General features: G+C 38.8%; 1 protein-coding gene and 1 pseudogene across 3 annotated transcripts; one reads left to right on the top strand and one right to left on the bottom strand.

Moving 5' to 3' along the window:
- Positions 1–1,161: 1,161 nt before the first annotated feature.
- Pik3c2a (phosphatidylinositol-4-phosphate 3-kinase catalytic subunit type 2 alpha) lies at positions 1,162–94,162 on the bottom strand. Of its 3 annotated transcripts, XM_090348062.1 has the most exons (35): positions 94,002–94,162; positions 79,402–79,626; positions 75,910–77,037; positions 62,311–62,414; positions 57,129–57,286; positions 54,438–54,558; positions 53,029–53,140; positions 49,418–49,497; positions 49,231–49,294; positions 43,352–43,495; positions 41,486–41,534; positions 41,194–41,404; positions 39,643–39,765; positions 37,866–38,033; positions 36,350–36,461; positions 35,292–35,437; positions 30,804–30,992; positions 30,288–30,381; positions 29,576–29,670; positions 29,079–29,259; positions 26,440–26,544; positions 24,940–25,032; positions 22,612–22,741; positions 20,883–21,019; positions 17,373–17,542; positions 16,431–16,587; positions 14,019–14,128; positions 10,456–10,663; positions 8,679–8,803; positions 7,354–7,471; positions 7,195–7,267; positions 6,890–6,999; positions 6,679–6,804; positions 4,668–4,893; positions 1,162–1,465 (listed from the first exon to the last, which is right to left on the bottom strand). In XM_090348062.1, the coding sequence occupies exons 3-34, from the start codon at positions 76,984–76,986 to the stop codon at positions 4,711–4,713; spliced, it is 5,073 nt and encodes a 1,690-aa protein (XP_090204188.1). In that variant the 5' UTR covers positions 76,987–77,037; positions 79,402–79,626; positions 94,002–94,162; the 3' UTR covers positions 1,162–1,465; positions 4,668–4,710. The 3 variants fall into 3 exon arrangements, with proteins under 3 accessions (XP_090204188.1, XP_090204189.1, XP_090204190.1); XM_090348063.1 differs by lacking the exon at positions 1,162–1,465 and having other exon boundaries at positions 2,708–4,893; positions 93,988–94,162; XM_090348064.1 differs by lacking the exons at positions 1,162–1,465; positions 79,402–79,626 and having other exon boundaries at positions 2,708–4,893.
- Positions 70,738–71,445, top strand: LOC150053130 (glucose-induced degradation protein 8 homolog pseudogene; annotated as a pseudogene).
- Positions 94,163–119,109: the final 24,947 nt, after the last annotated feature.

Here is a 119,109-nt window from a genome sequence, read left to right as displayed (position 1 = left end):
AAAAAAGTTTTGAAGGTAACTGAAATAGCCCTCCAGATCGTGGTTCAAAGCCAGCATGGGCACTGAAGTTGATGAGACTCACCTCCAATTAACCACTAGAAAACTGAAAATGGCACTGTGGCTGGCTTAAGGGTAGGGTGGTAGTCTTGAGCTGAAGAGCTCAGGGACAAGGCCCAGGCACAGAGTTCAAGTCCCAAAAAAACCCACTTTTTGTTTTGCTAGTCCTGGGGCTTGAACTCAGGACCTGAACACTGCCCTTGTGCTTTTTCAAGGCTCTACCACCTTAGCCATAGCACCATTTCCAGCTTTTTTTCTATATATGTGGTACTGAGGAATTGAACCAGGGTCTTGGTGCATGTTAGGCAATCACATCTAAAGTGAAAACAATTCTTATGATTATATTATAGGATGATGCTTTGATATAGGTAGAATTCACAGTGTTTTTTCAGTTCTATTGAGTCTACAAAATGGCTATGACTGATAAAGTAAAACGAGTTAAGGCCAAAAACCATTCTCACAGAGGCATTTCACATCTAATAAACGCTGACTGGACTGTTAACAGTGGTAGCAGAGACTCTCTTCCTTAGACTTTTTTTTTTTTTTTTTTTTTTTTTTAAAAAAAGAAGAAACTGGGGCCAGGAGTTTGGCCTAGTGGTTAAAGTGTTTGCCCAGCATGCACGAAGACCCGGATTCGATTCCTTGGTACCACATACATAGAAAAAAGCCGGAAGTGGTGCTAAGGCTCAAGTGGTAGAGCTCTAGCCTTGAGAAAGTCCAAGGACAGTGCTCAGGCCTTGAGCTCAAGTCCAGGACTGGCAAACAACAACAACAACAACAACAAAACTGGGCTAGGAGTTTGGCCTAGTGGTAGAGTGCTTGCCTAGTATGCATGAAGACCCAGGTTCGATTCCTCAGTACCACATACATAGAAAAAAGTGGTAATTGTTGCTGAGGCTCAAGTGGTAGAGCTCTAGCCTTGAGAAAGTCCAAGGACAGTGCTCAGGCCCTGAGCTCAAGCCCAAAACTGGCAAAAAAAAAAAAAAAGAAGAAGAAACTGATAGGGCAATTCTGAAATGCAGATTTGTGAAGTTAGTAACCTGAGTGAGTTGCAAAGAATAGCAACAGTGAGCTCACAGCAAGATTTAAAATATATCAACAAAGTGAAAAAAATGACGAGGTTCTTTATTCCAGAAATATTTTAATACAATCGTAGTACAGTTACAGTTATGAAGTCACATTCAATCCACTGAATATATTCAAATTTTAATAAAATATACATCTTTATTCAGTATCCTAGTATAATTAAAGCATTTGGTTCTTACAGATGAGACTAATCCTCACGTTCATATATGCACTGTCATTTAACAGTATGGAAGTGAAATCTATGGATTATATAGGTGGGCTTCAGTCTTTTGATGTGAAGTTTATCAAAAGTGAATTTTTTAAATGCCACAATACTTGAGTCCTAGAAAGAACAGTTAAACAATTTAAGGCAAGATTTTAGAGTTTTAATACATTAATTTGAAAAAATGGGTAATTTATCAAAGATAATATACATGTTTTATCATTTAGGTAACTACAGATTTACATAAAGGCAGCAATAGAAACATCAGTGCCATTTCAAATTGAGTTCCTCAAAAGAGAAAACAACATTACCTTCAAATTCCAATCGGAAATAATCCTGGTATACAACTGTAGCAGAATTACTTTACTCAAAAAGGTAATACATTGGCTATACATAAAAAAAAAATTAGTGGCTTAGTCAGTTCTATCAGACTTTTCTCAAATTACTTTTAGGTAGAGTTCACTTCCTTTAGAATTGCTGGACAGTAAAAAAAAAAAAAAGAATTGCTGGACAGTGGTGGCAGTAGCAGTAGTGGTACAAAGAGGCAGACCTCTTCTGTTGCTGTTTTTGTTGGTTTTGGTATGGGCTGGAAACTATTATTTCACAAAGAAATGTATTTTAATGGCCAAAAAAGGCACAAAATTAGTTAAATTAAAACATGACTTCTAGCCCTGAACTTGTTAACTATATAGTAGTAAGCATAAAATACACATCTAGGTATGAATCCAGATTTCTTATAATTGAAAAAATGATGTATTTTCTAGCTTTATACTATTTATACTAAAAGCAGACTATAAGAAACTAGTCCAGATTGAAGAGACAGTGGTGGGTGACAATTCACAGAATGGAATAGATTTCTTTAAGTGAGAATTATAGAGCTTTGTTATATTTACAAACCTAAGCACATACTTGTAGAGAAAAAGTATAAGTAAAGAAAAAGCAAAAAAGCTGACAGTGGTGCTTTGATCTGCATTTTAATTAACTTATTAAATAGAAAACATTTTAACATTATCAAAAACATTCATATACCATACTCATAAGTTTTCTTACAAATGGACCATTAGTGTTAGGCACCAAAATTTTCAAGTTTTTTTTTTTTTTTTTTTTGCGGGTCCTGGTCTTGAACTTGGCCTGGGCACTGTCCCTGAGCTCTGCAGCTCAAGGCTACCGCCCTGTCCCTAGGCTTGGGCATTGTCCCTGAGCTCTTCAGCTCACTTCCCATTTTCTAGAGGTTAACTTTTGTGCCTGGGCTGGCTTTGAACCTTGATCCTCAGATCTCAGCCTCCTGAGTAGCTAGGATTACAGGCATGAATCACCATACCAGGCTGTTATTTCTTCTTTGCAAGTATCATTTCTGTTAACTTTTTGCAGTCTTTTGTTTTGTTTTGCTTTTCTTTTTGTTTTTTGTCAGTCATGGGGCTTGAACTTAGGCCTGGGCACTGCCCCTGAGCTCCTCAGCTCAAGGCTACCTCCCTTCTCCTTGAGCCACAGTGTCACTTCTGGTTTTCTAGTGGTTAACTGGAGATAAGAGTCTTATTGACTTTTAGTGCCTTTAGTGCCCGGGCTGGCTTTGAACCTGGATCTTCAGATCTCAGCATCCTGAGTAGCTAGGATTATAGGCATGAGCCACTGTGCCTGGCTGCAGTTTATATTCTATTCTGGGCAACTGAACTGGAGAATGTCCTTTCTCTTGCTTCTCTTCATTAAGTATTCATTAAACAGGCTACTACATCTCTATTATCATTTAAAATATTTGAATTTCTATTCTGGCAATGACATTATACATGTTTACCTAAGCTGAACAAATTTTATGTCTGAAGGTGAATGAACAACTAATAAAAAAGGAATCTTATTTTTAATGGTTATTGCATAATAATTTTAAACATCTCTCTTGTCAAATGGAAGACAGTTTGCGAGACAACTTCCATAGAAGTCTATCAGAATCAGGCATTAGTTGCTCATGCCTGTAATCCACAAGAGTCTTAGCTTTAACAAACTACTCAGAAACACAGGAAGTGACACTGTGGCTCAAGTGGGAGAGCACTAGTCTTGAGCCAAAGAAGCCTATGGACAGCGCCCAGACCCTGAGTTTAAGTTCCAAGATTGGCATACACACACAAAAAAACCCAGCCTGTACCTTTGTCTTGGGCATCCTGTTACAGGTTTGGTTTTCTCATGGAGTTTGTACCACAAACAGGAATGGGCACAGTGGTGAACAATTTTCACTTGCTTTAGGGAGGGAATAAGCTGGGTACTGATGGCTCACACCTTTAATCCTAGCTACTCAGGAACTGAAATCTGAGGATCATAGTTCAAAGCCAGGCAGGCAGGAAAGTCCATGAGACTCTTTAATCACCAGAAAACAGGAAGTGGCCTTGTGGCTCAAAGTAGTAGAGTGCTAGCTTTGAGTAGAAAAGCTCAGGGACAGCACCCAGGCCCTGAGTTTAAGCCCCACAACTTAAAAAGGGGGGGAGGGGATAAAATAAAATATACAACCATAAAATTACTTAATTCCAATTTATATCCCCCGGAATTAATGTAGGATTATGATGGAATGATAAATTTAGAGTACAACTTTAGCAATGAATCTCAGTTACTGGGCAACAAAAACCTTAAGAAGCATAACAGTTACGGTAACTATAAGTCACATAACAGAAGCACAGAAAATGTTTTTTGTGGGAAAAATATTATATACATAACTTTTTGTCCTAGCTGAATGTAAGTAAAAACTACTTGTTTATCAAATCAAGAAAAGAAAACAATCAGAAAAGTGCCAAGGAAGCATATAAAGTTAAGTAAGGCACCATTATTTACAACTTCAGTAATTGGCACTTATTCTGATAAAGGCTTTAATAATAAGTGAAAAACAGTATTGTTTTTTCCTTATCTTTATAAAACTATTTAGTAGTTCTTTACATAGCTATCTACTATTTGTGCTTTGCTTTTCAGCCCTGTGAATAGCAGCTGTATTTTATGGAAACATTCTGCATCTTTCCTTTACTTTGGTGCTTGTGAACATACACAGTGGTAAAGGCTGTAAAGGTGCATAACAAGAAACGAAAATGCTGTTCTGTAGAGCAAACAATGCAAAATAGGTGGCCAAACTGATGGTACTATTTCAAAGTCATTTCTTAGGACCTGTTTAGGATTTGTAGCATTCCATATAATGACTTTAAAATAGCCAAGAGCATCCCAAAATTTAAAGTAGTTATGTGACTGTTGGTCCAACAGATGTGCTCAAATGCAGCAAATACATTTACCTTTGTAATTTCTACCCAAGTATAAAAATATACAAGTTCAGTATGTGTGCTCATGTACACACCCATTTATAACTTCTTGCTTCCAAATCTTGGAAATTCACTAGTTTACAGGTATGTAGCTGCAGTCAGGTGATACCACTTAACTGTCTCTTTGCTCAAGTTGAAATCTTTCAAAGGTAGAGTTATTCCACCCAAGAAAAAATTCTCCCGTAGAGATTCTGCGCTGAGTACACTTAGTTGAAGTTCTCTCTGTCTCAGGGTTTCTTTGCTATATCCGTTGTACACAAGCTATAGCAAGAGAGAAAAAACAACACTAATAATCTACAAATTCAAGTTTGTTTAGTTTCTTGGAATATTTTCAGTGCAACTTAAGTAAGAATATCAGTCAGAGTGATATACTAAGTGCCTGTGATTATAAAGCCAGGGCTTTATGTAAGTACATTTTGTATTCCAGGAGTCTTGGATTATTAACGTTTGACACAGAGATGTACAAAATGTAACTAATAATATGCTAATAAAACTGAGATGTTTTTTCTGAGATGAAGTGATAAGAAAGTAAAGTAATATGGCAATTACTTTAAGATGATCTAGTAACTAGGAAAAGAGGAGAAAAAGAAGCACCGGGTACAGTGGCTCATTCCAATAACCTTAGCTACTCAGGAGACTGACATCTGAGGATCACAGTTGAAAGCAAGCCTGGGCACTAAAGTCCATGAAACTCTTATCTCCAGTTAACCACTAGAAAACCAGAAGTGGCACTGTGGCTCCAGGGATAGGGTGGTAGCTTTGAGCTGAGGAGCTCAGGGACAGTGCCCAGCCCCAGAGTTAAAGCCCCATGAGGGGTGGGGGGGTGGGGGGAAGGAGATGAAATTAGATGGGCTATAAGTATTTAAACGCAAACTATACAACTTCTTCATGAGAATACTGTGTGGGGCAGGATGACTCACACTGGAATAGCAAATGAATAGTGTTCATAAAACAGCACAGTTGAATTCAGGGCCTTCAACTCTTGGCTGTTTCTGCTCAAGGCTGGTGCTCTACCATCTGAACCACACATCCATTTCTGACTTTTTGCTGGTTAACTGGATGTAAAAGTTTCATAGGTTTTTCTGCCCAGGCTGGTTCTCAACTGTGATCGCAACTTCTTGAGAATCTATGGTTACAGGTATGTCACTGTTTGCCTGCCTTAAATCATGGCTTTTAGTATCTTTTTTCTTTTATCCACACCTAATTGATTTAGTAGCACGTGAGTGTTAACATACTTCTTGGCAGATCCCAGATCCCAACTTCACTTGATACTATCCTGCTCTTAGTGTCTTTTCAAAACTTCTTTGTTAGCTAGTCAGGAGGATGAATCTGAGGATAGCAGTTCAAAGCCAGCCGAGGCAGGAAAGTTCCTCCAATTACCCACCAGAAAACTGGAAGTGGCTTTATGGCTCAAAGTGGTAGAGCCTTGAGCAAAAGAGCTCAGAAACAGTACCCAGGCCCTGAGTTCAAGCCCCACAAATGACAAAAATAAACTTAAAAAGATAAAGGTCTATTATTGAAGGCTCTATCCTATGTCTTTTTTTTTTTTTTAATACCATGGGACTGCTATTGAGTGGCTTTCAGGAATAAATAAGCCAGGGCTGGGAAGGTGGCTTAGTGGTAGAGTGTTTGCCTAGCATGCATCAAGCCCTAGGTTCCTCAGTACTACATACACAGAAAAAGCCAGAAGTGGGTGCAGTGGATCATGTGGTAGATTGCTAGCCTTAAGCAAGAGAAGTTCAGGGATACTGCCCAGCCCTGAATTCAAAGTCCCAGGCCAGCAGAAAAAAGAAAAAAGAAACTTTATATTTAGGGCCAGTTTGGTAGAGTGCTTGCCCAGCATGCACAAAAACCTGGGTTCAATTCCTCAGCACCACATACACAGAAAAAGCTGGAAGTGATGCTGTGCTCAAGTGGTAGAGCTCTAGCCTTGAGTTCAGGACTGGCAAAAAACAAAACAACAACAAAAAAACCCTTACATTTAAAATATTTTTAAAATCTCAAATTATCCAATCTAGGAAAATGTTAGGGATGATTATAACTTACCATTTCATTGAATGTTGGATTCCTAGTTTTTCGTGAAATTTTGGTTTTACGTTTAGATGTTTTATGAGTATCTGGGAGTAGGTACGTTTTGACATAGGGGTTTGGGTCAGCTCCATCTTCAGTAACCTATAAGGAAAAGTATTTACTTAATAATAATGCTTCCTACCAAGGTCTAGGTTCCCTCTACAGTCATTATTTTATAATCACTCACAAGATCTTTGATGTGCATCACCATAATGAAGAGAGTTCCATTTCGGTAAGAAACAGATAACTTCACTGCTCCTCCTATTTGGCCTGGTGTAGGACTGAAGGGACCTGTTCCTGAAAATACAAATACTTTTCTCTTTATTTCATTCTGTCTATAGTGATTCAAGCTGCAACAGAAGAACTTTTGTTATGTGGGTAAGACAGTTTACCGACTCTAGTTAGTAAACCAATTGCCACTACCACATTTAATTAAAAGTTTAAGATTTGTAGGTCATGAACTATTAATAAAGAGAAAAAAATTAACCTCACCTGAAGACCTAGCTATCCCTTCAGCTTTCTCATCACGAAGTAAAGGGTGGAAAAAAGTATAAACAAGATCACACTAAAGTGGAAAAGAGGAAAAAAAACGATTAGTTTAAACATTATGTGGCATAAAAGGTATTATAAGTTATTATATAAGAAGGTCACCTCTGCTACATCTGTTGAGGCATTCATCAAACTCTGTAAGTAACTGTTTAACTCAATTTTCCTTTTGGCTGCAACATCTTTTATGTGTGTTCTTCCTAGAACCATCCTATTAGGAAAGCTACAAAACAAAAAGTGGGATTTAAATTATTTTATCTAAAAGTATGAAATAATACATGGTATTTGCTTAGAAACATACTTCATTAGCCAGGCGCAGTGGCTCACGCCTATAATCCTAGCTACTCAGGAGGCTGAGATCTGAGGATCAAGGTTCAAAGCCAGCCCGGCACAAAAGGACCTGAGACTTATCTCCAATTAACCTCTAGAAAATGGGAAGTGGGGCTTGGCTCAAGGGTAGGGTGGTAGTCTTGAGCTGAAGAACTCAGGGACAGTGCCCAGGCCCAGAGTTCAAGCCCCATGACCCAAAAAAAAAGCAAAACCCCAAAAACATACTTCACACTTAAAGACAAAGTAAGACAAAGTAGAGTCTTAGTATAAGAAACTAGATACAAGGGCCGGGAGTTTGGCCTAGTGGTAGAGTGCTTGCCTAGCATGCACGAAGACCCGGTTCAATTCCTCGGTACCCCACATACATAGCAAAAAGCCGGAAGTGGTGCTGAGGCTCAAGTGGTAGAGTGCTAGCCTTGAGAAAGTCCAAGGACAGTGCTCAAGCCCTGAGCCCAAGCCCAGGACTGGCAAAAAAAAAAAAAAAAAGAAACTAGATACAATATCTACTTTGTCTCCTTACTTTTGACATCATCTGGAAAGTATTTCAATTACATTATGCAAGAAATTAGCTTATCATTAAGCTATAGTTAAAGCAAGGGTTTCCAAAGATGTTATCAGATAAAAAGCAAAGCACTGAGATTTTAATTAACAGTCTGTGATATCTGCTCCAATGTATTTATCAGAAGCACTTAATATGACCTATAAAGGTTACTTTTGTTGGGGCTTGAACTGAAGACCTTACACATGCTAAGCAGCCACTCTACTACTAAGCCATGCCTTTAGCCCTAGCGATTTGACTTTCAAACTAATATTTCAAATTTTCTGTCTTGTTTACTAATAGAGACAACAAAGCCAAAGCTTCAACTAAAATTTGGAATCTGGAGAATTCTTCTACAATTTAAGATCTTAATCACATAATCCTTTTTGACTCATTCAATAAAAACTCAGTTCTTTTATCTCTAATTCTAAATTGCATCCTTATGTAATTTAGTAATGTCCTTATGTAATTATTACTTAGGACAAATAGAAAAACTTCTACATCTGAAGGCTGTTTTCCTATATATACAAAAAAATTAATTTACACAAGGATAGGAACATACCCAGGTAGCTTCCAAAGTGGAAACAAAATGCCAAGCTTATTGTGAAGTTCCTGAAACTCATCAAATGTCCGGAATACAAATGACGGTTCAAGCTGCCCTTCTCTCAAAATTCGGACTACATAAATCTGAAAATAAACCACAGAAGAAGTACATTAGATTTATAATAGTATTTTTAACAATTATTTTTTGCCAGTCCTAGGGCTTGAACTCAGGGTCTGAGCACTGTCCTTGGGCTTTCTCAAGGCTGGTGCTCTCCCACTTGAGCTACAGCACCATTGCCAGCTTTTTTATATATGTGGCACCGAGGAATCAAACCCAGGTCTTCTTCATGCATGCTAGGCAAGCACTCTACCCCTAGGCCAAACTCCCGGCTCCTACATTTATAACAGTCTTAACCCAAGTGCTTTTACTTGGTAATATATGTTATCAATAGTAAACAACAAATACGTCATGTCTGAGCTTGGGCATTGTTCTTGCGCTCCTTTTTGCTCAAAGCTAGTACTCTACCACTTGAGCCACGGCACTATTTCTAGCTTTTCTGTGATTAACTGAAGAGTCTTAAAGACTTTCCTGCCAGAAGAAAGATTTCAGCCTCTAGAGTTGCTAGCCATACAGGCATGAGTGACCAGCACCAGGGCCTTAGTTTATGTAAAGGTATAATTGTAAAGCATTGGATATAGATTAAACTACTAATAAAATGAAAGTGAAATTGCGTCTTAGAACTCATCAAAAGTTAAAAAAAAATCTTAACAATACTAAACAAAAATGACCAACAAAAATACTGGCATATATAGCCCAGTGAGATTCATGGCATGCACAAGACCATGGATTTGAGCCCCAACATTAAATAAATGGGAAAAACAGCACAGGATGAAAAATAACAGCAAGTAAGATGATAATGTTATGGTGTCAAGTAGAGAAATAAAACAGTAAAAATCCTATTTTTAGTTTTATACCTTTTTCTTTGGTGCTGGTTCTGGGCACAGTGGGCCTGGGCACACTGTCCCTGAGCTTTTGTGCTCAAGGCTAGTTCAATTGAACCAAAGCTCCATTTCCGGCTTTTTGGTGATTACCTGGAGATAAGAGGTTTATAGGCTTTCCTACCTGAGCTGACTTTGAATCTCAATCCTCAGAACTCAGCCTCCTAAGTAGCTAGAATACAGGTGTAAGCTACTAGCACCCAGCCTATTTTTCTTTATAAATAAAGTGTGTGTGTGTGTGTGTGTGTGTGTGTGTGTGTGTGTGTGTGTGTGTGTACATTATAATACTTCACTGAAGAGTAGGATGGGAATTAAAGACTTTGGGGTGGGGACAATGCAGAACCTTATGTTTACACTCAAGCTCAGTTGTTAGGCTTTTAATTCTTCAAAGTCTTCCACTAACTGCTCAGGCAGGCCTCAGACTACAATCTTTCTATCACTGTGTCTCCTGAGTAGCTAGGACCACAGGCTTGTACACCATCACACCAGGTCCAGAAGTTTAAAGACACTTTGAATTGCATTGTTTGGATCTGTTACAGTGAGCAGACTTTACCTTGTAACTAAGAAAAATATTGAAGGAATGGGAAAACAAAATAGTATTTCTTGACAGTTTTAAAACAAATTTAATAAATACAGATACAAACAGAGATACTTCATTTGCTTATATTTGAGATCATCCATAGAAATAGCAAGCACAAATACAACAAATGCCTGGAATTTAAGAAGTCAGCAAAGGACATCCAAAGGACAACAATAAAGCATGCATCATTGTTGACAAATATTTAAACCAGACTTACATAATGTTTATCGGGGTTGTATTTCTTATGGTATGTGAAAACAGAGACTTCCTTGATTCGACCATCTTGTCTAAAGGAGTATGTTTTGGGTGAAAATGAAAGAATGGCTTCATCATTAGAAGGGAGACCAGAAAAACGCAGCTGAGCAAGGTTGTGAATGAAAAAGTTAAACTTCGTGGCAATACTTCCCAAACTTGACTCAATCAGCCTGCAAAACAATCAGGAAACTTGTTATCAGTATATCTCATGGGGACACTTGCTAAATTTCAAGATGGTAAAAGACAGAAAACATTGTCAATGTCTTTTAAAATATTAATCAAATTCTTACTCTGCCAAGGAGTCTTTTTTTTTTCCAGTCTTGGGGCTTTAACTCAGGGCCTGGACACTTTTTGCTCAAGACTAGCACTTTGCCATTCGAGCTACAGTGCCATTTCCAGATTTTTCTTATGTGGTTTCAGGGAATCAAACCCAGGGCTTTGTGCATACTAGGCAGACACTTTACAACTAGGTGATATTCCTAGTTCTATTCTTTGTTCTTTAAGCCCAAGCCCTCTCAAAATAATTTCACCACAGCACCAAACACTTTCACACAGAAAAAAAAAATGCATAGTTTTCTAGAGCCATAAAGAATCTAAGATATTAAAGAACTATTAGAAATAAAGTGATTAATACAATAAATAGACATTTTTGGGTGCTAGGCTCTTTCAGATAATCATTTTTTCACTAAGGGAAAAAAAGTTTTGAGCCAGGTGAGGTGGCTCATGCCTGTAATCCTAGCTACTCAGGAGGCTGAGATCCGAGGATTGAGGTTCAAAGCCAGACCGAGCACAAAAGGACCTGAGTCTCTTATCTCCAATTAACCTCCAGAAAAAGGGAAATGGGGCTTAGCTCAAGGGTAGGGTGGTAGCCTTGAGCTGAAGAGCTCAGGGACAGTGCCCAGGCTGAGTTCAAACTTCATGACCCACCAAAAAAAAAAAAGTTTTGATAGGATGTAAAGTTCAGCAGAGAAATAAAGGTAGACCTAGATAAAATATTTTAGGTAAGCAAAGTAAACAAGAAATCTAAAAAACAGAGTTAAGGATAGGCTATAATTGAGAGAACACTAACCTAGCAAGGACAAGGCCCTGGGTTAAGTTCCCAGCACTATTAGGGAGAGGATGGAAGGAAGGTACTCAGGGGGCTAAAATCTGAGGATCAAGCTTCAAAGCGAGCCTGGACACAAAAGTGGGGCGAGGAATGTGGCTTAGTGGTAGAGTGCTTGCCTAGCATGCATGAGGCCCTGGGTTTAATTCCTCAGTATCAAATAAATTTAAAAAAAAATTACAATTATTTAAAAAAAATTTTAAATGGGCCTGGCACAGTGGCTTATGCCTGTAATCTTAGCTACTCAGGAGGCTGAGATGTGAGGATCAAGGTTCAGATCCAGCCTGGGCACAAAAGGACCTGAGACTCTTATCTCCAATTAACCTCTATTTTGGCTCAAGGGTAGGGTGGTAGTCTTGAGCTGAAGAGCTCAGGGACAGTGCCCAGGTTGAGCTCAAGTCCCATGACCCAGGAAAAAAAAAAATTAAAAATTGGGGGAAAAAAAAAAGGGCCGGGAGTTTGGCCTAACAGTAGAGTGCTTGCCTAGCATGCACAATGACCAGGGTTTGATTCCTCGGTACCACATACATAGAAAAAAGCAAAAAATGGCACCAAAACTGGTTAAAAAAAAAGGGCGGGGGGAGCAGGGAGAAAAAGTCCATGAGATCCATAAGCTAGAAGTAGGTGTGGTAGATTGCCAGCTATGAGTGAAAATGAGAGTGCAATGTCCTGAGTTCAAACCTGAGTCTTGAGGTACACACCAGTCACTTCAATCCTCTCTTCAAAAAAGCTCATGTGCTTCACCCTATGATATGGCAGTAATAAGTCCAAGAGTGAAGATGTGTTATGGGGTATGTGTGTCTGTGTGTGTGTGTGTGTGTGTGTGTGTGTGTGTGTGCCAGTCCTGGGGCTTGAACTCAGGGACTGGGCACTCTGTAAACTTTTCCCCTCAAAGCTAGCACCCCAATACTTGAGCCATAGCTCTACTTCACATGTTTTGGTGGTTAATGGGAAATAAGAGTCTTAGGGACTTTCCTGATAAGGTTAGCTGCAAAAGCACAATCTTAAAATCTCAGCCTTCCTTAGAAGCTAGGTTACAGGTGTGAACCAGGCTGAAGATCTGTTTTCCAAACAATAATAGTAGCTGGCCACTTACTGGCTCGTGCCTATAATTCTAGCTACTCAGTAGACTGAGATCTGACGATTGTGGTTTGAAGCCAAGACTGGGCAGGAAAGTTAATGAGACTTCTGTTTTTGTTTTTGGTCAGCCACAGGCTTGAACTCTGGGCCTGGGCACTGTCACTGAGTTCTTCAGCTCAAGGCTACCAATCTACCACATTGAGTGACAGTGCCACTTCTGATTTTCTGGTGGTTAATTGAAGATCAGTCTCACAGACTTTTGTGCCAGGCTGGCTTTGAACATCTCAGCCTCCTGAGTAGCTAAGTTTACAGGCATGAGCTACCATAGGCTCATGAGATTCTTATCTCCAATAAACTACTCAAAAAAGCTGGAAGTATACTCAGGAGGCTGAGAACAGAGGATCAGTTTCAAAGCCCATTTGAGCTAGAAAGTTTGAGACTTATCTCTAACAAACTACTTAGAAAATCCTGAAGTGGTGATATGGCTCAAGTGGTAGAGTGCTAGTCTTGAACACAAAGAGGCGCAAGCACAGTGCTCAGGCCCAGAGTTGAAGCCTTAAATATGGCAAGAACAAAAAGCAACCAAAAAACAGTAATAGCAAACTCAAAATGTAAATACCAAGTATGATTTCAAGTAATAACAGTTCACTACACTAGTATCTCCGAGTCTGCTGTATAAACACTATGGTAGAACTTTGAAAAAAGAAATTTTAAGAGTTCATGGCACTGTAGAAAACATGTTTCTTAGAAATATATATATATATATGTATTTATTTATTTATTTTTGCCAGTCCTGAGTTTGAGCTCAGGGCCTGAGCACTGTCCTTGGACTTTCTCAAGGCTAGAGCTATACCACTTGAGCCTCAGCACCACTTCCAGCTTTTTTCTATGTATGTGGTACCGAGGAATCGAACCCGGGTCTTCATGCATGCCAGGCAAGCACTTTAACCACTAGGCCAAACTCCCAGACCTAGAAATATATTTAAAATAGGACTTTTTTTTTTTTGGTCGGTTGCGGGGTTCGAATTTTGGGCCTGGACACTGTCCCTAAGCTCTTCAGTTCAAGGTTAGGGCTCTGCACCTTGAGCCCCAGCGCCACTTCCAGTTTTCTGGTGGCTAATTGGAAATAAGAGTCTCCTGGACTTTCCTGCCCAGGCTGGCTTTGAGCTACAATCCTCAGACCTCAGCCTCCTGAGTAGCTAGAATTACGGGGGTAAGCCACCAGTGCCCAGCTGTAAATATTATTTCGCTATTTATTTGATAAATAAAATTACTTTTTTGGTGGTACTGGTAGAATTGAATTTGGTACATGACTTCTCAACAGTGTATTTATGACATACCTAGTGAAGAAAATTGTAGCTTCAGCATCTGTAGTTTGGGGTTGAAGTGCATCTCTAACGTATTTCAAATCCTGAATACTTGTTAGCTCTGGTAAACCTGAAGGAATCATCTATAGAAGGAGGGCAAAAAAAGCTTCTGTGAGTTTAATTTTCTGCTGATCAAGTAATCCGACATAGAGAGAAAATATAATCACAATTTTGAGGAGTTTGCTAGGTTTGTTTGTTTTTGCCAGTCTGGGGTTTGAACTCAGGGCCTAGGCACTGTCCTCGAGCACTTCTGGCTTAACACTAGCACTCTACCACTTGGGACACAGCACCCCTTCTGGCTTTTTCTCTGTTTGTGGTATCGAGGAATCCAACCCAGGGCTTGATGTATGCTACCCCTAGGCCACATTCTCGGCTCCAAGTTTGTTAGGTTTTGAGGATCCTAAGTGACTCTCTTTAGAAGTGACAAAATTTGGGGCCAGGAGTTTGGCCTAGTGGTAGAATGCTTGCGTAGCATGCAGGAAGAGCTGGGTTCGACCCAGGTTTGATTCCTCAGTACCACATACATAGAAAAATGTCAGAAGTGGTGCTGTGGCTCAAGTGGTAGAGCTCTCGTCTTGAGAAAGTCCAAGAGGTAGTGTTCAGGTCCTGAGCTCAAGCTCAAGATTGACCAAAAAAAAAAAAGGGCTGGGAGTTTGGCCTAGTGGTAGAGTGTTTGCCCAGCATGCACAAAGACCTGGGTTCAATTCCTCGATACCACATACAAAAAAAAAAAAAACCCAGAAGTGGGAAGGCTCAAGTGGAACAGCTCTAGCCTTGAGAAACTTCAAGGACAGTGCTCAGGCCCTGAGTTCAAGCCCAGGACTGGCAAAAAAAAAGAAAAAGTGACAAAATTGGTCTGGTGCAGTGGCTCATGCCTGTAATCCTAGCTACTCAGTAAGCTGAGATCTGAGGATCTCGGTTCAAAGCCAGCTCAGGCACTGTGAGACCCTTATCTCCCATTAACCACTAGAAAAACCAAAGTGACGCTGTGGCTCCAGGAGTAGGCACCGGCCTTGTGCTGAAGAGCTCAGGGACAAGGCCCAGGCCCAGGCCCAGAGTTCAAGCCCTATGACACACCAAAAAAAAAAGAAGTGACAAAACTGAAGCCAAAGAAGGTAAATGACTTGAAATACAGATCTCCTTGCTTAGGCTTGTTTTATTACATCAATATCAGCCACAATAATCTTTTTTTTTTTGGTTGTTTGTGGGGCTTGAACTCTGAGCCTAAGTGCTATTCCTGAGCTCTTCAGCCCAAGGTTACTGCCTTATTCCTTGAACCATAGTACCACTTCCAGTTTTCTAATGGTTAATTGGAAATAAGAGTCTCACAGACTTTTTTGTGCCTGGGTTGGCTTTGAACTGAGATCCTCAGGTCTCAGCCTCCTGATTAGCTAGGATTACAAGCATGAGCCACTCGCACCTGGCTTTCCTCCCTCTTCTCTATCATTTGAGCCTCCGTGACATTTCCGGCCTTTTCTATTTATGTGGTACTGCATGCTAAGCAAGCACTCTACCACAATGCCACATTCCCAGACTCCACAATAATCATACACACACACACACACACACACACACACACACACACACACACACACACACACACGTATATTTTGCCAGTCCTGGGCTTGAGCTCAGGGTCTGAGCACTGTCCTTGGGCTTTTTCAAGGCTAGAGCTCTATCAGTTTTCTATGTATGTGGTACCGAGTAATCGAACCTGGGTCTTCGTGCATGCTAGGCAAGCACTCTAACACTAGGCCAAACTCCCAGCCCCAATAATCATATATTTTTACTTTGATTTATTGTTCTGATTTTCCTCTTTTTACTTAAATATAACAGGTATCTCACAAAGTATAAAAAACTTAAGTGCACTGTTTAGTGAATGTTCACAATCTGAAGATAACCAAATTAGGCCACAAATGTTCAGTAGCATTTCAGATACTTCCCTCAAGCTTTAGTTACTATTCTCTTCCCCCAGGATCATTACTCTTGATTTTTATTGCTTGTATTTTATATACATGGATCTAATAGCACATACTTTATATATATATTTTTTGGTCGGTTGTGGAACTTGAACTCTTGGCCTGGGAATTGGCCCTGAGCTCTTCAGCTCAAGACTACTGTCCTACCCCTTGAGCCAGAGTACCACTTCCCATTTTCTGGTGGTTAATTGTAGATAAGCGTCTCACGGACTTTTTAGTGCTTTGAACTGTGATCCTCAGATATCAGCATCCTGAGTAACTAAGATTACAGGTGTGAGTCACCTGCTTGGTGATAGTACATACTTTTAATATCCTTTTACAGTATTGAAATACATATGCACTAATATAAAATTATATAAAATTACATAACTAAGATTAAGTAATTAAGTAATTGGGAAAGAGTTACCAGTGAAAGGAGGTTAAGAAAGAGGTTCGTTTGTTTTCTTATCAAGTTGTAGGCCTGACAGCAGAGATCCACAAACAACTGGAAACGGATGGTGGGCTTTTCACCACCATTAATGACATATGCCATATCAGAGGTAAGCACAAAAGGAGCTCTATCCCTATTTAAAAAGAAAACACACGCAGAGCATTATTTACGGACTATATCCAACTATCATGATCATTGGTATATATTTATTAAAGCAAATTATATGGCTACAGTAATTTCCAAATAGAAAACAGTATCAAATAGTTTGGAAGTTCACTACTGTAAATTCATATTTTCAGGAAAACCATCATATAAGAACCTTATTATTCAGATTCTATTTTTTTGTAATAGAGATACAAAGAGATGAAAAAGCAGTTACGAACATATGGTGAAATTTTATGCTACTTTACAAATGGAATCTTTTTTTGGGGGGTGGGGGTGTCCAGCTCTTCAGCTCAAAGCTACCACCCTACCCCTGGGCCTGGGGTGTTGTCCCCAAGCTCTACAGTCCAGGCTACCTATTGAGCCAAGCCCTACTTCCCATTTTTTAGGGGTTGGAGATAAGAGTCTCATGTCCTTTTCTGCCTGGGCTGGCTTTGAATCTTGATCCTCAGATCTCTGCCTCCTGAGTAGCTAGGATTACAGGCATGAGCCACCTTGCCTGGCTGCAAATGGAACCATTTCTAATGGATATTAAAACCTAGATAAAATACACATCTTGTCAATTTATTTCAAGGTTCACGCCCAATCACTTGTTTACTATGTAGGAAAGTCTTCTCAAGACCTAGTTCATTCCTATCTATGTCCAAAGGCAAACAGTAAGAAGGGCAAGGTTTGAAGCATTAAGTTGGTAAATAACAGCTTATATTATTTGGTAATAGTAACAGTAACTCTTCAACAGTAATAGTATATATATACCTTTTAAAGCTGCCAAACATTTGTGCATGACCCAAAAACTTTCCAAAGTCAATGTGAAACATGTGTCCTGTGCTTCGAAGCATTATATTATCATTGTGTCGATCACAGATGCCTAAAACATAGGTGGCTACACAGCATCCAGCACAAGAATAAATAAAATTCTCAGAAGCCTAAAATGAAGACACAAAATTGTTTTAGAGAAAATATTTTTTATTTTTCGCTGGTCATAAGGTTTGAACTCAGGACCTGGATACTGTCCCTGAGTCTCTTTGTATTCAAGGCTAGCACACTACTGCTTGAGTCACAAAAAAACACCACTTCCAGACTTTTCTGATTAGTTTATTGGAGATAAGAGTCTCACATGAACTTTCTTGCTGGGGTTGGTTTCAAACTATGATCCTCAGATCTCAGCCACCTGAATAGCAAGGATTACAGGTATAAGCCACTGGTGCCCAGCTGAGAAAAAAATATTTCTAAAGAGGATGGATCTGCAAAGTTCAAAATAATTCATCACTTAAAAAAAAAGCTACTGTAGCTTATTAACAGTATAAAAACTGAGTTAAGGTAACAAAAGCTAGACTTTCATAGTTTAAAAACAAAAACACATGCCTAAATGTGGTTACTGTCCCCATCACTTTAATTTTTGTCTTCTACCAGACAGGAATTCTTGAAATCTCTATTCAGAGTAGGGGCTGTCTTTGACCAGCTTTTCATTTTTTTTTTTTTTTTTTTTGGCCAGTCCTGTGCTTAGGCTCAGGGCCTGAGCACTGTCCCTGGATTTTCTCAAGGCTAGAGCTCTACCACTTGAGCCTCAGCACCACTTCTGGCTTTTTTCTATGTATGTGGTACCGAGGAATCGAACCCAGGTCTTCGTGCATGCTAGGCAAGCACTCTACCACTAGGCCAAACTCCCGGCCCCTTTGACCAGCTTTTAACTTTTTTTTTATTAAAGAATTTATTAATATTGATTTTTACATCATATTTCAAATGACGTATTTAACAAACAAGTATTCAAGGAGGGACTCTCTATATATTAATCATTGGCTCTTAGATTTAGAACATAATTAAAATTAGGCTGAGGGTTTATATGTCATAGATACATATTAATCTATGTAATAAAACACTGTCTATAGAGTCATAGATTTTTATGTCTATGTGGTTGTGTTTATATTTCCAATACCATGCCCATAGCATTGGGGACATAAATATTGAGTCCTCACTCTTGTACAGTTTGGATCTAATAGCCACATATTAAGGATACCATGTAGCTTTTAACTTTTAAGCACCAGGTTTGTGGAACTCTGCTCCTCACATGTTCTCCTGTTCACAAGGGCTATCTTTTGAATAAAAATTAGTCTGTCATTGGGTGCAATTCCCAGCATTGATATAAATGGTTTTATAACTAGATAGACAGCTTAGGGACTGGAGGTATAGCTCAGTGGTAGAGCACATGTTTAAGCTTGTGTTAAGACCTGAAAAACAAAAAATGAAGACACCTACCTTATATTTTAAAACTTCTAACAACAATGGGCCATACTAAGACTCTCCAAAAAGCTAGTGGATAAAAAAGCCCATTTCTATAAAACGTACTCAATGAATATTCTTTGACAATCACTAACATCCAACATTCCACTAGGAATTACAAGAGCCCATTACTAGAAAGAAATATCATCTTCCACTGCAATGCTTAACTTAGTCCACAAAAAATTAAGGGAGTGATCTAATATTTTAAAGACCTTCCTCCCTACACTACCTTCATATGTCAAAGGAAGGCATTTGTATGTCTATAAAAGTGACACATTAGGGCCAGAAGTTTGGCCTAGTGGTGGAGTGCTTGCCTAGTGTGTACAAAGACCTGGGTTCCATTCCTTGGTACCACATACTTAGAAAAAAGCCAGAAGCGGTGCTGAGGCTCAAGTGGTAGAGCTCTAGTCTTGAGAAAGTCCAAGGACAGTGCTCAGGCCCTGAGCTCAAGCCCAGGACTGGCAAAAAAAAAAAAAAAAAAAGAAAGAAAAGAAAAAAGTGACACATTAATGATAAATTAACTAGCTGATTAAATGACATTCAAAGAGTTTAAGAGTCTTCCTTAAGTCAAGATCATGATATATCTTACGTTCTAAGAGATTTGCCCTTCTCTTATATGTAACTCAATATTAACAAGTTAAATAATTTGCTTGTAGCTGGTTAGTGACTTTGGGTGCTGAATTCAAGCCCAGATTTTGTCCCAGAACTTGTTCTATTAACATACAATGCTGATTATTTTAAGTACATGTCTGGAATATTTTGGGGTAATATAGCATAGGTTTTACCCATATTCCTGCCATGAAATGAATTCTGTTTATCTTATCTACACTTAGGGAAAGAGTAATTCTTTTTTGTTATTGTTGGTTGTGGTGCTTGGAGTCTGGGCCTGGGCATTGTCTCTGAGCTCTTCGGCTCAAGGCTAACTTGCCTACCCCTGGAGCCACAGAGCCACTTTCTAGTTTCCCAGTGGTTAAGTGGAGATAAGAGTCTAAGGTCCTTTTGTGCCAGGGCTGGCTTTGAACTTTGATCCTCAGATTTCAGCCTACTGAGTAGCTAGGATTACAGGCGTGAGCCATCACCCCAGCTTGGGAAAGATTAATTTTAACTAAATGACTATTTAGTCACCAGATCTAGACAATGAAAACATTTATAATACATTGAAGTTTGCTGGACAGGTATACTACCACTTGAGACATGGCCCTATACTTATATTATGTTTTTGGTTGTTTTATGTTTTTTTTTTGTTTTTTTTTTTTTGCTGCCAGTACTAGGACTTGAATTTAGGGCCAGGGAACTATCCCAAGTTTTTCACTCAAGAACTCACTACCATTTGAGTCCCATAGCTTCCTTTCTAGCCCTTTTGTGGTTAACTGTAGATAAGAGTCTCCTGGACTTTCCAAGCTGGATTCAAACTGGAATCCACAGATCTCAGACTCCTGAGTAACTAAGATTACAGTGAAACACTGGTGCCTAGATTGTAATACGTTTCTGACAAATTTATTTAAAATAACGAAATACCTGGGTGTGGTGGCTAACGCCTATCATCCTAGCTACTCAGAGGCTAAGACCTAAGGATTAGGGTTCAAAGCCAACCAGGCACAAAAGGACCTGAGACTCTTTTTTTTTTTTTTTTTGTGGGTCATGGGGCTTGATCTGGCCTGAGCACTGTCCCTAAGCCCTTAGCTCAAGGCTACCACCCTACCCTTGAACCAAGCCCCACTTCCGTTTTCTAGAGATCAGTTGGAAATAAGAGTCTTAGGTCCTTTTGTGCCCAGGCTGGCTTTGAACCTTGATCCTCAGATCTCTAACTCCTGAGTAGCTAGGATTACAGACATAAACTACTAGCTTGGCTCAAGGGTAGGGCAGTAGCCTTGAGCTGGAGAGCTCAGGGACAGTGCCCAGGCTGAGTTCAAGCCTCATGACCCACCAAAAATAAATAAATAAATAAATTAGTTAATTAATTAATTAAAGAGATATACTTATCACCTTTTCATACTCTTCTTCAGAAGGGTTATATTTCCTTAGCCAGTCTGCAAGTGGCTTATCTTTGAAGGATCCTGTCACACCATATTCCACTTGAATTTTCCTAAGGGTGTCTGAAGCAGGAACTAACTCCACCATGCCTTTAACAAAATACATAAGTAAATAATTTATATGAAAATGTCTTCCAAAAAACAATTCTTTTATGAACATTGTATATCCATGTGTTAATTTCTGGTAGGCAAAGTATATTTTCTTTCTTTCTTTCTTTCTTTTTTTTGCCAGTCATGGGGTTTGAACTCAGGGCCTGAGCCCTGTACTTGGACTTTTTCTCAAGGCTAGAGCTCTAGCTCTACCACTACCACTTGAGCCAGAGCACCACTTCCAGCTTTTTTCTATGTATGTGGCACCAAGGAATTGAACACAGGTCTTCATGCATGCTAAGCAAGCACTCTACCATTAGGCCAAATTCCCAACCAATTTTCTTTTCTTTTCTTTTCTTTTTTTTTTTTTTGCTAGTCCTGGGCTTGAGCTCAGGGCCTGAGCCCTGTCCTCAGACTTTCTCAAGGCTAGAGCTCTACCACTTGAACCTCAGCACCACTTCCAGCTTTTTTCTATGCATATGGTACCGAGGAATCGAACCCGGGTCTTCGTGCATGCTAGGCAAGCACTCTACCACTAGGCCAAATTCCCGGCCCCCCGACCAATTTTCTTAACTGGCTTTAAAACTAGCACCCAATGTATTAATTACGGGATATGTACACAAAATGGACTTCAGTAATGCAAGTTTTTTGTTTTTGGGTTTTTTTTTTTTGCCAGTCTTGGGGCTTGAACTTAGGGCATGATCACTGTCCTTGGGCTTTTCCCTCAAGGCCAGCATTCTGCTACTTGAGCCACAGCACCACTTCCAGCTTTTCTATGTATGTGGTACCAAGGAATCGAATTTAGGTCTTTGTGTATGCTAGGCAAGCACTCTACCACTAGGCCAAACTCCCAGCCCCTAAGTATGTATGTATGTATTTATTTTTCTGTGGCTTAAACTTGGCCTGAGCACTGTCCCTGAGCTCTTCAGCTCAAGGCTGCCATCCTACCCCTTGAGCCAAGCCCCATTTAATTGGAGATAAGAGTCCTTTTGTACCCAGGCTGGCTTCGAACCTTGATCTTCAGATCTCAGCCTCCTGAGTAGCTAGGATTACATGTGTGAGCCACCACCCGGCCTAAGTCTTTATTTTTAAAGAATTAATCCTAAGCTACTGCACCAATAAAGTAATACTAGATTAAAATAAGAAACACACCAGGCACTGATGGCTCAAGCCATCTGAGGATCTTGGTTTGAAACCAGCCCATACAGAAATGTCCATGAGATTCTTATTTCCAATTAATTACAAGGGCTGGATGCTGGTGGCTCAGGACTGTAAAGTAATCCTAGCTAATCAGGAAGCTGAGATCTGAGGTTAAAAGCCACCACAGGCACCAAAGTCCCAGAGACTCAGCTCCAATTAACCACCAGAAAATGGGAAGTGGCACTGTGGCTCAAAATGGAAAAGTGATGCTTTGAGTGAAAAAACTAAGCAATAGCAGCCAGGATCTCAGTTCAAGCCCCACCACTGACACCCCCCAAAACAAAACAAAACACCCTGAGACTACAATATATTTTCATCAGGACTTGTAGGTTAGAAATACTCTCCTAAGTTCACAGAAAAATAAAGGTCCAAGACAAAAGTAACAGACTTACCTCGATCTCTGCCAGTTGAGAGACATTTGAAAATTACCATTCTCAGATCCAGTCCTTCTTTAAGCCAGATCTTATCCATAATCTTTATCATTTGTAAAGCTAACATATCTTGTCGAAGATCTTCACCAACCTTGAAACAGGGAAATAAAATAAAATTTGCACTTTTCTAAAAACTTAATAGATATAGCCTTATACATACCAGGCAAGTGCTCTAGCACTGAGCTAAACTACTTTGAATAGCATTATATTAAAAGATGAGTTTTAGAGCATATAAATTATCTTTAATTTAAAAAGGGAAACATGTGGCTCAATCTTTGTAATAATTTGGATCTTGACTAAGCAAAGCTATTATCCTAATTGTGATACTGCACTACAGTTGCACAACTTGAGAAAAATTGAGGAAAATGCCCAAAGGCTCTGTTTAATGTCCTCCCTGCTTGCCTGCCTGCCTGCCTGCCTGCCTACCTAACCTCCCTCCCTCCTCTTCCTTTCTCTTTTCTTTTTTCTCCTCTTTCTTTCCTTCCCTTTCCCTCTCTTGATCGCTTTTTTTTTTTTTTTTGGCCAGTCCGGAAGCTTGAACTTAGGGCCTGAGCGCTGTCCTTTGGCTTTCCCAAGGCTAATGTTCTACCACTTGAGCCACAGCACCACTTCCAGTTTTCTGGTGGTTAATTGGAGGTAAGAGTCTCACGGACTTTAGTGCTGGCTTGGAACTGTGATCTTCAGATCTCAGCCTCCTGAAGAGCTAGGATTACAGACCTGAGCCACCGCACCCAGCTAAAAATAATTTAAATGTAATGAAGAGCACACTATAGAGTATACTTAAGAACATTAACGGAGAATTAGGGGGATTTGTCTTAGTTGGTATTAAAACTTCCCATACAAAATTTCTGTAATTCAACTACTTTATACTACTTTAGAAACAGGCACTTAAAGCAGGGAACTGGTGGATTACACCTATAATCCTTGCTACTCAGGAAGCTGATATCCAAGGCAGCTCAGGCAAAAGAGTCCATGAAACTTTTATCTCCAATTAACCACCAAAATACTAGAAATGGAGAATTGGTTCAAGTGGTACCACACTAGCTTTGAGAGAAAAGTTTAGGGACAATGCCTATGCCTTGAGTACCAGCACCTAGGAAGAAATGAAGGGAGGGACAAAGGGTGAAAAGATCACTTACATCTCCTAAAAAGAAATAATGAAGCCCCAAATATAACCTGAGTGTATGGGAACTTATTTTATATATAAATGATTCAGTAGAAGTTATCTTTATAAATAACTCATTGAATTAACTAAAGCTTCATTCTTCAAAATATACAAATTATGATCAGCATACATAGAAATTTGACAAGTACTAGATTCCTCTGTGCAACTCCAGTACTGCTATTCTTCATAGATAATAGGTATATTTCTAAATGCTGTTTCTTTTTGGTTGTTGGTGGTGGTGGTTGTAGGGCCTGAACTCTGAGCCTGGGCTTTACCCCTGAGCTCTTCAGCTCAAGGTTTCTACCCTACTCCTGGAGCCTCAGCACCACTTCCAGTTTGAAGATAAGAGTCTCATGGAATTTAGTGCCCAGGCTGGCTTTGAACTATGATCCTCAGATCTCAGCCCTCTGAGTAGCTAGGATTACAGGTGTGAGCCACCACTCACGGCATAAATACTGTTTCTTATAGTTCAGCAGTTTGCACAGCATGAATCTAAGTGGTACCATTCACAACAGTCTGCATAACAGTATAGCCTGGCCATGAGCAGTGGCTCATGCCTGTAATCCTAGCTTCTCAGGTGGCTGAGATCCAAGGAGGTTCAAAGCCAGCCCTGGCACTAGGGCAATAAAATCTGTGAGACTCCTATCTCCAACTAACTGCCAGAAAACTGGAGGTGGTGCTGTGGCTCTAGAGGTCAGGTGGTAGCCTTGAGCTGAAGAACTCAGGGCCAATGCCCAGGCCCAGAGTTCAAATCCCATGACAGACAGACACACACAAAGTATTGCCTGAAGTTGTGATGTGCCCAACCAGTGTGACCTAATGTGGCAAGCAGCTTCCCAGAGATGGATATATTCCCAAATCTATTTGGGAAAAGCCTATGTTAATGACAATTTTCACATTATTATTCAAACTAAATGCTAAGTAAAATTACCTGTGATTTTGGGAAAAAGGATTTTAAAAATTACCTTTAAACTTATTGTCCTTTAAACTAATGCTAGCTTGGTACAGTGGTATATACCTGATATACATCTCCCAACTATTTGGGAGACCAGGACAGCAACCAAAGCAAGACCACTAGTGAAATCTTGTCTCCAAAAAAGAAAAAGTAATCTTATTTTGCTCACCTTAAACATGATATTAATTTCTTCTCCCATAGGATCTGCATTCACCATTGTGACTTTTAGAGGTACAGCATTAGAACTGAAGAAAGAACATGACTACAAATACAACATTCAAGCATTAGAGAGATAATACTGGAATAAAAACAAATTGAGGGGAATAGGAGTTTGGCCTAGTGGTAGAGTGCTTGCCTACCATGCATGAAGACCCGGGTTCAATGCCTTGGTACCACATACATAGAAAAACCCAGAAGTGGTGCTCTGGTTCAAGTGGTAGAGCTCTGGCCTTTAGAAGGCCCAAGGACAGTGCTAAAGCCCTGAATTCAATCTCTAGGACTGGCAAAAAAAAAAAATTGAGGATTTATTATCCTAGGTATTACTCTTTTTATGTGATTTGAATGAGAACAAAATAACAGGAAAACTAATTTTAGATTATCTAGTAAAGTGTAAACATATCATGTGAACAAATTATCTCTAAAGCCAGAGAGGCAAAAATTTTAAAATCTGAGACAAAAATTTCTAAGTGTCTCAATCATTCAACAGAAGAAAATTTAGTGATGAGATCTCTATTTCTTCTACTTATGGTACTATTACAATGAGTTATGCATGAATCAAGCATTGACAAAAACATTACTAAGCTAGTAGCAAAAAAGAAAAGAAATTTGTTTGACAAAACGGAACCAAGGGCCTTGGGCATGCAAGGCAATCACTCAACCACAACCAAGATGTACACTCATCCAAAGTTCATATAAAACTAGTTCAAATTGGGCTGGGAGTTTGGCCTAGTGGTAGAGTGCTTGCCTAGCATGCACAAAGACCTGGGTTCAATTCCTTGGTACCACATTCATAGAAAAAAGCTGGAAGGGGTGTTGTGGCTCAAGTGGTAGAGCACTAGCCTTGAGAAAGCTCAAGGACAGTGTTTAGGCCCTGAGTTCAAGCCCCAGGACTGACCAAAACAAAACAAAACAATGGTAGAGTGCTTGCCTGGCATGCACGAAGACCCAGGTTCAATTCCTTGGCACCACATACACATAGAAAAAGCCAGAAATGGTGCTGTGGCTCAAGTGGTAGAGCTCTAGCCTTGAGAAAGCCCAAGGACAATGCTCAGGCCGTGAGTTCAAGCCCCAGGACTGGCAAAAAAAAAAAAAAAACCCAAACAAAAAAAAAACCCTAGTTCTAAAAAGCTGATTAAAGACTTTAAGACCAACTTAAGAAAAATAAAATCTAAGGTACTAAATACTTCTATATATTTTCTCTCTGTTTTTTTTTGCCAGTCATATGCTAGGCAACCACGCTACAACTAGGCCAAACTCCTGGCCCATATCTTTTCTCCTTTAGCCATAGGTGAAGAGATATAGACCCTAATGACAAAAAAAAAAAAAAATTATAAGTAACATAGCCAAGCAACTTAAGGTTTTCTTCATTTGCTGTGAGAATAGCTGCTCATTTGCCTTCTTCCTATGTGTTATTTTGGAATTTAGTATCAATTCGTAAGTATTGGATTACCTTAATATTTAACTCTTTTGCCACTAGACTTGGTTTCAGAGGGAGCCGACATTTATTTCTCTGAAAAAATGACTGTACTCGTTCCATACTCCTCTGAAGGACAACCTATAGAAGAGATTGTTATATACATAAAGAAGTTGTACTAAGGAAGCTAATTTTTATTATAAAAAAGAATGTGCCAAGAACATGAACATAAGGAGGGAAAGTATATGTGGCCAACTAGAATGCAAGTGAATGTTAAAGCCTGTTAATAGTGAAAGAAAAATTAGTGCAATTTTTCATTTCTCAAGTGAAAAAAATTCAGAAGTTATTATATATAACTAAAAATGTGCATAGCTCTTCACTTGTAAATAACTATTTTGCCTATAGAACTAGCCTAGAAAGAAATACTAGCAAGTCAGTCCAGTTGTGTACATCTATAGTCCCAGTTACTTGGTAGGCTGAGGCAGTGGATTACTTGAGAACAGCCTGGGTGATAGGAGATCCTGTCTCTAAAAACATTAAAAAAGAAATATAGCTAGGTGTGGTGGCTCACACCTGTAATCCTAGCTACTCAGATCAGAGGACTGGTTCAAAGTTAGCCCAGGCACAAAAGACCATGAGACTTTTATCTCCAGATAATTGCTAGAAAATGGGAAGTAGGGCTGTGGCTCCAGGGGTAGGGCAGTAGGCTTCAGCTCAGGGACAGCGCCCAGGCGGCACAGAGTTCAAGCCCCATGACCTCCCACCCCACCCCCCCAAAAAAGCAAGAAAAAGGAAATATAATGAACTGGCAAAAAGTTCACTATAAGAATGTTTGGGAAATGAAAAAATGTATAAACACCTACATAAAGGTAAAATGTCAAGCTCACTCTTGCACTCCTAGCTTCTTAGATGTTGAGTTTTTATTTTATTTTTATTTTTAAATTATTATTATTACTTTTTTGTAGATCATGGGGCTTAAACTCTGGGCCTGGGTGCTGTCCCTGAGCTCTTCATCTTTTTTTTTTTTCTTTGCCAGTCCTGGGGTTGAGCTCAGGGCCTGAGCACTGTCCTTGGACTTTCTCAAGGCTAGAGCTCTACCACTTGAGCCTCAGCACCACTTCCGGCTTTTTTCTATGTATGTGGTACCGAGGAATCGAACCTGGGTCTTCATGCATGCTAGGCAAGCACTTCAACCACTAGGCCAAACTCCCAGCCCCTGAGCTCTTCATCTTAAGGCTACCTCCCTACCCCTAGAGCCACAGCCCCACTTCCTGTTTTTTTAGTGATTAATTGGAGATAAGAGTCTCTGGTTCTTTAGTGCCCAGCTGGCTTTGAACTGTGATCCTCAGATCTCAGCCTCCTAAGTGGCTAGAATTACAGGCATGAGCCACCTCACCTGGCCCAGTTTTTTTTTTTTTTAATTTTTATTTTTATTTTACTTTTGCTAGTCTCTGGGCCTGAATTCCAGGCCTGGGTACTGTCCTTGGGCTTTCTCAAGGCCAGAGCTCTTCTACTTGAGCCACAGTACCACTTCCACCATTTTCTGTGCATGTGGTACCAAGGAATTGAACCCAGGTCTTTATGCATGCTAGGCAAACACAGTATCATTAGGCCAAACTCCTGGCCCAGTCGAGTATTTTTTTTTTCAGGTGGTCATAGGGCTTAAACTATCCCTGACCTCTTTCACTCAAGGCAAGTGCTGTACCACTCTAAGCCACAGTACCACTTACAGTTTTCTGGTGGTTAACTATAGATAAGAGTATCATAGAAGCTGGGCTACTAGCTGGGCTGACTACTCAGGAGGCTGAGATCTGAGGATCTTGGTTCAAAGACAGCTTCTCAGATGTTGAGTTTTTATTTTATTTTATTATTATTATTACTATTATTATTATAGGTCATGGGGCTTGAACTCTGAGCCTGGGTGCTGTCCCTGAGCTCTTCAGCTCAAGGCTACCATACTATCCCCGGAGGAGCCAAAGCCCCACTTCCTGTTTTCTAGAGGTTAGTTGGAGATAAGAGTCTTAGGTCCTTTTGCGTCTGGGCTGGCTTTGAACCTTAATCCTCAGATCCTAGCCTCCTAAGTAGCTAGAATTACAGGCCACCACACCCAGCTTCCAACTACAATCTTTAGATCTCAGCCTCCTGAATAGCTAGGATTACTAGCCACTGATGTCCAGCTGAAGGCTGAGATTTGAGGATCACTGTTCTAAGCGAGCCTGGGCTCCATGAGATTCTTATCTTTAATCAACCACCAAAAGTTGACAGTAGAGCTATATGGCTCAAGTGGTAGAGTGTTCAAATCCCAGTACTGGAACAAAAAAATAAATACGGAAGAATGAAATAAAAGAAATTGAAGAACTCTTTATTTTCTCAATTTCGAAACACTATGGCCATTGAGCTAATATGTCACATGGCTAGGTATTTAAGAAAGTCTATGAAACTCTTAATTTTCACTTACTCACTAAAAAGCCAGAGTGAAGCTGTCACTTAAGTGATAGAGCGCTAGCTTTGAGCAAAAAAGGTCATGGGCAGTGCCCAAGTTCTATTCCTAAGACACATACCAAAAAACACAAAAATACTCACAAACACAAAATAACAGTATGGTTTGAGTTCAATCCCTAGCATGAAACAAAGCAAAACAAGCCCATCAAAAAAATAAACCACTGGGTACATACCTGTCTGGCTGATCCACTGGCCTGCCTTACTTTTTCTGCTACTCCTCCTAAAAGCTGCACAAGTTTCATCTGCTTAGAAAGTTCTTCTCTTAGTCCTTTTCCTCCTACTGAGAGGAGAGCACCCAACACATGTTCATATCTGGTACCAAACTGTGTGTCATGCAGGGCATCCTTGAGAAGCCTAACATAGCAAAATTTTATGTCAGCCACTTCTGAAACATGGACAAAGCTTCCTCAAAAATAAAGTTAACAAGTCCTATTTTAAGCTATACAGCAAGTAAAAACTAAGCTATGACATGCCAAATATTTTCCAATAGAAAGTTCTGTTATTTTTTATTTTATTTTGCAAGATAAAAATTTAGCTTCCAGATAATAATACATTCATTAAGATATCTGGTATCTACAGTAAATAGTCTTGAGTACACCATTTTAGCTTAAAGAATCATCTCATAAATACTAGCAATGGAAACATGTTACTTAACAAATTTAAATCTTACCAATATAAACTATGTGCTATCTGGATATTTCCCAATGCTCTGGACAGAAGGAAGTGCACTAATGAACTATTCAAGTAAATTTCATATTTCAAAGCCTAAGTGTAGAAGAAAGTAAGAATTATTAGTGGCCAAACACATACTAAATTGCTGGAATGACATCAAAACATTAATCATGAAAAGTTATTAATTTTTTTTTTTTTTTTGCCAGTCCTAGGGCTTGAACTCAGGGCTTGGGCTCTATCCTTGAGCCTCTCTGTGCTCAAGGCTAGCACTCTACCACTTGAGCCACAGTGCCATTTCTGGCTTTTCCTGTTTATGTAGTACTAAGGAACTGAACCCAGGGCTTCATGCATGTTAGGAAAGCACTCTATCACTAAACCAGATTCTCAGCCATTACTCTTACCGATGAAAATGTAGTATTTATTTAAAAAAAATTCAAGTGGACTGTGTGTAAGTAAATGGCAAACTACTTTTATAGCATGTAAAATGGGTTCAATCCATAGCACCACATGAATAAACAAATACAATCTTAAAAATCTAAACAGATGAAATAATGTAGGCCAGAAGAGAAAAATCAAGAAAGCTCAAATCTAGTTTGATAAAAATTCAGGCAAAACAAATAAAAATTGCCATACATGGCAATTTCAATCAAAATAGAAAGAAGATCCCTTAGCAGGGTCAAAAGAAGGAAGCAATCAAGTAAAAAACTCACTTGCACAAACTGGGGAAGAAGATCTGTTAGCTCATCATCACTAATGGCCTCAATCCAAGCCACAGCTAGGGATCTCACTTCCTGATCAGCAAATCTAGAATATTACAAATTCAAGATTTGACAATGATTTCTTTCTAGTGAAGCTGCATTTCCTGCAATCTCAATTTGTTTTTGACAAAGGGAAATCAAATAGCTATTTATTCAAAAGCAATTATCTGTCATTTTTAAAGACTAAAACTTTCCTGTACAAATACATATTCAAACTTTTGAAACTATTTAGAAGCTTTAAGTTTGTAAAAGTTAATTTTAGTTCTACAATATTCAACATTTATAACAAACTTTTCTTTCCGTTAGTTCTCATGATATGAAAAGTTCGAGTAATTTTATGCAAAATATCGTGCTTGTATAAATACACCTTTATAAATGTATATTATATGGAACTGCTTCTTCTGCAATATACTATCTTATTGGAAAAATAGACAATAAAACAGGGAAAAATACATGTATTCGACCTACTTTGAGTCAAGAAGCTCCAATGCAGTCAGTGGGCACAATGGTGGCCATTGGTGAAGTAATGAATAAATTTTGGCAAGATTAACCCATTTCCAGTTTGGGGCACTTGCTAGTATTTTAGGAAGGCAATTTGGGTGTTTGAGGCAATAATAACGTTTCTCCCACAAAAACGCTTTATCTTCTTTAGAAAGTCTGCATACATAATAGAATTAAATTACTTCACTGATATTATAATGACATAGTTATATTTCTAGTGATTAAAAATATATTTGGACAGCTACTTCTTGGTGGAATCATTAATACTAATTTGGATTTGAAAAATGCAACATACAGCCAAGATCTCTAATTTACTCTAATTTAGAAATAGAAATAAATCATTCTGCCCTGACAAAAGTGCGTTAGTTATGAAAATAAAGGCTAATTTAGTAAAAATTTAGTATTAAGCCCTAATAAGATGCCAGACACTAGAATCAGAGCTGAAATAAGCTCTCTAATAGCAAGAACATTGGTTCTGGTGGCTCCTGTCTGTAACCCTAACTACTTCAAAGGGCTAAGACCTGGAGCATCAGTGAGACTTCACCTCCAAAATAAATAGGAAAAAACAGGGTTGGAGACAAGACTAAGTGGTAGAGCATCATCCAAACAAGCAAGCCAAGAGTGTGAGGCTGGGAGTTCAAACAGCTGGTACCACTCCACAAACACACATACACAAAAATAATAGTACGAGATGTCAGTGGCTCATGCCTATAATTCTATCTACTCAGAAAGCTGAGGTCTGAATACTGAAGTTCAATGTCAGCCCATGCAGGAACCTCCACAAGACTCCTTCCTTCTCCCCCATCCGGTGGGTTATGGGGCTTGAACTCTAGGCCTGGGCACTGGTCCTTGAGCTCTTCAGCTCAAGGCTACCATCCTACCCAAGAGCCACAGCCCCACTTCTCATGATTAACTGGAGATAAGAGTCTGGGTCTTTAGTGCCCGGGCTGGCTTTGAACCTCCATCCTCAAATCTCAGCCTGCTGAGTAGCTAGGATTACAGGCGTGAGCCACGACTCTTATTTACCACTAAAATGCTGGAACTGGGGAAAAGCAAATGAAGGGGTGACATTGTCTAGAAAAGAAATGTACTCATTACCTAACTTATGGAAATGGTAACCCTTCTATACAACACCTTAATTATAATAAAATTCTATTTTGTATTTTTAAAAAGGTGGAAGTGGAGCTGTGGCTCAAGTGCTAGCCATGAGCACAAAAGGTCAGGGACAGTGCTGACTCCAGTTCAAGCCCCAGAATCAAGCGGGAAAATATGACAGCAACGATTTCATCATTTTATGCAAGTAAAATTAAATGTCATATAGAAAACAAATACTATGAAATTTTAGCAAACAGTTATATAGTGTTGAATTAAGAAAGTCAAAATGAACAATTTGGAGATTCTACTTGCATTAAGCTTAGTGACATGTTTGTATAAATAACACATTTCAATTTTATTAGTCAACATTCATGTCTCTAAATTTTACATATAATGATATGCATTCACTTCATGTAAAATAATGAAAAATATTCAAATACTAGAAAGGATGCACAATAAAATCTATCTCCCAATTCTTCCCAGAGGATCTCTTCTGATTTCATATATATATATATATATATATATATATATTTTTTTTTTTTTTTTTTTTTTTTTTTTGCCAGTCCTGAGGGTTGAACTCAAGGCCTGGGCACTGTCCTTGGACACTTTTGTTCAAGGCTAGCACTCTGCCACTTGAGCCACAGCGCCACTTCTGGCTTTTTCTATGAATGTGGTACCAACGAATGGAACCCAGGGCTTTATGCATGCTAGGCAAGCACTCTAGCACTAAGCCACACTCCCGGCCAGTTTTTTTTTTTTTTCATATATTTTTATTGTAATTAATAGAAGGGTTACATTATATTCGCCAGATAGAAGGTGCATTAATTCACATACATTGATACCCCTTCTCATGTCTTGGTCCCCATTTCCCACCCCCCACCCCCATCCCTCATCTTATTTTTCCCCCTTCCCTATCCAATTTCAAATAACTAAATATAAATATATCCAATATATCAGATAACAAAGTGAGATACTATAACAATATGAGATAACCAAGGGGCAGCAAAACAGATGAGAGATAACATAGTACATTAAGGACAACAATCACTCATTATATGGCTTTTGTTTCTATATCCTAGAGATCCTTTCATTTAGTGTTATACTATATGGCCTTATGTATCTAGGTTTTGCTCTATTACAAATCTCTGCCAGGAGAGCCCAAGGTTTCTACTGATTATGACAAATGAGGGAAACCACTGAGCCTATGTTCCTTTGAGTCTGGCTTAGTTCACTTAATATGATTTTTTTCTAAGTCTTTCCATTTCCTAACAAATGGGGCGATGTCATTATTTCTGACAGCAGCATAGAATTCCATTGTATACAAATACCACATCTTGTTGATCCCCTCATCAACTGAGGGGCATCTGTGTTGGTTCCATATCCTTGCTATGGTAAATAGTGCTGCAATGAACATCTTTGTGCTAGTGGATTTAGTATGTCCTTGTTTCTGGACAATTGGGTAAATGCCTAGTAGTGGAATTGCTGGGTCATAGGGGAGCTCTATGTTTAGTCTTTTGAGGAAATGCCATACTGCTTTCCATAGTGGTTGAACGAGTTTGCACTCCCACCAACAGTGTAGTAGTGATCCGTCGTGGCCAGTCCTGGGCTTGAGCTCCGGGTCTGAGCACTGTCCTCGGACTCTCCTCAAGGCTAGAGCTCTACCACTTGAGCCACGACACCACTTGCAGGAATCGAGCCTGGGTCTTTGTGTATGCTAGGCAAGCACTCTTACCACTAGGCCAAACCCCAGCCCCCCAGTTGTATTTTTAACAAATACTCTATTCATACAGAAGCACCCATATGGGAATTCTGTTTGTTTTTCGCTGGTGTGTCTTGAACTCTGGGCCTGGGCATTGTCCCTGAACTCTTCAGCTCAAGGCTATTTCCCTATCCCTTGAGCCACAGCACCACTTCTAGTTTTTTGGTGATTAATTAGAGATAAGAGTCTCACAGACTTTAGTGCCTGGGCTGCCTTTGAATCATGATTCTCAGCTCTTAGGCTCCTGAGTAGCTAGGATTATAATGGTGTGAAACACCACACCTGGTTTCATATGGGAATTTTTTATTTTCATTTCCTTTATGTTAATGGTACAACCATATATAATAATCTACTTTTATTTCTTAAAGATTGATTATACATTAGTATATGTATCTATAATTATTTTCTTAATTGTTATATTCTTCCATTGGATAATTTCATTACTATTAATGGGTATTTCCAGTAGTTTTTAGCAATCCAAATAAATATTACAATAAGCATTCTTGTTTCCATAAGGAAGCATATAAATGGTTTCACTAAGATATATAGTTGGAAGGAACATTGCTGAATTGTAGAATAAACACATTGTAACTTTTATATTGTAACTTTTACACATTTTGTAAATTATTCTCTAAAAGGAGAACAATTCTGCCAATAGAATAATTACCATGTTTTTGTGTCTTTGGTAACCCTATAGAGAATGAGGCATTTTGATTTTTGCCATTCTAATGATTGTAAGCTGGTATACTTCATTATCTTACATTTTCCTAATGACTAGGAGGTTGGACGTTTTTTCAGATGTCTAAAAGGTACTGTATTTCTCAAAGAACTGCCTATAAATACTTACTTTCTTTTACTACTGTAATGTGGATTTTTAGTTTACTAATATGACAAGACTATAGAAAAAAGAAAGTTTTACTCCACCGCAATATATTGTAAATATATTTTTCATTTTTTTTTTTTTTACATTTTTATCAAGTGAAAAGTGACTTGGAAGCTGAGTGGCTGGTGACTCATGCCTGTAATCATAGCTATACAAGAGGCTAAGATCTGAGGATCACGGTTCAAATCCCAGGCAAGAAAGTCTGAGAGTCATCTCCAATTAGCCACTAGAAAACTAGAAGTGGTGTTGTGACTCACAGGGTGCTGCCCTTGAGCTTTTTTTGCTGAAGGCTAGCAGAGCCACAGCTTTCTTGGTGATTAATTGGAGAGAAGTTTCATGGAGTTTCCTGCTTAAGCTTGCTTCCAATTACAATCTTCAGATCTCAGGATCCGGAGTAGCTAGGATTATAGACAGGTACGAACCACCATTGCTCAGCTGTTTCCCAACTTTTATGTAGACATATAATCTTTTTTGATGGTCCTGGGAATTGAAACTAGGATTCTGTACATCCTAGAGAAATGCTTAGCACTAATTCCCATATAGTCATTTAATACAATTTAAAAATAAATAGCATAAATCACATGCCTCTCTGAGGAATGCAAATCATGTACTAAATCAGTTATATATTATGAACTAAGTAACAGCATTTAATATAACCCTTAATCTGAGTTTTACATTGTAGGAAATTCCCAAGCAAAACAGAATAAGGAAAGCATACCCAAGTGATGAATCTCTATGAAGAATATCAAGAAGTTTCTCTTCTATGTCATGCTCCAGTGTCTCTAAGTCATGTTGCTGTGTGATGCTCTTGTCAACTTGAGGATTTGTATAAATAATATCAAATGTAGGAGAAGGAAAATCAACCTTAAATTTTTAACAAAACTTGGTGAGTTTATAGTCCACATAACTACCAAATTAGCTTGGTTAAGAACAACTGGCATTTTTTAGCAATCAGGAGAGGTTGAATATTAAATTGACTGTCTTTTTGTTGAAAATGATTACCAATATTTAGTATATATTGTAATAAGTTTAATACATACAACTCTTTCTCAAAAGCTGGAAAGAAAAGAATTTATTTTTGTTTATTCGGTTTTTTTTGTTTTTTTTTTTTAATTTTTCCAGCCCCGAGGGCTTGGGCACTGTCCTTGGATACTTCCTGCTCAAGGCTAGTGCTCTGCCACTTGAGCCACAGTGCCACTTCAGGCTTTTTCTGTGCATGTGGTACCAAGAAATCAAACCTGGGTCTCTGTGCACGCTAGGCATGCACTCTACTACTAGACCAAACTCCCAGCCAGATTTTATGACATTTAAGTTGAAGATAGTTCCTCTTTTTTTGGTGTCTTTTTTTGAACTCAGCCTGGGCACTGTCCCAGAGTTCTGGGCCTGGATGTTTTCCCTGAGCTCTTCAGCTCAATGCTGCCACCCTACCCCTGGGCCTGGGCGTTTTCCCTGAGCTCTTCAGCTCAAGGCTACCGCCCAACCCTTTAGCTAAGCCTCACTTCCCCATTTTCTAGAGGTTAATTGGAGATAAGAGTCTCAGGTCCTTTTGTGCCCAGGCTGGCTTTGAACCTTGATCCTCAGAGATCTTAGACTTCTGATTAGCTAGAATTATAGGTGTTAGCCACTACGCCTGGCTAAAATAGTTTCTGAGATTAAAAGAAAACTTATTAGACTCTCTTAATAACAACTCAAATCATATTACACACACACAAACACATACACACTTCTTATATGGAAAGTTATATTTAAACCCTTTCACATCTCAAGAACCTTTACCTGTAGCACTATTCTTTCCATGACATATCCTCTTTTGGGAATTGTTCCAGGAGTAGGATTTATATGAGATGAAGTCCAAAGATAGAGAAGTTTAGTTCCACATGTTAAAAACCTTCATGAATATAGAAAGAATAATGATTTTTCAATTAAAAAAAATCCAAAGTCCAAACACATGTTAACTGTTAATATGAACAGAAAGTATCGTCTCTCATCTCTCTCTTTTTTTTTTCTGGGGGGGGGGAAGTCCTGGAATACTTTTTTGCTCAAGACTAGTACTCTGCTACTTGAGCCACAGCACTACTTCCAGCTTTTTCTGCATGGTTCCAGGGAAACCAACCCAGGGCTTTGTGCATGCTAGGTGAGCACATTACCACTAGGCCATGCTTCGGCCCTTTTCATCCTTCTTTAAGAATATATCAAGTTTAATATAGAAAGAAAACGGGAATGAAAAATGAACCTTGAAAAGAATAATATCTAGGGTGGGACAGAAGGGAAAAGTCAAGGAATCACCTGTCTCCCAAACAACTTCTATAAACAAGAAGGTAAAGGACAAGAACTCACAACAAGAAAACAGCAATTTTGTGACAAATCATGGATCATTTGAGATGGGAAAATTTGCATTTTTTTAACCAAACTGTGAACTAATTAACTAACTAATGGATGGGCTTTGGGCTGTACCATCTCTCTTGCTAAGATTCAACTTCGCTATGAATACACAAGTACAAGGCAAGGCCTTGAGTTCAAACTCTAGTGTGTACTATCATTTTTTTTAAGAATCATTCTCACAGGGGCCGGGAGTTTGGCTTAGTGGCAGAGTGCTTGCCTAGCATGCACGAAGACCCAGGTTCAATTCCTCGGTACCACATACATAGAAAAAAGCCAGAAGTGGTGCTAAGGCTCAAGTGGTAGAGTGCTAGCCTTGAGAAAATCCAAGGACAGTGCTCAGGCCCTGAGCCACAAGACTGGCAAAAAAAAAAAAAAAAAAAAAGAATCATACCCACAATTAAACTGTTTCAAGACAAACTTTTTAATACAATTTCATCTATAAATGCGATTATAGATTTCTAAACAAAAATCGATTTCAAAGCATATACCATTACCATTCCTAAGACAAATTACTTAATATCATGAAATATTTTGTCAGTATTCAAATTTCTATGATTATCTTAGAAGATTTTTTTTTTTTAATAATTGGGTTGCTTGGAACATTCCAAGCAAAGTCCAACACTTGCATCCAGTTGATACCTTTGGGGGAAATAAGGGGCATAAGGGGCAGTGGATGTTTTATCTCAGAGCCTCATGTGTATTGTCTCTTTGGACAGTGAGTGGCAAATAATGTTATGCATACCCAGACATCATAGAAATACTATAACAGAATAGCTGGTTTCCTCTGCTTTGTATCTTTGAGTTTATCTCCTTTATATCACAACTAAAAGGCTGGTTTCTATTTTAGGTCTCCTTCCTGATGTACAGATATGGCCAGAGTAACCCATAATCACAATTCATAATTACTTACCGTTTAAAGTCAAAAAGAGGTAAAGAAACTCTGCCCAAAGCTTCCGGCCCCTTTCTCTGCTTATTAGAATCAGGTGAACTTCCACTGCTCTGATTTAAAATTCCAAAAAGAGTAAGATGAAGAAGTGATTCTAATGGCAATTGTGATATCTGGATGGGAAAAATGATTCTATGGGGAAAATGTATCAACAGAAAAAATAGATTAGACTGAGTAGGAAATTAACTTTTTAATGAGATTGACAGGTTTAAATGCTTCATTTGACTTACCAAATAATCTTTAATCTCAAGTAATCTTTAGTAAATTTGGTTAACCTGTACTGTTAAAAATCTTAATTTCATCATCAGCACGGAATCTCAAACTATAACATTCCTTCCTATAAAAACTTATCAATTTATTTACTTAAGGTTTGCAGAGTCAATATCCAGACAAAGTAAGTCATTTTTATTTGCTTTTTAGACAAACTAGATGAATGTTTATGAGTACTTCTGTTTTGGGATAGAGAATATACATATAGACATAAAATACATACATGTTCTTACTGAAAGCACATAGGAGGGTGACAGTGGTCACTCTGGAGATCATGTGTTTAAAATAAAATGGCACTGCTTACTCTGTATTTATTTGTATTATTTTTTATTACTTTCATAGACACGCATTATTTTTATAACCCAAAAAAATAAAAGTAGGAAATCATTTAGTAAGGAACTATAGTAAAAAGTTCTGCAGCTGTCCATCTACCTGAATAACAACAGTATCCTTAATTTAAAACAGTATTTTAAAAATACTATCAAAATGGCATTTTGTACAGAATTAAGTTTTAGTTTGTTATCTATTAAGTTGGATTCCCATGTAACATTATAGAATACAGAGAGGTAAGCAATGTTCTAAAGCAGTATCTTTCAAGAATCGCTTGTAAATTTGCATCTTACACTTCCTTATAAATTTATATCTCTAACTTATTTATTTATTTATTTATTTATTTATTTATTTATTTATTTATTTTTGCCAGTCCTGGGCTTGAGCTCAGGGCCTGAGCACTGTCCTTGGACTTTCTCAAGGCTAGAGCTCTACCACTTGAGCCTCAGCACCACTCCAGCTTTTTTCTATGTATGTGGTACCGAGGAATCGAACCTGGGCCTTTGTGCATGCTAGGCAAGCACTCTACCACTAGGCCAAACTCCTGGCCCCATCTTTAACTTTTTTAGTTAGGAAGAATAATCAGCACATGATTACTATTAGTACTATGTATAATTAAATCAGTATTTAGTATCTTCTCCCTCTCTCCCCCCATCTTTTTTTTTTTTTTGGAGGGAAGTTGGGTAATACTGAGGTTTGGATCCAGGAATTAGAGGACTTGGTAGGCAGATGCTTTTCTCCCAGCCTTCTTTCCTCGTTATTTTTAAAATAGGGTCTGGAGTTTACCCTGTCAGAATGGACTGAAGTTCTATTTACACATCCTGTGTAGCTGAGGCAACAGGTGTATGCCCCCATGAACATTTTGCCTGGGCTTGCCTCAAACAGAGATTCTCTCAAGCTCTACCTTCCAAGTAGCTATGATTATAGGTTTGAGCTATCATGCCTGGATGTATTTCAGATTTTTAAAAATAAGAATTTCAATATATTCTATAGAAGTATATCTAGAAGATACCTTAATGTATCAGCAAAAATTAAATGAAGTTTAATTGAAATGGCAATAAAAATTAAAGTGAAGATATATATACACACTGAAAAAAATAGAGCATATTGGAATAATTTAAAAGTCAAAAATTTCACTTACAGTTCATCCCATTTAATTAGATAGAAGAAATTCTTATAAGTGCCAACCTTCTTTGATTGAATGGGCTTAAAAAGATCCTTTCCATTGTGAGACAGGGAACATATCAAGTAGTATTTTTCATAACTGAGGAAAAACAACAATAGTTTTATTTCTATCTAGGTAACACAAATTGGCTAATACAAATGTATTAACAGTTTTCCCCTCACAAATGACAAAATGCCTGGTCACTATTCCTTTGAATTAAAAAAAAATCCACTATCTTTAAAAAACTTCACTATTTTTTAAATTAAAAAAAAGTCCAAAATAGAGATGTAGCTCAAGTTTTAGAGTGCTAGACTTGAGCAAAAGAAGCTCAGGCATAGCACCCAGACCCTAAGTTCAAGTCCCACAACTGCAAAACTAAAAAAAAAAAAAGCTAAACAACAGCCAGAGGCCTTCATTTCAAGCTAGAGTACTAACACACACACGAACAACAAGAAGCAAACAAAATATGTGCTCTTATAAAATCCAAAGATTAACAATGAGTAAGCTGTGACCTAAAGAGAGGAACAGAAGTCTTGAAATGTAATCTCATTATATTGATTCTAAATAACCTAGTTTTTTTTGTTGTTGTTGTTTTTTTTTTCTTGCCAGTCCTGGGCTTGAGCTCAGGGCCTGAGCACTGTCCTTGGACTTTCTCAAGGCTAGAGCTCTACCACTTGAGCCCCAGCACCACTTCTGGCTTTTTTTCTATGTATGTGGTGCTGGTACCGAGGAATCAAACCTGGGTCTTCGTACATGCTAGGCAAGCACTCAACCACTAGGCCAAACTCCCGGCCCCTAAATAACCTAGTTCTAAAGAAAAAGTAGAAAAATGTTCAATCTTTTTTGTGTGTGTGTGTGTGGGGGGGGGTCATGGGACTTGAACTCTGAGCCTGGCACTGTCCCTGAGTTCTTCAGCTCAAGGCTTCCACCCTACCCCTGGGCCTGGGCACGGTCCCTGAGCTCTACAACTCAAGGCTACTACCCTACCCCTTGAGCCACAGCACCACTTCCAGTTTTCTGGTGGTTAATTGGAGATAAGAGGCTCATGGACTTTAGTGCCCGGGCTGGCTGTGAACTGCAATCCTTGGATCTCAGCCTCTTGACTTGTTAGGATTACAGGCATGAGCTACTATGTCCAGCAAATGTTCAATCTTAAACTAAGTAATTCATAACAACTGTTCTTTAAAGTTTTTGCTATATTTTTTCTGCTAATTTTGTAGGTAGGAGTGACACTTTTTACTGTAATGCTTTAATGGCTTCAAGCACATCTATTAATGTTTATAAACACAAAAAAAGTATTTAGTGATGTTTTTATCCATTCAAAGACTCAAATATTAGTGATCACTGTCATTTGGCAAAATTTTTGGGGGGCCAGTCCTGGGGCTTTCTCAAGGCTATAGCTCTACCATCACTTCCTGCTTTTTCTATGTATATGGTACCAAGGAACCAAATCTGGGTCTTTGTACATGCTAGGCAAGCAAAGAGTAACTTTTAGATAACATGTGTTTCTTTTAAACAATTACATACTTTGATACCCAGTTACTTGAAATTCCATGTGCAGCAAAAATAGTAAACTGCAGTTGTTCTGTTGTAGTCCAAGCTTCCTTGATGCTCCTCCTACTTGAGGTGCAGTCTTCCAGATTCTTACTAGAATTTGCATGAAGTCTGAGAAGATCATAAATTGCTGCAGTTAACTGGTCCATGCATAACTGAATAGGATTTTCCTGATTTAGTGAGCCTAGATTGAAAGAAAATATTAATATATTTCTCTAGTAAAGCAATAATAATTATTAAAATTTTTAAAAATCTAAAGACATACCCCTATTTGAGAATTTGCTATTATCTCCTTCTCCAGATAGTGATGTCACCTGTATAGATATATATTAGTCAGAAAGTGGCCATTACATAAGATGTTTATTATCTTTATGTTTGATATGCTTAATTAAATTCTATGGCAAAGAAACTCTTGTCAAGGGAAACTTTCCATAAGCATCTGAAAATTAATAAACAGTAAGTAAAAAAAAAATGAAAACCACCAAATTAGTAAATAGATCAATTTTTTTTTTTTTTTTTTTTTTTTTTTTTTTTTTTTTTTGCCAGTCCTGGGGCTTAAACTCGGGGCCTTAACATTGTCCTTGGGCTTTCTCAAGGCTAAAGCTCTACCACTTGAGCCACAGCACCACTTCTGGCCTTTTCTGTGTATGTGGTACCAAGGAATTGAACCTGGGACTTCATGCATGCTAGGTAAGCACTCTACCACTAGGCCAAACTCCCAGCCCAGATCAGTTTTAAATTTAGGAAAATCAGACGTCTAGAATCCTAGCTACTCAGGAGGTTGAGATCTGAGGATCAAGGTTCAAACCAGCCTGGGCACAAAAGGCCCTGAGACTCTTATCTCCAATTAACCTCTAGAAAAATGGGAAGTGGGGCTTGGCTCAAGGGTAGGGTGGTAGCCTTGAGCTGAAGAGCTTAGGGACAACACCCAGGCTGAGTTCAAGCCCCATGGTCCACAAAAAAAAGAAAAATAAAAAGAAAATTAGAGAACTGAAAATTACTATAAAAAAGTCATAAAAGATATGACTTGTTAAAAAAAAAAAAGACGACTTGTTAAATGAATCAAGATATTAAGAGCTCAGGGACAGTGCCCAGGCCACATGACCAATCCCCCCCCCCAAAAAAAAATCATTCCATTTAATTACTAAGTTTTAATTGGGAATTGAGAAGTGGTATATCTATAAAAACTATTTTCTCCTAATAGCATGGTAAGAACATATCAAAATTAATCTAGAATTCTACTTAAACAGTAACTCAAGGAATTATAAATTATTTTGTGTTGATCCTGGGGCCTGAACTTAGGGCCTGGACACTGTCCCTGAGGTGTTTTGCACAAGGCTAGCACTCTACCACTTGAGTCACAGCTTTACCTTCAGCTTTTTGGTGGTTAGTTAGTAATAAAAGTCTCATGGACTTTCCACTTGGACTGTCTTTGAACTGTAATCCTCAGATCTCAGTCTCCTGAGCAGATAGGATAAATCACCAGCACTCCAACTTGAGGCCGAATTTTTATTAAAGTAAAACATGACAGACAAACATATGACAGAACATATAATGGGCATTTCCATCAAAAAGGTATGGTAGCTGGGCGCCAGTGGCTCACATCCATAATCCTAGCTACTCAGGAGGCTGAGATCTGAGAATTGAGGTTCAAAGCCAGCCCGGGTACTAAATTACATGAAACTCTTCTCTCCAATTAACCACCAGAAAACCAGAAGTGATGCTGTGGCTCAAGGGGTAGGGCAGTAACCCTGAACTGAAGAACTCAAGGACAATGCCCAGGCCCAGAGTTCAAGTCCCATGACCGCTCCCCTGCCAAAAAAAGTATGGTGTTTGGCTATTACTTTCTAGGGTCTCTAAATTCAGTATCTATACTGAATTATACCCCAACCAATTCAGATATGCTTTACACAAAAGATTTCATAGTTTGGCATCTACCTACTTGATATTAGATCTCACAAAGCTCTTCTAAGGAATCCCTCACCTACTGCAGAAGTGACTGAATTCAAAAGTAACAGTCAAAGTTAAAATGGTATTATTTTGTTTACCAGAAAGCAAAAAAAAAAAAAAAATCATCCAATTTAAGCAAGTTGTATTCATAAGCAAGTTGAAGTACATAAAAAATACTTACATTAGCACTTTTACTCCTGGGAAGGTTAACTGCTCGCTTTAGCTTCTTTACTGATTCTGTAATGGCAGGAGTCTCTACACCATCTAAAGCACTACAGATCTTTCTTACAGCTTTAATTACTTGATCTATGGCTCGGTGCTGGTTCTGTAAACACACACACACACACACACACACACACACAAAGAACAGAAAACAGTAGTATGTAAAATCTAAAGGACCAATATCAGAAATGAAGTCAAAAGCTAGGCATTTTAGATGAGCTAATAAGAGGTATTTTCTACTCTCTTGTGTTGAGAAAGTAACCAGTAGCTTTTCAGTTCTATAATTACTAAAAGAGACTAAGATTAATTTTCACTGTGACAACTATTCATATGCAAATACTATTAGTATCATATTTTAATCAGTAGTAAAGGCAACTATTCAATAAAAAGGACTAACTCATTTTTCTAAAAAATACATTTTTCCTGTGTGTGTGTGTGTGTGTATGTATATGTGTACCAATACTAGTACTAGGGCTTGGACAATGTTCTTTAAGCTTTTTTGCTAAAGGATGCCCACTATTAGTTGAGACCAGCATTTTAGTGGTTAATGGGAGATAAGAGTCTCAAGGACTTTCCTGCTCAGGCTGGCTTCAAACCACAACCCTCACTGCTTAGCCTCCTGAGTAGGGATGAGCCAGGCAAGATTTACCTTTTTTACTGTCTCTCAAGAAAAATTCCACAATGAAAACAATGCTTACTCATTCCTATAAAAATATGGTATCAAACACCAAGTTCTTAGCCAGGCACTAGTAGCTTATGCCTATAGTCCTAGCTACTCAGGAGGCCACGATCTATGAATTGTAGTTGCATACCAGCCCATGCAGAAAAGTTTATGAGATCCTTATTTCCAATAAACTACTCAGAAAAAGCCAGAAGTGGGCAGGGAGTGGAGGAATTCTTAAGAGACTAAACACTGGGGAAAAAAAGTTACTTTCTATGCAAACATCAGTTTATATGTTTTATCTGATCAAAAAATTTGCTTGAGGACAATTCTGTCCCATTCCATTATAAATGATTTCACCTTGATGCTTGATCCAAAAGTATACATGTATGGGTATACTGCAAAATCATTTACCTGGTGAAATCTTTTTCCACTCTTACAAGGGATATAATTTCTACAGTTTTTTGTTGTTGTTGGTCATAGGGCTTGAATTATAGGGGTCTGTGCACTGTCCTTAAGCTCTTTTTTTTTTTTTTTTTTTTTTTAAGACTAGAGCTCTATCACTTTGAGCCACAGCTAGGATTACAGGCATGAGTCACTGAAACCTGGCTTCTACAGTTCTATATAGCACAATAGGATAATTATAGTTAACAACAATTGTGTATGTCAAATAGCTAAAAGATTTTAAATGTTCCCTATGTGAAGAAACATAATCTGATAGCTACTACCAACTGGCCTTTTCTGATGACTGCAACTTTTTTATGTGGATTGAAATGCCACATTGTACCCTATAAATATGATTACTATAGGTCAAATTGCAAATTTTAAGTGAGTTTTTACAAACTTCTAAAAAAAGTGTTTACATAATACTTCTGCAGATCGGTTAACTATCAGAATCTCAATACACTGAACAGATTATTGCCAGGGATCCTCCTGCCATAGCTTCCTAAGCAGCTGGACTGACTGGCATGCATCACCATGACCAATTTAAAACACTCATATATAATTAACTAATTCATAAAACATTTATTTCAAACTTTTTTGCCAACTACTGTAAGAAAGGCTAAAACTCAGTATATACCAGCCTTTAAAAATTTAAATATTTCCATTACTAAGGCTTGGCTACCATAAACTAAATATTCCTTTCACCTTCTAGTTGAAATAAAATCACCTCATTTTCTTAAACATCCAATTTTCTCACAATTCTCCAGACCTGAAGCTGTTTCCTACATGGTTTTATTCTTTTTAGTAAAAAGGAAAAAAGGGTGCTATGCACACCAAATCTGGCCTGCTGCTTGTTTGTGTAAATAAAGTTTATTGCTCATGGTATTATTTGTGTCTGTCTTCACACCTCAATGGCAAGAGTTTAATTGCTACAACCAGTACAGCTCACAAAGCTTAAAATATATCTTTCTTTTACTAAGTATATAAAGGAAGATGATCAACTGTATCAAATATTACAGAAAGATAGGAAAAACAAGTTCTACTGTTCCAATGTACAATGGGGAAATATAGTAAAAAATCTATTACTTCAAAATTGCCATTTTTTTTTTTTTGCCAGTCATGAAGCTTAAACTCTGGGCCTGGGCATTTTCCTTGAGCTTTTCAAGGCTGTAACTCTACCACTTGGACCACAACACCGCTTCTGGCCTCTTCTGTGAATGTGGTACCAAGGAATCGAACCCAGGGCTTCATGCATGCTGACTAAGCAAGCACTCTACCACTAGGCCACGCTTCTGGACCAAGATTATTTTGAATCTTCTCTCACAAAGAAATCATATTGTTTAAGAGATAGATAGGTTAATTACCCTGATTTGATCATTTCGTGAATATGCAAAGTAATTTTTATTTATTTATTTTTGTGGGTCATGGCGCTTTCATGAACCCTGCCTGGGTATTGTCCCTGAGCTCTTCAGCTCAATGTACTGCCCTACCCCTGGGCCTGAATGTTGTCCCTGAACTCTTCAGCTCAAGGCTACAGCCCTACCCTTGAGCCAAGCCCCACATCCCATTTTTTAGAGGTTAATTGGAGATAAGAGTCCCATGTCCTTTTGTGTCCAGGCTGGCTTTGAACCTTGATCCTCAGATCTCAGCCTCCGATGTAGCTAGGATTACAGGCATGAACGACTGCACCCAGCAAAATAATTTATTTTTTTCTTGGTCATGGGAGCTTGAACTCTAGGCCTGGGCACTGCCCCTGGGCTCTTCAGCTCAAGGCTAGCATGCTACCACTTGAGCCACAGCACCATTTCTCATTTTCTGGTGGTTAATTGGAGACAAGAGTCTCATGGGACTTTTGTGCTCGGGCTGGCTTTGAACCTTGATCCTTAGAACTCAGCCTCGTAAGTAGCTAGGAATACATGCTTAAGCCACCAGTGCTGGGGTTAATAAAAATTTTAAAAATTTTTAAATATAAACATAACTATATAGACATAAAAACCTAAGACTCTATAGACATAATGTTTTATTTCATAAATTAATGTTTCTATGACATACAAACCCTTAGCCTAATTTTGATTAAGTTCTAAATACTAAGTCCCAGTGATTGTAAATAGAGATTCCCTCCTTGAACACTTGTTTGTTAAACCTGTCATTTTAAATATGTAAAAATCAACATTAATAAATTCTTTAATAAAAAATTTAATATAATACTCAATATTTGCATACCCAATGCTATGGACATGGTATTAGAAATATAAACATAACTACATAGACATAAAAACCTATGACTCTATAGACATAATGTTTTATCTCATAAATATGTATCTATGATATATAAAACCTTAGCCTAATTTTGATTATGTTCTTAAAAAGTGCCAGTGATTATATATAGAGAGTCCCTTCTTGAACACTTGTTTGTTAAACATGTCATTTGAAATATGATGTAAAAATCAATGTTGATAAATTCTTTAATAAAAACAACAACAACAACAACAACAAAAAACAGGGCCGGGAGTTTGGCCTACTGGTAGAGTGCTTGCCTAGCATGCACGACGCTGTGGGTTCTATTCCTCGGTACCACATATGCTGAAAAAAGCCAGAAGTGGTGCTGTGGCTCAAGTGGTAGAGAGTTGGCCTTGAGGAAAGCCCAAGAACAGTGCTCAGGCCCTGAGTTCAGGCCTCAGGACTGACCAAAAAAAAAAGTTTTTTAAATATCTCCACACTTCTAGACACAAATATTGAAAGCTTAAGAAAAAACAAATTAAGTATCATACTATTTGGTCTTATGTTGGACCTCCAGGATAAAGAAACAAAAGCCATATAATGAGTGATTGTTGTCCTTAATGTACTATGTTATCTCTTATCTCTTTTGCTCTCCCTTGGTTATATCATATTGTTACAATATTTCACCTTGTTATCTGATATATTTTATATGTGCTTAATTGGTTATTTGAAATTGGATAGAGAAGGGGGAAATCAAAAAGAGTAGGGGGAGGGGGGAGGGAAATGGGGACCATGTCATGAGAAAGGGTATCAATGTTTATGAAGTAATGGACCTTCTATCTGGTGAATATAATGTAACCCTTCTATTAATTACAATAAAAAATAAATAAATAAATAAATAAATAAATAAATAAAGAGAAAAAAAAAAGAAAAAACAAATTAAGAACTAAGGGATTCAGACCTTAGTTAAGTACAATTCATGGAATTGCTAATAATGAAAGCCTGATTAGAGACAAGGGGATTCACAAGAAAATGGGAGTTTAGGAAATAGAAGCATCAAAACCAGGTAACTTCCAGTGGTTTTGTTACAGGGCGAATACAGAAGTGTTGTAGTTGATACAGAATTTTGTCAACATTTTTGTTTTAAAATGAGTTAATATTTTTCTTCTCCGACTGCAATGATTTTGGTGGCAATCTCATCTAGTCTTATGGTTACAAAAATATCATTGATGTCAGCCTACATAATTCTCGCAGCTGGAGAAGCTGAGATCTGAGAATATTTATATTTGAAATGATGACTATTCATCTACACAGGTATGTTAATTACGCAGTTAATAAGAATCTGAGATTTCCCACCCAGGACAATCCATGACTACCAAAAAGCTAGAAGTAGAGCTATGGCTCAAAGGATAGCAACAGACTTGAGGAAAAAAGTGAAGGGACAAGAGCTGGGTGTGGTTGCTCATGCCTGTAATCTTAGCTACTGAGGAAGCTGAGATCTGAGGTTCAAGGTCAAAGTCCATGAGACTTATCATTATTTTTTTTTTTTTTTGCCAGTCCTGGGGCTTGAACTCAGGGTCTGAGCACTGTCCTTGGGCTTTTTCCTCACTCAAGACTAGTGCTCTACCACTTAAGCCACAGCACCATTTCCGGCTTTTCTATATACACCAAGGAATCAAACCCGGGTCTTTGTGTATGCTAGGCAAGCACTCTACCACTAGGCCAAACTCCCGGCCAGAGTCTATTTTTTTGTTGGTTGTAGGGTCTGGGCACTGCCCCTGAGCTTTTTTGCAAAAGGCTAGCACTCTACCACTTTCAGCCACAGTGCTACTTTCAATTTTCTTGAAATTTCTTTCAAGTTTCAGTCTTTCTTGCTGGGCTGGCTTCAAACCATGATTTTCAGAACTCAGCCTCTTGAGTAGACTGGCCTGGCCCAATTAATCACAGAAAACTGGAAGTGGTACAGTGGCTTAAAAGAGTACTAGTAGCCTTAAGCAAAAGATCTCAGGGACAATGCCCAGGCCCTAAGTCCCATCACCACCACTACCATCAATGACAAAAAAAGATTTAGCCAAGGCAACATTACATCTAAAAGGCTTCCATAAATATAACTGGTCAAGGTATATACTTCTTTGATCTTTCAACGCACATCTCTCTATACTACATTTATAGTGATGTATCAAAATTTTACTGTATTAAATTCTCCACTAATTTATTTTCAGTTATGACAAGCAAGACCATTAACTTGACTTAGTTCTCTCATCTAGCATACGCTAAGCATTCACTAAATGCTTTTTAATTTAAATGAAGTGTTTCTGTGAGTTAACATTAACATTAATGAGAATTTTTGTTCATTATATAACTTGGTCAGAAAATAAGACATACATATAAGACAACAAAAATACGGTTTTAAAAGTCTCAAAATAAAGCAATGCCCAAAAATAGTATATAAGAAAAAACAGAAACATGAATCCTTAGGTCATTCTGCTAAAATGTAAATTTTTAAGGCTTACTTCAATTTGAAGAGCTTGTTCCACTTGGTTATGATAAGAATCTAACAATTCTTCCACAGGGTGTCTGAAACAAAGAACAGTTATTGTCGCTGAAGGATATTATGCATAAGAATGAATACTCAAATGCAAGTAAATATCTCCTAAAATAATGATTAAAAATCTGCAATTAATGGTAGGTGCTTTATACCTTGTCATGACTTCTTTGTAAGGTTTTTCTATTTGATACAGGTGCTTGTTTAAATCCACAGGTGTTTCATCATCTTCAGCCTAAACAAATACAAATATTTACAAAGAAAATAGTGAAATCTATGCTTTGATCTTTCTATTTTAGATATAGTTAAATGGACGATAAAATCTTGAAATCCAAGTAAATTTTAGAGCTGAGGGTAAAATACTATCCAAATTAGTTGTTTAGCTAAGCACCAGTAGCTCACTCCTATCATCCTTGCTACTTAGGAGGTTGTCATCTGAGGATCACAGTTTGAAACAAGCCCAGGCAGAGAAGTATGTGAGACTCTTATCTCCACTGAACTATCAAAAAAAAAAAAAAAAGCCCAAAATTGAGATGTGACTCAAGTGGCAAAATCCTAGCCTTGAGTACAAGCTCAGGGATAATGTCTAGGCTCTAGGACTAGCATCCCTATCCCCTCACCCCCCCAAATATATATGTGTATGTGTGTGTAACTGTATAATTTATAACTGACAAAAACATGATCAATAATGCAATAAAACTTTTTTTTTTTTTTTTTGGTGGGTCCATGGGGCTTGGATCCTGGGCCTGGGCACTGTCCCTGAGCTCACATATAATCCTAGCTACTCAGGAGGCTGAGATCTCAGGATCACGGTTTAAAGGTATCCCGGGCACTAAAATCTGTGAGATTCTTATCTCCAACTAACCACTAGAAAATGGGAAAGTAGTGCTGTGGCTCAAGGGGTAGGGAGGTTGCCTTGAGCTGAAGAGCTCAGGGACAGTGCCCAGGCCCAGGATCCAAGCCCCATGGACCCACAAAAAAAAAAAAAAAAGTTTTACTGCATTACTGAATCATGTTTTTGTCAGTTATAAATTATACAGTTACACACACATACACATACATATTTTGGGGGTGCTAGTCCTAGAGCCTAGACATTATCCCTGAGTTTGTACTCAAGGCTAGGATTTTGCCACATCTCAATTTTGGGCTTTTTTTTTTTTTTTTTGACCTACAGCCCCACTTCCCATTTTCTACTGATTAACTGGAGATAACAGTGTCACATTCTTTAGTGCCCAGGCTGGCTTTGAACGGTGATACTCAGATCTCAGACTCCTGAGTAGCTAGGATTACAGGTGTGAGCCACCACACTAAAGCTTTTATTTATTTATTTTAAGCTAGAAAATATAAATGCTTTTTTTTTTTGTGGGTCATGGGGCTTGAACTCGGCCTGGGTGCTGTCCCTGAGCTCCTCCAGGCTACCACCCTACCCTTGAGCCAAGCCCCACTTCCCATTTTCTAGAGGTTAATTGGAGATAAGAGTCTCAGGTCCTTTTTTTGCCTGGGCTGGCCTTGAACCTTGATACTCAGATCTCAGCCTCCTGAGTAGCTAGGATTACAGGCTTGAGCCACCAGCCAACTGAAAATACAAATACTCTTAAAATGTTTCTGTTATTTATATAGCTCTTTTTTTTTTTTTTTTTTGCCAGTCCTGGGCTTGAACTCAGGGCCTGAGCACTGTCCTTAGACTTTCTCAAGGCTAGAATTCTACCACTTGAGCCTCAGCACCACTTCCGGCTTTTTTCTATATATGTGGTACCAAGGAATCGAACCCGGTCTTCGTGCATGCTAGGCAAGCACTTTAACCACGAGGTCAAACTCCCGGTCCTTAGATAGCTCTTAAAGCCAAAACCAAGATGGGGACCAGATGGCAAAGTTATCATCTGAATCATTACTTGTTTCTGATGATAATCAAGTTCCCTTCCATTTGCTACTGACTTCCAATAAAGACATTGGTCTCTTTTATCATTCCAAATTACACTAAAGAAACTAAAATCGAAAGTACCAGTGAATGTGAAAATTGTGATTGAATTTTATTAAAGTTTTCATATACTTAAATTCTACTACTTAATATAAGTGCAAAATTCTACCAAATAAAGCAATGATAAATAGGAATGATTTTTTTCAATGATTCTACCAAATGAAAAATCATTGTCTACAGATATTAAAAATGTATTTATAAGTCTTATAAGTTGAAGGCTTATATAGCAAATCAATTTTTTTTTTTTACTGTGGATTTTATGAGATGGACTTTGTGTGTGTGTGTGTGTGTGTGTGTGTGTGTGTGTGTGTGTGTGTGTAAAGCTGGTCCTAGGGCTTGAACTCAGGCCTGGGCACTGTCCCTGAGCTTCTTTTTTGCTCAAGGCTAGTGGTCAACCATTTGAGCTCCAGCTCTACTTCTGGCTTTTTGGGTAGTTTAGCAGACATAAGAGTCTCACAGACTTTCCTGCCAGGGCTGGCTTCAAGCAGTGATCCTCAGAGGTCAGCCTGCTGAGTAGCTAGGGTTCTAGGTGTGAGCTACTGATTCCCAGTAGATTTTTTTTTTGCTAGTCCTGGAGCTTAAACTCAGGGCCTGAGCACTGTCCTTGAACTTGTTTTTTGCTGAAGGCTAGCACTCTACCACTTGAGGGACAGGTGCCACTACCAGCTTTCTCTTATGTATATAGTACTGAGGAATCAAACCCAGGGCTTCATGCATGCTAGGCAAGCACTCTACCACTAGGCCAAACTCCTGGCCACAGATTTTACTACTTTTTTTTTTTTTTGCCAGTCCTGGACTTGAGCTCAGGGCCTGAGCACTATCCTTGGACTTTCTCAAGGCTACAGCTCTACCACTTGAGCATCACCACTTCCAGCTTTTTTCTATATATGTGGTACCAAGGAATCGAACCCGGGTCTTCATGCATGCTAGGCAAGCACTTTAACCACTAGGCCAAACTCCCGGCTTTACTACTTTACTGATTAAATTTCCTGTGTTCATGGGGCTGAGAGTTTGGCCTAGTGGTAGAGTGCTTGCCTAGCACGCACAAACCACATACATAGAAAAAGCTGGAAATGGTGCCGTGGCTCACATGGTAGAGCTCTAACCTTGACAAAGCCCAAGGACAGTGCTCATGCCCTGAGTTTAAGCCCCAGGATTGGCAAAAAAAAATTTTTTTCCTGCATTCTATTTCCTTTTATTGCTAAAGCCAAGTTTCCAATGTATGAGACATAATTTTCGTTATTTTTGGGTCAGTAGAGGGACTTGAACTCAAGACCTCGGCATTGTCCTACAGCTCTTCTGCTCAAGGCTAGCACTCTACTACTTTGAGCTATAGCACCACTTCTGGTTTTCTAGTAGTTAATTGGAGATACAAGTCTCACTTTTCAGCCTAGGCTGGCTTTGAACTTCGATCCTCAGATGTCAATGTCCTGAGTAGGTAGGATTATAGGTATGAGCCACCAGCACCCAGCATAATTTACTTTTACGAATCTTTTTTCTCTAATGATATTCAGTATTCAAAACTTTTCTTCATTTTCCTTTTAACTGACCCAGCTGTTTTCACTCCTGTATAAAATTAATATATACCATACTTTTAAGTCCTCGGGAGAAAACTAGGTAAACCTCCATGTCTGAAAGTCTTCCTACTCTGCTAAGACTCTCATTGGAAGTAATGAATACTTTACCCCAGTCCACCTCAGAACCCTGTGAAAATATGCAAACTGTAAATTAGCAGTATTATTCAGATTTAACAAATGAAATTTAGTTATACATTACACAAACACTTACTGTTCGGGCCAGTTTCTGGCACACTGCACTGAAGGTCAAGAGTTGTAATTTAATCTCTGTGTCCCATTTTCGACAATTTTGAATATGCTCGTGACTTCCAAGGCAATGCCTACTGTTGAAATAAATTCACCAGTACTCAAATTAGAAGTTATAGAGGTGAAAGTATATATATTAAATCTACATTAGAAATTGAAAAAAAAAACAGTAAAATATGGAGATAGGGTTAACCTAACACAGGAACTGTTCTACCAGATGATAATCAGGATAAAAAAGAAGGCTGAAATCTGTAAGGTCAGGTTCAAAGCCAGTCCAAGCAGAAATGTTTGAGACTGTCTGAAAAAAACTCACAAAAATCCCTCATGACTGGGAATGTGACTTAGTGGTAGAATACTTGCACTGCATGCATGACGCCCTGGGTTCAATTCCTCAGTACCATATAAACAGAAAAAGCAGGAAATGTAGCTACGACTCAAATGTAGAGTCTTGACCAAAAGAAGCAAAGACAGTGCCCAAACCAAAACAAAAAAATGCAAAAAAAAAAAACCCCAAACCAAACCAAAAAAAACAAAAATCAACTTCAGCACTGGAGGCATAGCTCAACTAGTACACCACCAGCCAAGCAAGCAAACCAATAATGTACAAGGCCCGGAGCTTAAACCCCAGAACATCCTCTACCCCTAAAAAAGGAGGTAAGAAAAATAAGAACAAAACATTTCCAGAGACCTAGGAGAATAAAGTAACTAGACTAAATGCTAGATATGCTAGATATGCTATATTATCTGGCCAAAAGACTGATCTGATTAATCTTTTCATTGTATGAATAAAGATTCATATAATAATTGATAAAATGGCTGATGTAAAGTAATATTGCATGTGACAAAAGGAAATGTCTACAATGATGTGACTACTGACTGTTCACAAAACAATATAAACATTATATCCACTTGTCATCCAGCTGCCCACAATTCTTCTCATAAGATCTCTGAAATCGGCCAGGCATGGTGGCTCATGCCTGCAATTCTAGCTAGCTACTCAGGAGGCTGAGGATCAAGGTTCAAAGCCAGCCTGGGCACTAAAATCTGTGGGACTCTTATCTCCAATTAACCATGAGAAAACTCAAAAGTGGCAGCGTAGATCCAGGGGTAGGGTAGTAGCCTTGAGCTGAAGAGCTCAGGGACAGTGCCCGGGCCCCCAAGTTTAAGCCCCAGGACCAAAAAAAAAAAAAAAAGATCTTTGAAATCGTCTCAGTACTATCTTAGACATAGCATAGCTCAAGTGGATTGAGGCATCAACTCAATAGGACCCTAAGTAGTCTTGGATTAAAAGTTTAAACTAAAAAAAATTCAAACTTAAGTCTTTAAAAGTGAAATTTATAAAGATGATATCAGTAGTTAAATAAAGAAACTTACTTCTGTAAAACTTCCTCTTGACCACAGACTTTCAGAATATAGCTGCCAACTTCAATTTGATTCAAATCATCATGTACCCAACAAAGGGCTTGCATTATAATGATATCTACAGTAGAACTCACTGTAAAAGAGTTAGTCATCATTTTCATTTGCTTACTTGCCTCTATGTACATATACATGTATTTAAGACTATGGTATGTGTAATTAAAATGGATTCTGCACAGAGAAACATAAATGAAAGTTACAAATGTAGTTTACATATATTCTTTTAAGAATTTTTAATAGCCACATTAAAAGTAACACAAAAGAGGCAAAACTAACTGTAATATATTTTACCTAATGTCTTTGGATATATTTAGGGAAATATATCCAAAACAGTATTTCAACATATTAACATTAAAAAGTTATTGAGATATTTTACATCATTTTGTCAAACTAAGACTTTGAATACAACTGTGTATTTTGGATTTATAGCACATGCCAATCCAGGTTAACCACATTTCAAGTACTCAATAGTCACATGTAGCTAGTGCCAACTATGTCAGAAGTACAGGCATGATTAAGAAAATTACAAGTGCCAGATAGATGCTGGCGGCTCACATCTGTAATCTTGGCTACTCTGGAGGCTGAGATCTGAGGATTGTGGTTCATAGTTACCCTAGGCAGAAAGTCTATGAGACATTTATCTCCAATTAAACACCTCAGAAATGGTTCTGTGACTCAAGTGGGAGAGTGCTAGCCTTGAACACAAAATCTCAAGGGCATTGTCCAGGCCCTGGTTCAAGCTTCTGGATCAGTGTGTGCACGTGCGCACACACACAGAGCCAAAGTGGAGGCGTGGATTGGTCAAATAGCACAGTGCCAGCACTGAGGAGCATGATGCCCCATGTTCAAGCCCCACACATACACATGTACACAACACATCACAACCATATTATAAACTACTCCAAATATGATAGCATTCAGCAGGGTAGCAAGCAATGTTATAAGACTAATTGTGAGGAATAAGAATCTCTATTTGATATTTGTCTAGTAAAATCTACTTCTATCATACTATTGTTAAAATTTCTTAGAGACATATTATACATATGTACATTTATAACTAACCAAGCTGATATTTAAATAGATACATACATATATTTTGAAATTAGAATGGATTTGAATTCAGGGCCTTACACTTGCTAGGCAAGCACTCTATCATTTGAGTCATATCATTGGACTTCTTGGTTTTCAGTTACTCTTCAGATAGGGTCTTGCTTTCTCCCTGAGCCAGCTCAGATTGTGATCCTACCAATCCCTCACAGTAGTTGGGATAACATATGTAAAACACCACTTGTCTGCTAAGATTAGGTCTTGTTAATTATCTTTATTTAATGCTAACTGGGATTTGAACTCAGGTCTTTCTTTATACTTGCTAGCCAGATACTCTTAACACTTAAGCCATACATCCAGCTCTTTTTGCTTTGGTTATTTTTGTCATAGTATCCCCTGTTTTAGCTCAAGTGGCCTTGGACTTCATTCTTTCTATTTTGATTTCCCACATAATTGAATGGTAAAACCAACATACTCAACTTTTTTATTGAGATAGGGGCCTCACTAGTAAATAGGTACTAATTTTTAAGTACCTATTTAATTTTTTCTTCCATTTTAACATAAATCTTATTGCATATTGAAGATTTAAATGTTTTCCATGTAAAATAAGGAATGTCTAAAAAACTTAACTTTTCCTTTAGAAATTAAAAGAATGACTACATTAGTTGAGTAACTAGAGATGTCTGTTAGAGAGGTATATTTTTTCGAAGGTCATTCCAAAATGGGAAGCCACAAAAAAACTATCCAAATAATGGTCATAATCATTACAAGTATATATGGTCTAGGTCTTAGAAATATTGAAATTTATTACACAGTTGGAATTACATTATAATAGTATGCATAAAAATAATTTTAAAGAGAATAACAGTAGTTTCTAAAATTATAACCATTAAAAATATACATTAGGGGTACATCTCTAGAACAACTCTGCATACAACATATGGAAGGAAAAATTAAAATAATTTTAAAAAAAGAGCTATCCTTAGAGAACATTTGCAAGACATCTGGCGATTACATCTCTACTAAAAAAAAGTGTTTTTCTAGCCAGGTATCAGTGACTCACACCTGTAATCCTAGCTATCCAAGAGGCTGAGATCTGATGATTGAAGTTCAAAGTCAGCCTGGGCAGGATAAGTCCATGAGACTCTTATCTCCAATTAACCACTAAAAAGCCAGAAATGGCACTGTACCTCAAAGTGGTAGAGCATTAGCCTTAAGTACAAAAAGCTCAGGAACAGTGCCTACACCCTGAATTTAAGACCTAGGACTGACACCAAAAAAAAAAAAGCATTTGTCTTGATATATAAAATAAGAGACAAAAATTAGAGTATAATTAGCTTTATCAATCTAATTTTTTTGTGTCTTAGCCAAGAAGCACGGATTTATCAAATATTATTTAGCACACTACAGAGACACACACCTTTACAAAGGGAACCTGCAGTTCTAACCAAAAAGGTATCCATACAAATGCCATGTTTTTTTTAAAGGAACTCCTAATGATAAAGAAGTTAGGTTATTAAAGGAAAGATTATACTTGTACTTTAAACATTTTGTTCCTAATCAAAGCAATAAAAAACGCTTAAGCAGTTACAAACCTACCATCGCAAGTAAAAGTAACTGGTAGTTGAAAGCCTTCAATCTCAATGGAGACCTTCACGCTTGCATTTTCTCCGCTTATGTTTCTTTGCACTGTGACTGGACTTAAAAAGTAGCCTGGATTTGTGCAGTGATCAGTATATGGAAATTTGGTCTTCAATCTGTTCACAAGAAAGAAGATACTGAATTCCCTTTACAAAAAAGCTGCTTTGAGAGCCCTGAACAAGGCTTTACATGCTAACAGCCACTTTGTTCAACACCAGAGCAGCTCATGAGAATTACAATTAATGAGCCTCTGGTTACCAGGATTTGCTTTTTAAATGAAAGGAAATAAGGAAAAGAGATTAACTAATGCCAGAATATCTTTGCAAATACTGTCACATCACTCAAGTATACACTACAGAAGTGGCTCTAAATGAGGTTCTGTTTCAGATTCTTTTGCCATACTATAATTACACAAAATAGTATACATGTTTTATGAATTAATGCTAATAGAGACAACGTTCTAAAATGGTCATAACCAAGGGAATAACAAAATTTGCTGTCTTTCTAAAAATCTTTTTATTTCTTAAGGACTTTTTTCTACAAACATTCCTTATGGTGGCTCTTGTGGTGGCTAGACAAGAAAACCCAAGAACTTTTCTTTTTTTTAATATTTATTTTTATTTTTGCCAAATCTGGGCTTGAGCTCAGGGCCTCAATGCTAGCGCTCTACCACTTGAGCCACCCACTTCTGGCTTTTTCTATATGTATATGGTACCATGGAATAGAGCCTGGGTCGTGGTGAATGAACACTTTACCTTTTTTTTTTTTTTTTGCCAGGGCTTGAGCTCAGGGCCTGAGCACTGTCCTTGAACTTTCTCAAGGCTACAGCTCTGCCACTTGAGCCTCAGTACCACTTCCGGCTTTTTTTTTTTTTCCTATGTATGTGGTACTGAGGAATTGAACCCAGGTCTTCGTGCATGCTAGGCAAGCACTGTAACCACTAAGCCAAATTTCCGGCCCCCTTTGGTTTTGGTTTTGTTTTTTTGTCAGTCGTGGGATTTTTGGGATTTTAACTTGGGGCCTGGGAGTTGTCCCTGAGCTCTTCAGCTCAAGGCTACCTGACGTACCCCTTGAGCCACAGCACCACTTCCCATTTTCTGGTGTTTAACTGAGGTAAGAGTCTCAAGTTCTTTAGTGCCCAGGCTGGCTTTGAATCCTCAACCTCAGATCTCAACTTACTGAGTAGCTAGGATTACAGGTGTGAGCCATCATGCCCAGCTCTGAACATTTTACCTTCAATGTTAATTGCTGTCAAGTTTACCTCTTTAGAACAACATAGCAAGAGCTTATTGGGATCTGGTCTAAGATTCTAATTACACAGCAAACAGTGGCTATCTGCAAGCCTAGAAGTGGGCCTTCAGCAGGACCTAAATCTGCATAGTACCTTCTCAGCCTTCAAAACTGTGAGAAGGAACCGTTTGTTAAACACAGAGAGAATGGGAAGGGAAAGGAAAGAGAAGGTGAGAGAGGGGAGTGTGAAGGAGAGAGAAGAAAAAAGGAGAGGGAAGGAAAGGGAGAGGTGAAGAGAAGAAGAAGAGAGATCACATGCAATGAACTGGGCTTTGGAGGGAAAAAAAATCTCATTTTCTTTTATTTTTCTATTTAATTTTTTTTCTTAAAGCAAGCCCTTTCTTTAACACCTATGAATGTGCATACTGTCCCTGAATTAGTCACCTAAAAAACAATTAAAATGGTAATTTTGTTATATCAATTTTTTTTTTGTCTGTTGTGGGACTTGAACTCTGGGCCTGGGCGCTGTCCCTGAGCTCTTCAGCTTAAGGCTACTTACTGCCCTACCCTGAGCTACAACGCCACTTCTGTTTTTTTCTGGTGATTAATTGGAAGTAAGAGTCACAAGGACTTTTTAGTGCCCAGGCTGACTTTGAACCTTGATCCTCAGATCTCAGCTTCCTGAGTAGCTGGGATTATACACCGATGGCATGAGCCATCAGCCCGGCCTGTTATATCTATTTTACTCCCAAAAAGAAAAGGTGGGATTTAAAAATACTCACCACTGGTTTGATTACAGTTGACTACAAATGCTTATAAGTGTTCGAGTTCTCTTACCTTAAGACAAATTGTCCTTAAACATTTTAATATGTATTATATTTAACTCAAATATTATGGGAAAGTATATTACATACACATACGTACATAAGCATTACATTTTTTAATAAAAAGGTACAGGTGGGGCAAAAAAAAGAAAAGATGATTTAAAAAAATTTTTGGTTGTACTGCCTATTAAACTCAGAGCCTTGTTTATTTTGTAAGTATTGTACAACTTGAGCAATGCTCTAGCCCAATAACTTATTTAAATAAGCCCTTTCTGCACCTAGTTGATACAACAAAAGATAAGGTTCAGGAAAGTACCAAGATTTCCTTTTATTTCTGTACAACTGATGATCTCTGCTATTCTCCTGGTTTTATAAAAGTTACAAATACAAAAGTGGTGCTGTGGCTCAAGTGGTAGAACGCTAGTCTTGAGCTAAAGATCTCAGGCAAAGAGCTCAAGCCCCACGACTGACCCAAAAAAAGAATAAGTTACAAATAACGTCAAATATAAAAGATTATTAAAGTTGGGATGTTTTGTTTATAATGAAATTTAAATACAATAAATTATTACATCATTAAGTTAATAACTGCTGAGTAAATTATTAATTCTACATATAAATAGAACAAATAGGATGATTTTTGTTTCTTTTGCCAGTTGTGGCTTGAACTCAGGGCCTGAACACTGTCCTTAGACATTTTTGCTCAAGCCTAGTACTCTGCCACTTGAGCCACAGTGCCACTTCTGTCTTTCTCTATGTATATGATACTGAGAAACTGAACCCAGGGCTTTGTGCCTGTTAGGCAAGTACTGTACCACTAAGCCATATTCCTGGCCCCTGGCCCTGAGTTTTTATACTCAAGGTTAGTGCTCTACCACTTTGAGCCACAGCTCCACTTCCAGTTTTCTAGTGATTAATTGGAGACAAGAGTCTCATGGACTTTCTTGCTCATGCTGGCTCTAACCACAATTCTAAGATCTCAGCCTCCTGAGTAGCTAGTATTACAGAACTGAGACAACAATGCTGCCGGGCTTACCAGTCTCTTTATATATAATTTAGATCTGGTATTTATATCTTATCTAGTATATTTTTTCTTACCACAGAATAATTTATTGCACAGATGATTTATTGCACTGTAACAATTTTATATGTATTCCCATATAATAGTATCTTAGGAAACTATGTAAAAATGTTAGAGATTATTCCTAAGCCATTAAAAGTAAAAAGATTATTTCTAAGTCATTAAACAAAATGATGTCTTTACTCAAAAATGAACAGAAAACCTCAAAGCCTACTCAGAAACAGATCATACTAGAGAAAACAGTGAAGTTGGAATAAGTCACTCAAAGATAATCATCTTTTCTTGCTGTAGATAGCATATTTCATTAACTTTCACTCTTTTGTAGGATTTTTCTATTTGATTGGTTAAGAAAATTCATTTTTCTGCTCTATTAGAAAGATCCACTAGAGTATGTCTAAGCTGGTCATGTTGGTCTATACCAACCTAGGCTACATAGAAAGTCCCTGTCTCAAAAACACACAAAAAAAGTCTAAGCTTCAGCAGCCATGTTCTCTGTCTTCAAAATCTCCATTCATGTAGAAAAAAATGAAGCCAACCTCTAAGGAGAGAAAGGAAAGGGAGTGAGGAAGGAGTACCTGGGAAGATACTGATTTACAGGATGTGGATTCCTTGATGGTACTATTATTGAATTCTTCCCTATCTTTCCACTTTCTGCTAGGTGGTCTGTGAACCCATAGATGACTCTTTTTTTATTTAAATTAGTTCAAGATGAGTTTCTAGAACTTGTACTCTTAAGTCTTCACTACTACAGTGTTATAAAGGAAATAAAACAAATTTAGCTGGCGGGTGGTTCACACCTGTAATCCTAGCTACTCAGGAGGCAGAGATCTGAGGATCAAGTTCAAAGCCAGCCCAGGCACAAAAGAACCTGAGACTCTTACTTCCAATTAACCCCTAGAAAAGGGAAGTGGGGCTTGGCTCAAGGGTAGGGTGGTAGCTTTGAGCTGAAGAGCTAAGGGACAGCAGCCCAGGGACAGCACCCAGGCCAAGTTAAGGCCCCATGACCCACAAAAAACAAACAAAATTTAATCATAGGCAAAGACCTGGCTCTGTCCTGATTGGCAGAGAAAAAGATTGTTATGTTACTTCCTTGAGTTTAGTTTTCTCATCTATAAAGAATACCTATAGTTGTACCCACTCATGGGGCTGAAATCTAGAGGATCGTAGACAAAAACAGTGGAGAGAGAAGTTTAAGAGAGCCCATCTCAAAAATAACCAGTAAAAGGCTGGGTTAGAGGTATGGCTAAAGTGGCAAGCACATCAAACAAGCCTGAGGCTTTGACTTCAAGCATCCGAAGTGTGTCTGCTGGGGAAGGGGGGGGTGTTGGAAAGCAAGAGAATATTGCATTGAGAGCACATATGGGACTCAGAAAATACCTGAAAATATTACATATTTTTAATCTTCAGAAAATATATTTGTACACCTAATCTTGCCTATTGGAACATCACCTCCTAAATGTAAGATAGTATTTTGAATTTTAGGAAGTTTAAGAGAAAAATATGTCTCTTCGAAAACAAAAGTAGACATTTCTTTTTCCTTTTTTTTTTTCTTTTGCCAGTCCTGGGGCTTTCTCAAGACTAGAGTTCTACAACTTGGGCCACATCACCATTTTTTCCCGACTTTTTCTATGTATGTGGTATCAAGGAATCAAACCGGGGTCTTTGTGCATGCTAGACAAGCACTCTACTACTAGGCCAAACTCCTGGCCCCAAAAGTAGGCATTTTCTAACTGTACTGAAACTACATGAAAGACATTTTTCTCTGGTTAATAAAAGGATTAGAAATCTATTCCTGACTTCATTTTTTTTCCTTCTAAATAATCAAAAATCTAACAGGTAAGGACAGGTAAGTCAGGAGTTTGTGATGTTAATTATCTATTCAAAACTTTAACCACATGAAGAAAACAACACTTAAAAATTTTAGAACTATTAACACTAATCTGGCTCTCAGATTTGCAATAAGCAGTAAATTTGAGGAATCCGAAATTCATAAAGCAAAGTTTCTTACTTTGTAATGGACTGACAAAAAGCAGCCACCTCCTCATTCTGTATTTCAAGTTCTTGTAGGAGAGAATTTCCAGTTGGCAAACTACTGGTCCCATTTGGGTCTTTCTGTAATTAAAAAAAGTTTTTATTTTAAAAATAAAAGATCTCCAACCTAACATAACACAATTCAGTTTAATAAAAATATCAGTGCAAGGAAGGAAGGCAAACTGAGCTAATGAGGTCAGTAAGTTTATACATAAGATTATAAAAAATAATGCCTGCTGAAACTGTTTAAGAAGGACACCACAACAAGACGACATGTAAAGAGAGTATAATAGAGGGAGTAAGTTTAATCTGGGTACACTGTATGCTTGTATGGAAATGTCACAATAAAACCCCTCTCTATTATAAAACTAATAAATGCTGATTAAAATAATCAGGGAAAAAGCCAGGCATGGTGACTCACGCCTGTAATCCTAGCTACTCAGGAGGCTGAGATCTGAGGATCAAGGTTCAAAGCCAGCCCCGAAACAAAAGGACCTGAGATTCTTATCTCCAATTAACCTCTAGAAAAAATAGAGTGGGGCTTGGCTCTATGTAGGGTGGTAGCCCTGAGCTGAAGAGCTCAGGGACAACACCCATGCCCAGGAGTAGGGCAGAAGCCTTGAGCTGAAGAGCTCAGGGACAGCATCTAGGCAGAGTACAAGCCCCATGGCCCACAAGGAAAAAAAAAAAATCAGGGAAAATAAAACAATGAAAATTTTGGCTACTGAGGCTTAAATTTGGAAGCCTGGACACTGCCCCTGAGCTCTTTCTGCTTAAGGCTAGTGCTGTACCACTTGAGTCACAGCTCCACTTAAAGGGCCTTTTTGTTTGTTTGGTTTAGTTAAATGGAGACAAGAGTCTCATAGACTTGCCCTGTCCCAGGTGGCTTCAAACCACAACCCTTAGATTTCTGCCGTCTTAGTAGGTGGGATTACAGGCATGAACCACTGGCACTGGCACCCACAGTGTGTGTGTGTGGGGGGGGAGGGGGAGTTGAACTAAGGTTCTTACACTCTCACATGGCTTTTTTTTTTTGGGGGGGGGGGGTCAGTCCTGGGGCTTGAACTCAGGGTCTGAGCACTGTCCTTGGGCTTTCTTAAGGCTAGTGCTCTACCACGCTCCACTACTTGAGCCACAGCACCACTTCCAATTTTTTCTGTGGATGTGGTAATGAGGAATTGAACCCAGAGCTTCATGCATGCTAGGCAAGCACTCTACCACTACGCCACGCTTCTGGCACCTCAGTTGGCTTTTTTTGCTCAAGGCTGGTACACTAAACTTAAGCCACACTTCCACTTCCAGCCTTTTGCTGGTTAACTGAAGATAAAAAAGTTTCATGTACTTTTCTGCCAGGGCTGACTTAATCATTAGAATTCAACCTCCTGAATACTAGAATTACAAGTGTGAGCCACCAGTGCTTGCCTTAAAATAATAAAACAAATCACATAAATAACAGATTTTTTGCTCTCCTCCAGGAGCTTGAACTCAGGACCTAAGCAATGTCCTTGAGTTTTTCTGAGACACTCTACTACTTGAGCTACAGTTCTACTTCCAACTTTTGTTGGAAATAAGAGTCTAATGAACTGTCCTGCTCATGCTAGGCTGTGATTCTCAGTTCTCAGCCTTCTGAGTAGCTAAGATTATAGACATTAATCATTGATGCCTAGCTAAATAATAGTTTTAAATCATGGATTTGTAGCTTTCTAAAAGTAATACCAACTAAGCCTTATTTTAAGCTTGTTGTTGTGCTTGCTCAAAAATTTTAAAAATGCTATATTTAATATTTAAATATTTCTGAAATGAATGTTTCAGTAAATTAACAGCTGAATGAAATGAATACCTTACTATTTTAAAATGGAGAGATCAAGTTCATATGGACCTCCGCTAATAAATCAAGAGTTCTACATATTCAAGTTTGAACTTACATCCCCAATTCCAAGAAAACAGCTTTACTTTAGGTAAGATAATAAATAGGTCTTAGGAGTGAGCAGTCATATATTACATGTTAAAAATACTTATAAAAACATCCCAATATTTGTTCAAACGTTAAATATAGTCAAGGTAAGGTGGCACATGCTTGTAATTCCAGCACTTAGGAGGCTGATGCAAAAAGGCTACAAGTTTGAGGCCACCCTAGGCTACTCAGAAAGAATCTATCATATACAAACAAACACGCAAACCCTAAGTAAATAATCACACAGTGCATTCATTTCAGATTTCAATGAAAACAACTTACAAGAAGATTTTGATTAAACCAAAAATTTAGAGCAATTACTTTACTAGCTTTTTTTTATGCTGTCAGATTCACAAACTTGCTGTAACTTTTTAGCCAAAGTTCTAACTAAAGCAAAGATAAGTTAAATGCTCACCTGTATTTTTACCTAGCACTACAGTCCTCGATATTTTCAACCCTAAAATTCTTGGGTGTCTAGCTTTCTCAGTGGAAATACGAGCTCTCTAGAGCATTAATTTCTACTCAAGATAGGCTACAATAATAAGAGTATTAATAGGATGTAGACATTTTCACTTAATCAACAAACAAAATGCTTGTAGTTTAAAGGGAAATGTCTTTATAATTTCTAAATCATCATTTATTTTTTCACTTTCTGAGCACTGTAAAATGTACATCAATTCTTTTAAAAAAATTATTGTAAAGGTGAGGGAAGGGGGGGTAAACAGTTAAAGTAAGGTAATGAGTACATTCTTCTTTATTTTGTTTGTTTTGCCAGTCCTGGGCCTTGAACTCAAGGCCTAAGCACTGTCCTTGTCCCTGTGCTTTCTCAAGGCTAGAGCTCTACCACTTGAGCCACAGCACCACTTCTGACTTTTTTTCTATGTATGTGGTATCAAAGAATCAAACCTGGGTCTTGGTATATGCTAGGCAAGCACTCTACCACTAGTCTAACTCCCAGCCCTCCTTTTTTTAAAAAAAAAAATTTTTGGTGGGTCATATGGCTTGAAATCTGGACTTGGGTACTATCCCTGAGTTTTTCAGCTCAAGGCTACCACCCTACCCCTGGAGCCACAGTGCCACTTCCCATTTTTTAGTGGTTAATTTGAGATAAGAGTCTCATGGCTTTGTAGTACCCGAGCTGGCTTTGAATGGCGATCATCAGATCTCAGCCTCCTGAGTAGCTAGGATTACAGGCGTGAGTCACTGCGCCCAGCTTGCCTATAAATTTCTTACAGAAGAGTATAACATATAATAAATATTTAGTGATTGCGAGATTTACTGGTTGGTTGATTTAGTGGCAATATTGGGGCTTGAAATTATGTTCTTTTTAAATTATATTATAACCACCATTTCACAGGGGGTTAGATGGCACAGAAGAGTTAATTGACTTATACAGGTAGTTAATAGAAGAGCTGGGATTTTAACCCAGACAGCCTGGTTTCATTGTCAAATGTTTAATCACTATTCCATTCTACTTCTCTAAAAAAAAGGGGGGGGGGTGGTGGGAGGAGATAGGAGGAGGGAAAGTGGGAGAAAAACATGGGAAGGGGGTAACAATGCTCAAGAAATAATGTACCCACTACCTGATGAATATAATTAAACCCCCTGTACATCACCCTGACAATAAAATAGAAAGAAAGAAAGAACGAGAGAAAAGAGAGAAAGAGAGAGAGAGAGAGAATGTGAAAGAAAGAGGGGCTCCTTAACACAGGCAAAAAGCAAATGCAAAAAATTTTTAAATACGGGCTGGGAGCATGGCCTAGTGGTAGAGTGCTCACCTAGCATGCACGAAGCCCTGGGTTCAATTCCCCAGTACCACATACACAGAAAAAGCTGGTGGTGCTGTGGCTCAAGTGGTAGAGCTCTAGCCTAGGACACTGCACAGGCCCTGAGTTCAAGCCCCAGGACTGGAAAAAACAAAAATAACAACAACAACAAAAAATCCCTAGAAATATAATGAAAACACTGTGCCTTTGTGGAAGTGATACTATAAGAAACATGCTTTGCTTCACAGATCATTTTTTCAAAAATAACTTTGTTTTTCATGTTTTACTTAATTTAAAATAGATTCTGAATCTCCTTACTAGCAATTTCATTTTTAATGTGCAATTTTGCCAGTTCTTTCGTGAATTATGTCCTTTTAAGAAAACTGAGTTCCAACAAATACAGAAATAGTTTGTAACAATCAAGTCATTCATCAAATAATAGAATTTAGAAAGTTCACTCAAATGGTTAGAGATGTAGCTCAGTTGTAAGCACTTGCCTGGAATGCTAAAGGCCCTAAGTTCAATCTGAGCATTGGTAAACCAAAACCAAAACAAGCTAACTGGAATGTTTAGTCCACAAGGGTAAATGATTTACAAGGGAAATGATTTACATCAGTCATTAACATCATCACTATCCTATTTTTTTTTCCCAGATTGAACTCACATCCTCCTGCCAACTTCATTCTAAATGCTAGCATTACTGGTGTATGCCATCATACTTGGCTATTTTCATTTTTGCTCTTCTCTACTCTGTAAAACTAAAATATATTTTACACTTACTCCTTCAAGACATTTCCACACTACACCCTACACTCCAAACAACAATGTGCATCAAGTCACCACTTTTCTCCATTACACAAACATTTCTTTTGTGGCACTCAAGACTTTCTATTTTGTACTACAATTATTCACACCTTATCTCCCCATTCTGGCCCAAGTTCTTTGAAAGTAATAGTTGTGGGGCAGGGAGCATAGCCTAGCATGCAAGAAGCCCTGGGTTTTATTCCTCAGTGTCATATACACAGAAAAAGCTGGAAGTGGTGCTGTGGCTGAAGTGGCAGAGCAGTAGCATTGAGCAAAAAGTGCCCAAGGACAATGCCCAGGCCTTGAGTTCAAGCCCCAGGACTGGCAAAAAAAAAAAAAAAAAAAAACAAAGGAAAAAAAAAAAAAAACAAGAAGTAATGTACATACTACCTAATGAATAAAATGTAATCCCTCCGTACATCACCCCAACAACAAAATAAAAAATTTAAAAATAAAATATTAATAATACAAATAATCAATATTTGTATATCTTCAAACATATCTCTAATGAATAAAATAGACACACAATAATCAATAAAGTTAATGGCATAATAGAAAAAACGGGAGGTGGGCCGGGGGTTTGGCCTAGTGGTTAAAGTGCTTGCCTAGCATGCATGAAGACCGGGGTTCGATTCTTTGGTGCCACATACATAGCAAAAAGCCGGAAGTGGTGCTGAGGCTCAAGTGGTAGAGCTCTAGCCTTGAGAAAGTCCAAGGACAGTGCTCAGACCCTGAGCCCAAACCAGGACTGGCAAAAAAAAAAAGGGTTTGTAGGGGAAGATGCTGAGTTTCTAATAAACATGTCATGTTTAGAAGTTTAAGTAGATATTTAAGTCATTATCTAAAAATGTTCTATTCTAGAAATATTCTGTTCTAGAAATCCTTTCCACAAAATAAGAAACACAGATTTGGGGATCATCTAATGTCTATAACTTTGTACAGTAGAATTTGTCTCTGCTAATTGTCAGCATCCATTAGAATCACTACAACAGCATACCTCTCAACAAAAATGTGTTTACCAACAGAAGATTGGGGGAAACAAAGGAGCTGAACCTATCAGAGCTGGGAGAGAGAGAAATGTCATGACAAGTTAGCTCATGATATTCTAAGAGTGACAAATTATAAGATCTACAGGTGATAAACCAGAGACACAGGAGAGCCAATAGTACAGTTCTGGTCCATGTCTGGCAGGCTCAAAATTAGAAAATAACCAACATTTCTGAATCCAAAGGCAAGGGAGGAAAAAAAAATCTATGTTCCATTTTAAAGGTGGTCAGCAATCTACATTACTCAGGCTATCAATCAAACATTAACATTACTTAGAAGCACCTTTATTTCACCAAATGCCTAGGCACATCATGGTATAGTCAAGTCATCACATAAAATTAGCTATGAAGCATGTCAACTAAAGCAAAGAATCAACAAATCAAATCCAATAGTTTTCACCAGCTTTCAATGTAAGTTTGTCACAGACTCACAAATAATGTTGTATAATCTGTCTGTAATGAAAAATAACCAAGACAAAACTTTTCAGGGAATACTGAAGCTGAGAGGAAAGAGCCAGCTGGGCGCCAGCTGGGCGCCAGCTGGGTGCCACTGACTCACAGCTGTAATCCTAGCTACTCAGGAAGGCTAAGATCTGAGGGTGGTGATTTGAAGCCAGCCTAGCCAGAAGAGTCTGTGAGACTCTTCTCTCCAATTGATCACAGAAAAAGCTGGAAATGGCTCAAGTGGTAGAGTGCTAGCCTTGAACAAAAAGAAGCCCAGGGATAGAATCCAGGCTCCAAGACCGGCTAAATAAAAAAAGAGCCAAAGATAACAGGAAGATGTAGAAAATATGAAGACAAGTTTCAAGAAAGGGATGCTGTATTTTTTTTCTTTTTTTGTCAGTTGTGGGACTTGAACTCTGGGCCTGAGTGCTTTCCCTGAGCTCTTCAGATCAAGGCTACTGCCCTACCCCTGGGGCCAAAGCATCACTTCTGATATTTTCTGGGGGTTAATTGCAGATAAGAGTCATACAGACTTTAGTGCCTGGGCTGGCTTTGAACCTTGATCCTCAGATCTCAGCCCCCTGAGTAGCTAGGATTACAGGCATGAGCCCCTGCAACCAGCTGGGATGCTGTAAGTTTTACAAAATTAGACAAAAAACAAAACAAAACAAAGCAAAACAAAAACCAACTTGTAACAGCAAATACAGTCATAAGATTGGCAAGTGCTATTCATGTTACCAGAAATAAGTTTCTTTAACATCGCAGGGAGGAAACAAAGGATTGCATAGATAGCAAGGTCAGTAGGTACAAATTTCTCTTCAAAGAATAGGGACTTTGGTTGCCAGACATGGTGTGGTATGCCTATAATTCTGGCACAAAGGAATCTGACAGTAGGAGAATCACCATTTTAAAGCTAGTGTGGGCTACATAATGCAAACACCATCTCAAAATCCTAGAATAATGACTTAGGGAGAAAGCGAACATCTGAGAAAAGGTGAAAGAGTTAAGCTTTAGAAAAAATGGAAGTAACTCTTCCCTTCAAAAGGCAAAAATCTGAAGGGGGGTAAATTAATACAACAGGCAGATTGTATTAGTAGAAAAAAGTCACAAAAGGGCTGAGAGCATAGATCAAATGTTAGAGCATCTGTACAGCAAGTGCCAGATCATGAGTTCAAATTTTAATTCTATAAAAGAATCACAAAAATTAATCTATGTATATTCTACTTTTTAAAAGTGGCCTCAAAACATTATGAGAAACACCTACACAAGTTTTAGGCGTATCATATTAAGCGTATTCTTTACAATTTTGCTGGAACTAAGCATGAAGTCTTCAATAATTGTATTTAAGTATATCTATTATTACTCAGAACAAAATTGGTTACTTATTTCCAAGATTTCAAGGACTTATTCAAACATACTTGACAATTAAAATCATTTAAAAATCATTTTAAACTTTCCCTTCTCTTTAAAATTAATGATAAACATCTACCAATGGTGCATAAATATTTGTACTAAAAATACAGGTAATTTTTAGAAAGAGGCAATAGCCACTGAATTTTACACAACGATTTTGTTAGGGATTTGTTGCTGCTATTGGATTTGAGTTTTTAGGGTTTTGTTTGTATGTCTGTTTTTTTACCAGTCCTAGGGCTTGAACTCAGGGATGGAATATACCACTTGAATCACAGCTCCTTTTGGATTTTTGGTACTTAACTGGAAATAAGAGTCTCATAGACTTTCCTGCTCAGGCTGGCTTTGAATCAAGATCCTGTCTCTTGAGTATCTAGGATGATGGGTATAAGCCACCAGGGAGTTTTTAGGTTTTTGAAAACAGGGTCTTGTTATGTAACAGACTGGTCTAGACCTTGAAATCCTTCTGACTCAGCCTCAAAAGATTACATACCTGTAATCCCACCAACACAAAACTATACTTACGTAAACAATTCAATCACATTACTAAATCTTTGATATCTGCTTGAGGGACAAAAATCATAGCTATGAACTAAAAGTCTAATTTAAACTTAAATAGCCAGAAGACAGTTTTAAATAGTTTATTTTCTACATTTTGGTCACAAAATTCTGAACTGAAGTATTTAAATTATAGTAACAAAACAAAAAACTCTAGAAGGAAATAGGAAGTAATCTTGCTGAGTGAGTTCTTTTGGAGTTGAGCTCTTAGCACAAAGCAAATTTCTGACAGGAAATGGGTAGTGAAGTACATAAAATATAAAGAAAAAATATAAAGAATAGGCACTGTAAAATTATTTACCAACAAAAGTTATGAGCTAAAGAAATAGGGATGAGTAGTGTGAAAAATGCCGCTGCCACCCTGCCCCGTCCCGGGAGCGGCCATGGAGCCACCGCCTCTGCTGTGTCCTGCAGGAGGCAGGATTCACACGAAATAAATCAAAATGAATTATGCAGAAAAACCCGATGAAATAACGAAAGATGAATGGATGGAAAAGCTCAATAACTTGCATGTTCAACGAGCAGACATGAATCGTCTCATCATGAACTACCTAGTCACAGAGGGTTTCAAGAAAGCAGCAGAGAAGTTTCGAATGGAATCTGGGATTGAACCAAGTGTGGATTTAGAAACCCTTGATGAACGAATTAAGATTCGGGAGATGATTCTGAAGGGTCAGATTCAGGAAGCCATCGCCCTGATCAACAGCCTCCACCCAGAGCTCTTGGACTCAAACCGGTATCTTTATTTTCATCTGCAGCAACAGCATTTGATCGAACTGATCCGCCATTGTGAGACTGAGGCAGCCCTGGAGTTCGCCCAGACACAGCTGGCCGAGCAGGGTGAGGAGAGCAGAGAGTGCCTCACAGAGATGGAGCGCACGCTGGCCCTGCTGGCCTTCGACAGCCCTGAAGAGTCACCCTTTGGAGACCTCCTTCACATGATGCAGAGGCAAAAGGTGTGGAGTGAAGTTAACCAAGCTGTTCTAGATTATAAAAATCCTGAGTCCACACCTAAGCTGGCAAAATTACTGAAACTGCTACTTTGGGCTCAGAATGAGTTGGACCAGAAGAAAGTAAAATATCCCAAAATGACAGACCTCAGCAAAGGTGTGATTGAGGAGCCCAAGTAAGAGCCTGTGCCTGAACCCCAGCAGTCACCGGCATAGGACTCGCCTCTCTCGGGCCACGACTGACAGAGCCTCACTGCAGTAAAGAACCTTTCTCCCCTTGTACTTCATTTTGTTTTTGAGCCAGCATCTTTTGAAAGGGGGAAAGCCACCCTTTTAAAATGCTGGCAAACTCACAGCAAAAGACCCCGGCTCTTGGGAGTCTGATGCCATGTGTGCACTGTGATGTGACCTGAGGGTTGGACGGGCCGACCTTCCTTGTTGTGGGCTCCTGGTGTTTCTGGCTGCCGATGAGCAACTTGGCCAGGAAGGCTGCGTTGGAAGTCTGCATTGGTGGCGGTTATCAGTCCACCATAAAGCCTCCCACCCAAAACATTGGAAAAGCACTGATCATTCTTTGGCTTTCTGTTAGCTTGTAGACAGACTATGTTTTCTTAAATTTTTCTTAAGACTTGTCAAGCCTTCATCTTCAAGTTTTTCCTTACCATCTTGTTTTTGTTTTGTGTGTGTGTGTTTTCCCATAGGAAAGAATATAAATTTGTAAATCCTAATTCAAAGACAACTTGTGCGTGCAGGTATTGAGTTTGGTTTGTTCATGACTTTTGGTTTGGACTGTATGGCTTTGGGGTGATGTGTGTGTGAGGGGCAGGCTGTGTGGTTTTGTTTTTTAAATATATATTTTGGTGCTGTATGTGATGAGAGACTGTTCATAGCAGACCAGTGGGCCATCTCTTACAGGTAATTTTGTTGAAAATAAAGGTTTCTCTTTGATTCTAAGAAAAAAAAAAAATTAAAAGCTCCAGTCCAGCTAATCATACCAAAAATTTCTTCCTTTTGGTTTATATAAACCAGTTTTCTCATAAATAAACAAAATTAAATCTTAGCATTCAAAGGGCATAGAATTTTATATTAAAAGTTTATATTAAAACTTTTTTTCTTTTGTAACTGGTATATAACAAACTTCTATTGAATGTCTCTAATAAACTGTTGACAATCTTAATAGTATCCAGTTTGAAATGGCTGTAAGTTTTCATGTAGACTTAGCTATCAAGCCTGGTTCCTTGAATTTTCTTCCCTAGTGGTCTTGTTCTTTGGGGAACTTTTTTTTTTTCCCCCTTTTTGGCCAGTCCTGGGCTTGAGCTCAGGGCCTGAGCACTATCCATGGACTTTCTCAAGGCTAGAGCTCTACCACTTGAGCCTCAGTACCATTTTCGGCTTTTTTCTATGTATGTGGTACTGAGGAATCGAACCCGGGTTTTCATGCATGCTAGGTAAGCACTTTACCAGTAGGCCAAACTCCCAGCCCTCTTTGGGAAACTTTTAAAACTGTCACTAAACTAAATCTCTCAACTCCCAGAAACTAGTCTATTTAAGATTTTTTTTTACAAAATGTGTTTGCTTTCAATATCAAGCACTTGGCTTGATAAAAACCCAGAAAAACTATTACCTAAGCTGGGCGTGGTGGCTCACGCCTGTAATCCTATCTACTCAGGAGGCTGAGCACAGTTCAAAGCCAGCCAGGGCACTAAAAAGTCCATGAGACTCTTATCTCCAATTAACCACTAGAAACCCTGAAGTGGAACTGTGGGTCAAGGGGCAGGGTGGTAGCCTTGAGCTGAAGAGCTAAGGGACAACACCCAGGCCTAGAGTTCAAGTCCTACCACCAAAACAAACAAACAACAACAACAAAAAAAAAAACACTGCTACCTAAAATGCCACCAAATACTATATGTAATATATTTTAGTGTATTGAAAATTTCAGTGTATCAGTATTTTATCCTCTTTTACAAGAACACAACTGTTTTCAGGTTATCTCATTCTAAAAATTAATTTGAAAATCTATGTTTATGTGTGGTGACTCATGCCTGTAATCCTAGCTACTCAGGAGGCTGAGATCTGAGGACTGCGGTTCAAAGCCAAACTGGGCACTAAAGAACGTGAGACTCTTATCTCCATTACCCATTAGAAAAACGGAAAGTGGGGCTGAGGCTCAAGTGGTAGACCTCTAGCCTTGAGAAAGTCCAAGGACAGTGTTCAGGCCTTGAGCTCAAGCCCAGGACTGGCCAAAAAAAGAAAGAAAAAAAAGAAAGAAAAGAAAAGCTGGATGTGGTGCTGAGGCTCAAGTGGTGAAGCTCAAGCCTTGAAAAAGCCCAAGGATAGTGCTCAGGCCCTGAGTTCATGCCCCAGAACAAAAACAAAAAAAAACAAAACAAAAAAGTGACATATCTTCTAGATCCTACATATTACAATCTCTTCTAGAGGATTACACCATAGCCTCATGATGGCCCCTTCATAACATGTGGTACTTGATTTTTAACAGACCAGAGTATAATGGAATAAATAACAATTACATGCCTCATCAGGTATGCTGCAGTTAGAGATTCCTTTAACACTTGGGCAGGTAATTCAAGCTACTCCAATTCAGACAATGTGTTATCAGTTAAGCAGTTGATAATTTAGCCCCAATTTCTGACTACTCATGTTATTTTTGTCTGCTTGACCCTGACTTTCATTAATGATTTATTCCTCTTTAATCCTTGTATTTTAAGGATAATCTCAGAACGTGCTTCTTCTAAAACTAATCATGCCCTGTATTCAACTTAACTCCTAGAGTTTGGAAAAATAGCAGCTCTTTGTGTCAACCAAGTAGAGCGAACAACCAGATCTTGCTAGGAGAAAATTTTATTTTTACCGGAGCTATCTGTCACCATTATACCTATAAGATATTTTGGGAGGCATCTCAAATAAGGAAAATATCAAGAATGCACTGTGACAAATATTTAAAATGAGCCAAGAGAGGATGTATACCATAAGATGTATGTGGGTGTCACATTCTACTACACATCCCCCAAAGGAAAGTGTGTGGAATATATGTGCTGAACTGGAAATGACTAAAGGGAGCAGGAGGGAAAGGAAGTTGAGTTTTGCAATAAAAGCATTAGCAACCTAAGACTGAAAAGAATGGTTCACAGAGTACTTTGTTATTTGTCTTCCAATATTCCCAATTTCATAACTCCAGAAGTATGAGAAAATTTTCATTTAGTCAAGAGATTTCAAATGCCAGAGAGTAGCAGATTGGCTGCACTACAATCACTTAGGAAAAGCTTAAAAGAAACTGATTTACCTTCCCTCTAAAATTCCAAACTCTCTCCTCACCTCCACCTCAAATCTAAACTTTGCAAGATACTGTAACATATAACTAAGTTTAGAAAGATAACTTTTTGACCCAAGTTTGAGTCTCATTTAGGATAAGGAAGTTATTACTTCACTAACATGGATATCAGACTTTACTTCTGACAAAAAGTTCTATGGACTCATCTTTGGGTAATAACTTGTTATTACAGAAATTCTCAAATACGTGCATAAAGGTAGAATAATACAATGAACATCCATGTATTTCATCTTCAACAAACATCACCACATCATTAGGTCTCATCCATAAGCTTCCCTCCGCATTTCATTTAATCTTATTAACTCAACAAGCAATACCATTACTAATCATAACTACTTAAGAGGATAAGATCTAAGAATTGTGGTTCAAAGACCACCAGGGCAGAAAAGTCTGATATTCTTATCTCCAATTATCCATGAAAAAGTCAGAAGTAGAGATGTGGTTCAAGTGGTACAGCACCAGACTTGAGTGAAAAAGACAAGAGAATGTGTGAGATCCTGAGTTCAAGCCCCAATACTAACATGTACATGTACATCCCACCCCCACCCTCACACATACAAAACTAGGCTGTACTGACCTTGTAAGATTCTTATGAACTCTCAACTCTCAGTAACTTTTTTTTAAAAAGAAAAAAAGTTCAGTGTGAATATATACAACAGGTAAAAATCACATATGCTTTTAGCTTCTGAATCTTAGATCTTTGAACAGCAAATATCCTGTCTATGCAGAAATTTCAATTTAAGACAATAACTATATCTTAACAAGGAGTGGAAGTGATGGGGGATAGTTAATGAGTCCTAAGTTATAGTTAGGTAGTAATAAGTTCCAGTATGCCATTGTATAGTAACGTTAGTATAAATAATAATGTACTGTATATTTCAAAAAACTAGAAAAAAGCATTTTCAATGTTTTCACAGCAATAAACATTTGAGGTGATAATCATGCTTAATCTATTTTAAAAACATCACATGTATATACATATATACATATATACACACATGTATATATAGGTATATGTGCATATATACATACACACACTTACATACTGAATTAAAGCCTCAGTGCCAGCAACAAAATAAACTTATAATCTTAGAAAAGATAAAACTAGTTTTAATTGGCCTAGTCAGATTTATATTTACTCCTTTGCCATACAAAGAATCAAAGCACCCTTGGAAACAAAAGAAAACAAGATTCAAAATAAATATAAACATCCTTTTTCCTAATAAATTATTCAAATAAATATGAACTCTAGAATTTATTAGTAAGTTTGAAAAGTCAGTAAAGAGAGACTGTACCTGAGTCATTTGGCCCTGTGCTTTTGTAAGCTGAGTTGTTCGAATATTTAAAGATTGGCTTCTTGTTACAGTTGCCCCAGTAAGGGATTTTCCATTCACTTTTCTTTCCAGGTGACAACTTGATGGTAATCTCTCTTCAAGAAGAACAGCATCCCAAGGATCTTCAGCTAGCAAACGTGGAAAATTTTTCTCTTCCTCATGATCTAATACTTCCACATTGTCCACTTTTGGCTTACTGAGAGGATCCAAGTCTAACCAGTCAAATTTACTGATATCCCCAGACTTTGGAGATGCCTGTAGATTGCTGGTTGTAGTTTTTGGATTTGTTATTTCCAAATCAGTCCTTGCTTTCCCATTTTTTAAAAATTCTGACGTACTAGCTATTTTGTCAAATAGTTTTGCCATGTCAGGACTAACTACTGGCCGATAGACTGGGAAACCTCCTTGTGGATGAAAGGATGCAGCAGGTGTCAAAGGACAGGAAAAATAAGGAGACTGTCCTGGAAGTCTTAAGTAAATAGGTTCTGTAGCTGGAAAGGGAGGCATTCTTGGATTGAAGTCATTCTGGAATGAAGCCTGTTTACTGTAAGTTGAAGGATAAATAGAAGGTAAAGTATAAGCAGAAGGCCCAGATAATCCAGGTGGCCACTGTCCTCTTTGAATTGTGGGTCTAAGATAGAACTGTGCTGAAAAGGAAGGGCTCAGAACAGGAGTAACAGGCAAAACAGGTGTTTTCCTAGTCTCAAAACTATCATCCAGCAATAGTTTCTCAAGTTCAGCTGGAGTAAGTTTTTCTATGTCAATGTCTGCTGTTCTTTTGGGGGAATCTGACTCAGGAAACACCATGAGATCATAATCCTGTTTGTTAAAAACTTGTGCTCTTTGTCTGGTGCTGCTTGACAACTCACAGCCTCTCTGATTGTCAGTGGCTTGTCTATCCCTTTGTAGTTTTGCTAACGCCTCTGCTTCCATCTGCAATGCTTCTTCTTTGTCCACATCTTTTCTTGTTGGTTCCAGATGTGAAGAAGGTGAACACTGTTTAAATCCACTGTTGTTAGATATCTGAGCCATGACCATTAAAAAGACAAGCCTTTCCCTTTTTTCTTGTAGTTTCCAAAATATCAAGACCTATACATAAAAATAAACATAACACTTAATTAGATTTTCTAAACACAAATGAGTTTGCTTGAAACCTACCCCACATAACTTAAGATTTGAATCCACTGACAAAAATTCATTACTATATAAAATGAACAGCAGTGAAACCTAAATGAGTATCTTATATACTGTTGGGTTCAGGAAGATGCACAGGCCCTATTTCTTGACCTAACAAAAGCTGGCACAGTAAGTAAACTTAAGAGAGGCTTTGATTTCAGCTGTCACATAGCTATATTAACTAGTGGCTTTTTTTTTTTTTTTTTGGCCAGTCCTGGGCTTAGGCTCAGGGCCTGAGCACTGTCCTTTCTCAAGGCTAGAGCTCTATCTACTACTTGAACCTCAGCACCATTCCTGGCTTTTTTCGGTGTATGTGGTACCACTAGGCCAAACTACCCGCCAAATCAGTGGCATTTTTAAATGAATTCTTGAACTGAAATAACTTAAGTGATAATCATGTATTTTCTAGAGTTCAGATATAGTTTACCATTACCCAAGTAGCAAGTCAAGATGGTTGTAGTTTGCTATTTGTTAAATTGATCAAAAAACAATTAGCAAAGAAAGCATCAGATGACTAGGCAAACAAACAGGAACTATTATTTAAACAAAATATGTGAATAACCGATTTAGGGTTTATAATATTCTAGAAATATTTAAATATAGAACATTGTTTAGAATTAGAAAAAATATTAAGACTGTAAGAAGTTACAATATTTCAAAGGTTATATTATCCTAAATTCATCATAGTTTTGATCACACTTCTACTGATTATCTAAAGCTAAATCAATAGTTACAATACCAAAACTTCTTTTAAGATTTCTAAATATTTTCTTCCATAAAAAGTCAGAACTTGGCCGGGAGTTTGGTCTAGTGGTTAAAGTGCTTGCCTAGCATGCACGAAGACCCGGGTTCGATTCCTTGGTACCATATATATAGAAAAAAGCCAGAAGTGGTGCTGAGGCTCAAGTGGTAGAGCTTTGGCCTTGAGAAAGTCTAAGGACATTGCTCAAGCCCTGAGCTCAAGCCCAGGACTGGCAAAAAAAATAAATAAATAAAAAATAAAAATAAAAAAAAATAAAAAGTTTGAACTTAAGTTTATGTTTAAGGACTCTCAAAAATCAGTTAATAAAAATCTAAGCTGCCAAGTGTCAGTGGTTTACACTTATAATCCTAGCTACTCCAGGACACAGAGACTGGGAGGATCATAGATCAAGGCCAGCAGAGCAAAAATTTCATGCAATCCCATCTCAACCAATAGCTGAAGACAGTGGCACAAACCTGTCATCCCAACTACATAAAAGGATAAGAACTACAGAATTATGGTTCCAGGCCAGCTAGGGTAAAAAAAAAAAAAAAAAAAAAAAAAAAAAAGGAAAGATTAAAAAAATGAAACAAAACAAAAAACAGGGAAAAAAAGCTTAGTGTATAGAGCTACATCTAGAAACATCAAATAGGCAGATCTCAGCATAGGCCAGCCCAGGTAAAAATTGAGATGCTAATCACCAAAAGAGCAAGAGTATGACTCAAGTGGAAGAGTGCCTACCTAACAAATACAAGATTCTGAGTTTATATTCTAGTAGCTGACCAAGTACCAGTGGTTCATATCTGTAACCTTAGCTACTTAGGAGACTGAGACTCACAGAATCATGGCTCAAAGCCAGTCTAGGTAGAAACAAACATCCTTGAGACAACTGTCTTTAATTTACCAGCAAAAAAAAAAAGCTCCTCAGCCAAGAGCAAAAAAAAAAAAAGGCTAAGTGAAAGTGAAAAACCTTAAATTCAAGTCCCAGTACAAATGCATGCGCACACACACACACCCCCAAGTACAGTTAGAAGCAGTACACATACACATACACACACACACACACACACACACACACACACACCAAATACACTTAGAAGCATATGTCTCAAGTGGCAGAACACTAACTGAGAGTAACCAAGTCAAGCAAGTAAAAAGCCTTCAGTTCAAACCCCAGTAGTAGCAAAGAAATGAAGAAGAGGGAAGGGGAGAGAAAGGGAGGGAGAGAGGGAAAGAGGGAAGAGGAAAATCTGTAACCACTCAACATTTCTCACAGATTTTCCTTAAGTTTATGTATTACTCTGAAGGATCAAAGAAATCCTATAGAGGTATCTGGGCCCCCAGAAGTTGAAGAATTTCATCATAAGAGGGCTGGCAGGTTATCACAAAGAAATTTCAGGCATTTTAACCTTTCACTTACCAAAAGTTTGAGATGAGGCAGAAAAGCTGAGAAAAGGCCCTCGAAATACTTCAGGTCTTCATGGGATAAACAAGAGCCACCCCCCAGAGGCAAGGATAAGTACTACAAGGCATACCTGAGAGGCAGAAGCAGGAAAACAGGAACAAGGAAAACTTCCCAGGGCCGTGAAAGGCTGAGAGTATAGTGAAAAACACAAATCTCTATAATAATTTCACTGTTCAGATCCCGTATCTTGCTGAAGAGAAAATCATGATTCTGCACCAAAGTTTATTTTGTTTGTGGGCTGGCAATGGAATTCATCTTCCCCAAGTATTTCAATCCAGTGATAAACTGAATCAAACTAGAAACAACAAAACATAGATTATTTAAAAGTCAGTCTTAAGTTATTTATCTCATAGAATAAAGTAAATATAAGTAGATTACAAATAAACATCAGTGTCTACTATAAATGTTATGATTAGCATTAAAGATTATAACACATGCAAAGAAGCAAGAAAATGTGACCTGTGGCCAAGGAAACAGTCACAAAAGCAAATTTAGAGATAGCTTAAATGGAATTATACAACAAAAACTTTTAAATAGTTCTGATAAAACTACTAAGCAATCTAATATAAAAGATAGACAGGTAAAAAGAGATAGGAAATTTTCAACAATAGTAAAAACTATGGAAACAAATGCTGGAAGGAAAAACCTTTCAGAATGTAGAACTGGACACAGTGGCACACACCGGAGGTAGGAGGATCTCTAGACTAAGGAGAACTTGGCTATAAAGACCTTGTGCAAAACCAAAACAGAACCCAAAGTTAGGCACTGATGCAAGCCTATAATCCTAGGCCAGACTGGCAAAAACTTGAGACCCTATCCGAAAAACAGCTGAACAAGTTGGGGACATGCCTCAAGTGGTAAAATGCCTGTGTAGCAAACTCAAGGCCCTGAGTTCAAACCTAGTACCTAAATTAAAAGGGGGAGGGAGGTGACACACAGGAAGTGGCACTGTGACTTATACAGTAAGTAGGTAGCCTTGAGCTGAAGAGCTCAGGGACAACACCGAAGCCCAGAGTTCAAGTCCAACGACTGACACATACAAAAAAGCAATTTAGCCAGGCTGGGAGTGTGGTCTAGTGGTAGAGTGCTAGCCTAGCATGAACAAAGCCCTGGGTTCGATTCCTCAGTACCACATACACAGAAAAAGCCAGAAATAGTGTTATGGCTGAAGTGGCAGAATGCTAGCCTTGAGAAAGCCCAAGGACAGTGCCCAGACCCTGAGTTCAAGCCCAGGACTGGCAAAAAAAAGAAAAAGAAAAAAAAGAAAGCCAGGCATGGTGGCTCATGCCTGTAATCCTAGCGCTTCAGGAGGCTGAGATCTGAGGATTTCAGTTCAAAGCCAGGCCAGGCACTACAGTCATGAGATTCTTATCTCCAGTGTACCATCAAAAACTGGAAGTGGTGCTGTGGCTCAAGGGGTACCAGGCAGTAGCCTTGAACTGAAGAGCTCTGGGACAAAGCCTAGGCTCAGTGTTCAAGTCCCACAACCAACCAACCAAAAACAACAACAAAAGGAATTTTGTCTGCAGGGAACTGGCGATTTATAAAAGTAATCTTATTAATCTTATCGGTTTAGGAGGCTGAGATCCTTGGCAGATAAATTTGAGACTCCTATCTCCAGGTAATCAGCAAAAGCCAGAAGTGGAGCTCAAGTGGTAGGATGCCAGCCTTGAGAAAAAAAAAAAAAAGTCTAAGTGACAGGTGTAAGTTCAAGCCCCAGTGTGGGCAACACACACACACACACACACACACACACACACACACACACACGAATTTAGCTTTGCCCTAATATTAAGTCTTGCCTTTGCCAGGGTAGGCTATGTCGTACCTGACAGGAATATTGCTGTTTAGGGAGAGGCTGGCTACAGAGGTGGGGACTTCCCATCACTCAGTCAGTGTGAACTCACAAGACTTAGTTTAGCCACATGGATGTACCAATCAATCATGCCTATGTAATGATGCTGCAATTAAACAAAATATGGCCACTAAAGTGCAGGCAAGCTTCCCTGGTTGTTAATAGTTCACACACCTTACTTACTCCAAAGGAAGATAATACCGAAAAAAAAAAAATCCACATTTGAAATCCTCTTGGGCTGGGCTGTATTCTACTCCCTTCTCTAATTCTAATCTGTATCCTTTCTCTGTAATGAACCATAGCTATGAACATATTAGCTTTCAGTAAACTTTATGTGCCCTTCTAACATGACATAAATCTAAGGCTAGTTTTTGTTTGTTTCTGCTAGTCCTGGAGCTTGAACTCAGGGCCTGAACACTGCCCTTGAGTTTTCTCAAGGTTAGTTAGCACTCTACCACTTAACCCACAGCACTACTTTCAGCTTTTTCTGTTGATGTGGTACTGAGGAATCAAACCCAGAGCTTCGTACACACTAGGCAAGCACTCTACCACTAGGCCACACTCTAGGCCTCTAAGGCTAGTTTTAGAACCTCACCACTCCAATCTGCAGTTCTGTCTGTAAGCAACATGTCCTTAGAGGTGAAGGTAAAGACAGCAAAGATCTGAGATACTAAAGGACAAGAAACATGACTAAAGAACAAGAGCTTCCCAGGGATATGAATAAATAGTTGGTAGCTAGACTGAAAAACACAAACCTCTAGAAACACGTCAGACTCCACAGGAAAGACAAGCTCATGATTCTTCCCCAAAGTGATTTTTTCGGTGGTATTCAGGACTTTGTACTCACATTCAGTTTGTTTGCTCAGTTAGCCCTCTACCACTTGAGCCACACCTCCAGGCCTAGTTATTTAGAGATGGAGTCTCATTAACTTTGATTCCTAAGCTGGCCTCGAACTGAGATCTTTTGGCTCTCAACCTCCTGAGTAGCTAGGATTATATGTATGAGCCACCAATGCCTGGCTCCAAGAGTGATTTTTAATCAATTAACTAACTTACTATTTTCAGATCTCTGTTAAAAAAAGTTTTAGATTCAGTTAATGAGGAAAGCTAAAAAATACTCAGGATTAATTGAAATGCATAGACTTACCTATTTAATTAATTGTATGTTTGAAGGATATAAATATTGCTCATACAATGAAGTTATATTATCCAAGCTAGATCTAACTTAGCTTAGTTAGATCTAACTTAACTTAATGTCCTAGCTTTTTACTTTATAAACTGAGTAAGTTACATTACTATACTCTCCATTTCACAATTATACCATTATAAAATACAAAATAACTGCTTTATTCTCAACTGCAAAGAATAAAAAATATTACTGAGGAAGTGATCTTTGGCTCAAGGGGTAGGGCTGTAGCCTTGAGCTGAAGTGCTCAGGGGCAGGGCCCAGGCCCCGAGTTCAAGTCCCACAACCGAAAGAATAAATAAGTAAGTAAGTAAATAAATAAATAAATAAATAAACGAGAGAAAGAAGAAATTTGGGGCTGGGAGTTCGGCCTAGTGGTACAGTGCTTACATAGCATGCACGAAGACCCAGGTTCGATTCCTCGGTACCACATACATAGGAAAAAGCTGCAAGTGGTGCTGAGGCTCAAGTGGTAGAGCTCTAGCCTTGAGAAAGTCCAGGAAAGTCCAAGGACAGTGCTCAGGCCCTGAGCTCAAGCCCAGGACTGGCAAAAAAAAAAAAAATATATATATATATATATTACTAAAAGACAATATTATTTATTAACGCTTAGCACTAGCCCACTCTGTATTACAAAAGTTATTACTTGGTTTAAATACATAGCCAACTACTATGTAATAACTTTTCATAATGCTTCCAATAAAAAGTCATTTTGTTTTAAGAGTTCTTTTCTCAGTAGTTAGAAACGGACATTCTTTGAAGATTTTGTTAGAAATTAGCTTTGTTACTATATTTGAAAAACATTCTTTCTTTCTTTTTTTTTTTTTTTTTTTTTTTTTTTGCCATTCCTGGGCTTGAACTCAGAGCCTAGCACTGTACTTGGATACTTTTGCTCAAGGCTAGAGCTCTGCCACTTGAGCTACAGCACTACTTCTGGCTTTTTCTGTGGTACAAAGGAATCAAACCCGGGGCTTCATGCATGCTAGGCAAACACTCTACCACTAGGCTACACTCCCAGCTCTGAAAAACATTCTTTAAAAGCTGGGTGCTGGTGGCTCATGCCTGTAATCCTAGCTAGTCAGGAGGCTGAAAGTCTGAGGAACTCAGTTCCAAGCCAGCCAATGCAGGAAAGTCCATGGGATTTTTTTTATCTCCAAATAACCGCCAGAGAAGCAGAAGTAGAGTTATCCCTCAAAGTGGTAGAGCATTAGCCTTGAGCTGAAAAGGCTCAGGGACAGCAACAGGCACTAAGTTCAAGTCCCATGACCACCAACAACAACAACAACAAAAATTAGTTATTATAAAGATGATCTATACAGGGGTTACAGTTATGCAAGTCAGGTAAAGAGTATGTTTCTCTTTGGACAATGTCACCCCTTCCCTAGCTCTCTTCCAGTTTTCCCTTTCCATCCTCATCTACAATGAAAAACATTCTTTTTTCTTTTTTTAGACTCTTAATCTCCATATCACTTTATTATGACAATGTCTTGTACACGTACTAAAAAAGCACATTAATAAAGGACCTGATAGTTTAACAAAATGCAATGACTATACAGTAGTCTAATAAGCACTAGTCATTACTCCACTTTCAGCCATAGAAGCAACATTCTACACAAACCAGAATATCAACTCAGACTTTCTGTCTGCATATATGCAACACTTTATGTGACTGGGAAGGGGTTAAGGAAAGGGAAATGCAGTCAGAGAAAACACAGGAAAAGGTTACTATTGAAACACAAGATGCTGATCAGGCAGTTTTCAATTTGACTTTGTATCCCAAGAGAAGTACTACTTTGTGGAGATAATTACTGAACTTTGAATTATTTTACTGTTCATTCACTTGACATGAGTCATTACATATACTTTGACATACTTAACCAATGTGACAACAGTAAAGCTTTTGTACTAATGTTATGGTATATATCTGTACTTCCAACATGACATGACATGGGGAAAGAAAAAAAGAGCAATCTAAGAAATACAAAATAGGCAATAATGACAAATTAAAAAAATCTAACTTGAATAGTTTTCGGGTGGCTCATGTAACACTACCTACTCAAGAGGCTGTATTCTGAGAATCTTTGTTTAAAGCTAGTCAAAGCAAGAAGTCCATGACATTCTAATCTCCAATAAATTACCCAAAAGTCAAAAACAAAGCTGTGGCTCAAGTAGTAGAGTGCCAACTGTGACCTAAAAAGCTAAGGGATAGCATCAAGGCCTCCTAAATTCAAGGCCCAGTATAGGCACAAAAACAAACAAACAAAAAAAAAAAAACCCTAAAGTAAACTAGGTATTGTGATCCATACTTGTAATCCTAGCACTCAGGGGGCTGAGGCCCAAAGAACTTGAGTTTGAGGTCAACCTGGGCTACATAGTGAGGTCCTATCTAAAAAATAACAATGTATATGTACATGTGTTTGAGAGGGGAGAGGGCAAAGGGGGAGACAGAAAGAGAAAGAGATGGGGGCAAGCACCATTATGCTCCTACCACTAAAAAATTATTATTGCCAACATGCCCATGAAAAGATGACCAACTTCATAAGGGAAACACAAGTAAAATCACAATTAGATACTGCTTCAAACCTATACAAGTAAGTGAAAAAAAAAAAAAATGAGGCCAGGTGCGGTGACCCATGTCAGTAATCCTAGCTACTCTGTAATCCTAGCTAAGGGAGGTTGAGATCTGAGGATCAAGGTCAAAGCCTGCTCAGGCACAAAAGGACCTGAGACTCTTATCTCCAATTAACCTCTAGAAAATGGGAAGTGGGGTTTGGCACAAGGGTAGGGCCGTAGCCCTGAGCTGAAGAGCTCAGAGACAGCACCCAGGTGAGTTCAATCCCCACGACCAAAAAAAAAAAAAAAAAAAAAAAGATGTAGCGGCAAGGATATGGAAATACTGAAACTTCCTTTCTGGCAGGAAAATTGAAAAACATTTTTCTCTCAAAAGGCTAAACACAGAATTATCATGGTGTCCAACAATCCCACACACAGATATATATACTCAAAAGAACTTCAACCAAGACTCATGTTTATACACTAACCTCACAGCAACATTACTTAGAATAGTCAATAGCGCAAGTGTTACATAAACACAATGGAATATTATTTAGCCATAAAAAATTGTATATGTGATGACATAAATGACTCTAGAAAATATTATGCTAAGTGAAATAAGCCAGACAATAACACAAATATTGTATGATTCCACATAGAGGACAGAGTAATGATAATCAGAAGGGACGAAGAATGAATAGTGATTAATGTATTTCTCTTTAAGGTGAAGAAAAAAATGGAAATAGTGATGATTGTACAACATAGACTAATAATGTTGATAAATTACACACTTGAAACAGATAAAATGACAAGCTGTATACACAAACATGTACATGCACATGACTAGAGGTAGTAAACTGTTTATGTAAAAGTGCTAGGCCATGGTTTAAGTCCCAGTACCACAAAAAATTTTAATTAAATTTTAAAAAGTCAGCCAAGTGCTGGTAGCACACTCCTGTAATCCTATCTACTCAGGAGGCTGAGATTTGAGGATTATGGCTTAAAGTCAGCCTGGGCAGGAAAGACTTGGATTTTTATCTCCAATTAAACATCAAAAAGCTGATAGTGGACTGGGAGTTTGGCCTAGTGGTAAGAGTACTTGCTTAACGTACACAAAGACCCAATTTAATTCCTGGAAAAGCTAAAAATGGTGCTGGGGTTCAAGTGATAGAGCTCTAGCCTTGAGAAAGCCTAAGGATAGTGCTCAGGCCCTGAGTTCAAGCCCTGGGACTGGCAAAAAAAAAAAAAAGCTGGTAGTAGGCTGGGAATGTGGTTTAGTGGTAGAAGGCTTGCCTAGCACACATGAGCCCTGGGTTTTGATTCCTCCATACCACATAAACAGAAAAAGCCAAAAGTAACGCTGGGACTCAAATGGTAGAGTGCTAGCCTTAAGCTCAGGGACAGAGTCCATATCCTAAATTCAAACCCCAGCACTGGTAAAATAAATAAATAAGTAAATAACGTGATAAATAGCCAGACTCAAAGGACTATATTCTATATGATATCAATTTATATTACTTCCTGGGAAAGTCAAAGTACAGAGATAAAGTGGTAGAGGGCTTGCCTAGCATGCATCAAGATGTGTGTGTTCAATTCTTCAGTACCACATACACCACCAGAAGTGGTATTGTAGCTCAACTGGTAGAGTTCTACTTTTAAGAAAGCCTAAGGACAGGGCTCAGACCTTGGGTGCAAGGTCCAGGACTGGCAAAATAAATAAATAAATAAAAACCGTAATTAGCCCAGCAGTGGCTCACGCAAGTAATCCTAGCTACTCTGGAGGCTGAGATCTGAGGATTGCCGTTCAAAGCCAGCCCAGGCATTAAAGTCTGTGAGGCTTATCTCCAATTAACCACCAGAAAACAAAGTGGTACTGTGACTCAAGGGGTAGGGCAATAGCCTTGAGTTGAAGAGCTCAGGAACAATGCCCAGGCCCAGAGTTCAAGTCCCATGACAAAAAAAATCAGCTGTTGACAAATTAGTTGGAGGTGAGCAGGAATGATGACAAAGGGGTATAAAGAAACTTTAAAGTGATGGGAAAGTGATAGAAATATTTTAATATCTTCATTGTGGTGATTATACTTACACAACAGTTTCTTCTTTTGTTAATTATAGAATTATATATCTAAAATGGACAAATCATATAAACTATAAAAGTGGCCTACACTTGTAATCCCAGAGACTCAGGAAGCTAATAAAGGGAGGACAACTATTCAAAGCCAGCATGGGCAAAAAATTCAAGAGATTCCAAATCAACCAATAAAAGCACTGGATACAGGGGCTGGGAGTTTGACCTAGTGGTAGAGTGCTTGCCTAGCATGCACAAAAACCCAAGTTCAATTCCTCGGCACCACATAGATAGAAAAAAAAGCAAGAAGTAGTACTGTGGCTCAAGTGGTAGAGCTCTAGCCTTGAGAAAGCCCAAGGGCAGTGCTCAGGCCCTGAGTTCAAGCCCCAGGACTGGCAAAAAAAAAAAAAAAAAGAGGTGTCAGAACACTCTTCAATTACTTAATGAACACATATGAAGTGACTCAGTAAATAAATCAAGGTAATTACAACTATACATACCATCCTGGTTTTGCTTTAGAAAAATTAAGTCTCCTTCAAAGGCTATCTTAAGCAGAAAAAACAATTTATATAATTCTCCAAATAAAACATTCAAAAAGTGCTTTGCTATTCCATATTTAGACTAACTTTTTTTTTAAGTCTTTCTCCTATCAACATCTATTTCTACACCTTACTGAAAGCAGTATCTGCTTGATTTCCTTCTGTAGTATCCTCTTACTGGTTTTCCACATTTTAATCTTAAAAGAGGATTTTGTCAGTGCTTTTACTTCTCATTCTACAGAACTTTAATAATAATTTCTTCCTGCTTCTATTGGTATTTCCTGTAGATAAACTGCCCATTTTTTATTTCTACAGAAAAATTCTTTTTTATGTCTGGTGGCATGGTTTAAAGCTGGAAGCCCTTATTTCAAACCCCAGTATTGTCACCACAATCCCCCAAAAAAGAAAAATATTTTTAATGGCTTAAATTAGGACTTTCTATGCCACAATTATTTTAAAATCTGTTTTCCTAACACTGCCTATCCCCTTCTTTTCTTGCAGTCAAATTCTTTATGAAGTCCCTAGCCATTTCACAAGAGGAATTAGCATTACACCCCCTCCGAGTTAGCTAACCAGCCTCTCTCCTTCAGCCTTACTTGTTGATCTCATACTCAAGCCACAGTGAATTCATAGATTCAGATCAAATCATCCAAATAATGTAAAAGTTCTGACTACTGTCCTGTAAATGTTTTATTGCAGATGTCTAGTCTTATCTCTTAATTTCTACCCCATTCTCATTGCTTCAAGTAAACTTGAAAATTCTTCTTTAAATCTTTAGTTTTCGGGGTGGGGGGATGGAAGTGGGGACAAAAACATGAGAAGGGGTATCAATGTGTGAGAAGTAATCCACCTGGCAAATGTAACTGTAACCCTTCTATACATTATCCCGACAATAAAAAAAATTTAAATATTTATTTTTTCCCTTTACCTAATATTTTCTCCAAAATTTATACCCTGTACTGCTCTTGAGAACTCATCGCCTTTCTCCTCTCTTTAAGCTCACTTTATTATTTGCTGTTGTTGTTCTGACCTTTTTTTTGGGCCAGTCCTGGGACTTGGAACTCAAGTTTGGGCCCAGTCTCTGAGCTTCTTTGTCTCGAGGCTAGCACTTTACCACTTGAACCACAGGGCCACTTCCAGCTTTTTCTGTTTATGTGGTACTGAGGAACCAAATCCAGGGCTTTATGCATGCTAAGCAAGCACTCTATCACTAAGTCACATTCCCAGCCCCTATTATCTAAATTCTTTATTCAAAAATCTTGTGAAGGCTGGTTGGTAGTGTGTTTACCTAGCATGCACAAAGACCCAGGTTCAATTCCTTGGTACCACATACATAGAAAAAGCTGGAAATGGTGCTGTGCCTCAAGTGGTTGAGCTCTAATCTTGAGAAAGACCAAGGAGAGTGCTCAGGCCAAGTTCAAGCCCCAGAACAGGCAAAAAAAAAAAAAAAAAATTTAAATCCTATGGGGCTGGGAGTTTGACCTAGTGGTAGAGTTGTTTGCCTAGCATGCACCAAGACCCAGTTTCAATTCCTTGGTACCACATACATAGAAAATCTGGAAGTGGTGCTGTAGCTCAAGTGCAGAGTGCTAGCCTTGAGAAAGCCCAAGGACAGTGCTCAGGCCCTGAGTTTAAGCCCCAGAACTGGCAAAAAAAAAAAAAAAAAATACACATAGACATAGACACACACACACACCTTGCTGCTGGGCATAGTGTTACACACTTGATCTAAGTATTTGAGAGGCCAGCTTGAGCTATTTAGGAAGGCCATGTCTTCAAAAAAATATATTAAAAAAAAAAAAAAGCTAGGCATCAGTGGCTCATGATTGTAAACCTAGCTACTCAGGAGGCTGAAATCTGAGGATCACAGTTCAAAATCAGATTGAGCAAGGAAGTCCTTGAGATTCTTATGCCCAATTAACTACAAAAAAAAAAAAAGAAAGAAAGAAAGACAAGAAAAAAAGAAAAAAAAAAGCTGATAATGGAGCTGTGACTCGAAATGATAGAGTACTAGCCTTGAGCACAAAGCTCAAGGCCAGCACCCAAGCCCTGAGTTCAAGCCAACGACTGGCACCAAAACAAAAAACCAAAAGAACAAAACAAAAGACACTCATAAATTAACTCTATGTCCAATAAGATTACACTAATTTCTTTCCTAACTACTTTTTGCTGTACAGATTATAGCTGGTTTCTCCTAGATGGAATATAAACTTGTTCATTTTCAAATACACACTCCAAAAACCCTGGTATGTGTTATATGTGTAAACATTTGACAAAGTGAAAAGAATATTGCGTCTAGCACTACAAAACCTGAGTTCAAGGAATACTTACTCTTAAATACTATACTAGGCAGTCACAATATCTTTGGATCTCAATTTCTTCTTAAGAAAATGAAAGAGCAGGTGGCTCACACCTGTAATCCTAGCTACTCAGGAGGCTGAGATCTGAGAAGCACAGTTTGAAGCCAGACTGGGTAAGAGACTCTGTGATACTCTTACCTCCAACTGACCACCAAAAAGCTGGAAGTAGAGCTATTGTTTTAGCAACAGAATACCAGGCTTGAATGAAAAAGTTCAGGGGTAGCACCAAGACCCTGAATTCAAGCAGCAAAAACTAAGAAATACAAATCGTTCAAAATTATATAACTGCCTAAGATGCCCATGTATATACTCTTATTATGTGTTTTTTGGTACAATTTTGTTTTGTTGCCAGTCTCAGGACTTAAACTCAGGGCCTCAGTGCTGTCCCTGAGGTTTTTTGCTCAAGGCTAGCACTCAACCATTTGAGCCTAGGCTGACTTTGAACTGGGATCTTCAGCTCTCCCTTTTGATTAGCTAGGATTATAAGCATGAGTCACTGGCATTCAGCTCTTACTGTGTTTTCAATCCTCACATTAAAAATAAGATTGTAGGGGCTGGGAGTTTGGCCTAGTGGTAGAGTGCTTGCCTAGCATGCACCAAGACCCGAGTTCAATTCCTTGGTACAACATACATAGAAAAAAGCTGGAAGTGGTGCTGAGGCTCACGTGGTAGAGCTCTAACCTTGAGAAAGTCCAAGGACAGTGCTCAGGCCCTGAGTTCAAGCCCCAAAAAAAAAAAAAAAAAAAAAGATTGTAGAGATGAAGGATACAAAGGATACATAAATGTGCACAAAATAAAATACAAAAACTGACTCCATCACAGAATCAAGAAAAACAAAGAAATTTCTTCCAGTCTCAACCATAATGCTCTAACAACCTAGATGATCTATACAACAGTATTTCCAAGAAAGACCATTATTTCAGTTAAAAGATCATATATAAATACTATTAAATGATCAGAAAAATAAATAGCAGAGGCATTAAAAAGCTTACTCAATTCTCTCACTGACTGCCCTATCCTCACCAATATTAAGGAATTCACCCATTAAGCCTCAACTTGATTATCATTTTTCTCATCAGAGCCACTCATCTCCTAACCCAGGTAATCACATTCTTCTTAACACTTTGGATCCATCACAGACTGCCTTTTAACTATATTGCTCTAATCTGTACATCTGCCTTTCCAGGTAGAGTAGAAAAACATTTTTAAGGGTAAACACCATCTTATTTATTTCCCTTTCTGTGGAAATCATGCACTGGACCAGACATCCTTATTGATCCTTGGTAATCTAGAAGTTTTAATTTTTGGCCTCAGATATGGCTATGAAGTCCAATCACCAACAATGTGAATGTACCACACTAAAACACTTACCATCATTTTCATCTGCCTTTGTCTTTTTTTTGGGGGGGGATATGAAAAGGTAACAAAATGGGTAGTTTGTGTTATCAAAAGAGACAAAATTACAAAGATTTTTCTTTTCCATGCCAAGTACTTAAACTAGAGCCTTATCAATTGCTAGGCAAAGGACTGAGCTACATCCCCGGCTCACAAACCATTACTGAATTTGCCTATTTACTATGCACAAAACAGTGTGCTACATTAAAAGTTCCTGGACATGAAAATGGATTCATCAATCTTAAAACTTTAGAACTATTAATGGTAGAACCTAGAATCATAGACTTAATATATAATTAGACAGCTAAAGCAGTTTCTAAAATTCCTAAAGCAAGCAATAAACTTGTATATTTTATAAAATTGAAACAATTATGAAACTTATGTATAAAAAATTAAAACTACTTGTCTGCAAGCAAGTTAAATTGCAAACAAGCAACATGCATACAAAACAAATAAGAAACCCTTGGTCAGACCTCCTTCCTTCCGTTCTTTTTCTTTCCTTCCTTTCTTTTGTTCAAGGATTTTTCTAAATAGTCCTCACTAGCCTTGAACTTGATCCTCCTGCCTCAAAGCCTCTAGAGTATTGGAATTACAGGTGTACCACTATGGCCAAAAACAACAGATTTTGGAGAGAGAGAGAGAGGGAGAGGGAGAAGGAGAGGGAGAGGGGGAGGCTAGAGGGGGGAGGGGAGAGAGGGAGACAGAGGGGGGGAGAGGGAGGGAGGGAAGGAGAGAGATATTAGGCCTGTTGATGATGGTTCATGCCACTGACACAAGGAGACTGAGACCTGAAGATCACAGTTCAAAGCCAGCCTGTGTAATAAAGTCTGTGAGACTCTTATCTCCATTTAAGTACCCCAAAAAAGCCAAAAGTGGAGCGCTGTGGTAGAGTACTAGCCTTGTGTACACATACACACACACACACACAGAGCTTAGGGACAGTGCCCAGGTCCTAAGTTCAAGCCCCAGGATTGGCACCACACACACACACAAATTAGAATCTTAGTTTACCCAAAATTTATGGGCTTTGTGGTAGTTCCATATGTTTTGTACCTACGCAAGTAAAATCACTGTTTCAGGACCAGGAGTGTGGCCTAGTGGTAGAGTGCTTGCCTAGCTTGCACGAAGCCCTGGGTTCAATTCTTTGGTACTGTCTACACAGAAAAAGCCAGAAATAGTGCTGTGGCTCCAGTGGTAGAGCATTTGCCTTGAGAAAGTTAAAGGACAGTGGCCAGGCCCAGAGTTCAAGTCCCAGGACTAGCAAAAAATTAGATCAAAAATATCACTGTTTCAGTTAACAAGTACAGATAGTCTCAATCACTGCTTTCCATTACACAGTTATGAATGTTATGCATAAATGTTAAGCAAGCAGATATCTTCAAAAGTTTGTAAATCTCAACCCAGGCAGTTCAGTATAATTTGCAACAGTGAGCAACAGCACCAACTCCAACTATGTCAGAGCTCCATCAATTCCAACCATGGTATAGCTGCTAAAGAGGTTTCATGGAGAATGAACTAAGTCAAGAAGGCAAAGGTACAAAGTCTTTCCTGCAGTCAGTGTTTCTGCACCTCTGTACAGCTACTGGTTCCTCTCAGCCCCTTATACTATGTCTTCACCATTCTGGAAGAACAGTCTTTTATTTCTTGTAGCATTTCATGTGCCAATATGTTAAACCATTTTCCCAACTGTTTGTGTGACTGAAGACCAACTGTAAAGGTTTTCTAAGATAATTGTTTTAATAAGTAACCTTGTTCAAGCCATCTTCCTTTGTTTCATTCACTTCAACCACTCAGTGTTTAAAATAAAAACACTATTAAAAGATAAATTTCTGTAAGAGATACAGGAACAGAATTATCACAGATTGTTTTACATGAGTTTTTTTTTAAGTTTTCCTCAATTTCTCCTTCCTTATATCCCTCTTCAATCCATTCTCTCCGAGAGAGAGAGAGAGAGAGAGAGAGAGAGAGAGAGAGAGAGAGAGAGAGAGAGAGAGAAGGAAAGAAGGAAGGAAACAAAATCTACAGCTGGATATTCTCGTTTTTAAAGTCAAACAATTTAGGGAGGAAAATACTTAAAAAAAAAAACAAACCTTCAATTAATTATTGCTACTCTGGCACTCGGGAAAAGTTAAACAAGTATGTTTAACCTACCTGCCCACCCAGAAAGAAGATGCGCTCAGTTCAATACGGCCTTTCCAAAGCAAGTGTATTCCCAGTTTAAAAAAAAATAATAATAATAATCAAGGAGAGAAAAGGGGTGGTCCTAAAAGAAGAAAAAGCATTAGCCTCCAAAGACGGAGCTGGGACAGGAGGTGAAAAGGGCCATAACTGAAAAGTTCAATGCACAACTCACCAAAACAATTTGACAAGAGAATAGAACCAGCCACTGTGGCTCCAGTTCTGGTCCCGAGGGACGGGGGAGGGGGGTCCCCTCCCCCTTTGGGATAAAACTAACTGCCGGCCGCACCCCCGCCCTCAACGAGAGGGGCCTGGAGGGGGCGCGGGCCCCGCACTCCTTCCGCGGGGCGCCTGGCCGACGGCTGGGGTGGAAGCTAGGCCCGGAGCGAGGTACGAGTACGGGACGGGGCGTCAGAGGCGGGCGGCACCGACCCCGGGCGCCCCCGGCAAAGGACCCTCCCATCCCGGAGACTCTCGGCGCCCACCGCAAGAGCAAGGTGCCTGGTACCGGCCCAGACTCACCGCCAGCTTCTCACCTCATGCCGCCAGTGTCTCTGTGTCCACTGCAACCCGAGCGGTCGCGGCCGCTAGGGTCCAAGCCATTTCCCCCCCTCAGCTGGCTCCGCCGGCCACAGAAAGCTTCGGCGGACTTCGCGGCCAGCCAAGCACCTCACGTCACTTCCGGCTGAGCAAGCACCGCCTTCCGCGCCCAGACGCCCTGCGGATTGGCTGATGCCGACGACCTACCTGAGGTGGCGGGTGGGGCCAGGGAGCGTCCCGTGTGACCGGCGCTGCGTTGGTGGCCGGAGTCCGGCTCCAGCTCCGCGTCCTACGTGGGTACCAATTTCTCGGTGTACTCCCTTGGGCCAAAAGACGAGGCCCCCGGGGTCTCCCGCCCGCCACTCCTCAGGTCTGGCGCCCCGAGAGTCCCATCCACCAAGCCTGGGCCCTGAAATAATCTATTGTTCTCGCGACCTCTCTCGGGACTCCGCACCCGGCCTCCACGGAGCTGCGCCTCCCAGATCTGTGGTCTGGGCCCCAGGCCGCGCGGAGATTAGATCGGAAGACTGCAAGGAACGGACGAGTCCAAATAGTTCACATCAGCCAGCACCTACCGAGTCTCCACGGAGGATCAGGTGCTGTGCGGTGTGTAATTAGTAACCCGTCACGTGGGTTCTGTAAAGTGCTGCACACCTTGGGGTCTCATTTAATCTTCATTTCTGCGGGGTAAGGAAGAGAGCCTGATAATAACCGGGCTTAGCCAGACGTTTCTCGCGGCATTACAAAGTATCTTCAACACCCAATCCCCAGAATAATAGCACCTTCCCTAAAAGCATTGAATGAATTATGCTTGTGAAGTGCTTAGCACTCAACCGATAGGTTTTTTTTTTTTAAGTTACATAACCATATAAGACAAATCAGAAAGTTATTCTTGGGGATGGGGAGGGGAAGAGGAGGAAACCCCCTAACTTTTTCCCTTATAGCTGTACTTGCCTATATCTCACTGGAAATTGTAGTTCTAGCTATTCAAGAGGCTGAAGTGGGACTATTTAGACTTAGAATTTCGGGAGCTCCTATCCTAAAAGAAGAAACAACCAACCACGCTGCTTTTCTGAGTCAAGGTCTAAAAGAAATCCATAGCTGTGGGGCGACCCTCCCTACTCCTAGCTTTCCACCAGCCCCACCCCCTCCTGTACACAGCACTTCCAGGCAAGCTTTACACACCCTAGAAAAATGTCCCTTAGGAATCCATTTTACTTCCACCACATTGTTCTGCTTTATCTTCTGATCAAAGGAGGAATTTCTAGAATTGGCAGCTCTTTCTCAAGATTTAAAGGCGTGAGGAAAACGATCCTGGGGGTTTGTTCCCTACCTTCTGATGAAGAACAGACTGTGCCAGCAGAAAATAAGAAAGAGGCCTTGCGAGAACACCGGGTCTCTAGGGAAGATAAACTGATGTTTATTATTTTTTATGAGAAATAATTCCTCTGTATGTCAGCGGGCCCTGATCTTTGAATCTTTTCTGTGTTATAAAGGTTATGTACAGAAGTGTTATAGTTATGTAAGTCAGGTATTTCTTGGGACCAGGAGTTTGGCTTAGTGGTAGAGTGCTTCCCTAACATGCATGAAGACATGAGTTTGATTTCTCAGTACCACATATATAGAAAGAGCCAGAAATGGTGCTGTGGCTTAAGTGGTAGAGCTTCAACCTTGAGAAAGTCCAAGGACAGTGTTCAGGCCCTGAGTTCAAGCATCAGGACTGGCAAAAATTATTATTATTATTATTTTGTCTGTAATGAGGCTTGAACTCTGGGCCCTGGGCACTGTCTCTGAGCTTTTCAACTCAAGGTTACCACCCTACCCCTTGAGGCACAGTGCCACTTCCAGTTTTTTGGTGGTTAATTGGAGATTAGAGTCTAATGGACTTTTGTGCCCTGGATGGTTTTGAACTGAAATCCTCAGATCTCAGCCTCCTGAGTAGCTAGGATTATAGGCATGAACCACCAGTGTCCAGCTAAAAGGTAACCTTATTATATCCTCCTTTTAGAGTCGAGGAATTTAAGGACCAGAGAACAAAGTAGCTTGCTGAAGCCACATAGCTACTTTCTTTCTTTCTTTCTTTCTTTCTTTCTTTCCTTCTCTCTCTCTCTCTCTCTCTCTCTCTCTCTCCCTCCCTCCCTCCCTCCCTCCCTCCCTCCCTCCCTCCCTCTCTCTCTCTCTCTCTCTCTCTCTCTCTCTCTCTCTCTCTCTCTCTCTCTCTCTCTCTCTCTCTCTCTCTTTGCCAATCCTGGGGCTTGAACTTAGGGCCTGGGCACTATCCCTGAGCTTCTTTTGCTCAAGGCTAGCTACTCTATCACTTGAACCACAGTGCTATTTCTGTTTATGTAGTACTAAGGAATGGAACCCAAGGCTTCATGCATGCTATGTAAGTATTCTACCACTAAGCCACCTTCCCAGCCCACAAAGCTACTTTAATAGCAGAGTCTGGGGCCAAAACTAGATCTTACAATGGCATAGACTATTTTACCTTCTCTTAATTTCTCACTGTCCCTAATAAGCCAAAGAGAACTATAACTGCTACAAAATGCCACTAATAATAATTCCTTCCCCAATCTGGATTCTCTCTCCTAGAAGAGAACTCCAGTAGATTTAAAAGTTTTATCTGTGCTTCAGACATCATTACCTGCAGCAGAAAACATAGTCATAGAAAAATAACACTCAGAACATTAAACATGTTAATGTTTAGAAGGAATGTGTAAGTTTGCTTTTAGTTAGTTTAAAAGAGAAAATAGAAGTGGCACTGTGGTTCAAAGTGGTAGAATGCAGCCCTTGAATGAAACAGCTCAGTGATGGTTCCTAGGCCCTGAGTTCAAGCCCCACAACCACCACCAACAGCAACAGCAACAATAAATAGAAGAGAGAAAATGCATCAAGCCCACCATTTTTCAGGTCAAGGCCTATGCTCTGTGTTGGGGAAACAGTGGAAACAACAAAAGTGTCTCCACCCTCACAGATCATAGTATCCAACAGGAGACAAACACCAACCCTGTAATCACACATTTATTTACTCACAATTGGGACAAGCAATGTGAAGGAAATTTACAGTGTTCTTTGACATAGAATGGAGGGAAAGAAAGCTATCCCTGGGGACACAGAGCTGAGATCTAAACAATGAGAAGATGAAGAGAGGATGTGGAGAAAGATGCATTCCCAAGGAATATATATGTAGAGACACTGAGGAAGGAAGGAGCATGATTCAGTAGAGGAACTGAAAGGCCAATGTCATTGGTACACAGGGAATAAGGGAAGTGACTTTATGTTCTGGTGAGACAAGCATCCCATGCTGGGCCTAGGAAGCAATGTTGAAACTTTTAAGTCTTAGCCAGGCCTAATGAGGCATGTCTAGAATCCGAGTACTCAGCAGAAAATGCCGGAATGGAGGTTTGGCTAAAGTGGTAGAATACCAACTATAAGTGGAAAAAACCAAGTGAACTAACAAATGCTCAAAGCGCTGAGTTCAAGCCTTGGTACTAACACACATACACACACACTTGTACTGATAGGGCTAGGGATGTAGCTCAATATTAAAGCACATGCTAAACATATATAAGACCCAGATTTCAATCTCCAGAACAGCAAAAAAGGTATACTATAAGGAAATACTTCCAATATGGAATAATAATAATAATCACCAATATATTCTGTTAAGGGAAAAATGGAACTGCTAAGTAATCTGAGTCATGCTGGGATTTATGTTTTAAAATACAATAACATAGGGTTTCCTCTAGAAGGATACCCAAGAAACGTGTAATAGTGACTGTGTCCAGGAACACTTGAGGAACTGGAGGTGAGTTTCAAGTGGTAGAACACTAGCATACCAAACTCAAGGGCCTGAATTCAAAATGCTCTACCACCAAATTAAAAACAAAAAAATAGCTGGATACCTATAAAAGCTAGTGACAGCCAAGGCCCTACGAGAAGGAGGAAAGGAAAAGAGTGAGGAAGGAAGAGACAGAAAAAAATGAGAAAGGGGGGGGGGCGGTGAGAAACCAAGAATCCTGAAGATTGAGAGCCAGTACTAGAAGAAAGCCTTCACCCTTTACTATAGTGTCTTTATATATCATCTTCCTTTGTACTTCTGTATGTACTACTTTCAAATTTAGAAAGTAGTATAATAAGAGGGCTTATTTGGGCTGAAGTATGCTTAAATTTCTTCGGATATGCTTTGACTATAAGCTGAATTATCAACAAAAATGAAGATAAAACACAAATTTGTTTGGAAATATATAAAAACAACTCAAGAAGAATATGGAATTGTACAGACAGAGAAGATCTGAGGAAGGCAGAGATACTGATGCATGGTTGTGAAGCTGCAGTAGGGTGTTTATCAGTCCTTCAAGGACTTGTATCCTGCGTTTTGCAACACAGTTTCAGTAGTAGATTTAGTTGAGCTCAAACTGATTTAGATCAGCCAGGGATGTTCTGGGTACAAAGAAAACAAGGCTGAGTATATCTAGACCCTGTCCTTGAAACATTCATAGTCTAAACAACAACAACTAAAAGAATAGACAAAACACAAAAGATTCACAAATAGAAAATGTCAGTACACTATGGTAAAACTGATAGCAAGGCCAGGAATTTGGCCTCCTGGTAAGAGTGCTTGCCTAGCATGCATGAACACCTGGGTTCTATTCCTTGGTACCACATATATAGAAAAGCCGGAGGTGATACTGTGGTTCAAGTGGTAGAATGCTAACATTGAGGAAAGCCCAAGGACAGTGCTCAGGCCCTGAGTTCAAACCAGGACTGGCAAAAAAACCAACCAAACAAACAAAAAACAAAAGACTGATAGCAAGGGCCAAGAGTTTGGCCTAATGGTAGAGTGCTTGCCTAGCATGCACAAAGATTCGTGTTCCATTCCTCAGTACCACATACACAGAAAAAAGCTGAAAGTGGTGCTGTGGCTCAAGTGGTAGAGCTCTAGCCTTGAGAAAACCCAAGGACAGTGTTCAGGCCCTGAGTTCAGGTCTCAGGACTGGCAAAAAAAAACAAAAAACTGATAGCAAGTGCTGGGCATTCTGGCTCACATCTGTAATCTCAGCTACTTTAGGAGGTACAGATCAGGAGGACTGTAGTTCTAGGCCAGTGTAAGCAAAAAGCTATTGGGACATCCATTTTAACCAATAGGCATGAGGTATTTGTTAGCAATATCTAAGGTAGAAGGATCTTGTTCAGAGGTTGGCTCCATGCAAAGATACAAGGCCATATCAGAAAACTAAAGAAAAAACTAAAATGTTGAAAATGTGATTTGAATGGTAAAGTGCTTGCCAAACAAGCATATACACCCGACTATTAAAAAAAATTAAAAGTAGAATTTTGTATCAGGTTCCAGCAGAGACTGAGCACCCTCCTTGCTGAGGGTGGTACAAGTAGCCTTGGAGAATGAACGGTAGCTAGGCATAGATGCAAACTGATGCTTCAGGCAGAGAAAAGAACCTGGAAAATGTTATAGACATCTAAAGGACTTACCATATTTAAGGGTATATGGAATTTTAATATTAGAAATGAATTTTAATTTAGTTTTTATGTTCCTATTGTGTTTTGTGCTATTGTTGATATAACCTGGGCCTTATGTGTTCTAGACAAGTGCTCTGCCACACACACAGCTCAAACATGATAGTTTAAGTAGATGGCTGAAATTTAGTTAAATCTGTAGAGCTTTACATTGTGTGTGTGTGTGTGTGTGTGTGTGTGTATGCACACACAGATTTTAACACTTTTCCTATGATGGAACCTGCGAGATTTTCTTTCTTTCTTTTCCTTCTTAATTTTTTTTTAATTTCTTTTTCTTTTGGTGCTATTCTTGAGGTTTGAACTCAGAGCCTGGGCACTTTTTGCTCTACTACTAGAACTCCAGGCTTTTTTTTTTTTTTTAGTAGTTTCAGTGAAGATAATAGGCTTATGGACTTTCTTGCCCAGGCTGGCTTTGAAATGTGACCTTCAGATCTCAGCCTCTTGAACATCTAGGATTATAGGTATGAGCCACCAGCACCTAACTGTGAAATTTTCTTAGGGAGGGCTGAAACCAGGGATAGAACTCAGAGCTCATGATTGGTGTTCTACTATTTGAACCATGCTTCCAGTCTTGGATCTTAATTTTTTAGTGAGAAAAATATGGTCATTGTAGCTGACAATAATATATCCATTCTGAAATCCAAACTCTAATTATTTTTTCAGTTTAATCCTTAATTACTACCACTCTTAGAGTGAATTCTAGGGGCTCAGCATTATGTACACAAATTTAATTCAATGCCTTTTTTTGTCATTACCATTCTCAGTTTCTCCCAGATAAATTCATAACTTCCCTGAAGATAAAAACCAAAGTTTTGATCTGTTTTCATTTCTCATAGCTTCCCTACATACGCTCTCTCCACTTAATTCTTGCACATATATAACAACCCATTCTCTCTTGACCTTATATGCTTTCCAACTCTTTGAGGTATAACAAACTCAAAGAACTTCTTGAACTTGCTGATTGTACTTTCTCACTCCACTGGGCTTTAACCTTTCTGTGTTATGAAATGTTTTTGTTTGTTTATCATATCACTACCCACCCCTTGCCAAACCAAGTCTTCATTATTGAAACTGTATTTTCTATTATTTATTAACATTGATTTTTACATCATATTTCAAATGTCACATTTAACATGGTCTTTGAGATAGAAACATAACTCCATAGACATAAAAATGGGCTACATACACTATAGCCATGATGTTTTATTACATACATTAATATGTACTTATGACATATAAACCCTCAGCTTAATTTTAATTATGTTCTAAAATCTAAGTGCTAGTGATTGTATATAGAGATTTCCTCTTGAATATTTGAAACTATTTTAATGATTACTTCCTTTTGCATTATTCTTTGTTTTTGTGCTTGTACTGAGAATTTAACTCAAGGCCTCAAGCTTTGACTCGGTTCTATTAATCATGCAGGTGCTCTACCATGATCCATAACTATATTTGTTCTTTTTTTAATAAACAAATTTATTTCAAACTTTTTTCCATTTCTGTTCTTTTTATTTGGAGATTTAAAAAAAAAAAGTCCTTTGAGGCTGGGAGTTTGGCCTAGTGGTAGAGTGCTTGCCTAGCATGCACCAAGACCTAGGTTCAATTCCTTGGTACCACCCACATAGTAAAGCCAGAAGTGGTTCTGTGGCTCAAGTGGCAGAGCTCTTGCCTTGAGGAAAAGCCCAAGGACAGTGCTCAGGCCCTGATTCAAGCCCCAAGACTGGCAAAAAAAAAAAAAGTCCTTAGAGTTGCCTGCCAGAACTGCCTGTGAACCTCTATTCTCAGATCTCAGTCTCCTGAGTAGCTAGGACTATAAGTGTGAGCCATTGTCACCCTAGACTATTCCCTTCTAGATGCACTTTGTTAGCTAGCCTTTTAGAATACCAGGCTCATCTATTTTTCTTTTTTTTTCAATTTTATTATTTTATTAATTTTTTATTGTAATTAATAGAAGGGTTACATTATATTCACCAGACAGAAGGTGCATTATTTCACAAACATTGATACCCTTTCTCATGACATGGTCCCCATTTCCCTCCCCCCCCCACTCATCTTGATTTCCTCCCTTCCCTATCCAATTTCAAATAACCAATTAAGCACATATAAAATATATCAGATAACAAGGTGAAATATTGTAACAATCAGGCTCATCTATTTTTCTTTTGGCTTTCTTGTCATCATCTTCATCCTCCTACTCATTTCTTCTTCCTCTGCCTCGGACTTCCCCCTCCCTTTTATCAGTCTTTGAAGATAGGAGACTACCAAGGCTCAATCTACAACTTTCTTTTTTCTGCTTGCTTGCTTGCTTGCTTGCTTTCTCTCTCTCTCTCTCTCTCTCTCTCTCTCTCTCTCTCTCTCTCTCTCTCTCTCTCTCTCTCTCTCTCTTTCTTTTTTGTTGATCATGGGACTTGAACTCTGGACCTGGGTATTGTCCCTGAGCTCTTTAGCTCTAGGCTACTACCCTACCCCTAGGCCTGGGTGCTGTCTCTGACCTCTTCAGCTCAAGGCTACCACCCTATCCTTGAGCCAAGCCCCACTTCCCGTTTTCTAGTGGTTAATTGGAGATAAGAGTCTCAGATCCTTTTGTGCCCAGGCTGGCGTTTAACTTTGATCCTCAGATCTCAGCCTCCTGAGAAGCTAGGATTACAGGTGAGATCCACCCTGCGGGCAATTTTTTCTTTTTCTTTTTTTTTAATACTAAATAAATGAGTTCATCAAATCCTATGAATTTAATTATAATTTCTAGGACAATGATTCTCAAATTTTATATCTAATCCCCAATTTCTCCTCTGAACCCTAGATTTATGCTACTTTCTACTCAATATTTCTACCTGGATGTTTGGTGATTTAAAATTAAGATGAGTGGCTCACACCTGTAATCCTAGCTGCTTGCAAGGCTGAGATCTGCAGATCACAGTTCAAAACCAGCCTGGGCATTAAAGTCCCTGAGAGTCTTACCACCAATTAACCACTAGAAAACAGGAAGTGGTGCTGTGACTCAACCGGTAGGGCGGTAGCCTTGAGCTGAAGAGGTCAGGGTCAGCACCCAGGCCCAGGGTCCGGTTCAAGCCCCACTACCAACCCCCCAAAAAAAAAAATTAAGATGAGCACAGTTTTGAACTCTCAATTTATCACTCCATTTACCCACTTTCCTAGTTTCTCATGCCCCCATTCTTTACCATCTCAGTAATTGACACCCCTACCCCAGTTACATAGGCTGCAAGGACAGGAGTCATCCTTAGTTCTGACCAGTCTCCCACATCCAATTTGATAAGTTCTGCTGACTCTAATCTCCAGACTATAGCCTCATGCTTAACCTGATTTTTCTGGCCTCTTCACTGCCATAACTCTGACCCAAGCCACTATCTAATTGATCTTCCTGCACCCAGTCTTGCCTTCTTAAGTTTGTTCCTCTTTAAATTTGGGGAGATTTGATACTTCAGATTACCATCAAACCAATCAAAACTTCCATTGCACCCAGAATAAACTTTCCTTTTACTCTTATGGCCTTAACAGTTTGAGTCAGTTACCATTCCTGTATAATTCTGCCCCTTCCCCACTACTTTTCTTTCTTCTACTTCTAACCAGCAAAGAACACATAAGTCCAGTCTTGTCATACTAATGATTCCCTTGTCTGGAATATTGTTCTCTTAAGTTTGGTTGCCTTCTGTTTGTCCTTCATATCTCTGCTGAACTCTTGCTTCTAAACTTTCCTAACCACCTAACCTAAAATAGCATCCTAGTCCCTATGTATGTAATATTACTTTAATGTTTTGTGAAGCAATAACTACTTCCTTATGCTTTTCTAGTTTATTTATTTTTAGTTGGTGACCTTCTCACAGTGGAATGTAAGCCCTGTGACAGCAGGAACCTTTTCTGTGTTGTTTACCATCATTTCCTCTGCATTTAGAGCAGTACAGAGTAGGAACTTCATAATTGTTGGCAAATGATGGGCATTGGTGGCTCACACCTGTAATCCTAAATACTCAGGAGGCTAAAAGCTGAGGATCATGGTTCTAAGCTACCCTGGGCAGGAATGTCTATGAAACTCTCTAGCTAAAATTAAGCACCAAAAAAAAAAAAATCAGATGTAGAACTGTGGCTTAAGTGGTAGACCACTAAATTTGCGCAAAAAGGCTCAGGGAAGTGCCTACACTCTGAGTTCAAGTCCCAGGATTGGCACAAAAGTAAAATTAAAACTAACTAAATAAATAATTGTTGACTAAATGAATACAATTGTTTTCATTTATGTCCTCTCAGCCAAAACAACATACACAAGACTTATTTCTTAGGGGAGTTAGAAATCAGCAGTTAGTGAATGTATTTCAACAGAAGCCCTGCTTTGTAAACCAGTGGCAAGGAGCAATGTACTGGAACTAAAATACAAAGGAAAATTCAGTAAAAAGTTACTCTATAAACCATAAAGTTAACCTGGGAAATTTTCAAGAAAGAGCCATTAGCTATTTCTTTTATGTGCTTTAAAAAAGACATTTATTTTGTCCATAATAATAATGTGAGGTAATTATATAGTTTGTGATTCACAAGAGAAGTAAATAATCTACTCTTTTTCTTTCTTTTCCCCTCCCAGAAGTACCATGAAGAAGCAGCTGTGACAGGTGCTTGGCAAAAAATCTAACACTGGCTGAAAGATTCTAGACACTAGAAGATTTAATATCTTAGTTTTTGTTTGTTTGTTTGTTTTCCAGTACCAGGGCTTAAACTCAGGACCTGAGCACTGTCCTTGGGCTTTCTCAAGGCTAGAGTTCTACCACTTGAGCCCCAGCACCATTTCCAGCTTTTTCTGTGAATGGAACCTGGGTCTTCGTGCATGCTAGGCAAGCACTCTACCACTAGGCCAAACTCCCAGCCCTAATCTCTTAGTTTTTATCTTCACAAAGATCTTGTAAGAATAGCTATAATTCCCAGATTATAGGTGTGAGGCACACAGAAATTAAGTAACTTATCAAAGTCACTTAGTGAGTGGTAGAGCAGGGCAAGCTGGCTTCACAGTGCCTGAGCTCTTAATCATTTTACTATATTGTCCGATGGAATGGCATCCTAATGCATCTGAATATTTGTCACCATAGTAATACTTTGGTATTTTAGAGGAGGGAGGATAAAGACATCTATATGAGGTATGAAGGCAACTGTAAACTCAAATAAACCACACTATTGTAGTTTGGATCTTCAGTATTTCCCAAAGATGCACGTGTTGAAAGATTGGCTCTCAGCTTGGTGCTATTTGAAAGTGGTATTTTAGAGGTGAGGCTTAGTGAGAGGTTTTTAGGTCATTTGGGACATTCTCCTACAAGGAGAGAGTAGGACCTTTTCCTGTTCTTTTTCAAGTCCTGGCTGTGTGGTGAGTTCTACCATGTGCTCATGATATGATATGATAAGATATGATATGAAATATGATGATTCTTCACAGGCCTTAAAGTGGCATGGTCTAACAGTCTATGATTAGAACCTCAAAAAACTGTGGGCCAAAATAAACATGTGTATGTATTGGAATTTAATCTAAGGGCCTGGGCCCTGTCCCTTAACTTTTTTTTTTTTTTTTTTTTTGATCAGTTGTGGGGCTTGAACTCTGGGCCTGAGCTCTGGCCCCAATCTCTTCAACTCAAGGCTACCACCCTACCCCTTGAGCCACAGTACTACTTCTGCTTTTGTAGTGGTTAATTGGAGGTAAAAGTCTCTGGGATTTTAGTGCCTGGGCTGGCTTTGAACTACAATCCTCAGATCTCAGCCTCCTGAGTAGTTAGGATTACAGGCGTGAGCCACTGTGCCCAGCTTCCCTTAACTTTTTCATTCAAGGCCAGTGTTCTACGACTTCAGCCATGGCTCTCCTTCTGTCTTTGTTGTTGTTGTTGTTGTTGTTATGGAGAATAGAGCCTCATGGACCTTCTTGCCCAGGCTGGCTTTGAACCAGATGCTCAGATCTCAGCCTCCTGAGTAGCTAGGGTTACAGGCAAGACCCACAAGTGTTGTACTTATTTTCTCTGTTTAGGTTTATTATATCTGGTACTTACTACAATACTCAAAAGTTGAGTAACATATGGAGGATTTTCTTTTCCTTTTTTTTTTTTTTGCTAGTCAGGTGCTTTGTGGACCCCTTCTCATCATAATGCTGTTATATACACAGCTCAAATACAGTTTGACACTATATTACATAGAAATGCAGTTTTCAGAATATTGAACCAGCATTAGCATATAATATGCATGTTGCCTTATTCATTTTTTTGGTACTGGGGTTTGAATTCAAACCTTTTGCTTGCTAGGCAGGTACACTATGACTTGAGCCATGTACCAGTCCTGTGATTCTTCATTAATACAGTAAAAATAAAAAGATTTAAATGTATTATGGTATTAACCAATACCATAATTTCATACTATGCATAAGTGATTTTCCAAGATACAATGTGTCATATAAATATCTGGAAAGTCACAGATATTGCTCTTACTATTATGACTTCCTGCCTGTATTTATAATGAAAAGCTTACTAAATATCTGTTAGAGGTTTGGAAGTTTTCCCCTTCCTATCCAAGTTCATAACCCTAAATAGTATTCATTAATTTCTTTGGGGCAAAAGATGTAGAAGAAGAGAGCTATGGAGTCTAGGTAAGAAGCCCTTGTTAGTTAAACCTAGAAATCTGGGCATAATTTAGTGGTTCAGTATATGGACAAAAAGTAGGGAAAGAAGAGACCTAGGCAACTGACCAGTAATTCCTAGTAAGAAGATTCAGTGTTGTAGATGGACCTCCTTTTCCCATAAACCTGGCAGGTGACAAAAGATAAAGGACAAATAAAATTAAAAAATTTTATAATACCTGAGAACAGTTCTTTAAATGTGTCTCTAACATTTCTCCAAATGCAGTAAATGATTATACAAGTTTAAAAGTTAAAGCAAATCAGGGAAGGCCCAGTAAGAAGTGTTCAGGAATTTATTTTGGCATCTTAAGTGTCTGTCAATTTGGACAAATGAAAAATTGTGTCCTGGGCAAGATTAGAACTCTCATGATAGCATGCCTCATCTTCTGCCACTCTCTATTCCCAGTAACTTTAAAAGTGGCTGACTAACTACAATAAGAAAGGCAAAGAAGCCAGATGCTGGTGGATCCACACCTGTAATCCTAGCTACTCAGAGGGCTGATCTGAGGATCACAGCTGGAGGCCAGCCAAAGCAGGAAAGTCTGTAAGACTTATCTCCAATAAGGTACTCAGCCAAAGTGGTGCTGTGGTTGAAGGGACAGAGCACTAGCCTTGCCAAAAGAAGCTCAGAGACAGTGCACTGGCCCAGAGTTCAAGCCCCAGGACTGACAAAAAGCAAAGAATGACAAAGAACATTTACACAGGACATGTGAGGCATCTCAAGGTGACCAGGATTACCAGTGATGATGGCATAGGTTAGGATTGTGCAGATAGTAATACAAATGTGACACAAATTCTTACTAGATCCTGACTCATCACTTATATGGAATGTGTAGGTTAATACTAGAAAGGATGGCTCGGAACCATAGATAATAGATAACTAACATGAATTGAATGTCTGCTCTGTGCCAGACACTATCTTAAGTATTTTATGTGCATAAAACATTTAATTCTTAGAATAAACTTAGGTTAATGTTATTAGTATCTTTTTTTTTCTAGTCCTGGGGCTTTGAACTCAGAGCCTGGTCACTGCCTTTGGGCTTTCTCAAGGCTAGTGCTCTGTGTATGTGGTACCTGGGAACAGGTAAAAGCCAGGGCTTTGTGCATGCTAGGCAAGCACTCTACCACTAGGCTATGCTCTCAGCCCTTTTACTTTTTTTTTTTTTTTTTTTTTTGATGCTAGGATGAGGGCCTGAATTGGGCATTTCACTCTTGTTCAGCTTTTTCTACTGACAACTAATATGCTATCACTTGAGCTATACCTCAATCCCTATGTTTTTTTGTGATTAAGTAGAGATAGAGCCTTTTTCCTGGACTGACTTTTAACCTCAATTCTCAGATCTCAGTTTCCCGAGTAGCTAGGGTTATAAGTATGAACCACCAGCATCCAACTAATACCACCATTATAAGGAGGAACTCTAATTTTTTTTAATTAGTGTTTGATTCTTATGCTGCTGGTTATTGAACCCAAGGCCTTGTGAATGCTAGACAAACACTCTACCACTGAGCTGCAAGCTCAGCCTTAAATATTTTTTTTACTACATCGTTTAATTGTTTGATAAGACAACATAACTTTTTTTTTCTCACAATGCCCTATAAAAAGGTTCTATGGCAGATGCAGTGGCTCACGCCTGTATTCCTAGCTACTCAGGAGGCTGAGATCTGAGAATCAAGGTTCAAAGCCAGCCCAGACACAAAAGAACCTGAGACTTATCTCTAATTTACCTCTAGAAAATGGAAAGTGGAGCTTGACACAAGGGATAGGGTGGTGGCCTTGAGCTGAAGAGCTCAGGGACACTGCCCAGGCCAAGTTCAAGACCCATGAACCACAAAAAAAAAAAAAAAAAAAGTTTCTGTGTTGAATGACCCAGACTAATTAAAATGCCTTCTGTCCTCAATATTTGAGGATTCTTGCTTCAGGCATAAGTGTAAAATACGTCCAATTCCATAGTCAGAACTCACTGGCTACATGTAAGATACTAAATATAATTGAACTGTGGGCCCACAAGGAAAGGAAAATTATTTTTTAACTAGACATCCAGTCTCAGTTATGATAACAGATCAGATAATTCTATTGGTTCAAGGAAAAAGCTTCCTTGTTTTTTTAAAAAAATAAGTTGTTTAATGACCAAAAAAACCCCGCATTTATATGAACTTTATTCATGGTCATTTAAGAAGAGAAATATCATTCTTTGCCTTCTTTTTTCCTGTGCTTATACCAGGGCTTGAACTTAGGGTCTCTCATTCTTGCTTGGCTTTCTTAGCACTTCAGCTATACTACAATATGATCTTTTGTTCCCCTAGTTAATTGGAGAAAAAAGTCTCAAGAGCCTAGAGGAGTTGCTTCCCTGAGCTGGCTTCAAATCTTGACTAGCTAGGACTATACGTATGAGCCACCAGTGCCCAGAAAAATGTGTGTGTATGTGTATGTGTGTGTTGGTACTAAGGATTGGACTCAGGGTCTGGGTACTATGTCTTAGTTTTTCCACTCAAGGCTGATGTTCTACCACTTGAGCCACAACTGTACTTTCTGGGTTTTGCTGGTTAATTAGAAATAAAAGTCTCAGAGACTTTCCTGCCCCAGCTCACTTTGGAACTACAATCCTCAGATCTCAGCCTCCCAAGTATATAGAATTACAGATAAGAGCCATAGACACCTGGCTCAATAAGAGTGTTTTTCAATGATGGCAGGTTATCATTGTAAGGGAGCTTACATTTAATGTAAGGGAACTTAACATTTATTGAGAACATCATCAAATAGACAAGACAAGAAGCAGTGATGCAAGTCATAAGAACTTAGTACTTTTTTTTTTTTGCCAGTCTTGGGCTTAAGTTCAGGGCTTGAGCACTGTCCCTGGATTTTCTCAAGGCTAGGGCTCTACCACTTGAGCCACAGCACCACTTCTGGCTTTTTGCTACATATGTGATACCGAGGAATCGAATGGGGGTCTTCATGCATGCTAGGCAAGCACTCTACCACTAGGCCAAACTCCCGCCCCCCCCTTTTTTTAAACAAGGTTTTACTATGTAGCCTAGGGTAACATTGAAATAGTGATTCTCTTATTTCCATTTGGCAAGTTTTGGGATTCAAAGTTGCACCACTATGCTAGGCTGACACACAATTCACTTTTTTTTTTTAAACAATGGAGAAAAGCTAAGAGTAGAATAAGTTTCCTAGAGAGGGTTAATTAATGAGCATCTTTCATGTATCAGGTATAATTCTAATGATTAGGGAGGAGTATGGATAAGATTTTGTCTCTTTTCTTACTATATTAACAATCTACTAGAAGATGGGAGAAATCTACCTCAAAAAGTATTCTGTCAAGCAAAGAAACAGTTTGAAGTTTTGGCAAGCAGCTAGATTTAGTAGTGGAAAAGGAAGTAAAGGGAATATTTGTTGAGTGCTTACTGTATATCAGACACATTACTAGAATACTAGTACTAGCCTCTATATTCCTTTCAATTCCCCCAGACATGCTGGGAATGGTGATACAACTTGTTATCACGTCACTTAGAAGGCTAAAGCAGGAGGATTACAAGTTTGAGATCATTTTGGGTGGAACAATGTACTGCTTTTGAATTTTTCAGGTCCTCGGTATTACTGTACACAAAAAAGACATGCAATCCTCAATTGAGTATTGATGTCATTCAAGTGATATAAAGGTAATGAACAGTTAGTAGAATTTTTATGCAACAAATACAGATTTTTTTTTTGGGGGGGGGCTGGTCATGGGCTTGAACTTTAGGCCTGGGTGCTGGCCCTGAGCTCTTCAGCTTAAGGCTACCATCCTACCCCTAGAGCCACAGCATCACTTCTGGTTTTCTGGTGGTTAATTGGAGGTAAGAGTCTCACGGACTTTAGTGCCCACGATGGCTTTGAACTGTGATCCTCAGATGCCAGCCTCCTGAGTAGGTAGGATGACAGGCATGAGTTGGCACAAATACAGGTTATATAAATAAAAATTATTAATGGAAACAAGAAGTTTTTTCTTTTTTGTTGTTTCTGTTTTCTTTTTGTTGTGCTTGTTCATTTGTCTGTCTTTGTGAGGGGGCACAGAACTTAAGGGGAAAAGGGTGAACTAATGCAGCAGTGGTACTCACTGGACACTATTGAAAGTGCAAGATACAACTTATAGATGGTGATAGGGAAGGAACTGGGAGAGAGTAAGAGAAGGGATGATACTGTATGAAAGGAAATACACTCATTACCTGACTTATGTAATGGTAATCCCTCTGTACATCACTGTTATAATAATAATAATAATAATAGAGTAAAATATAAAACTTTTAATAAAGCAACAACAAAAGGGTGAATTGGGAAGATACGCTAAATTGGCCAAGCATGGTGGTATAAGTCTGGCTATTCAGGAGCCAGACTGTGGTGTAAGGCTGGTACAGGCAAAACTGAGAAAATAAATAGGACTGGATGTGGCTACAGTGGTAGAGTATGTGCCTAGGAAGTGTGAGGCACTGAGTCCAATCATCCATAACACACACACACACGCGTGCCAAATTGCTAGATGCCACATTTTTTTTTTGGCCAGTCTTGGGCAAGCTTTGGGCCTGAGCACTTTCTCAAGGCTAGAGCTCTACCACTTGAGCCTCAGTACCACTTCCAGCTTTTTTCTATGTATGTGGTATCGAGGAATTGGACCTGGGTCTTCGTGTATACTAGGCAAGCACTCTACCACTAGGCCAAATTCCTAAACCCTAGAGGCCACATTTTGTGTTGTTATTAGAGGTGATTTATGTTCAAAATTTCCCAACCTGTAGTCACTATCTTTAATTTAATACCACACCTCTTCCAAATACCTCTTCTTCCAAGTACATGAGTTAATTGCAGTAATTATGCAGCTAGTTATTACAGGAATTTTGGAATATCATAGCTACAATTAATCCATCTTTGATTTAAAAAAAACCTCCATGAGCATGTAACACATGCCACAAAAATTAATTTCCTGCCACTACATTAATAAACTGGTTTCAAAAGCAGCTTGAGGGCCAGAGGTGTGGCCTAGTAGTAGAGTTCCTCCCTAGCATGTGTGAAGCTGTGGGTTCAGTTCCTCAGTACCACATACACAGAGAATGCTGGAAGCGGCACTGTGGCTCAGGAGGTAGAGTGCTATCCTTGAGAAAGCTCACAGACAGTGCCCAGGCCCTGAGTTCAAGCCCCAGGACTAGCTAAATAAATAAATAAACAAATGAAGCTTTATACTTTTAATCCAGCAGGGGGAGCCAAGCACATGTTGGTTAAAAGTAAATAGGTGGTGGGGGGAATGAATGAAACTGTTACTTTTTTTTTTTTTTTTTGCCAGTCCTGGGCTTGAGCTCAGAGCCCTGTTCTTGGACTTTCTCAAGGCTAGAGCTCTACCACTTGAGCCTCAGCACCACTTCCAGCTTTTTTCTATGCATGTGGTATGGAGGAATCGAACCCGGGTCTTCGTGCGTGCTAGGCAAGAACTCTACCACTAGGCCAAACTCCCGGCCTCTGAAACAGTGTTACTTCTTAAAGAAAATACCTTCAAAAGAATTATATTTCAAACTTCCTTTAGCATTCAGGAACAGCTCCTTCCTCTCTAACACCTATCTCATAAATATAAAGTTAAAAAGGATAATTATCAAAACAGCTTGGTACTGGCACAAGAACAGGCCTGAAGACCAATGGAATAGAACTGAGGACCCAGATATTAAACCACAGACCTATGGCCACCTAATCTTTGACAAGGGAGCCAAAAAAATAGAATGGAAGAAAGACAGCCTCTTCAACAAGTTGTGCTGGCAGAACTGGTTAAGCACCTGCAGAAAACTAAAGCTGGATCCTTCTTTGTCACCCTGCACTAGAATTAACTCCAAATGGATCAAAGACCTGGAAGTAAAAGCTGACACACTGAAAACTTTACAAGAAGGAATAGGAGATACACTAGGCCTCCTGGGCACAGGTCAAAACTTTCTTAATAAGGACCAAGAATCACAACAAATCAGAGAAAGTCTGGATAGGTGGGACTGCATTAAACTGCAGAGCTTTTGTATGGCAAAGGACATAGCTAGTAAATTAATTAGGAAGCCTACAGAATGGGAGAAGATCTTCACCAACCAAACAATGGACAAAGGCCTCATATCTAAAATATATCAACAACTCAAAAAATTGAATCACTCCAAAACTAATCTCCAAAGTAACAACCATCCCATTAAAAAATGGGCCAAAGACTTAAAGAGAGTCTTCTCTTAAGAAGAAACAAAAATGGCCTATAGATGGGGCCGGGAGTTTGGCCTAGTGGTTAAAGTGCTTGCCTAGCATGCATGAAGACCCGGGTTCGATTCCTCGGTACCACATACATAGAAAAAAGCCAGAAGTGGTGCTGAAGCTCAAGTGGTAGAGCTCTAGCCTTGAGAAAGTCCAAGGACAGGGCTCAGGCCCTGAGCTCAAGCCCAGGACTGGCAAAAAAAAATAATAATAATAAAATAAAATAAAATGGAGTATATGTTGGGACCGGGAGTTTGGCCTAGTGGTTAAAGTGCTTGCCTAGCATGCATGAAGACCCGGGTTCGATTCCTCGGTACCACATACATAGAAAAATGGCCTATAGACACATGAAGAAATGCTCAACATCTCTGGTATTAAAAGAAATGCAAATCAAAACAACTCTAAGATTCCACCTCACTCCAGTTAGAATGGCCAGGATCAGGAAAAAGAATAATAACAGATGCTGGAGGGGATGTGGCCAGGAGGGATCACTACTACACTGTTGGTGGGAGTGCAAACTCATTAAACTACTATGGAAAGCAGTATGGCAGTGCCTCAAAAGGCTAAACATCGAACATCGAACTCCCCTATGACCCAGCAATTCCATTACTTGGCATTTACCCAACCATCCAGAATCTAGGGCATACTAAATCCACTAGCACAACAATGTTCATTGCAGCATTATTCACCATAGCAAAGATATGGAACCAACCTAGATGTCCCTCAGTTGATGAGTGGATCAACAAGTTGGGGTATTTGTACACAATGGAATTCTATGCTGCTGTCAGAAAAAAATGACATCGCCCCATTTGTTAGGAAATGGAAAGACTTAGAAAAAATCCTATATTAAGTGAAGTAAGCCAGACTCAAAGGAACTTAGGCTCAATGGTTTCCCTCATTTGTCATAATCAGTAGAAACCTTGGGCTCTACTAGCAGAGATCTGCAATAGAGCAAGACCTTGATACATAAGGCCATATAGTATGAAGCTAATTGAAAGGACCTCCAGGATATTGAAACAAAAGCCATATAATGAGTAATTGTTGTCCTTAATGTACTATGTTATCTCTCATCTCCTTTGCTGTTCCTTGGGTATCTCATATTGTTACAGTATCTCACTTTGTTATCTGATATATTGAATTTATTTGTATTTGGTTATTTGAAATTTGATAGGGAAGGGGGGAAAACCAAGATGAGGGGGAGGGCAATGGGTACCAAGACATGTGAAAGGGTATCAATGTATGTGAATTAATGCACCTTCTATATGGCAAATATCATGTAACCCTTTTATTAATTACAATAAAAATATAAAAAAATAAAGTTGAAAAGGATCACGAAGTTTGAATTCTATTAAAGGCATACATTAAGCTTCAATTCTATTGGAAAAGAATTTATTTTTCCCACCCTTCTTGCTGATAGGGGCTGGGGCTGGAGACCAGCTGGAGTAGAAAAAAGCTGGATGAAGAAGGATGGATGGCCACTTTCAAGGAGAAAGAGATCTTTGAATTATTGAATCTTAAGGACAAGTAGAAGTCCTCAGTTGATCATGAGAAGTGGCCTTCCAGACATAGGATTAATATGAACAGTAATCTATGTAGTATACTTATGGAACATTAGAAGGTATAGGAGCATGTGTGAAAGTAAGAAGATAATTTTGGAAAGGTACTCTGACACAAAGTCTGGCTTATTTCAAGAAAGTTGACATTTTTTTTTTTTGCCAGTCCTGGGGCTTGAACTCAGGGTCTGAGCACTGTCCTTAGGCTTCCCTCAAGGCTAGTGCTCTACCACTTGAGTCACAGCACCACTCTGGCTTTTCTATGTATGTGGTACCAAGGAATCAAACCCCTGTCTTTGCTAAGCAAGCACTCTACCTTCTAGGCCAAACTCACAGCCCTGCAGATTGACATTTTAATAGTAATCATTAATATTTGTATTTAATGAAGTTAGTACTTAATTCTTACAAACTCACCTTGTTCCAAATTTTATAATCTATCAATGTAATATTCATTCTATCTGACTGATACTGATATCCCAGTTTCCAAATAAGGAAAAGTTAGAAAAGCCTTGTCTAAGGTCACTTAGTTTGGGAAGAGTAGAGCCAGTACCACAGTCCTGGCCATATGTCCTTTGAGTCATCTAAACATTTGTCCTGGAGTGACAACTCAATTCCACACTATCATTACACTTTTGTAGATGAGGAAAGAAATATAAGGGTAAATAATTTGTGTAGAGACATGAAAGTAGGAAGTTTTGTTATTGATTTGTTTGCTTCTGTGTGCGTATATGCGTTATCTTTGGTAGTATTTTTTCCCCTGGTTGTGGGGCTTGTACTCTGGGCCTAAGCATTGTCCCTGAGCAATTCAGATCAAGACTATTGTCCTATCCTTGAGCCACAGTGCTACTTCCAGTTTTCTAGTGGTTAATTGGAGATAAGAGTCTCACAGACTTTAGTGCCCAGGCTGGCTTTGAACCATGATCCTCAGATCTCAGCCACCTGAGTAGCTAGGATAACAGGCATGAGCTTCCATGCCTGGCCTGATAGTATTTTTTGAATGGTTCAAAATTGAAAGTCTTAAAAAGTGAACAGTGAATGAATATTACCTTTCCATTACTATTACTAAACACCTTGTTCTCTTCCTAAGCCAGTTTTGCTTATTTCTTATATACCCTTCAATATAAAAATAAGAATATATATATATATATATATATATTACCCCTCTACTATGACACAAACTATTCTGCATTTGCTTTTCAAACCTCATGATATAACATCTGACAGGGTGGCTTGTAGATGTGCCATATTTTGGTTTTTTTTTCCAATCTTTTGTTTCCAATCTTTGCTTTTAAAAACAATCTATAGCAAAGAATAAAGACTGATATATGTATTATTGCCCATTTATGTGATCTTGTCTGTAGGTGAAAATTTCCTAGATTATTTGCCAAGTAAAATATAATGGAATCTGTCATTTTGATAGAAGTTGTTGAATTGCTTTCTGTAGATGTGACTCACCTCCCCAACTATAAAAGAATGTATTTTCCTCCCACTGCTTGTCCATAGTGTATTCAATGAAAAATCATTTCATCATTACAGGTTTACTTTACATTTCCCTTTTGAGTAAGTTTGAATGTAAGTTCATGTGCTTGAGAATTTATATCTCTTTTTCTCTGCCACATTACATTATTTGACCATTCTCCTATTGAGTTATTGATGACATATAGAGAGATAAATAAGGAGTCCAGCTCCTGGCAAACAATTTGTGACACAACTGTATGTGATTACAAAGGCCTTATTTAGCAAGTGTCAAAGAAGACTGCGGCCTGCGTCCCATGCATGAGGTACCTTCAGTTCACTGGTTGTGAAACAGTTATTGTCAAGGACTCAGGCTCATTGGTTGACTATAGTCTTAAGCATGTCTGCATTTCTATGCTTTGAACTTTCATTCAGGGGGATTCTTCGTTGCTTTGTAATCATGCTTATGTTTTACGTTTTCTGTTTCTTTTTCATATTGCCCCTGGGTTGCAGAAGTCAAGGACCAATGTTTTTAACCCAGGAGTATAATCTCACACAGGATGAATGTGCCTGTTTGTTAAAGGACTGTCATGGTCATCAGTGTGCAAAGATCAGTTTTAAAAAATGAAAAAATCCTCAGCAAACCCCACTGAGCTATGTAAGTCCTAGCCTGAGTATTATCTCAATTTTGAGTTAGTAAGAGCTTCATTCAGGGGGCAGCTTTCTTCTGGAAACTTTCTGGAGGACTCTATTAATGAGATTGAGGGACAAAATGGAATATTGAGACACCGCTTCAATGTGATTCAATAATTTTCCATTTTACTCAATAGTAAGTACTTTTCCACTCCTAACTCTTTCTCAACCCTCTCCTTCTAGAATCCTTAAAACCATAGAAACCTTTTGGTCTATTGGCAGTGAGACACCAGCTTCCAAGACTCCACATATCTGTGCTAATTTCCTTTACCCTCAATGTTTCACAGATATAATAGTAAATGGCACAGGAGGAAATGGGAACCCTCTCCAGTTGTGCCTCTTCCTCATACTCTCACAATAAACAACTAGAGGGTTTTTGACTTGTTGCTTTAATAACAGACACCTAGCAGTTCAGCTCTCTCCAGAGTGGCAGTGCCTATATTATAGGCAGTTTGATTATATATTATATAGGTGTATGTAGGTATGTATTTGTGTAAACACATTTGCACAAGACCAGGAAACAAAGTGAAAATAGAAAGTTGAAAGTTACCTTTCTAGCTGAGTGCTGGTGGTTCTTGCCTATAATCCTAGCTACTCAGGAGGCTGAGATCTAAGCATCACAGTTCAAAGCCAGCCAGAGCATGAAAGTCCTGAGACTGTTATCTTCAAATTAACCACCAGAAAAGGGATGCTGTGGCTTAAAGTGGTGGAGTGCTAGACTTGAGTTGAAGAGCTCAGGGGCAGTGCCCAGGCCCAGAATTCAAACCCCAAAACTGATAAAGGAAAGAAGAAAGAAGGAGAGAGAGAAAAAAGAAAGAAAGAAATTTAGCTTTGTAACTCAAGATTGAGATAATACCCAGACTAGAACTTACATGACTCAACAGGGTTTGCTGAGGACTTTTTTCAGTTTTAAAACTGATCTTTGTATCCTGATGACCCTGGCAGCCCTAAAGCAAACAAGCACCTTCATCTTGTGTGAGATTACAGTCCTGGGATAAAAACATCACTCCATGACTTCTGTAACACAGTGACAATATGAAAAAGAGACAGAAAACTGTAAAACGTAGGTTTGATTAAAAAATAAACAGTACTTGGTGCTGATGGCTCACACCTGTAATCAGTCCTAGCTATTCAGGAGACTGAGATCTGAGGATTATGTTCAAAGCCAACTCAGGCAAGGAAATTGGTGAGACTTCTTTTTTTCTTCATATATTTTTTATTGTAATTAATAGAAGGGTTGCATTATATTCACCAGATAGAAGGTGCATTACTTCACAAACATTGATACCCTTTCTCATGTCTTGGTCCCCATTTCCCTCCCCCCACCCCGCCCCTCATCTTGTTTTTCCTCCTTCCCTATTCTATTTCAAATAACCAAATAAACATATATACAATGTATCAGATAACAAGGTAAAATACTGTAACAATATGAGATAACCAATGGACAGCAAAAGAGATGAGAGATAACATAGTACATTAAGGACAACAATCACTCATTACATGGCTTTTGTTTCTATATCCTGGAGGTCCTTTCATTTAGCTATATGGCCTTATGTATCTAGGTTTTGCTCTATTGTAAATCTCTGCCAGGAGAGCCCAAGGTTTCTACTGATTATGACAAATGAGGGAAACCATTGAGCCTATGTTCCTTTGTGTCTGCCTTACTTCACTTAATAGGATTTTTTCTAAGTCTTTCCATTTCCTTACAAATGGGGCAATGTCATTCTTTCTGACAGCAGCATAGAATTCCATTGTGTACAAATACCACATCTTGTTGATCCACTTATCAACTGAGGGACATCTAGGTTGGTTCCATATCTTTGCTATGGTAAATAGTGCTGCAATGAAGATCGTTGTGCTAGTGGATTTAGTATGTCCTTGTTTCTGGACAATTGGGTAAATGCCAAGTAGTGGAATTGCTGGGTCATAGGGGAGCTCTATGTTTAGTCTTTTGAGGAACTGCCATACTGCTTTCCATAGTGGTTGAACAAGTTTGCACTCCCACCAACAGTGTAGTAGTGATCCCTCCTGGCCACATACCCTCCAGCATCTGTTGTTATTAGTTTTCTTGATCCTGGCCATTCTAACTGGAGTGAGGTGGAATCTTAGAGTTGTTTTGATTTGCATTTCTTTTTATGGCCAGAGATGTTGAGCATTTCTTAATGTGTCTATAGGCCATTCTTATTTCTTCTTCAGAGAAGACTCTTTTTAAGTATTTGGACCATCTTTTAATGGGATGGTTGGTTCTTTGGAGATTAGTTTTGGAGTGATTCAATTTTTTGAGCTGTTGATATATTTTAGCTATGAGGCCTTTGTCTGTTGTATGGTTGGTGAAGATCTTCTCCCACTCTGTAGGCTTCCTAGTTAATTTGCTAGCTATGTCCTTTGCCATACAGAAGCTCTGCAGTTTAATGCAGTCCCACTTATCTAGCCTTTCTCTGATTTGTTGTGTTTCTTGGTCCTTAGAAAGTTTCTACCTGTGCCAAGGAGACCTAGTGTATCTCCTATTCTTTCTTGTAAAGTTTTCAGTGTATTTGCTTTTACTTCAAGATCTTTGATCCATTTGGAGTTAATCCTGGTGCAGGGTGACAAAGAAGGATCCAACTTTAGTTTTCTGCAGGTGCTTAACCAGTTCTGCCAGCACCACTTATTGAAGAGCTATCTTTCTTCCATTCTATTTTTTGGCTCCCTTGTCAAAGATTAGGTGGCCATAGGTCTGTGGTTTAATATCTGGGTCTTCAGTTCTATTCCATTGGTCTTCAGGCCTGTTCTTGTGCCAGTACCAAGCTGTTTTGATAATTATACTCTGTAATAGAGTCTAAAGTTTGGTATTGAAATTCCTTCTGTGCTGTTTTTTCTGCTAAGAATTGTTTTTGCTATACGGGGTCTTTTATTATACCATTTGAAATTTTGGATTGCTTCTTCTATTTCTTTAAAGAATGACATTGGGATATTGATGGGTATTGTATTGACTT

This window comes from Megascapheus bottae, chromosome 16, assembly GCF_031878675.1.
Source record: "Megascapheus bottae isolate mThoBot1 chromosome 16, mThoBot2.hap1, whole genome shotgun sequence".
NCBI classification, from domain to species: domain Eukaryota; kingdom Metazoa; phylum Chordata; class Mammalia; order Rodentia; family Geomyidae; genus Megascapheus; species Megascapheus bottae.
The sequence above is the reverse complement of the archived record's forward strand: the minus strand, read 5'-3'. Positions and strand labels throughout refer to the sequence as shown.

Excerpts from the sequence above, each read along its gene's own strand:
- Pik3c2a (XM_090348062.1), bottom strand. The coding sequence starts at position 76,986 with ATGGTCATGGCTCAGATATCTAACAACAGTGGATTTAAACAGTGTTCA. Across the intron at positions 17,543-20,882 it reads CTGAAGAAGAGTATGAAAAG|GCTTCTGAGAATTTTATTTA; the intron begins GTGATAAGTATA and ends TCTTCATTTTAG. Across the intron at positions 10,664-14,018 it reads GCTACAATTTTCTTCACTAG|GCTGATTGAGTCAAGTTTGG; the intron begins GTATGTCATAAA and ends ATTGTTTTGCAG.